Source organism: Mizuhopecten yessoensis, unplaced genomic scaffold (genome assembly GCF_002113885.1).
Source record: "Mizuhopecten yessoensis strain PY_sf001 unplaced genomic scaffold, ASM211388v2 scaffold11059, whole genome shotgun sequence".
Lineage (NCBI taxonomy): Eukaryota > Metazoa > Mollusca > Bivalvia > Pectinida > Pectinidae > Mizuhopecten > Mizuhopecten yessoensis.
The window spans coordinates 1,035,066-1,169,307 of record NW_018408858.1 but is presented as its reverse complement, the minus strand read 5'-3'; the positions used below and the strand labels follow the sequence as shown (position 1 = coordinate 1,169,307).

At 35.4% G+C, this 134,242-nt stretch overlaps 2 protein-coding genes across 5 annotated transcripts in view; both read left to right on the top strand.

Annotated features, from left to right (window-relative positions):
* Positions 1–4,405, top strand: part of LOC110465149 (protocadherin Fat 4-like) — a 23,029-nt gene extending 18,624 nt beyond the window's left edge. Inside the window, exons 14-18 of one of the 3 annotated variants that reach the window (XM_021520767.1) lie at positions 1,202–1,382; positions 2,415–2,500; positions 3,143–3,177; positions 3,463–3,548; positions 4,023–4,405. In XM_021520767.1, coding sequence (XP_021376442.1) covers positions 1,202–1,382; positions 2,415–2,500; positions 3,143–3,177; positions 3,463–3,540 — 380 coding nt within the window. In that variant the 3' untranslated portion in view covers positions 3,541–3,548; positions 4,023–4,405. Of the gene's footprint in view, positions 1–1,201; positions 1,383–2,414; positions 2,501–3,142; positions 3,178–3,462; positions 3,871–4,022 lie in introns of those variants that run through there. The other 2 variants (XM_021520768.1, XM_021520765.1) reach the window with 2 other exon arrangements.
* An 8,769-nt stretch (positions 4,406–13,174) lies between these two features.
* LOC110465190 (wnt inhibitory factor 1-like) lies at positions 13,175–77,227 on the top strand. 2 transcript variants are annotated; one of them, XM_021520850.1, is made up of 12 exons: positions 13,175–13,223; positions 13,632–14,965; positions 17,031–17,170; positions 47,290–47,392; positions 59,640–59,783; positions 61,050–61,154; positions 61,455–61,550; positions 62,963–63,058; positions 67,034–67,129; positions 67,527–67,622; positions 73,011–73,151; positions 74,812–77,227. In XM_021520850.1, the coding sequence occupies exons 2-12, from the start codon at positions 14,824–14,826 to the stop codon at positions 74,931–74,933; spliced, it is 1,281 nt and encodes a 426-aa protein (XP_021376525.1). In that variant the 5' UTR covers positions 13,175–13,223; positions 13,632–14,823; the 3' UTR covers positions 74,934–77,227. The 2 variants fall into 2 exon arrangements, with proteins under 2 accessions (XP_021376525.1, XP_021376526.1); XM_021520851.1 differs by lacking the exon at positions 67,034–67,129 and having other exon boundaries at positions 13,176–13,223.
* The last annotated feature ends 57,015 nt before the right edge of the window (positions 77,228–134,242 follow it).

The following is a 134,242-nucleotide window of genomic DNA, read 5'->3' as shown; positions in this document are numbered from 1 at the left end:
GTGACGTTCATCTTTAGTTGTTATGGATTTCTGCGCTTAACTATTTCAACGTCATAATGTCATATTATATCAAACTAATATAAAAAGAACTTAAGGCCTGTTTAACTTGAAAGGCATGAGTTGGTTAAAACATGAATCTGATTATCCAAACTGACGGCCCCTAATATTCGATCATATCGATGCACTATTAGAAAACATGGTTCATAAAAGAAAATTTAAAAAGCTTCGACTTTTCTTATAACAGGCGTACTTGACAAAGAGGCAGCCTTTCAGAATTCGAATTTTGTGGTGCGCGATTTTTGGTTCATTCAGCGTAGCTTCAAACCCCGATTTCTTGTGGCAAAAATACATACGAAACATTCATCAACATTTCTTTTAAAGATATGTATCGTGTGGATAATAAACACAGTACATGTAGCACTACTGTGGTGTATTCTTCCAAACACAGGTGACTAGCTGCCGTGTTCTTAACACAGCGAGTCATTGCTTCAAACATACCGAACTGGGTGGCATTGTCGTAGTCCAGGCGAGGAGTCACTAATGAATGTTTTAAGTCATACAGTCATCGGTAAAGAATAAATTAATGATAAAAATCGCATTAGTCTCTCTCTGTCTCCATGTCTAAAGACTGTCAAAAAGGGCATTCGTTTCTTCACAAAAGATATTGCCTGAATTGTGTTTAGGTATAGAACGAATCGAGCGGGTTCATTTTCAAAAGAAATCATACTGCTCTTTTCTTCTATTATGTACCTGTCCAGAGAAACAGCTCTGTTACAGTGTTATCTGGAACAACAGTGTTCGAACCATCTTCGTCCCCAGACAAGACTATAACAGAACTGTTCCCTAAATTTATTTTGAATGTTACCAAAAGTTTTGTCCTGCAAGGAACGAGCTTAGACGTAACTGTTGTATGGCGCACGGAGTCAAGCATAGTATTTTGAAGTTCAGAATAGTATCTTGGAAGTAAAGGTCTTGGCAGGGACAAATTAGAATTCAATTTACTTATCAGTAAGTCATTAGTTACCTATGCACGCTCCTGGAAGCTAGACATTAGCATGTGATTTTAATCTTAATATAAATACATTTAAGGCATACCAAGTATACTGCACTAATGTAATTACCGGTTTACAGTGATTTTTGTAATATTAGTCTTTGTTTGAAATCACGTTGATTTAAAATTAATCATGAGCCACCTTTCCAGGAACATCCTGGCTCCCCTTCCATATCAAAAAGGTCGTTTACGCGACATCCAGTGATGATGACGTAACTCCCTGGGTCCAGACCAGTACCGGTATCGGAGTGACAACCGTATGTGTTCTAGTAGGCGTGTTTTTTCTCGTCCTCGTCATAGCAATGATTAACAGATGCATCAAATCAAAAAGGTAAGCTCTTTAAAATGTCGACATATAGGTAGATTTAGTATATTCTTTATAAACACTGATATCACGATTATCTTGTTTATCTTGAAGGTTAATTTTGGCCGGAAATGGTTTATTGCTTAGTGTTTTAAGTCTCATAAATCGAGCACATCTTAGACTCAATTGTCCAAAATCTGATCACCTTTATTATTACATCAGGGATTAATGGTTAGTTCCAATGACGTTGTCTTGCATGTTGCATTTTGACAGTAATATTATAAGCTGAATGTACAGATTTTCAGATCATACTTGAAAACAGTTGGAAATTTCAAAATATTTCTTTAATTTTTGCATTTTGAAAGTTTCTGTTAATGACGCGTTAAGTTAAACGGACTGGAATAACTGGTCTCTGGTCACAACTTTTTCGACTAACGTTGTATCTAGATTTGACCGTTATTCTGTATTGGCCTATAAGGATTGTTTTAACTTATTGATATTGACAAATGGGTCGTCTTCTGTCGGAAGTGAGTTGGAAAACAGAACGTAATATATAAGAAGACAAAATTAACTATATACAATGCTTTAAGAAATTTCACTGGAACAGGGATTTTTTAAGATTTTTCTTAACCGGATGCAAGAGTGTTATTTAAATATTCAACGGAAATATTGCATTGTCTTTTCATAACAGACATCGTTATTTTGATTTGTCGACGAAAATACAATATATTTTAAAACCTGATAGGATAGTTGCTATTGTTGTGACATAATCCTTTGACCATGATGTGTTGGCCCGACTAAGGCCGACGTGGTAGTTGTGGCAAAAGAAGTTAAATTACTTGGCAGGAGGAACAGTGGATGTACTTCAACAGGACATGTTGTCAAGACAACAGCCGATTGGTATATTTATTTGTTTATTTGTTTGATTTTTTCTTCTTATTTTAGAGGAATTTCATGTTTTGACATGTGTATAATTATGTACCTTTTTAGAGTTTGTTCGTACTATCGTTTCTCTTTTTATTTACATTGGATATAACTGAAATAAACGTTGTATTTCAGTTTGGTAAATACAACTTCTCGCGTTTCGGTTGAAGAGAAAACTAACACTTTCCTGACGAACAAACAACCACCTCCATATTCAAACGGTAAAAAGTTTGCAACCATGTTCAAATAAAGGCGTTATTTATATAAAGGACCGGTGTGGATGTAAGACCGTCAGACAAGACGATAGTGGCGATGAGGTTATAATTTGATTCATTGTCTATATGCATTTTCGTTATTATAAGCAATGACTAATCAACAAAGCAGTAGAAATACAACATGTATATTATATGCAAAATCGTTATAATAAGTGGTCGGGTGGCGCAGTGGATAGCGCTCTTGCCTTTCACCAAGGCGACCGGGGTTCGATTCCCCGATCGGACGTAAACAGGTATGGGGGCATCTGCCCGACCACATGGGTTTTCTCCAGGAACTCCGGTTTCCTCACAAATTTAGAACACCCGCGCGCTAACATCTGTGCCAACAAGAGTTATTAATATGATTTGAAAAAACTTGTTTCATAATTGTTGTAAAATAAATAAAGTTATATATATATTCAATGTCGCCCATTCTCTTCCGTTCAAAGTACTGTTTAGGTAAGAGTCGGGTCGGACTTGCATATTATCTGAAGGGCAACTTTTATTATTTGGTATGCAGTAACAGTGTTGGGTTTACAAGCATAATTATGTTGGAGTTACCTCCCTTCTGCCTTCTGCCGATTGTAGTTAAATTTGATATTTTGATAGGTCCGACAAGGAAAATGGAGATTTCCTCGGTACATGTACGTATTTTTATAATTATAATAAGCGATGACACATACATGCATATTTCAAAGAGCAATATTCGATTAGATTAAAGCAAATTAACTTGTTTGTATACATGTGAACGAACCTGATATATTTATAAACGAGAGTATCGCGATGAATATTGTAAAACTGTAAATGAACATCGTATCCAACAAATGTGATAAAAAGCTAATTGTTCCTTCCAACAATGATGTTTTAATCAAATCGTTTGTTTTTCAAACTTATAATAAGTGACACATCTTGTTCTGTTTGATCAATAGTTGCCTAAACCAGCAAGGAATTTTGAAGAAATCAACAACTGGTCAAAGAAATGGACTGAAACCCCAGACGGCTTTTAATGAGGATTGTAATAAATTTATTATAATTAGAAGGTTAATATAATCGACATACACATACATGTTAGGCATATGTTAAACCAACTCTTTTTTTTTTAATTAAAGAAAAAGTCTTTTTTCAAAACCATCCCATCGTTTGTAAGCCTCCTATTAACCATATGAAAAGAATTACGTATGTACTTATTTTTTACCTATTTCTTTTTTAATTCGATAGTTTTGATGGTTATAAAACCGTAACGCTTCATACGCATTCATTAGTGGTTGTTGATTCACATTAACCTCATGAATAATTAGTCCGTGGTTACGTTGATTTTGACTATTTCTTTGTTTGTTGACTAATAACGTTATTCTACTTTCTATTTCATCTTGCATAAGCACATTATTAATGAAAATAATTATAAGCTACAAAGCCAAAAAATAAATCATTTCAAATTGAGTAGCTTTTATGCCTTGCTCTATTTTTCCTAATTTGCCATTACATGCAGCATCAGGACCATAGTGTGGGTACAATGCTAGAGCAACGGTCTTCCTCGGCGATATATATGTTCGTTCACAGAGAATCGGGATCGGCTGAGAGGTCAAGGAGGTACATACGCGTCTGGACAGCGGTGTGCTGGTTTGCGTGCTGCTCCACACTTGGAGAAGTGGACATTATGTATTTGGTCTCAGAACAGGATATTTATACGTGTAAAAATATGGTCTTTTTCGGGACAACTTCCGATAAAACTTTCGATTTTCCTGTTTTATGTCAAAATAAAATATAATCAAAACAGTATGAGAGATACCTTCCGAAAGTCGCTATTGTTTACAAAACTATACGATGGTAAGAAACAAGTCAGGGCCTATGTTATGAAAATTATTGACAAAATTAAAACAGGAACATGCTCAGGTCCAAAGTATACAAATCTGTTATATATTTGTCTGTGCTTTGTATTTTGAGTTTTTGGTTTTATTTCAAAGATATTTCTGAACATTTAGATATTCTTTACTAATAAAATAGATAAAACATGTCATTTAACGAATCATGATTTTATGAACAGCCAATTGATTTCTTTACTTGTCTTAATCAATGATTGCTTGTAAAATACTGGTGACTTTTAAGAATGATCGCGTTCGTTCTTAAACCATAATAACATTTTAAAAGTTATTTTATTATGAACATTTTCGTCTCTTCCTCCGTCGAATAATCCCCAATTCGACTTTACTGAAGACAGATTTGATATTAAACTTATGGTCCTTTGACCCAATGTCTATCGAGTATCAGTTAACTTAAAGTTATTTTAGGTTCGACTTTTAATGAAGGCCTGCCATTTATTGAGATAAGATTCGAAAACACATAATTACATCTGATCAAGATCTAACAACCGCACCTGGTTTCAGAAAATGTATCATCAGACTGCACGTATTAGTCAACGAGGAAAGATAGAATTACGGGGAAAGGTTAATGCCTTCTTGTACTACTCATCCCTCGCTGATGATGATAACATCAGTGATTCCCAGACACACAAACATACGTGGGTACACACACAAACATGTTACACATCTACGCTCTGGTTTCCACGGACAATATTTCCGTATCTGCCATGCTTCAAGACTTATTCCCTTTTTTGTTAGATTACTCGTGAAATACTTTTCTTGATTTAACAAGGGATTTCATCACACGTGCGACATGTCATGTAAGACAAGATATACTTCCCTGACACATTGTTTCGCACCTTGTTTTCCGAAACGGTTTATGCGGCCTTCCCTTTTATTTTGGTCCCATCTCATTGATGGTTTTGTGTTATTTTGCGTTCTTTTTTATGCTAACATTATCGATTGTCGTTTTCATCTGTTCGTAACCGTAAAACAAACTGCTAATTGAGATTGCTACTGATATAGGGATCATTTGTTCTTGTTATTGTCTTTAGACCTCTAGCTTACGAGCGACTACCTGACGTTACTCCTCTCACTGTTTTACTATCTTTATTTTAAAAGCGCCCTGAGATTTTGGTAACAGTCAATTTATTTAATGACAGGTTTAGTAGTACTAACAGTTTTTAAATATCTTGGGTTTTTTTTAATATCTTCCTGACGTCAGTATATATTTCTAGTACTTGATATGACGAGGAGTGTCAGCAGATTATTGTGAACGTTAGCTATTGTTCCCGTAATAACTTACTGCTATCGGACACCTTGTACGTATAACTGTCATTACTAATTGACGATATATACTTATGAGACGAGAGAGATCCAGTTTGATGCAGACTTTGGACAAGTTTTATGGTCACCATCGTTATCTGAATGAAAAAAAACCTTCTTTTAGTAATATGAATATCGACGATTTTCCATTATTTCGTTGTGATTACCCCGGTTCTTGTTTTGATTGTTTGGTTTGTTTGTGTTTTACGTCCTAATAACAGCTAGGATCATTTAAGGACGTGCCAAGTTTTGATGGTGGAGGAAAGCCGGAGTTCCATCGACCTGCGACAAGTACCTGGCGACTGCCCCACGTAGTCTTCGAACCCGCGACCAAGTGGTGGAGAGCTAGTGGTAACAGAATGGCTGACACCACTATGTCTTGCTTCAGGATAGTGACATTGATATGACATATACTATTATAACAGTTATCGCCGATAAATCAGAAACGCTTACCCTTCCGGAACACCTGGTTCATGTATTTGTTTATAGATCGAAGTTCTCCGTTAATATTTTTTCTTCATTTTTGTCCTAGTTCAATAAAAGTCAATTACGGCTTAGTTGACGCTTTTGTATTCGTTTTTATTTTAATGTTTTATATCAATAATATGATGTGTATATAGAATATGCTCATCAAACGTTCAAATCATTGTACACCTGTAATATTTGCCACATGCGTAAAATATTGATAGAGTTGTATTCTTTGTGTATTTTTATAATTTCATTTTTCTGCATTGAGGAGATTTGCACACAGAGAAAACTTGAAATAGGTTACTGCATGCATCGGTAACTACACATTGCTATCGTTTGCTTTGATCCGAATTCTTTAAAGGACCTCTTCACCAAAGTCCGCTACAATATTGCCTGATCCTTTAATATGACAGGGATAAACACAAACAGGAACGTGCCCTTGCATTGACAATACTTGAGTTTTCTCATGCTGTGTATCCCCTCCCTATACACCAGTAACGCTAAGAACGTAAGGGAGACATGTCTGTTGTATAAAATATCAGCTTATAATACCTGTTTATGTACTAGCGACCAACACAAACGCTCTATCACTGCATTCCCTGCATACATTATTCAAGGTATACGAGGTTTAAAATACTGATTTGGATTTATGTTTTATATCTATAAGACGTTTATCATTAAACGTATGTCGGTCAAATCCAAGCATTGCTGTTGAGTGTTAAAGCGTTTTTCTGTATACAAATGATGTTTAATAATTAATAAAATAGCATACAATCACGATGATATCTCAAATTGTAATATATCACTAAGATTGTTTTTGTCATATTTGACATGTCATCATATCTAACATGTTGTTATATTTATTTTATTATCACTTTGTTCGCATTTTTGCAATATATCAGTTTATATGCATCTTTTTAATTGTTTCTTTATTCCTGTCCCTAATCCAGCAAATATAAGAATATATTGATATATAAAATAAAAACACATTGATTGATTATAGATTACATTTATGAAATATGAATTTACATTTATAATTAAATATGACATTTATATGTTAATATTTTTTACATTGTATTTTTAAAATTTAAACATGTAATTGCAAACGAAATTTATATATGCGATCACTTTTAATGGTTAAACCGTAGAGTCATTCGTCATGTGATCAAAATGGAAACAGTATAACATTTAAAAGCTGCTGTACTACACTATCTGGTCCCGCCCCAATTAAATCACTTCCAGCAAGGAATCATACCAACCTGATGATTTTACGTCTGCATGGCAGATCAATCTTCATAAAAGTTATTTGCATAGATTTCGACTTAAATGCATTATGTACATATGTTACTGCCCCGTCACGCTTCTGTGTAAAACAGATAGTCACTTATGCATGTGCTGGAAACACTCATTTTGTATTTAAGAAAATGATTCAAAACAAATACTGAAGTATAATCATGTTTAAGTTGTACCCGCCAACGCCTTCCTGTTCAGCTTCATTTTGAATGCATATTAAATTTTCTTGCCTTTCACCTTCATCGTCGGTTGTTTTTTTTGCATACTTTTTGTTATCATTTACTTAAATATAATTTCTGTTTAGTGTTACTGTAATATTAATATGTGTTCAACTTTGTACAAATCGTTCGAGAGTAAAATTGAATAAAATATGTCACGGCGTCAACTTTAGGAACCCAGGCAATATTTGAACAATATAAAAAGATAACATGAAACCACAAAAATGAGACAGCATCAAGAGTTTGAAAAGGGTAAGCTTAATTATAGATTATCATGTATGGCTCCAGTCATGATTTTTGACGTCAACTAAAGTAAAGTACAATGTATATAGGTCGTTGACTATCACAGACACAGAGTAGAGTATAACATCCCCGGTAGGAAACACTGGCTCGTTGTAGTTTGTTGGTCAAAAGGATCCAATTAAAACAGATTAGTCTGGAAGAGCGAATAAATTGTGACGTGTACACAGGAGTGCTTGGTATGTTGATACTGAGGAAAAAGGAAGTAAACGATCGTGGAATAACGTTTGTCAGCGTTGGATGGTGGGGGAGCTAGGGTTAGACATATATCAAGACATGTAGCAGGTGAAGGATTATGTGAAAGCTAGTTTGTTCTGGAAATTATTTAATTCAAAAATAAAGTATTAATGTATCTTAGTATGAAATTAAAGCAATCTGGCTAATATCTTAGCTCTAGCCTTTAAAAGCCCGTCTGTAAACTCAAATTCATTAATAAGAATATCGAACTAGATCGGTTACTCTACCAAAATGTTGTACAAAAATACATTATATTGATAATATCTGCTTCTGTGATTTATCGTTCATAGTAGCAGTGTGCTTTTCCACAAAATAGATTTCATTTCCGGAATAAAAAAATATATAAAAAAAAAAAAAAAAAAAAAATAAAAAAAAAAAAAAAAAAAAAAAAAAAAAAAAAAAATATGAGAATGATAATAATTGTTATATATCTTATTTGTTAGATCAAATATTTCTAATGTCAAAGTTTATCACAAAATCTTACTATCAATATGTTTTACTTAAAACAAATCCAATAAATACCCGGAGACAAGGACGTGAGATTACAAATAAACTTGATAATGTTCTGTTTTATGCGCATCTGTTCCATGTGGCTCATGTCAAGATTTACCTATTTTGCATATTCTAAACAATGTCTTAAACCTACTCATCTAAGATTTTTCAAAATCGAATAGGATTTTTTCTATAGATTAGCCTCAAACATTAAAATTATATTATATGACATCTGTAAAATTCCTGGACTGTTTATGCCATAAACTATGATAGGGGGAACATATTCTGCATGGGACCTGGCGATGAAATTTGATGACGCTGATATGACAGTTATTTTGATGTTAATTAATATTTAAAACGATATGATTATCATATTTCTTTCGTGAGGTTTTAATTATTACAGTGTAAAATTAAATAACTACATCTTATTGTGTTGAGGCAAACGCCCATGTTTGCATTAAAAATTCAAATCAAATTACATCGTTGTCTTATTAACTTACTTTTGCTTTTCTGCTATATTTTATATGTGTATGATTTCTTTATATTTTCTTAAAAGTTATATATGTCATATGACAGAAAAATGGTATAAATAAAAATATTGGTGAAGATATAACTCTATTTGCCTTAATAAAAGTCTTCAATTTTCACGAGAGAGAGCAACTGTGGACATAAACATGCTAGAGTGCTATCTTAGAAATACAAATCATTATATTAGAAAAAAAACATTTATCATATAAATATCACATTATTACTGTCAAAATATTGATAAAAATATTATTTTAGAAAAGCAAAATACCCGTTTTAATTCAAATTAATCAAATCTTAAAAATCACAGTCATGTCGTATAATTGAGAGTGTGAAGGTTAAGTCAAACCATTAAGATATAATTGAGACTCCTTTAAAGTAGCCTACACGATTCTCTGTATCTAGTATGTCGAGGTTCACTCTTCCTATCAGTCTCAAACGAACTTGCATACATGGAATTATGATACATGTGTACCATCAGTTGGTATGTCGCCATCATATGTAAATTCCTATATGCCCTATGCCTACTGTGCATATTGAATGCCTTGGAAATAGCCATGGAAAGCATGTCTGTAACTGATGCCCATGGTTGGTATTAACTACTTTATCAATGTAATGCCGTGTGAAGATAAAACCGTCTACTTGACAAACTGCACTTGATGTTGGCGAAACACCTTATAAACAATAGATAATAAAATCCAGATTTACACAGAGTGTGTTGTTTATATACTTGTGATCCGTTCACGACCAAACCATCAACAAATCTGTAGGCAATTGTGTAAATATGGTCGATGGTAGTCGCAGCTATAAAGAACAGGCGTGCTGAGAGCCGACTGAAAATTGCATACAATTCACGGTCGTTTATGCCTGTTTTCTGGTTGATGAAGCATATTAAGGGGTCAATCCTTGGGTCAGAGACTCCCCGTGGAACGCGAAATCTAGATAACTGAGCGTACGGTGGTGGGTAAACTGACACAGACCTCGTCCATTCATCAGGACAGGGACAGAAAATATAATATTTCTCTAACGTAAAATGTTCACTTAACTTCACAATTCTATGTTTGTTTAACTAGTTTTATTTTTTTATCGAAGTGTTAACTATATAGCCCAGTTTGTCTTTGAAAACAATAACAAAGACGGATTTGCATATATTTCTGATTTATCACCATCTTAGTCAGGAATGACGTGTGTTGGTGTGAACGAGATAATTTTATTGTGTGTCCTATATACATCGCATGAGATTGTGTCATGTCAATGACATGTCAAAATGTTTAATTGAGCGAATAGAAAACCCAAGAAAAAATACTGACCAAAGGTCTTACATGACAGTCGGAATCTTTCGTTACAATGTACTAATTGATTTGTTACTGGTCACAGACGTTATTTTGATTGACAAATTTGACAATTAATCCATATCTATTCTTAATTGTTTAAATTCATCTGCTTAACAAAATAGAAAATTGTTCCAGTGCGACCTACCACCCTTTTCCCATGACCCATATATGTTTTTCGTTGAAGCACTCGGTGAATCGTAAACACGCCTTTGTGTTGTTTTTTTCCATCGCCCTTCCTTTGCGGATCGTTCTTGACTTAACCGTGTGTATACTTACAAGCCGGCCTCTGCAATCTTCGAGCGCATCACTATACGTCTGCCGTTCGAACATGATTCAGGCTCGATATCAACTTCTTCATAACACTTGTTGTTTCAGGGCCCCTAGCCCTGCCATTATTGTTAAGGAATATTTCCTTTGTATTTTGAATACTAGTGGATGTCTCGAATTTCGTCAAATGAAACAATGTTCAAGTAAAATTAAGATTCAGAATTCGATACCACATCTCAAAGAATGAATGCTGTAGTTAAGATCTTTGGTGGTGATCAGCGCTGTAGGTTTTCAGATAGGACAAACAAGCACACAACAATTGTTTGGATCTTTGAAAGATAATCATATTAATAACGTAGTTATTGTTGATCGTTAATGCTGACACCATCCTTAACGATAACAATGATGTGCACTGATTTACATTATGTTCAAAGTATTTAAACTTATCTTTAAATACATATTACATAAAGATATTAAATCTCAATTCACTAAACTATTTCTTTCGATCAGCATAATCATGTTAATTTCATCAATATAAATAATTGATAGATTATTAAAATTTGATACGTGTGTTTTACGACATGAAAATTGCGTTTAAAATCGAAGCTTTAAGTTAGCAGAATATGTTAGTGAGTAAAGCATGTCACGGTAATCGCAGTCATTACCAAATCATATTTGCTATGTTATCGACGACAATATGTTTCAGGGTAGTGAATTTTGTGTTTTATTATTTTACTGCAAATATTTAAAATTTAATACTCATGCAAAAACAACGAGGATGTAAGCTGTAGCATTGAAGTAAAAAGTGTCATATTTACACGAAGTATGTGTCTCCACACCATAGGCTGTAATTCTACAGTCTTCATCATCCTATCTTTGAAAACAAGTTTTGAGTGTACGATTAATGTATGACGTAATAATGTCTACATGGTTTTTTTTCTATTTTAACTCTATTTTGATCATTATAAAAGAAACGTGTACTATATGTATATACATATATCAATGATACCGCCTCGTCAGTCAATAAAGTTCCTACAATCCTTGGTAGGTTTCACTAATTCAAAATAAATGCTGTATAAACACATATGTTTACTACCTTATCACAAAGCCATGTGTTTTTACACTTTACGCAACCTTTTCAAACATGGCTGTCAATGGCTGTTGTGTCCATTACTTCTTTATACGCGCTCAGATATTAAATTAGAATGGTTATACCATCTGAGACCAGCGGCTCAATCTAGAGGGCCTGTAGATCTAGAATAAAAATTATACAGCAATCAACACTACCAGGCTTTAGAAACGAACAGTAATGATATGTATTAGTTAGAACTATCGAAGCATTGAAAATAAATAAAGGTGCGTGAACATGTTAAGAATATATAATTGGCTCTTTTACCCGGAATATTTCCAAAAATATTTACAATAAAATATGTTTATTATTAAATATAAGACATAATTTAAAATAAAACAATTATGTAAAAAAATGATACTATTGTTTCTTTTTCTTTTAACTCAACACTGTCAGAAATTGAGTTTTAAGGAAGTAAGCGCTTATGATTTGAAAACAAACTGAGATATTGTACGTTACCTATGTGACAAAATGGGGTTACATAACAGAATATATATATAAACTGTACAATGGAACATGAAAAGAAACCATATTTATGATTTCGATTGAAAGGTGTGGGCATCCTATTTGATTGCTCTCATACACGTAGAGTGTGTGTATGTATAACAATGTTCAGCAGTAAATACCTTACCTTCATAGAAATCTAAACACTAAAACATGAACAGGGGCTGAGAACTTATATATGATAAAGGTTTTGTAAGAGTCTTGTGTTTTTTTCATAAACCACTGTAAATAAAAAAATTCAAACCTGAAAGTTATGTAATTCTTTAGAAGTTAATACCCAGTTGTAGTGATACTGCATGCATTTCTATTGACTTGAGCTATGACAGGATTTATTTATTCTGTCATAAATATCTTTTCGATCGTGCATACTTACAATTTTATGTGTATGCATCTGCAGATAATTTGTTGTACAAATATGAAACAGATACTTGTGTAAGTGAAAATTTATTTGAAACAAAGCAACGCTATTGGGTAGTGTATTAATGATAAATACATAAGTGTCGATAAGTTATCACAATACATACAGATAGCACTGATTACTTACATAGTGATAAGACATTTCAGTGATACCACTGAACGTGCTATGTGCCCAACGCCTATGTACCTTGATCACCCGATCATTACTCTAACCGTATATTGTCTTATTTATTTCATAATAGCATGTGTTGATACATAATCAGAACTGCTGTAAACGCTGATCTAAATCAACAGAGAGGGCAACTGGTGAATTTGAAATACGTGAGTATGCTTGGAAAATTAACGTTAAGAAGATATAGAAAATGAAATCAGTGTACATGATGAGTCCCACCCTGTTTATGTGGTAAGAGTATGACTATTACCCCTCTCCAATGATAACCTTTACCGTAGGTGTTAAAATGCTGCCTGTTTATCGATATATAGCTTAACAATATTAAACCAATAATAAAGTCAACAATACTGTTTTGCAAATAAAAACAATCCTCACCACTAGCTCTTAAATGTCCATATATAGCCGCGGTATAATCGAACATCTCTCTAAGCGACCGGGGTTAATTTGTGAAATTTAGGAGAGAAGGATCGTCATCGCCTGGTCCCTGATTCGTGAATACACCTACCCCTTGTTTAGATATCGCATGATTAAGCATGCGTGCGTCAATTTCATTGCAGACTTGGCTATCTGACGAGTACAGCGCCCTGATGCCTTCTGACTAGTGGATGTTCATACACTTACGGCGTTTGACGAATGTTAATCCATTTAAGCAAGATTGAAAGCCATAAAAGTTATATTTCTACAGCAATAGGTGGAGTTGTGGAAGAGGACAAGCCAATAAAACCGACGATCGTGTGCGCCTACAACACACGGAACATCTCTCTTGTTTACCATTCCACAGACGTGTGTAAAAACGTCATATTTTCAAAACACGCTTGATACGTGTAATGAATGTGCAACCATTTGGACGCGGACGAATTTCATTTGTTGAAAAAATCCAATTAGAGTGTATTTGTTGTGATAAAAATTAAAAGGGCCGTGTATTTAGGGATTCGTTCCATTCTGCTGCGGATCCTGAGGGAGCTTCTGTCGACAATTCTCGGTGGGGAATACATACCTGTAGCTCTGTGCCCGTCCAGGATGTGTGTGTAGTATCCACGATAGAGCATCACATCGGCTTGTTGAATAAGTCGATTCTCGTATATTCTGTTACCACTTTGGAGGACTAGGGCTTTATCTTTTAATGAATATATCAATTTTAATACTGCAAATCGAGGCTGGTTGAATTGGTGGTGGTGATGTTGGTAGTAGTGATAGTAGAAGGAGGAAATCTGGCTGAGTTTTGTGTAGTAGTTTGGGCAGCCTCTCTCCCCCAGTCTCGGTAGGTCTCATGTCCGTGTTAGAGTATTAGCCTAATCACCTGTGTTTACTGTGGGCTTATCACGACTATATCGGTCCGCGCCGTGCCTCGCCCTTGCCAAGGGTTTGATGAGGAGCTGACAAGCTGGACATCGCTTTTTATGCAGTGTATTTGAGTGGTGGTCAGTGATGATTGTTTCTACTGGTCAGTATCAGTATTGGTGTCGAAAGCAGCAGGCGGTACAGAAAACTGGAGAACCAACCCTACTAATAGTTGTTCCTATTACTCCAATACGAGATATATGCACAACACTTAATGGTTTGTTTTGACGAATGGTTGAAAAACATGAATACTGGTTATTTTGGTGTGGTGGATGGTATCCCAGCGGTGCGGCCTGTCACTAGTAGCCTCAAGGAGAGGAATATCACAGCAGGTACTTCACCGATACTACAAACTAGAGACTTATATATCACTGTTGACGGACCACGCAAGAACATAGAGACAATTAAATGACTCAGGGGTACGTCCTTACACTAACCATGATCTACAAGATCCTAGCCTATATCGTTGCACCGTTGCTTCTTTCCAGTTGTCTAGCCAAAAGCAAACTTTCGCTTTGGATGGACGAGAACCAGGTCGAGCACTTAGTTGGTAAGTAGTAACGATACCCATGCATTGTTTTGTTTCTGTGCTTTTTTAACAGAATGGTTTAGACCACATACTACCATCACTTTAAATGGCAACTCTCTTGAAAAAGTCTACTTCACACGAAATTTATACCACATGGTCTGACTGTGGCAAAACACACGGTGGAATCATCACATCGACAACACGGAATTGTTATCATGTGCATTTGGCTCGCTCAGTGTGTATACCACTTGTTTTATTTTCACAGTTTCTGTTACGATGTTTCATCTTAAAAATAAATTTTACACAAACCATAGCGAAAGAAGATAAACGGTCATAAAAGTTACAAGTGTAGAAGATTTTCAGTCGAATCGCTCTTTTTATCATATAATCACAGACCGTCTACATATACTGATGTGGTAGAATTGGGTCTCGGGGTTCTTTAACACTGTACCTGCCAGGGTCAGCCTCTGTCTCTCACGTCTTGGAAGTCACATCTCAACAAACTCACCCAGTACACTGATAATTCCGATCTGCATGTAGTTCATAAAAATATTACACTTATTAGTTATTATACTTCATGTTAGTTATTATTTTTATATTAGTAAACCGCTTCTTTGTATGTTAACTCAAGTTGAACGATTTGCAATCTACTATAAATTCACCAATAACCCGAAATATGTTGGAATAAAAAAGAAATAATGAAAGCAGGTTTTATGAAATTCATACACGCTATGATAAAATGGTTATTTAAAAACCTTTCAGCTACATGTTACATAATGAGAAAAAGAATAATAATAATAATAAAAACGAACATGAAATTTTATATTTGTCAGTGTTTACAATAACTTCAAATGATTTTAACTACATGGGTCGTGGACAGCTTAATTCTGTAACAGGTGCCCGTGAGAGTCTATAATTAAGGCTTTACATCTATTGACAAGTAACAGACGACTGCCCCTCAGCATGAAGCATGCCATTAGCGTAACCTTATAAATATCCAACATGGCTAAACATTTATACTACTTGATAATAAAAAAAATTGTTTCTGTAGAAATATTGACGGTTATAACGTGTAAATATTTATACGTTTCCAAAACAATCCTAAAATATAAACCGTCGGTTTTTTCGTTAAGCATGCCAGGTCCAGGAGCAAATATCCTACATATGTTCATGATAAAATCCGCATAGAATCTATGTCAAATACTGCTCCTATATCGCTGCCTGAAATTCTGTAGAGAACTAAGAATCACGGCATGTTTTGTACACAAAAAGCCAGTCCGTACCTCCAAGACTGCAGTATAAGACCAGCTACCTTATTGTAGTAGCTTTGATGTGCCAAAGTACGTCTTTTTATCGTTGCTGTTACACGATTCAAATTTAATTAAGTTTTCCACGTGCCAAGGCATCTTTTGTTTTTTACTTAATAGAAATAAACTCTCATTAGATCAGACTCCGTTTTCTCCAATGAAAACAAAAACTATGCAGAACGTCTGTATCCGATGTCAACACGTTTTTGCGAGGCTGGCCTTGGAGAGTCTTCAATAACGTGTGATAATTACAACCATTACATAGGTAATTTGTACAGTTTCGAGGTAATCGTTTGTAAATTACATACATTCTCGACGGCGGATTCCTCATAATGAAGTGATAACTGCACCCGTACACAAGGGACCTGTAAGCACTGCAGACTAAAATATATTGGGCATAAAATACCTTGATATCTTTCATTAGTGCAGTATTTATGCTCATTCATAAGGAAAACACCATAACAATGTTTCCCATTTACGTCAATAATATTACACCGTTGTAATCATATACAGATGTTTCGTTATTTTGTTCCATTCGGTTGCATTGGCATGTTAGCTTGATTAATTATTATCATTTTCAACGTGTTCCTTTCAAATATGCATAATTAAGAACAATACCCATGTTATCCAACATCAAACAGCATATGCTTGTTTTATATTTATACATAATTTTCAAATATTCCATTTCTAATTGATTAAGACGTAGCTTTGCATTACATATTGTAATATAACCATTTATTATGATATGATAAACTTCATGTTATATTTTACCTCCACAGGCCTCCGGATGAAGGTCTATATTGTCAGCGACGGAACATTTCCTCACTATCTCCGGACCCCAGGGATTGACAAAGGACTACAATCAATCCCTTCCGAGGTGGACACAGTCAATCTCACGTGGGAGGCCGGGGATGACACGGTAGGGACAATTTTGTATATTCAATCGTATATAATGCATTTTAGTACATTTTGTACATGTATTGAAAAGCGAAACTAATATCTTTACAATGAAACTACCCATTTTCGAATTTGTTGCAGGTTTTATTATTTTTAACATAAAAGCAGTGATAAAATATGTAATGAAATGAGGAAGGAAAATTTGGTACAAATAGTGAATCAAACAAAAGTGAGAATCTTAGATAATCTAAACAGAAGTATACAGTTCTAATACGATATTGTACGTAATGTTACGTAGTTTCCAACTAGGACACTGTCACAATGCAATGTATGGAAAGGAGTTTGTTAATAAAAGTAATTTTCTTACTTAAATATTTCACCAATATTGCATGGTACACAATTAATTAAGATAAGTGAAACTATCTTCGACTTAGATAACAATCTATTTCATAATTGTTATACTTTGTACAATATAAGTTTAACGCAAACTGCTTTACAATGTCATACATCCGATGAAATGAAATTCAAGACTTATTGACATACACTTACTATAGCTTGAAAGTAAATTAGCCTTCAATGTCATATATACGACACAGTATAGTTGTACAATGCCATACATCCGGTAAAATTCAATTTAAAACTTTATGTCATACTCTGTCAAACTATCATACAATGTCATACATCCGATGCAATATAGTTGAAAATATCATTCCAACCAATGTCATATACCCTTACAACATAGTTACACAATGTCATATACCCTTACAACATAGTTACACAATGTCATAAATCCTATATACTAAAGATTAAAGGTAAAATATCATACAATGTCATACATTGAAAAACAATGTTAACAAATTATGTCATATACCCTTACAACATAGTTGCACAATGTCATAAATCCTATATACTAAATGTCAAATATCTTGCAATGTCATACATTGACAAAAAAATGTCAAAAAATTGCAATGGCATTCACGGCAACCTATGATAACAAAAATATGATAATAATTATAATTCTATCTTCCCGAATAAATTTTCAATCTACAAACCCAATTTGTGTTTTCGATCTGACTGACTAATTGCTGACAAATTTCAAAACTAAAGCAGGTCTATTTGTGGGGCTAACTACATACGGTGCCTCCTGATACCGCTGTTCACTGTAGCGTGACGGGGACATTTACCGGGGTTAGTGATAGAGCGGCCGGACAAGTACACCCAAACAATACCCACGGCGATTAAGATTTTTCAGATTCAATAAATCCAATCAAATTTGTCATCACAGGCGGTCTACAAAATATTTGTGGGCAACAGAATTGTATTTGTACTGTTCGGACCACCTCTCTAGCTCATCAGTGTGGCACGGGTGTCACCGCCGAGCAAAGGGGCCGTGCTTTTCATTCAATTGTATATATATTTTCGGAGATCAGGGGTTAAGATCATATAAAAAGACAACTTGTTTGAAATCCGATGTCACATAGCCAGCTGATTAGAAATCTTGACGATACCAACTCTATGAAACAATCTTCTTTTGCAAATTGTTTTTTTTCTATAGGCTGGCCCGAAGCGAGCCATGGGTAATTGATTTAAGAAACTTTAATCTTGTTGTGAATCTTTAACGATGAAGATAAAAATAAAGCGGAAGAAATCCAATACCTTGACCTATTCAAAATGGCTACTATAGATGATTTCCAAATATACGACCATAGTTTTCACACCAAGGAGGGTTACCTATGGGGACGAGATAACGGGTTCAACATGGTATGTCAGCACAAAGAAAGTTTACAAAACATTCCACAACGAAAGACACTTCAGCGTGGCTAATTGGCATCATTTATATTTCAGTTTGAATTATCAAGTACACTACATTTTGAAATAAAATAAAACATGCATAAATTGATCGATTTTTTCTACAAATAAACTTGACGTGAAAATGAATAGGTTTGAATTTTATGTGAGATTAACTCTTACTTTCATTCAACGTGATTAAATGGAAAGTGCCCTAAATATTTGGTATATAGATGTGGTCTTTGTAGAGATATTCCTCTAGCTTGGCGCTGTCGTTAAAGAACACCAATTAGCCCTTGTATTCTGCCAGTATATCGTTTGGCCGCAGGTAGAAATAATTTATATTTGCTGTCTGCGTTTTTACGGGTTTAAACCTCTTGCAAAGTTTGAGCAAGATGTTGGCGACTGTCCCCTTTTCCGCTAGGTGACATAAACTTTTATTCCTTTACAGAATTTCCGACATTAAAGGTTTTGGTGACAAAGACGGTAAATAGCTTTAGGTTTCATTGCACTCTACAAGTATGTCTTTATTACCGTGAAACGTAATTTTATCACTGCGCTCTATCGTAAAATAGGTATGTACGCGGTGTGGCCAACAATAACTTGGACCCGGGACAGGAAGAAGGTCCCCTCAATCCCCTCGCAAAACCCTCCTGTCCCCTCAAGCTTTAACACTTTCCTACACCTTTCTATCCCTCTCCACCTCCTCCTCTTCTTTCCTTCACCCTCCCACTCCTTCCTCCACTCTCCTGTTCCTTTCTCTACATCCTCCTTCACTACCTACATCTTCGTTTTCTTTCTTTCTTTTACCCTCCTGTTCCCAACTACATCCTCAAATTCTCTATGAAACCTTCTTGTTCCCTCCTTAACCCTCCTGTTTCCTCCCACATCCTTCTGTTGTTCCTACATTCTCTTGTTTCCTCCCAGATCATCAAATTCCAACATAAACCTTCCTGTTCCCTCCTATTCCCTTCTGTTCCAAACAACATTCTCCTGTTTCCTCCTACATCCTTCTATTCCTTCTTACAGCCTCTTGTTTCCTCCCACATCCTAAAATTCCCTCTTTAACCCTCTTGTGCCCTACTAAACCCTCCTGTACCAACCCACAGCCTCCTGTTTCCTCCTACATCCTTCTGTACCCTCTTCAAACTTCCTGTTCCCTCCTAAAACTCCCTCCTTTTCGAACCCACATCCTCCTTTTTCCTCATACATCCTTATGTTCCTTCCTTTACCCCTGTTCCTTCCTCCAAACTTCTGTTCCCTCTTTCATCCACTGTTCCATCCTACATAATGTTGTACCCTCCTACACACTTCTGTTAAATCTTACATTATCCTTCTGCCTTTTACGTAATCTTTTCCAACCTACATCCTCATCATCCCTCCTTCAACACTCTTTTCCAACCTACATCCTCATCATCCCTCCTTCAACACTCTGTTCCCACTTACATCCTCCTATATCCTCCTTTTAACTTACATCCTCCCCTTTAACCTCCCTTCCTCGTATACATCTCCTCATACACTGTTTGTCCCGATAAAACCAATACCAGACTGTCAATAACAGTCGTATGTATGCAAAAGGTTCAAGTATTATGAACTTATCTGACTGTGAAATCATTTAATAGCCAAACGTTGTTAGTTGTGTACAATGAATTCAGTGTTCTGAAAACCTTGACATTTATACAACAATCACTTTCAATATGTTTTATCATTTGACAAATCTTTTCAATAACTATTTTGCTGTTAAATATAGATATTCTCAGATGACAACGTGTTTAGAACGTATACAAGTTTTAATGTATCATGACAATAGCATCAATGTGTTCAAGTTGTAATCGACAATGGGACTATGACGGTATTCAAACAAACGATGTTTGCCTTACGTCGCATATCGTTCTTACACTGTTCCTTTGAGTCGAATGGATGGTTTAATACACATCTAGGTAATTTCACTTTTCTTATTAATATTAAACCTACACAACAGTGAATTTAATTCAATAAAAGAACCACGGCAAGAATACTTCGCTTTTTGTGCCAAAAATGTTATCAGACCATGCTTTTTCCCTTGTTCGTTATAAGTGACGTCTCATAGCGCGGCCTTCGCCAGTGATGCGACTATCTCTAGTGCACCCCATGACTCGTGCAGAACAGTGCACGTGTTTAATGATAAAGAAAGTAGGGATAATCGACGACTTATAACTAAACAACCGTTACATGTGCAAAGTACGTGCAATGCATTATTTTCTAGATAAAGGGTGTGTACATAACCATAATTTTATTTTGAAACTTAAGTGTTTTATTATTTTATAATGTTAGTTATATAAAGTTTTTCACTACAACAGTATTAGATAACAAAAGGGGTATGATTACTAAAAACAAACAAAAGTGCACGGTGGAGACTACAGATGACTGTATTGACTTGGTAGGAGCGAGAGAGCTTATTTTGAAAATTTCTGCATTTACGTGAACTACCATAATTCCCAAAGAAGAACATCAAACAAAATCCATGTATATGACATCGCAAAGACAAACATAATGACGTCTAACATTGTCGTCAACAAGTCACGTTACGGAAATAACACACGTTAGTTTTCTGCCATACTCGTGGAAGAAATTCAAAGCGAATCAAGCTTACCCCTTTAATATATTTTTGTATTTTGTCAAGTTTTACAAACAATTACCAAATATACTGTTCTGTAAAATGGACCACTGGTTCTGCTTCAAAGTCTTTTGGTAAGAATCGTGTTTAAGTACGCGCCTGTAATGACATGTGATACTTATGACACGTATGCGGTTGCTATTCCATAATGAGCTGTTTTATTAAATTATAAAGGTTACATGGCCATTTTTTTATGTTTCTCTCATAAGGTACACATGATATAGGGACTAATTACCTCATATTCGGGAGGTCATGGGGAGCATTATACAGATCATCGGCAGGGGATAGTGAATCATAGCTACACAGACAAAGAAAGGAAAAATGCGCATATTCTGTCACAGTTGCTTATTTTTAACATCTATTTTTAGAACAGGTGCCCTTTAATTAGGGTTAGATGTTAGTATTATGATTTATCACATATTATAAGACGACCAGAGCATACCAGGGTAGGATAGTGCTTTTATGATTCGTCAGGCTATAATGAGACCAAGTATAGTACGTGTACGATATTTTTCAAATGAATCATGTGCGTGTATTGCTAATCGTTGATCTGGCTAAGATTCTTTCACGTTTTTCAACGACTGACAACAAAAGAAAACATCTTGTTTTTAAATAAGAACTATTCCATTCAGAAAGATTTGCAAGAAACAAGTGTAATTGTGTAAAATTGACACATGCGTTTCTAAAAGAAAATTCGTAACACTATGATCTAGAGCCGTCACAGATACCATCCATCTATCTGTCCACTGTTAAATGATTTGAACCTCTTGTCTCACGTGAATGGATCAGAAAGGACATTTAGGGAGAGTAAGGGGCCGTCTAGCCTGTGCTCTCCTGAGTGACGTTATCTCCAAAGGCTAGTGAACCGAGTACTCACCCTCTCGTACAGGTTCGATTACAGATATCGATAACAGCTTCTGATTGAATCTCCTAACGTTGACTCGGCCTAGGGTACATTGTATATTTATGAACGGCCAAATCGTCAGCAGTAAGTCACCAGTGTTACATACCCGACGTCTATAGACATTTTAAGTCTTTCTTCTATTCATCATATTTTACGGTCAAGTAAATTCTTTGATGAAAAATTAAATTAACTTGAGATCAATTTGATCCTACTGAAGTGACAAATGTTTCCTGTGTGATGTTTATCGTTACGGTCGTAGGTTTTAACAGTAAGATTATCACAGGGGACAAGTTCTCGTGCTGATAACGGCTGTGACGAAATGCCTACATCAACTGTATTAACATACAATATCATACTTTACACGGTATATGTACGGCCCTTTGATGTGTGCGTATATTCATGTAGATAAAGACATTTAAATCAAATAGCTGACATTTAAAAGCAATAGTACACGTGGTTTTATACGATTTTGAAGATATTTAATATTTCAGTTTGACGGATTTATTGCTTTGTACACGAAATATACATACCGTGCAATCTTCCCAGTGTGCATATTGTGAGATCTTATTTAATTAACGTCAGAACACATTAAAAACGTTGTCAAATCACATTTACATGTCGTCGGATCTCTTTTACATATTATCATATCACATTATATGTTGTCAAATCTCATTTACAAATTATCATATCACTTTATATGTTGTCAAATCTCATTTACATATTTTCAATCTCATTAACATATTTTCAAATCTCATTTACATATTGTCCAATCTAATTTACATATTGTCAACCGACATTTACATGTCGTCGAATCTCATTTACATATAATCATATCACATTATATGTTGTCAAATCTCATTTACATATTGTCAAGTCTAATTTACATGTTGTCAAGTCTCAATTGCATATAGTCGGTAACATAACATAATATCTGATATCTTTTTCATATTGTCAAATTACATTTACATATTATAATATCTCATTGTTCCTTCACATTTCTATGTTTCTATGCATGACATATTTTGATATATGTTTTTTACATATTGTCATATCACTTAATATACAGTCAGATCTCATTTACATATTCTTATATTTCATGACATATTGTAAGATATTATTTGCATATTGTCAAATCACATTATATAGTGTCATGTCACATGTTGATATAGTCTAACCTATATAGCCGGTTGACATTATATATTGTCCAATCTCATTCACTTGATAGGATATGGCGTTGTACCAGACAGTTCGTTGCTTTTCGAACACGTTATATATCAACAGTGATGTGAGTTTTGAGGTGATGACGGAGTATGTTAATTTTTACTTCTTAAGTTCATGGAAATGTTTATATGTTTTTAGATATATTATGACAAATAATACTAATATATTCATTATCAAGGAAAAGGAGAATCATTAATATTTCAAAATCTATGTGTATTTTGTGATCTGAACGTTTATCAAAATCATCATAATTCGTTAATTACATGATTATAAGACATTATCTGGCATTTATCCCTTATTTTCTTTTCTTGATTATGGTATAAACAACACACCTAAAAGTATCTAAAAAAAAAGTAAGTAGTCTTCAACAATAAATTACCTCAGGACCAGCATTTCTCTTTTCTCAAAATACGCGTATTATTGGCACCACTACCCCCCGATCATAAATAAAGCAAAATCAGAGTCGGATCCAACGCTAATTCTTAGGTCTGAAAACCCGAAATCGTCTGCATCTCCAAAACTGAATCTCTTGCCAAGTATAAATGTGTTTAAAAATTCATTTCTCCGGGAAGATAAGAAAAGGTCGACATTTAAATTATGTCTGTGCTTTGAATGTCTGATTACTTTCCAATATGATATTTATCTTCTCCCCTTTCCAGCTTCGCCATTGTTTTTCCTTTGGTGAACCAGTCTGAGAGACATGAACTTTACGCACGTTTGTCGGAATAAAATAAAGACAGTAATAGAACCGTTGGCAAATAAATTTGAATGACGACGGGAAAAAACGTATCGCCACGGGAATAAATTAGGTAAATTAGAAGTTTCAAGGATTGCTGGTGTTTGGTATTTTTTGTTTGTTATGACTGCTCTCTGGGTTCTGAGGAGTTTTTTTGAAGACACAGTGCGAAGATGTATTGCTTAAACATTTAATGACACGCTTTAGACGAGAGATAAACGAAATAGTAATGGTAAAAGAAGGAAAACGACTTTCACCTGTTTATCGTAAGGCAAACCGATGTCCCTTCACTCGGCACTGTTTAGCTGGCCCAGACAGATAGCGGCACTTCTGCTACAAATGTCCGGGGGAGGTTCTCGGTTCGGTCTCATTAGGGCGACGGGGAACACGTTAAACTCGATTCTACTGAGATAACGAATAGAAACATTTCACGAAAATGACTTCTTGTTGGTTGGTTTGGTTTTATGATCGTCAATTATTTCTCATTAAAAATGAACGACCTTAAATTTGTCCAAGGCCAACGGTAAATGAACTATCCTTAACATAATAACGATACTTGCTTTTAGCATTGTGATTATTCGAAATATTTTTGCCCCTTGTCGATATAATTCGTGATGGTTTAGCAATTCATGACAGCATTAAGGACCGATTTCCCGTGTGTATTGGTGTCTCCTCCGTTCGTGCAGTTAATTTCTCTTCACATAGACTTTCTACACACGGTACTGAATCGTGAATACTATGATATCAGTTTATCATAAGTTACATATAAAACAATGCAGATTTTTTTGTCCGATTTCATCCGATAAAAACTAACTGCCCCAATAATAACTTTGTTTGTTGATGTAAACTACACAAGGGGATTGGTAGTTTGGGGTCATGATATCAAAACGATTTTAGGATTACCGCAACACGTGTGTTTACATTGGTTTGCATTTGTATAATAAAGCAGTATTACTATACGGGTTCTGTGTATGTTAATAAAGGTCAACATCATTAATGTTTGCTCAGGGTCGCGCCCCTTTGTCGTGTGTTGAACACTGTATCATGTGAGGTCTAAAGTATATGGGTACGGTCATAATGTAACATATTCTGTGTACTGTTACCTTGCAGTAACGGTCACCATAATGTGTCTACCATGTAAGGTCACCTTGTTGTATCTACCATGTACGGTCACCTTGTTGTATCTACCATGTAAGGTCATATTGTTGTATCTACCATGTACTGTCACCTTGTTGTATCTACCTAGTACTGTCACCTTGTTGTATCTACATGTACCGTCATCTTGTTGTATCTACCATGTACGGTCACCTTGTTGTGTCTACCATGTAAGGTCACCTTGTTGTATCTACCATGTACGGTCATATTGTTGTATCTACCATGTACTGTCACCTTGTTGTATCTACCATGTACGGTCACCTTGTTGTATCTACCATGTAAGGTCATATTGTTGTATCTACCATGTACTGTCACCTTGTTGTATCTACCTAGTACTGTCACCTTGTTGTATCTACCATGTAAGGTCATCTTGTTGTATCTACCATGTACGGTCACCTTGTTGTATCTACCATGTAAGGTCATCTTGTTGTATCTACCATGTACGGTCACCTTGTTGTATCTACCTAGTACGGTCACCTTGTTGTATCTACCATGTACGGTCACCTTGTTGTATCTACTATGTACGGTCACCTTGTTGTATCTACCATGTAAGGTCATCTTGTTGTATCTACCATGTAAGGTCATCTTGTTGTATTTACCATGTAAGGTCATCTTGTTGTATCTACCATGTATGGTCATCTTGTTGTATTTACCATGTAAGGTCATCTTGTTGTATTTACCACGTACGGTCACCTAAATTATGAAGTTGGAAGCTGAGGTACCAGTACTGTCACCTTGTTGTATCTCCCTAGTACTGTCACCTTGTTGTATCTACCTAGTACGGTCACCTTGTTGTGTCTACTATGTACGGTCACCTTGTTGTACCTACCTAGTACGGTCACCTTGTTGTGTCTACCATGTACCTAGTACTGTCACCTTGTTGTATCTCCCTAGTACTGTCACCTTGTTGTATCTTCTATGTACGGTCACCTTGTTGTACCTACCTAGTACGGTCACCTTGTTGTATCTACTATGTACCGTCACCTTGTTGTATCTACCATGTAAGGTCATTTTACCATGTAAGGTCACCTTGTTGTATCTTTAATGTATGGTAATCCTATTGTATCTACCATGTACCGTCATCTTGTCGTATCTTTCATGTATGGTCACCTTGTTGTATCTTTCATGTATCGTCTTCCTGTTGTGTCTACCATGTACTGTCACCTTGGTGTATCTACCTAGTACTGTCACCTTGTTTTATCTACCATGTAAGGTCATCCTGTTGTATCTACCATTTACCGTCATCTTTTTGTATCTTTTATGTATGGTCACCTTGTTGTATCTTTACTGTATGGTCATCCTATTGTATCTACCATGTACCGTCATCTTCTTGTATCTATCATGCAAGGTCACCTTGTTGTATCTTTAATGTAAGGTCATCCTATTGTATCTACCATGTACCGTCATCTTTTTGTATCTTTTATGTATGGTCACCTTGTTGTATCTTTACTGTATGGTCATCCTATTGTATCTACCATGTACCGTCATCTTGTTGTATCTATCATATAAGGTCACCTTGTTGTATCTACCTAGAACGGTCACCTTGTTGTATCTACCTAGAACGGTCACCTTGTTGTATCTACCAGGTAAGGTCATCTTGTTGTATCTACATGTACCATGTACCGTCATTTTGTTGTATCTACCATGTCCTGTCACCTTGTTGTAACTACCATGTACGGTCACCTTGTCGTATCTACCATGTAAGGTCATCTTCTTGTATCTACCATGTACTGTCATCTCGTTGTATCTACCATGTACGGTCATATTGTTGTATCTACCATGGACTGTCACCTTGTTGTATCTACCTAGTTCTGTCACCTTGTTGTATCTACCAGGTAAGGTCATCTTGTTGTATCTTCCATGTACGGTCATCCTGTCGTGTCTAGCATGTATGGTCACCCTGTCGTGCCTATCATGTACGGTCATCTTGTTCTGTCTATATTGTAAGGTCACTACTATGTACGGTCACCTTGTTGTACCTACCTAGTACGGTCACCTTGTTGTATCTCCCTAGTACTGTCACCTTGTTGTATCTGCCTAGTACGGTCACCTTGTTGTATCTACTATGTGCGGTCACCTTGTTGTATCTACTATGTGCGGTCACCTTGTTGTATCTACTATGTACGGTCACCTTGTTGTATCTACCCAGTACGGTCACCTTGTTGTATCTACCATGTACGGTCACCTTGTTGTCTACCATGTAAGGTTACCTTGTTGTATCTACCATGTACGGTCATCCTGTCGTATCTACCATGTACTGTCATCTTGTTGTATCTACCATGTACGGTCATCTTGTTGTATCTATCATGTAAGGTCACCTTGTTGTATCTTTCATGTATGGTCATCCTGTCGTATCTACCATGTACGGTCACCTTGTTGTATCTACCATGTACGGTCATCCTGTCGTGTCTATCATGTAAGGTCACCCTGTCGTGTCTATCATGTACGGTCATCTTGTTCTGTCTATCTTGTAAGGTCAACTTGTTGTATCTACCATGTACGGTCATCCTGTCGTGTCTATCATGTACGGTCATCCTGTCGTGTCTATCATGTAAGGTCACCTTGTTGTATCTACCATGTAAGGTCACCTTGTTGTGTCTACCATGTAAGGTCATCTTGTTGTATCTACCATGTACGGTCATCCTGTCGTGTCTATCATGTATGGTCACCCTGTCGTGCCTATCATGTACGGTCATCTTGTTCTGTCTATATTGTAAGGTCAACTTGTTGTATCTACCATGTACGGTCATCCTGTCGTGTCTATCATGTAAGGTCACCCTGTCGTGTCTATCATGTACGGTCATCTTGTTCTGTCTATCTTGTAAGGTCAACTTGTTGTATCTACCATGTACGGTCATCCTGTCGTGTCTATCATGTACGGTCATCCTGTCGTGTCTATCATGTAAGGTCACCTTGTTGTATCTACCATGTAAGGTCACCTTGTTGTGTCTACCATGTAAGGTCATCTTGTTGTATCTACCATGTACGGTCATCCTGTCGTGTCTATCATGTATGGTCACCCTGTCGTGCCTATCATGTACGGTCATCTTGTTCTGTCTATCTTGTAAGGTCAACTTGTTGTATCTACCATGTACGGTCATCCTGTCGTGTCTATCATGTACGGTCATCCTGTCGTGTCTATCATGTAAGGTCACCTTGTTGTATCTACCATGTAGGGTCACCTTGTTGTGTCTACCATGTACGGTCATCTTGTTGTATTTACCATGTACGGTCACCTTGTTGTATCTACCTAGTACTGTCACCTTGTTGTATCTACCATGTACGGTCATCCTGTCGTATCTACCATGTACGGTCATCTTGTTGTATCTATCATGTAAGGTCACCTTGTTGTATCTTTCATGTATGGTCATCCTGTTGTGTCTACCATGTACTGTCACCTTGTTGTATCTACCATGTACGGTCATCCTGTCGTATCTACCATGTACGGTCATCTTGTTGTATCTACCATGTACGGTCATCCTGTCGTGTCTATCATATACGATCACCTTGTTGTATCTACCATGTACGGTCATCCTGTCGTGTCTATCATATACGATCTCCTTGTTGTATCTACCATGTACGGTCATCCTGTTGTGTCTATCATGTAAGGTCACCTTGTTGTATCTACCATGTAAGGTCATCCTGTTGTATTTACCATGTACGGTCACCTTGTTGTATCTACCTAGTACGGTCATCTTGTTGTATCTACCATGTACGGTCACCTTGTTGTATCTACCATGTAAGGTCACCTTGTTGTGTCTACCATGTAAGGTCATCTTGTTGTATCTACATGTACCATGTACGGTCATCCTGTCGTGTCTATCTTGTAAGGTCACCCTGTCGTGTCTATCATGTACGGTCATCCTGTCGTGTCTATCATGTAAGGTCACCTTGTTGTATCTACCATGTAAGGTCATCTTGTTGTATTTACCATGTACGGTCACCTTGTTGTATCTACCATGTAAGGTCACCTTGTTGTGTCTACCATGTAAGGTCATCTTGTTGTATTTACCATGTACGGTCACCTAAATTATGAAGTTGGAAGCTGAGGTACCAATGTTTGTAATATTTTTTTACAATACAGTTACCATTACGTTTTTCAGATCATAGATCCATATATTATATTGTATTGTGCAACATTGTTGAAACTTAAGCAACACAATATTGTAGGTTTAGAAAGTCTTTGTTAACAAGCCCAATTCTACACTTGATTCTGACATACAATGCTAAAATATAATTATGTTGAGGTTTAAAAGCGCGTCGAGTACTACATTGGGCCTAGGAGTCTCTTCATACACGCGGAAACTTTTGATAAATGGCGAATAAAATCACGGATGCATTTAGGTCATTTCTTACAACACAGCAAAACGGTTTATAAATTATTTCAGGATAAAAACAACTGTAGACGTCTTGCAAAACGGCTCACATAAGACCATGAACTCGTAAAAAAGGTAGCCGCCTGTATTTGAAACCTCCACATTCAATGTTTGAGGGATAACGACAAGCTGTACATTTTGTGTTAAATACACACAGTTATCCGGAGTAGATTAGTCAAGTGTAGAGCGTATGCACTCGCTAATACATTTATGGTATTTTGATGAGGAAATAATGCTTGCGTTTAAAAACTTCATTAAGTTTTTATTTCTAAATATGCTATTTTTGTTTTAGAAGAACATTTTGTGTGCATGATACCTGAAACTGATGCTTAAGACTTCTATATTAATGGGGTGGGGTTTTTTTTCATTCAGCTTCCATCGGATATATTCGATATAAATTCAGTATTATTTGTTGTTTATTTCCTTTTTTTATCTTCAATATCACTAAAGAAATTTAGTGTTATAAAGTAGAAAATCGGCAAGTTAAGGAATTCCCATCGAATCGATCAGACAATTTGATATATATTAGTACCAACATTGATTGCCCATTAATCAAATTACAGTAACACCTGGTTATACTGCCAAAAGTTGTCAGAAAATAGGGTTTTATAAACTGTGACAAAAATTAGGAATATTGAACATTAAAACATGTTGGCTGTACGCAAGATGGCCACTAAAACGAGTGCCATTATATCGATGTTTTAGTGTACTTCTAGTCGTTTAACTCGGTCATAAATTGTCAAACTGGTTTTTGTTTTACCTATCAAAGATATTTACACTAAAAATATGATGAATAAAATATGATCAAACGAAAAAATGAAGGAGAGCATGATCGAACACAATCCAAATAGACTGACTGACCAATCGATCGTCAATCGATCGATCATGGTTGATTGATTGATTGATTGATTGATTGATTCATAGGTCGGTAGGTTGGTCGGTTTGTTGGTTGATTAATATTTGTTACTAATACATGAATTATTTCAACAAGAGAACATGAACATTAATGAGTTAATAAATACGCCAATGATAACTATTTTCAATTTGGAAAATGTCAGTAGTCAGTGCTATTTCATAACCGACCTATGAAGACTGAGGCATATTTTAGTATCGGTATCTCGTTAAGTAACCAACAGTAATCAAATGACATCAAAAGCGAACTTCACAAGCATCGTCTGTAAGCTGTAGAACCGTCGTAGCCACCCACATCACACGGGCCCTCAGATCCTCTTGTCTGTCCATTTCTCCTTCCCTGACCTGGTTGTGGGAAATGAGTTTCGGCAGTGGAGTGCTTATGTTTCCTGCCCTAGTTACAATGTGGCATTATAATAACACAGGAGGTACTCGGTTCACCTCGGGCTCTTTACTACCTTAACTTGATATTGTGACGGTTCTATAGTAGATACAGTGGCTGCAGAATCTCCACCATCCGAAAATCAAATCCACAACCTGGTAAAAATTGTTTCGGAAAATTCAAACTTTCCAATTCACGTTTCATTAATCCAACGCAAAAAAATATGTATCATTTCAGAATTTTTCGGAAACGGAATCTCCTTAAAATAAAACGGGCATCTATTCGCTGAAAAAAAATCCATTAAATATAGAATAAATAGAGAGCGTCATGTTTTTGTGTCTTTTTAATTCAGCTGAAAATCTCCTACAGCCATTATGGACATCCGATTTAATTCCCATTAATCCAAAATTACTATAAACCAATATTCCATCTGATTAAGATGGTATAAATGAGATATATGTAACGGATACATACTAGTTGTATTAATTTTATTGTGTTCATCGTTTCTCTTTGGATTCAAACTGAGAATAGTAAGCACTTGTATCTGCGTGGGTTCCCGTTCAGTGATCGGGCTGTTATGACGAGAGATGCTGCGGTGTGAGAGGGTCTATTTTGGTGTTTTTATCGCCTACTTGTGCCTCCTGTAGATCCGTAACTATACCAAGTCATTAATGTCTCTACTACAGCATTACTATACATTAGTACTATACTGTACGTCTTTAATTCACGTCTTACACTGGCAAAGCACGTGTGTTCTGTCTAGTACATAGTCTGATCTGAGAGTCGTGTGTGACACCCAGAACGAAATACAGAGAAATCTCGTTTATCTCCGCTCTCATAATACAGGATAAACGGCTTCTGGACATTGATATCGAGAAAGGTGACCGTTACACACACGTGTATGTAAATGATTTCACCTTTGAAATTTAGTAATAGATACAATAAGCCTAAAATGAATTACACTGCGTCATACACTGCGTCATACAGCCGTATCGTCTCCCATGGCCAGGGCTCATTAGTGAGGCTAGGGACCAAAAAGTGGGAGAATCAGTGGGACAGGTGCGTAAAATCCCTTGATTATGATTGTTCAAAATTTAAAGGATACTGGTTAATTTCAACTTAGATAATCGGTAAAATTTATTTGTATATTATGAACCTTGCCACTACTCAAAAGAGATAACTGTGGCCATCAAGGTTACGGCAAACATTGGGGACTAAATAATACACCAGCAGAATCTACTGGTTGAGGTCACCTTGTATCTGAGAAACTTAGCTTTCCAGTCAGTTTCCTTTCCCGAAGTCGTTTTTGTGTCCATACGAACGAAATTCCATTTTATTAAGCATGTACTCTCCGTATGACGTTCCAATATAAGGACACGCGCAATAATGTCACTCACCATACTGCTACCTCTAAGAAATTCAGCTGTTTGCTTAAATATTTAAACTGAGGAACTATTGACAACTGTCTAGATTGTCAGATACATACATGTCCATGACAACAAATACCTATAATGGGCAAGTTTTATTGCCTTTTAGAAATCCTCTGCTCCATTAATCCACCACCGGAAGAACCGGAAGGAAAAAAACTTTCCTATTCACTCCCGTGTTAATCCGCCCGAAGAAACGGAACTTTGCTATATACACTGTATATATACATGTATTAAACTTTAATATATGGAGGTTTGAACTATCAAAGTATCTGACAATAATTCCACTCTAAGCTTCCTCGGAGCCAAAGTATTTAACCTGGTCTAATTTTACAGAGATACTACAAATGTATAGAAACACTTGCTGATTGCTTGTTTTGGTTTAGCCTCTACGACAAAATTCAGTAACCAAGAGGTATGGACGTTTCAAAAAAGTCACGCATACGTTTGTGTTAGAAAGAACTAATTTGTGATCGGTTAAAAACATCCGAAAGGAGTAACTATATTGATATTGATTGATATCTCTCTTTTGAAATTGAGGTGTGTGAAAACACTTCATTCAATTTAATGACAAGTACTCAAAGGTTATCACGGACTCGTGTAGATGCCTTTTTAAAGACACGGGAAAGACACCATTTAGAACCAACCAATTTTTTAAATTTTATTTTTCATTGGACGGGATATCAAACCATTTAGAATAAACATGATTTTTGTTTCACAAGAAAGAAATATAATGTGCAATCGCAATTTGATTTCAAATTATTTCATTTCACAAGTTTAAACCAATTATCAGATTCATATTAAGTCAAAAATCGTGTATACAAGCTGATACGGGTATTGACTATTTCACCAAGGAATAACGAGCCGAAATATTCCGAACATCACCTCCACGTCATGGAAGATCTTCAGTACAAACCTATAATACAATGAGTTCATGTTAAAAAAATCCACAGAAGGCATACATAAACGTACTAGCTGTCTAAATCCAGATCCGGATTTAGAAATTACTTAATGCTAACAGTCTTGCATGCGGCCCCCTGTTCCTGTCTGCGCCATTCCTGTGTCTTAAAACGGAAGGATGTGACACAGAGCAGGAACGAACCACGTGTTTGCAGAATTTCCTCCTTCCCCTCATTTCTCAACGATACTGTCCATTTATTACTGTTCAAATTAAACAGATCACCCTGTAAGATTGCCGTAACATATAAAAGTACCGGGGCATTATTGATGATATGTCAGCGACTCTATTTCGGTAAACACTTGTTCCTGTGATAAACCAGATTGTTACGGATGTTGGTATGTGCAATATTACTGTGAAAGTGTCATATAACAGTGTACTAGGAAAATATGCTAAGTACACGTGTGAAATGAAGTGTGTACGTGTAATACGTTTAGTGCACGTGTGAAATGAACTATGCACGTGTAATATGTATAGAACGCGTGTGACATGAATTGTGCACGTGTATTACGATTAACTTGCTACTGTTAATTCCATTCAATTTTTTGGTCATGGTGTATAACGTACAATTAGTCATCGTAGTACCCCCGGAATACCGCAGCTATCGTCCCTTGTCAAACGTGCCACCTTAATTCCACCCCCGTAATACACATCATTCAAAACTTACGTAATTCTTGTTCACTCGGAGTCATGTAGCATAGATCGAATTCCCGTTATGTTATGAGTTTCATTTGAATTTTTTGCATTGCATATATAATCCTGTTTTAACAGTATCAACCGTTATGTCACCGCTGAACAAATCTGGATTTATATTGGAGAGTGTGAAGAGTGTAGATGGAATTGTAGAGGCTTTAAATCTGAGATAAACTACGCCCTTGAGTGTTCAATGACACACTATTTGTTTAAGGGTGTGAAATAAAAAGGACCCCTTTTTAACGTGTCAGTCAATCTCGAGTAGTGCACAGTTATCATACACAATCAGTTGAAGACAAACACAACACGGACTTGACCTTTACTGTTGTATGTGTAATAAGTCACGAGGTTATCCGAAGGTACAGCGCCACTTACGCCACCTTCCGGCGGGAAGCTCCTCGAGAGTATGATTAACAGCTATGTACCATGTCTGACATATGTCGTAACACACTCATTCTCAGAAAAAACTGCTTAGTCACAACACGTCAGAGGGCCACGCGACACTCGTGTTCGGCATCAAGTGGTGTGTTGTCTGTTCGCTACCTGGAGGAGCAAGTCAGATTTCCTCTCGTCGTGACAAACGGTGGGGTAGCCTACTGTTATAGAACTAGAACCAAATATCTCGGCCGTATTGTTAGATCACATGAGTGTCATAATCTAAAGCCAATTCCATATCAAGATTGCTTAAATAACCCGTTTCCTTATATATTGAATATATTAAATACGTTTTTTATAAATGAAAACTTTAACGTATATGTTTCCGTATCCTAATTAACAACCACCAGCTATAAAACGTGATATTTACTAGTCGATCTATAATTATGTTAAAATATGTATGTGTATATGACAAACATTTCCATAAGCTTTAAGAATCCCTGTCCCGCTGCACTCCATTACATGATCGTAGGAGGCGACTAAATTTGGTTTCTTATCTTTTCTCTTCTTTCTAAACAACTTTCTTCTTTCTAATGTCTCCCATGACAATGCCTCACTTTTGGCCTCTAGTTGAGCAATCGCCCCTGTGAGGAAGGTTTTGGGTTCTGTCCCCTGGCCCAGACATACCAGAGTCTGTAAAAATGGTAGTTTCTACTCCTGCTCAATGCTCAGCATTTTAGGAGTCACAAGGAGACAAACACGAACAGGTCGCAGCCTCCCAAAACACACACGCATGCACTACACGCATGCATCTTGCACACAGGAGAGGCCGTCCTTAAATGACAATAGCTGTTGATAGGACGTTAAACAATACTTAACCAAACCAAACCCGCTGCACTCTGTTTTTTCGTATACACAGTTACCTTCCCTTAATTCCGTTTTGGATAACTGAAGCACGGTTTGGGAAAGGACACTTTCATTGACCAGGTATAGATCAGTCGTTTAGAGCACAGGGGTTCGTTACAAAAGTCTTATACTGACATGGGTTACAGCACTCATGTTACGAACCCCCTGTGGTTAGAGTGACAGTACAACAATTGTCGGTGCATGGTTCGAGTCCCGAATCTCACCCCGCTGAATTCCTACACTTAGAGCACTGTTGGTGATTATCATATGATGTTATAGTAATGCCGAAAACCCCCAGATTCCAATGCATAGACAGTTTTTGTCAGAGGTATAGCGATCCTTAAGCAATATTTTCTGATTCCTAGGGCTATCGTCGTTTGGTTATATAATTTTATCACATAATGTACTGTGTTATCCAGTGAATATACCCATGTCATATTTTTTTTTGTATTAACCCATGTTATATGACCTATCAGCTCTGTGATTGATTGTAAGTTTGAATTGTTTCAATTGTGACGTCACGCCTAGGACAGGTGACTTACGCAATGGCGTCAAAATGGCGGCTTTTTCACATTTCAAGTTTGCATGGAAATTGTCGTTTTACACGAATAAATGCCATAAATCTTGATTATGTAATAAAAAGGATCTATTTATGCCAGAGGCTCGCTAAATTGAAAAATTCTTAGACTCATTTCATAAATCACATATGAAATGGAAACTCATGTAAGATCCCTTATATATGTACGAGCATGTATGTGTATGTACGTGTATGTACGTGCATGTGCGTGCATGTACGTGTATGTATGTGCATGTACGTGCATGTACGTGTATGTACGTGTATGTACGTGCATGTACGTGTATGTACGTGTATGTACGTGCATGTACGTGTATGTACGTGTATGTATGTACGTGCATGTACGTGCTATACGTGTATGTACGTGCATGTACGTGTATGTACGTGTATGTACGTGCATGTACGTGTATGTACGTGTATGTACGTGCATGTACGTGCATGTACGTTTAGGAAATTATAGAAGTATAACTGTTTAAAATGCAAACGTCAGAGAAATGGTTTTGTTTTGCATTTAAGTATGAAACAAATAAATTTGATCATTTTGTGTACAGCTTGTTAATCTGTATTCGGTTCAATAGTTAGCACTGAAATATCTAACAACTAACTCGTAATTTCGTTTGTTATGTGATGGTAAAATGAAGTTATGAGGATTGATAATTATATAAATGTACAATTGACGCACTGCTTATACATTGTAATTCTGGTTTTCGTCATTTGAACGATCGTGTATTGTCTCCTTCTTATACAATGCTACGTTCACTAAATTAACGGCTTGGTGGCAAAGACGTGTTGTTCCATTTATCTACAGAATGTACGTAACACATTCTAACAGTCAAAGATTGCAGCAGTAGTTCCATTTTTTGGTATTTATTCGTGACAAAGCGTTTAAATACAGAAATAAAAAATACTACATTACAAAGTCTACATTAGATAAATGTAAGAATTAAATAAAAAATAAAGTGTTTCTTGTATTTAAATATAACAGTAGGGGATCGATTTATGATGAGTTTTTTTACTCAGCATGCGATACATTCCGCTACCTTTAACAGTGAAAAGTACACCCCTGCATGGTTGAGGAGGAGAACAGATATTGACCTGGCTTTGTTGTTAACAGGAGGTTCATGCCCTAATTAGTACAGTATTCTATAGTTTTACCAAAGTGTTAAAGGTTTTACTTGAGTCTCCGTTGACATTTACCGTCAAATTCGGGGCGTGTTAAATTTAATAAAGTTGAGAGATTTAAGAAGATATTCAATTCGCAATTCATTCACGAAATTTTGACAATAAAGCTAATCCTAGCCTGTCTGTTCCTGGGTTGAATACACAACCCTCCCCCTCAAGGTTAGAAGGAGTGGGCTGATCCCGTGTGGTACTCCTCATAAAACATGAATGATAAGTAGACGACCAGAATTCGCCAAATGACAGTGTGTTATTCTGACATTACATAGTTGTGTCGGCCATCTGATGTCCCCGTAAAGTTTACTTAGTATAATGTTCTCGCTACAGCAACAAAGCTATGCAAATATTGAATCAATTTGACTAGCAACCGGCTAAACAATGCCCTGACCACAATGCGTGCTTTTCATGACCCTAGTCATTTCGGAGATGGCAGAGTAAATATCCTCTTTAGCTTGAAACAATAATGGATACGACTTTGTCGTAATAGATGAAAGTTTCTATACGGTGTGAATAGCAATGATACACTCTAGGCTGGTTCGAGTGGAAATGACACGAGAGTGTGTCGTGTTTAAGTGTGTATTGTAGAGTTTACATGGAATATCTAGCTCGACTTTTCCATTCTGTCAGGATTGCTCTTAACACTGATTTATAAAAATGTTGACCTAGTTTGACACACAACAGGTGTTACGACACTAACGGACAGTATGTACCCAAACGTTACTGGCTGTAGGTACGCGATCCGCTCACAAACAAAGCCTACTCAATATCACACGGGAGGCAGTACACATCTTTAATAAGATTTTAAACATGCACATTAGTATTAAACCGTGATTTGAGTTTTTGTATCTACCAAAATAAATATGAACTGTAAGGTCCAACACTAAGGTGATATATTTATACCATAGATACAATGTTAAATACATACAACTGATGTAATGCAAACACCTGATACATGTAAAATATAAATCCAAAAGATATATCAAGTCATAGCCTGGTACATGTGGCTGAACAAAAAAACAAAAAAACTTCGGGTATGTTCGCATATATCCGTACATGTTAGTCTGTGTGTCCCGTAACACTCGTAACTCTTGTTACACGTATACATTTGTGAGACTTGTAACACATGTAGGTCTGTGTGAAATGTGAAACGTGTAAGTGCGTGTGACATGTGAAACGTGTAAGTGTGTGTGTGTGTGACATGTGAAACGTGTACATGTACGCGTACATTTGTAAACACCGTTACACATGGAACTTAACGTGCTCTTTGAATATGTAAATTTGGTGTTTATCCGATTACACGTGCACACTATGAGATCGATATTGCTGAGATACACGTGTAAATAGTTACACATGTACATTTTGTGATAATGTAAGAAAACTATTGAACATTTTTCATTCAGTGAAGTATGTCATAAAAATCGCAAACGTTTATCATTTCAGAAGAACAATAAATGGAGGCAAATGATTAAATCATGGTGTTGTGAAAAAAAATCATGAATCGCTAAAATATTTTGTTCGTATCTTAGAAAACTCTTAAAGTTACAAAATTTGCCTACATCTTTCACCGTTTCTGATGAAATAAGGGTAAGCCTTGTGAAATACGTTGTGTATCAGACTTCTATACTAATAAAATATTCTGAAGTAGACATAACACAATATACAAACGGGGAATGGATAATGGAAAGCATGAAGGAGCGAGAAATACGATCTGTGTTTCTAAGTACATAATACAAGACTTACTGTAACGTGTTGGTAGCCATTAGCACAAGTATTTAGTCGCTTTACATAGTTAAAAGGTTTATCAATGGAGTAGATAGGCGCTAATGAAACACCTCCATTATACCTAAAGTCATCGTCTGCTGGCCAACGCCCTGAAACTTAACCTCACCAAGTGTTCAGGGGTAAAAACCGTATATCTGTTTCATCCTTTTGATTGGATGAATCATCTTATCATTATTTTTAATATTTACATCATAAAATCACTATTTTTAACCTTAAATTCCATTTAATGAGTTGTATGGTAAAGACACCTTGTGCTTATGAAAGCCATGATATTGAGCAGAGTACGGAAGTACCGAGGCGACTGACGAGTGAAGAGGCTTTGAATCTGTTGACAACCACGCGGACGAAATATAAAACAGCATTTGTTGATTTTTTAAATCATATAAAATTGTACGAATTCCCAGCTTGTACATAATATGTTTGATGTTGTTTAAGATCTCATCATCCAGAAAACTCGGCCTGCGGGGCTACAGCAGAGTGACTGAACACATTAAATTCTCATTGAGATATCGTTACTCCACTCTTCGTAACTTGGGCAATCAGGGGCGGTTTAGGCGAATTTTCGTCTTTCTGTTTATTGGAGAAGGACTTACTTGTAATATGAAAGGCTGAACACTTGTTTTTACTCCAGCTTGCAAATTCTTTTCGCGTGGTTGTATGTTTTAAATTTGAGAACGTGGTGAATTAGTGAATCCGTCGGCTTAACATGATGCTTTTTTACTCATACCAACGGGAAACTCTATAATGCAACGGAATACAGCATTTCATGCTGGGTTCATATTAAGTTATGACATGGAGAGGGTAGCCATTTTACTGCTGATACATACCTGTTTGGCATAATTAGTATTGGCAAAAATGTTCCTTCGTTATATAGCCAATTACTCAGGTAGATCTGTTTACAGGTCGCATGCAGGTTCTGTTGTTAACATGGGGATAAATGTACGGGTTTAAGAATTTACCTATATGCAATGAAATTTATGATGCATCAGTGTATTGACTTAATTACTTGGTAGCTTGCTTGCATTGTTATTCAAACTATGCAGTGTCGATATAAACTCGGTGTTACAGATATTTCGTACCAATGTCTGGCGTTACAAGTGTACGGTTGCGTTCCATGTGTCAGGGTGACCTCTATTTTAAAACCCTTCTATAATGAACAATTATAGAAGGCGTAAAACAAGACGTAAAATTGAAAAAAAAAATGTTGGTATCCTTTTTGTTTCGAACTTCTTTTATCCATGCGATTTGCTACAAGGTAGTGTGTTGTGTTTATTTTGCCACTAACATGAATAGTATATCACGGATCATTAAACAGTTTTGATATTTTGTAGCTCCTCTACTATCTTAAACACTTCAGGATTCCGTAATTACTATTATGACGTGAAGTTTTTCGCCAAGTCCTACCCTGATCTCTGGCTGAAACCTTATGTTCGTAAGCGAAAAAAATGGTATCTCTGACATGCATGGTCCCCCACACAGCGGCGTTGATGATATTTGGTTATCAAGAGTACCTTACCTCTTAATTTATAATCTTTAAATATCGTGTCTTTTAAATTAACTTTCTCGAATAAACATTATGATTCTTTTTTGTTTTTCAATGAAATGTCAAGTTTCCGATAATTTCTTTTCACGGGCAAAGCAGCAAAATACCAATTCCACTGAAGTTTATCACCACAAACAAATATGACACATTAGAAACATGCAACTATAACTCTTTGTAAACGATATTTTTATTTTGCCTCCAGGGAAGAAAAATAATTCGTTGTTTTCGGACAGGAAACTTTAACTCATAGTTTTGAGATAATAAGCAGAGAGAGAAAGAAAGAGAAGTTTTGTCTGTCAGAAAAGTCAATTAATTATTTTGGAACAACAAAAATGCAACGTATCTGTCAAATAGCTTCTATTTGAAAATAAAGTTACTTAGGTTTTCGACGTAATCCAGGCACTACACTGTACGTAAAACGTCATCAATTGCGCGTTAGCTGACAGCACTTACATAGCTTCGGAAGAGACAAGAACTGGTTACACTTGACTGGCCAAAACGCCAAATCCAATAAAGCCGTTAACATTCAGCATCTATTTTCTATAATTTCCTGATTTGATAATTAGTTTTGAGCGATAAAAGCCTACCAGCTTGGAACACACGTTTGTTTCATACATTTCCCATCTTTACTTGGGGCAAAGGGAAGTCAATATCATTTAGAATCACGCCGGAAGTGACCTCGGTTTCAATTAAGGGTACTTTGTGAACCTTTCACAGAACATTGGACTTTGCGTTTTCGTATTACACACACCCAACGAGTCCGTCAAATCAATTTGTGGTTGTGAAGCCGACAAACAGAATGTGATGATATTATGAAACACGACTTCTGTGTTTTGCTGATCGCAAGGTGCGCTATAGGAAACGCCTCCTTGATAATGGGAGGGAATCTCGTGCCTCTCCCCATAACAACGGGAGGGGGAAATACAACACGACAACTGTCTTCTAAGGATTGGGGTGCCTTTAGGAATTCTTCTCATTTTTAATCATAGCGTCAGTATTTATGTCGTCTTTCTAATGATAAAGACGGCTCGACAAGAAAGTTCAAGTATGCTCACAGCACGAAGGGATCGTCTGTCTGTGTGTATTGATTCCTCCGTGATATACTGCCTGGGAGCTCTAGTCTCTCTAGAAGAACGCTCGCAATACGCTTTTTATTTTTTTATAAATGAGTCTATTAAACAATAAACATTTGCAAAATCGTTTTTTCTTCCCGAATCAAGCGAATAAGATAATTGTTGATAACCAAGTAACTAAAATGTCAAACTAAATTCCACGAAAAAAAAGAAGATGCTATGTGCACTGTAAGCGTAATTAGGAACATAAGGAGAACTTTGTTACCTGGATTAAGTGGGTGTATGTAACTAAATATAGCTGGACAGCAGATAGCAAAGAACATAACCAGCACTGTAAGAGTGTGGACATATCAATTGAAAATTAACCAATTATACTTTAAACAGAGAAATAAAAGTTTATTATCGCCAGTCTATAACACTTAAACAGGGAATATTAATTATTTTTTACGTCATTTTAAACATTAGTCGACTGGTTTTACATGCTAGTATGTCTTTGATGGTATCATCTTTGAAGAAGTGCTAGCTTGTCGGTATACAAAATTATGGAGTTGTACCCTTTTAAACCAGTTCAATGGTAGCAAACAACTGTAACAAAATACCCTTATCTTAATTGGAAGTCGTAGAAACCTTTGCATTATTACCACAGTACGTACATATGTGTCTAACCAGAGAATATGACCAGTGTTGGACGATCAGAGCGCGCCAACAACAACAGTAGCCGCGATGTAATTAGGTGTTCGATCTCCGCTGATGGCTTTACACTGACTTTTCCTCAACCTGCCTGATACTATGACCCAGCGAGATAAAACGCGACAACGTTCAAAGAAAATAAGCTCTTCTCAAATTCCGTCAATTTACAGTCATGGTATAAAACCTCCATGTAAGAATGCTGCTGCAATAGTAAAAACGTATACCTGCGGATATAAATAACCACGTGTTTCTCGAACCCTGTCTTAAATATGTTTTCTTTCTAAATAGAGAGAGAACCTGGTCATTAGTCACTGGTGATACATAATTCGACTTTTGTGTGTGTTTTTAAGAGCAACATGGAGATTTTCTTAGACATTAGCAATAATGACTCATCGTAAAGTATGTAAAATATAGAACGAAAAGGTTTAAGATTAAACCGACAGTAACTCATTCGAAAAGTTCTGAATGTATTTAGTAATATATTCTTTTCTCTTTTAAATGCTATTTGTTTCCTGACAAGTTATACAATTGTACTGTGTTGAGCCAGTTTCCTACTTACACATTATACCTGTGCTTTGCATCATATTTAGCCTTCACTGATATTACATGTTCCTTGCATTTGAGATTTATCTTTTAATACATGTATACCATCCGATAATGAATTAACATCAATATTACAACACATACAAAATATTTCTTGAATGGTTGATAATGTAGAATTTGTTTTGAAAGGATGTGTGCTTTATAGTTATGTAGCATACGTCCTTAAATCATGATTACTGTTAAATTAATCCGGAGAATTACAATTCCAAAACCGTTTTCTTGTTAAAAACAATGAATTGCAAGATTCCACTTTAGATTCTAGAGAGAAAATATCATCTGTTACGTATTCAATGTTTGATAAGTCTCCTGATGGAGTAATCGAAAAATACATTGCCAGAATCACGAATGTTTGATTGGTTGGAAATTGACGTCTATATTGAAATAATGGAATAGGGCCAGACTTCACGCTAGTATGCAATCAACAAGAGAGCGATTTCTGGTGAAGACAAACCGGTGCACCATGGGAGTGAGCTGCCGAAGACAAACCAGGGAGACTATTGAGTTTGACACTTCCAGTCTTAGTCTGTGCAGTGGAGCGCACACCCAAATCCCCATGCACTTAAGCATGGATCCAAAGTGATTCCAAAATGCAGGACTTAATTAAGTAGAAAATTACGCTGGTTTGCAAGTGCGTGAACCAAGAACACGTCTACTGTAACAAAAACCGTTACAGAAGGTCAAATATTGGCGATCCTTGTCATTTCTATGGCATATGGGAACATTCCTTCCTGGTCTTACAAGGTTAACGAATTCACAACCCAGGCCAGGTGGATGGTGCTCGTTAGCGATGTTCAATCCCCCCACCCCCTACAACCTAGTTACATCGCTATTAGATAACACTGAATACATATAGTCAAATAAAATATCTTGAGCGAATATTAATTCTAGCAAAATTAAACAAGGGACATGTATCGGTATTTGTTACTAAAGCGGATTTTAATTCTCGCGAATAGATTGATGGAAATACAATCTCGAAGAAAACTACCAGAAAAATTGAGCTGAGCGTCAATAACCATTAATAATATTCATTTCGTTTCAGAATAGTCCTTTCGAAATTACGTGAAGAAAGGATGTATAGTATAACAAATGTATGTGCAACATGGATATACTGTGAGCTTATTATAATAGAACTGCATACAAAATGCATATAAATTTAAATACGTGAAGGACCTAGAAATATTAGTATTAGTATTAATAGTTAAAGGAATGCATTCACTACATGAGTTAGTTAGCTAACTCTAATAGGTATGTATATAATTTCATTTTTTAAAGCTTTGTCAATCATCAAAATTTCATTTGAAAGAGAAATAAATAAATATGCAAAACTAACTGTTCTCTATTCATGTTGGAAGTAGCATTGCCCTTTCTATTGTCATGATTTGACGAATCAGAAATAATGATAAGAATTTAAAATAACCCAGATTTGGTGCGGGGTGGAAGGTAGGGGAAGGGTATAAAGTTTTATTAATTCATATTCAAATAAAGAAACTTTATATATTAATACTCGTCTAAGCTTTGTAAAAAAATACACAGAATTGTGAGACACTACCGCTAAATATCTAATTCGACGATCAAACTCTCTGTTTGTATAACGTCATGGTCAAGTACAGTATAACGACAAATGAGCTGGGCACTGGGCCTAATTGGCGCACACCTGTTGCTGGGGCCTACTGCATTCCACACAACCAAGTCTTCTTTAAGTGGATGATTTATAGCCACGGTAAGGAAACGTCTTCCAAGGACGATTGTAGACAGCACCCAATGTAACATGGCAAGGTATTCTACACCAACTTTTCTTTCTCTGAAGCATACCTCCACTTAAATGATTCGGGAAGTCTTATCTCCCAAGATAACACGATGTCAAACCAGATAGTATGGTTATATGGACGCCGTGCCAACCGGCCATTTTGAAGTCTGGGATACCAACATTGTGCACTCTTCACCACGTTTTACGAAATTTCATATCACATTATCGTATAAAAGAAACGATGAAATATTTTTCTTAAGCAGGAAACAAATATGGCAGCGATAAGGAAGCTAACAGGGAACATGTCATTTAGATCGACATTTCACTTCGCCGCGGGTTCTGCATGTTGATTTTGTAGTAGTTTCCACAGTGAAGAGATTGAAATTCACTAGTTTTAGAAACGAAAAACACAGTCTGTTAACAATACTAACAAACACAGAGGATGCCGACTGAGAGTAAACAGAGGCAGAGTGACACCATGGCAGATGTATTCCACCGAAATATTGCTTTTGCGGTCTTTAGCTCATTGACCCAAGTCAATCAATGTCACAGATGCTGATAACAAGTGTTTTGTTTTTATACTCAAATATATATGGTATCTGAGAAAATGTGTCCATATGTACGATTCGTATATCGTCTGTGTACAGTCAGAGTGTACAGTCAAAGTAAAATGGAATGAACATTGTTCTGATTATACACTCATAGACAGAATCAAAAAATTATCTTAATCTAAACTTAAATAAAAAAGTTTACCTAAAACTTTCACAATGTACATTACACTAATATTTATATTTTAATTTCCTTTATTTTAAAACCGGACATCCCCCCCCCCCCCCCCCCCCCCAAAAAAAAGTAAAAAGGCTGAAGAACGAATGCTTCTGCAACTATGAGATGATAACGAGCTACTGGAGCTACTGTTAATGATAGCGTTCACACTCTTTACCTCCTGCATTGACACATCCCAGCCGTGAGTACTTTGTAACAGTAGCACCAGTGGTAGCTGAATGGTATAGTACTTATCCGCCCAACTGTGTCCTCCCTGATAGCGTGCAGCAAGTTATCAGATACACAAACGGTCTGGTTTGGAGGGACACCGTGTCGGTATCAGCAAGGTGCGATACAGAAACACCAGTTCGAAAAACACTTCCGGATTTTTTTGTCGTGTTATTTTCCCTCACCGATCATGTTGTGTGACAAAAAGGCACGTGTGTGTTACAGTACGTGATACGACACTTCAGCTCTGTAAACAACTTAGGAAAAAGCGTTAACGATTCTTAAATCGTTATCAGGGCTTTTTTTTCTATTCAAATCAAGTACGAATGTTCCGTTTGCTAGTATTTCAAGGGAAAGTACACCGTTTGTTTCAAAGAATTTTGTATATTTTAACTAGTATACTCAATAATGCGTGGTATCCCATTTATCTGGAAATATTTTATATATCATCCGAATATATAAATTGATATATCAATAACACAAACTCAATATAACAAAGTTTGACTTATTCTATTATGCCAATCCCTCAAATCAACATAAAGGGGTCCCACTTTTATTTTTTATCAACCACACTTATTCGACAAAACGAGGTTACCTGATATTCTAATATGACTAGTGCTCTCACTCGACTCCTCGAGGTTACAAATACATACTAGTATGTCAAACTCACTAACTCGACATTACGATGTTAGACTAATATACTTATTGTCAACTACACGAACTGAAAATAACGAGACAGACTACCCTTGGTCCTCTTTTTACAAATAATGCCACTGTTTGGAATGATATATTAATTGATGTTTGCGTCAGCTAGTCTAGAAGCTTACTAGTGCTAAGCGTCGAACGGCCAATCAGACTGTTTTTTTTATGTTTTTATATCTATTATCTGAGTGATAGTCGGTGCGATAGATAGTTAATTACGTTTTGTATTTCGGTTTTGATTTGTTTTTGTGTTTCCCCAGTGTCTGACTAATTTTTTGCATTCTTGTTTTGTTGTTTTCCTGTTTCTAAATCCTGTTTGGTGTTTCTTTAGTACCTGATTTTTGTCAATGTTTCATATATTCCTTCGTTTAAGTTTCTAGTTTCTTCGGCACATCATAATTGTGTTCTTGTTGTGATATTTCCTCGGTTTCTGATGTCCTTTGATCCATTGGGAGATATTCGGGGCCAGTTTTCTTTTTTTTATGAACAATGGTTAGACTGCTGATTATATAACAAAAGTGTTTTTATGACATCTATGTCTGCTTAGTTATGTTTACATCATTGGTGTGGTCATCAGCAAGGAAAGGGACAAATACAGACAGGTATAGCCTGTATTTGCGTTTTCGTTTTCATACTTATCTGTTTGTGTTGACAATGGTTTTAAATTTGTTATTGTGTTGTGCTGACGATTGGTGACCGATTCCATGTATCAAAGTTTACGCTATGGTTTGGCAAAAATATCTAATCATTTTCCTTTTCTTTTCAGTTCACTTATTGGTTCAACGACTTGAAGTCATTGGATACGCGACTATTGTACAATCCACTTCTAAGCATTCCAGTTTCCGGTATGATTCCGCACAGACCAAAAGGTAAGGACATTACAATATTTGTCAGTGCTATGGTAACCTACTTCACGCTTTTCTGTTAGATCAAACTATCAACATTGATTTCTGATATATCAACGCTATCAACATCGATTTCTGATACATCAACGCTATCGACATCGATTTCTGTTAGATCAACGCTATCAACATCGATTTCTGTTAGATCAACGCTATCACGTCGATTTCTGTTAGATCAACGCTATCAACATCGATTTATGTTAGATCTACGCTATCAACATCGATTTCTGTTAGATCAAACTATCAACATTGATTTCTGTTAGTTCAACGCTATCAACATCGATTTCTGTTAGATCAACGCTATCAACATCAATTTCTGTTAGATCAACGCTATCAACATCGATTTCTGTTAAATTATCGTCTCACTGTAACAGGTAATTGCTTTAGTAATCTCTGATAAACCATCAAATTCATGTAGGGCAACACAATAGACAGACTACCTTTCTGTTTTCCTTCTTAACCTGATTTTGTTTCATTCCTTTTTGATACCAATATTTCCTTCAAGGAATGCATAATAATAAATTGTAAATAATTAGCATCTCTAATATATAGTTATAGGTTTTTTTTAACGTAGAATGTCTCATTTAACCGCTGTTTTAATCGAGCGTGTATTTTCCTGTCGATATTCTCATCGAACACATTCATTGACAAGTAATCATCTTAATAATAATCTATATGCATCTTATATATGTTAACGTCTCTATGAACACACGGCACAGGTAAACGTACATTTGTTTTCTTTAAACTTGTTTTACACTATTTGTCGCTAGAGGTATGATATACATTCGAAAGCAACAAGAATATTTTTACAATGATACTTTTGAACTGTCATAATCATACTGGGTTCCATATCATTTAAATATGGTTTGAAGGGACACAACTCTCAAGCATATTTCTATGTTATCAATTATAACAATATAAAACTTACATTAATCATGGCATTCAGACATTCGTTGATAGTTTGGAAGTCCTAGCAATTTTAGTGGAATGCATGGATAGTGACATCGGGTTCAGCCAAATAACAAAATCATACTCTGAGGCTGAAGAGCTTATATTCTACCTAATCCATTCGTTTAATTACTCTCTCTCTCAATTAAAAGACTTATTCATTCAGTCCATCGTTCATTCATTAGCCATAATTTAGTCGCTCACTTATATAGTTTGTTACTTCTTCAAAAATGTTTTTAAACATTTGAATTTAATATCAATACTTTTGATTTGTCCAGGTATAATGGTTGTCATTTTCACTAGAGACATGAAGTAAAAGTACTGTCATTTCTGAACATATTTTCCTCATTTTTCACATGTTCACATGTTTTCTAACAAATAGTAAAACAGAATGCCAAGAAGAGAGTATCTGCGCATGCTTCGAGGGGCGTTTTGAAGTTCCATTAAGTGCCTGACGCAAAAAGGGATAAACTTTCATATTTTCAATCAAATATCAATGAGAATCTCAAAGAAGGTGACGTGGTATACAGAAAAATGCAAAGGAAACTTTTGTTTACATCAAAACCATCACTCGGATTCCGAATCAAACGATGTTATACAACAATCTAAACATAAAAAGATTAAACTTGAAATACCTCGGACATTTTGTTCAGAGACGAAGTGATTAATCTGTAAAGCAAACTGGTCGCAACAAAAAAATAAAAATAAATGCGAACAAACATATTTATCAAATCAGTTAATTGTCATACTTCTTCCAGGTACATTTTATGTAATAGCCGAAATCGTTTCTCTCCTCTTCTTGATGGCGAAATCCAAGATGAAGGTCTGTTAGAATGTTCTTCGACTCGGTAGTCGACTGAAATGGAAACATCAGAGATTCAAAGTCTTTTGGAATTTTAGGACAGGTTGCATCCATGCAAGAAAGTTTTGGACTTTGAATCTTCAGACAGACCGAGAGATGATGATTACTCTCATCTGACTAGCCTTAAAAAACCACACCCGTTCTCAGAGCTTTTAATAACGGTGTAATCAACTATTCTAATCATAGTTATCGCCTTGCTTTTGGTCAAACTAAGGACAGGATTGTCTGTATCTGTTCTATCTTCCCTTTTCCTTGTCCATAAAAGATTATGTGGAAAAAGCATATACTCCGCGAGACAAGCATTGATGTCTACATGTGTTCCACATCGTCTAGGTCCTCAGCACATTAGTACAAATGATCTTACCAAAAACCTTAAAACTGTCTTTTCCAAACATTTTTTGCTTCAAATCAAGACGATGTTGCTATTGCTGTTGCCGATGGGACATATATATATTCTTTCAAGGGACGTTCTTTTTTCATTCTACAAATGAAACCTCTGCTTAACCAATACAGCTTGTGACAATGGATGGCTATACCTGTCTGTATTTGTCCCTTACCTTGCTGATGACCACACCAATGATGTAAACATAACTAAGCAGACATAGATGTCATAAAAACACTTTTGTTATATAATCAGCAGTCTAACCATTGTTCATAAAAAAAAGAAAACTGGCCCCGAATATCTCCCAATGGATCAAATTGATTATCGTTAAGGTACAGCGAGTTATATAGGGCTGACCAAAAGCTATCATTCCTTTTTTTCTTTTCTTTTTCCAGTTTGATTTCGTATCCCTTTAATATCCATTTCGATAATTGATACATAAAATGCAGGCCGTTTAATCCATATATTATCCATTTAATTGATTTATAACTTGAAACGTTTTTAGTCCATCTTAAATCCATTGAATGTTGTAAGCTTGTTTTCTAATCCCTTATTATTTATTTATTTGATAGAGAAGCCGTAAGTATATAATATATACATAAACTGTTAGCGCTTTTAATCTCACAAATTAATCATTTTCTTGATACATAAGCAGTTACATTTCTTAATCCATTACTTATTCATTTACTTGATACTTAAGCTATAAGAAATTTTCTTATATTGTTATTTATAAAAACATATATTTCTAATCCCTCTATTATTCATAAAATTGATACATATGGTATACGCTTCTAATCCCTTTATTATTCATTTAATGGATACATACGCTATAATCTTCAAATGTTGTGTTATCCGTTTAATTGATATATAAAACACAAACTTCTAATCCCTCTATTATCCGTTTAAGTGATAAATAAGCTATATGCTTTTGGTCCCTTTTTCAAGAATATTTGTTCATCTTCCTATTTCTATTGTCTCGCTAACAAATACTGAATGTTCGATCTGATGATATCCTTAAATTATCCCGGATATCGTAACTTATGTTAGAGCAATATGCAATTTTTGCGTTGAAATGATTAAATAATATTTTCCCTTGGTATCCCATCCTTTTTGAAATAAAAGAAAACAAACCCAAAGAAACTATTTTCGTCCATAGAGTATTTTGTTTTCTTTTAGAATATTTCCTTTATTTTTTCGTATTTTTATTTATTTTCCGCGAGATTTTCCCAGTCTATTTTGCACTCATTTTTAGTTTGTGAATCATGTTAAAATGAAGGAAGTGGAAGGAAATCAAAAATAGGATTTGATGTTATTTTGTGTATTTAATGACATTGGGATATTTGACTGTTATTTTACCTGGAAAAATGTCGTAAATATACTTGCCTGCCCCCCTCCCAATCCAAAACAAACAAAAAAAAATAAAAGCATACACTTTGCATATAACTGCATCAGTTTTGATATTGAAATATATAAACTATTTAGAATTTTATCTTTAATGTTTTATTGGTATAATTGACAAAATAAAAATTGTTCGATATTATCTTATCAATACATGCATTAAGGGGTAACTTTTGATTTTGTTAGGGTTATCAGGGGGAAAAGTTGAACTCGGATAAACTGAATTTTTGGCGAGAATACCAGAGATCAGAGTATTTGTTCCCGTTCCTCGAGTTATCTTGTTTGTTATCTTTCTCAAGTTCTTTTATATCGGCTTAAGAGTTAAATGCCAATAGAAATAGTTCAAACATTTTTACAGACCGAAAAAAGAATGAAACCCCAAAACACCCTATTATTTGAACGTCTCTGATATCATATCACGAAGAAAACTATATTAATTCTAATATATATGTTTATATATATGTTTATATATATATATATATATGTGTGTGTGTTTTATATTTAAAACATAAGTGTCCTTAAAATTATATAAATTATTTTTATGAAGAACTGAGAAAAATCAGAATGTTCTTGCAAGTTAATCAAAAAACAAAGGATTTTTTCACGGATGTTATTCAGCGGAGGAATAAATGTAAACTTTCAATTGACGTATCACTACGCGAACAAAAAAACCTGACATTATCGAGTTGTAGTGATAATGGGCGTAGTAAAGGTTGCATCGTCAATTACAACTGAAACTGTACATATCCTTGTATATCTTTCAAATGTGTTATCAATTAGGTAAGTCGGAATTGCAACTGATAGTATACACGCGTCAGAGTATGGAATTCTTCTGGAGTGGAGATAAATATCACAGTAAATATATGATATATATCCTTAATTGAAACAAATTAAAAATACATAATATATTAACTAATGCAAAATTTGATTAAAACACTTATTAATGCGCTTCAGGAAAATAGCCCTTCGTTGCGGAACAGGTATGATTGTTGCGAAGGTATTTCAAAAGTCAAAAACAAAACTCGTATACATATGTCTATAAATTTATAGCGCAGTTCCTTTTTGTTCCTGTTAAATGCAATGCATTACTCTTAAATTAATTAGCAAGATCATTTTTATCGTTACTCTCGAATATTCGATGATCAACCAATACATGCAAGGATTCGGTAAACGCAGGTGATTGCAATCACAGGCACTGTTGTCAGAAAAAAATATTGGCAGTCTTTCAAACCCTGTACCGAACGCTAACAAAGGGCAAGAGTGTCATGCGTAGTTCCATAATAAGTGTGTTATTGCAGGTACCTGCCCCTCCTAATGGGCAGTTAATTCTTAACTTCGTTTTATGTTTAACACTTGAGAGAGGTAAATGGAATACTCACTCTCGTTACGGGGGATATACTTGCCTGCTATGCTCTTCCCATGCAGATAAGCTTTAACGAAAATGGGTAATTATTGTTAAAATAAATGCGTTTTATCCCGAGTAATTTAAATGTGCACATAAAGTTGATAGTTATTAGTTAACTAGACAGCGACCACACATTACGGTTCACAAGTTACCGTAAAGTAGATATAGTTGGGTGATGTGCCGAAGCACACGCTCTATTATGTAGCCATGCTAATCCCAAACAGCGACATATTGCAAGTGATGTGAGTGATATAATAAAATGGGGGGTATCTCTTTCTCCCTCAAAACTCAATACAAATTAGGAATTTTGACAGTCTAGACGATATTACGACTATATTGCAGTGTTTTAACGAACGCTGTGTTGCGCATTGCTCATACCACAAGCGTGTTTTCAATGGTGATATAAAAGCAGGTGAAATATAGTAAGAATGGAGTAACAGACTAATGAAAGTAAATAAAGATGCGTCTGTAATGGGGTGTTCTATGTCAAAGATTGATCCTATAACAGTAAGCAGATTAAGCAAAGTCGAATAAAAACATAGAACAGGTTCAGGTTTGATCAAACATGATGATGTTCCGGTAAACATTGGTTTCTGTTCGGAACAGAAAACAGGATGGACCAAGCCCAGATAAGCTTGTCTTTGAATTCAAATGTCATTTTACACTTTGTTTTTCATTAACTTATGAAGATCGACTAAGTCGGGCTAATTTTGAGACATTTCGGTACACTTCGCATGCATCACTGAAATTATAAAGGTCTGTCGGAGAAAAATATACTCCTAGATGTATGAGAAAACCGTTTCGCATGTTCCAAATAGCATACCACACACGCTTATACATCTAAATAATCTGCTATCAATAGAAATGATTGTAGTTAAACACATGATATTTGCATAGTTGTTGGTGCATGATGGTTAGTTATTGAATATATCCTGAAACGATTTTAACGAATCCAAATTAATGTTTCCTTGAGTAATCAAAAGTAATATGAAAAATACAACTTAAACGCTGGCGTTATCTTACATTCAGGAACGTTCAAAGGAAAACACTGGGCTGTAATTTCCTTACAATGTATGGTAGAGTACAAAAATGCATTAGGAATTGTCTATGTGAATTATATATACCAGTAAAAATAACACTCTTTTTATGCTCGATTTGCATAAACACTTTGTGGTGTCATGATGTTGTGATTTAGGTATTAAGCTTAAGTGTAAATGACATAATGTTCTATTAAAAAATATCAAAAGGATACATTTCATAGCTGAGCTTATACAATTATGGTTGGCATGTAGTGTTCATTATAATCGGTTTCTTTTGTTTAAAAAAATAGCGAAAACATCTGCCGAAATGTTCCCAAAATGTTTCATCTGCGAACATGACTTGACCGATTGATATACACGGAATGATAGTGTGCATTTGGTTTTATCAAAAGCAGAACGTAGAGCGATTGTATGCATTATTTCTACTGAAACTACTCCGATGAATTACAATATTTATGCATAAAAGTTAGAAATGGCATGAGAATAAAAGCACGAAATTTGTAATGCTATGTTTTGGTTTACAAGCAGATTAAAAAATGAAAATATTTTACTAAGTTTCACATTTTAATGAGTGAATGGAGAAATAGAAAGCCTGTATCTAGATAACAATCATAAGGAATATAAGTCATACGTTAAATTGAATTTTATGAGTTTTAGAAACGGAAAACCTTTTTCCTGTGTATGACGCTTTGGTTTATTTTATTTCATTAGTTCACTAATGACTTCTCTCTGTCAGCGATGTGTGTTAGAGACGGTTCAGAATTACATTAGAGACACTAGACGTTTTTATTAGATTCTCAAACAGTATTGTCAAATGATCTGTCTTACAACAATTGCGACAATTGAAATATGTATTTTCCAATCAAAATCATAGTACAAATAATATCTTATTTTAATTTTAATACTTAAGAAACATATGTAAAAGTACCGTTTAAATGATGTGTATATACTGCTATTTTTTGTAAGGAGAGGGCTTATATAGGCTATGCCTGTTGCTCAATTCCTTTTGTACATAAGATCAGTACAATAAAATATTCTGAAATAAAATTCTATTTGTACACAATAATAAAATCCGTTACCGGAGCCCCCTATCCTGAAGAGGTCATTTTGCTCCGTATTAACACGGAATGTGTTGGTACGCTGTTACTTCCGGCATGGAGCACAGTTAGAAATTCTCACACAGGAAATTTCCAATTTTCACCTATTTAGAATGTATCAATGCCTCACATGGTTGAATCAATTTAACAGTCTATGTACTTTAACACTGTCGGATAATGAGAGTAACTAGGCATGAGAATACTGGTTGAGTGGCGGTTAACGTAAGATTGAGGAAGCACATGGAAGTGATAAAACTGGATAATCTTTGAGAAAATCAAGGTCATTCTTTTTACACGTAAATAAATAGCTCACGGAAGTTTACACAGGCTAACTAAGATTATCTGTAGAATCTGTTTGTATATAGGAGAATCTTTATTTGAGGCACTCCCTTCCTGGTATCCAAATAAATTTAGAGAATTTATGAGTTTTAGAAACGGAAAACCTTTATCTTGTGTGTGACGCTTTGGTTGATTTTATTTTATTATTTCACTTATTACTTCAACATCTTTGCCTTTTTTAAGTGTCTACTAAGCATAAAAAGAAAGATATAAATATTGCAAATCGGCAACAAACATCGATAAAATCTCTACTCAAAAGTCCATATGTAAATACACTTACAGGAAGTGAGGAATCATCACTACAATAAGAAACATATGATTGGACGGCAAAACAGTATATCAATAGATATGAGCTAATGGTACAAGTTGGTACTATACCAATTATATTGCATTGGTAGAATAGATATATACATGTGTAACCATATTCATTTATTTAAAAAAAAACATTCCAACTTTTGCATTTTTTCACTCAAATAGTGTCAGAGATGATAAATTAGTTTGTCATAAATGCGCTACCCTGCTACAGAAATGTTTACGTACAAGATAAGGTATCAGCTAACTAGATTCTTGACACTTTCCATATTCCAAAACAATTTAACCAAACCGATTGCATTGGCTATATCTCTATCTAATTCGCATCCAATTAACTTAACCTTTCACATTTAGACTGAGAATCGTAAGTGCCTCCGACCCTTATGGATAACCTTCCTGCATACCCATGGTTTTCTTCGTTTATACTCGCTCCCTTACAGAATGTCACTGCTATATATACTGCGTCTACTTGGCGGAAAGGGGCAACGAATTATCACACATTGTAAAACCTGTCTCTCTTTAATATGTACACGAGTTGGGGATTAGTAAGTTATGATATAGTTTTACGCAAATCACAAATCGCAGTTAGTTCGTAAGGAGAGTAAATAAATGCGGATAAGATATTGAAACGCAACATCGAAGTCGAACGTAGATCAAAAGACGTATATAATATTCCTTTTAAAGAAGAAAACTGCTATGCTTGAATATCAATTTAATGTGAATCAGTAAACATAATGTCTTTGTTATCATATATATAGATTTAATATATTTTTGAAATAAGGGATTCTTTCTGAAAACTTGAAAAACTCATTCATACAAATGTTTTTCGATCATTAACAGAAACTCTGATAGTATAGGTAACTTAGTTAAGGCAATCTCGGCAGCATCCAAACATCGGTTCTGTCAACATGTGATTATCTGCCCACTAGTGGGCACCCTCCACAACCATACACAAATACATATTTTATTGCCTGACGTCATAAAAATGTTTTTACATTATTTCATTCAAGTTATTGATAAACCACTCAAGTTTTAACGTTACGTCATTAAAGTTTTTGCGTTTCATTATTTTTGTGTAACTTTAACGTTAATACTGATCTTGTCACTCGATTAATTATTATGAAATGTAATAATTGTTTTCTCTGTCAGAAATGTCTCAATTTATCAATACATTTGTTATGGGCCTTCGACAAATCGATGTAGCCTAACTCTAAGTGACACTCTTTATGTCCACTATGTGCCATCGTATATTCATAAGTCATAAAAAGTGATTCTTGCATTGTTTGTGTTTGAGATTTTGTCAAGACGCCATACACATGCGTGTTGAGGTACTTATTCCTGTCTTCAGTGAATTGGCCAATTCCCCTCTGTTGTCTATTGTGGTCTCCCTGACGAGGAAATCACTTTATTCTTCCTAGTCCCGCTAATTACCTCTGGCATTAGGGAGACTACCTCTAGACACCAACTGTACACGCTAGAGAGCCCGGTTTTCCTTAAGCTAGTAAAACGATAAGCTACAGTCGTCATATAGTCGTTGATGGAGCGTCTGGCACATGTCGTGGTGTTCTCCGTACCACATCCTCTGCCGTATATAAACGTTGAAAATCGGCCCAGTTATTCTCTGAGTCATTTGCAATAAACTGTTTGCTTGTTGAAACAGGCTTTCACCACTTAAACATCTTACGGATATAAACATGTCTGCTTGTGACGGGAGGCATGATTAAAGGTAAATCGATCCTGGTCTTGACGGATGAGAATACAGTTTATTAAGTATGTGAGCATTATATGCCCACAGCTGTTGACTTTTATATTATAAAATGTAAATGTTGCTACGTTTTTGTCTTATAAATTTTAGCCGATCCTCTGCATGTCAAACGTCAATCAAAGCAAAAACGTAATGCTTTACGTAGTTTAAACTGGGATTATTATCGAATGTCTTTAAAAAAGCGCACGCCTGTTTTTTCCCATCGTAAAAAAAGAATGAATGCATAATGTATGTGTTTGATAAACTGCTGTGGTAAACACATCGTACTTCTGACTGGGTCTCAAACCGACACTGAAGCAGACTTCAACAGGTGAAGCCAAAAGCCCGGAGACGACTCGAGAAAACTCTTCAGTATTTAGTTAGGGAAGACCGGGACATGCATTTTACACAAGTGCAAATTATCTCTCAAAAGACCACTTTGTATGTTACGTCTTAAAATCAAATATTGCGGAAACTTCCCCCATTTACATCACAAGCCTAGTGGTATCTAGTGTTCGAGCAGTTTACGTGTGGTCTTGCTACGGGAGATAATAACGTCTACAACTATGAAGAACTAGTTTGTTAATATAAATATATAAATCAAAAGTAATGATACTAATCGATTGATGTAATCCTCTCAACAAACAAACCTTAGAATTATACAAACATACTAGCTCTTAATGCAATATGTATTGCAGCTATTAAAAGCATTGAACCCCCAACTGACAGAGCCTCTCAGGCAGACACACCCTCGTGTTATACTGGTGTAGGGATAATATATATTTTTCACGATATTTATACGATAAACGCATAATCGTCAGTTTTTGATTTTCCATTTTTGTTTGTATTCTTTAGTTCCTTGCCCTTGTGCTATTTAATAAAAATGTCGACAATTGTTTTGTTGGTGATTTCACAAAAAACAAGACATTTAAATAATTTCTGATGACGTCACAAAAACGAATCACGAATCGTCAATCGACGATTCGCATCAATGCAATTCATTTGTTGTGCGGAAATTATATAATATTTGTTTTTAAGTTAAGTAGATTCAAAATACAAATAGCATAAGCATATAGAAAAAAAGGTAAATATTTATTGTTTTTGAGTTAAAATATAAATCCGTGCATATTTTGTCTAAAACCTTTCCACACTTTTACATGATATACTTGGGTAAATGGGTGCATCGTTTAACCAACATAGCGTAATGGTTAAATAAACATACTTCCATTTAACGTTTTAGAGAACCTTCTCATACTGTGTTTACCAATTAGTATTTGGTGCTTGTGCTTACAACGTAAAGTCCATTTATGATTTTGAATCCAATTTCCGGCTAATTTGTTTCATAAACGTAAATCATGGTATTACATCTATTTCAAATACATCTTAGAATGGCAGTAGAGATGATAAACTGGGTTATTTTTTCAACACAAAGACCAATGTATTTTAAATACGGCATGTTTAGGAAGATCTTTTCACGTGGTACTGAGCGGGTTGAAAGATACATAGGCCGACTAGCAGATGGTTTAATTAGATATTCATATCCTTTATCGCTTGTGTAACGGGGGCATATGACCATACCGTGGCTAACAAGCGCGTCTGTGTGAATTAAAGAGTATATAAAGACTGTGATGTATAACGGTTCAATTCGATTTCTGATTGGCTGGTTACTTTTAAAAATTGTCTGCATCTCTAGGTAAGATAACGAGTGACAAACCTACATATATATGTGAAAATCCGAATGCCTATCAACTCTTGAAAAACCACTTAGGGGATGATGAAAGCTCCAAAGTTGAATAGACACAATTTAAAAAGATTAAAATTATCAGGCATATGCATTAATTTATCATTGGAACTGCACGGAGCATTTTTAAGGCGTAAGCATCAGTCATTACATAGTGTCTCCGCCAAGTACACTAAAACTGAAATGCTCCAGATCGATGATAATTAACACATTTAAGCAATTCATAAATGTCTGACAAAATCATCGCAACATCAGGAAATGCTCGTCTTTTCGGAGCATTCAAAGTGGTTTTCAGGACCAACTTACCACACGCACCTTCCCATTAAGGAGACTTTGCTGACTGAACTATTCATTAAAAGTGATCGAACTTCTTTTAAAGACAATCCACACTATCCTGGGATCAGTAATGAGTAACACCATGGTCATACCGAAGTTGTAAACAAGACTTCTTCACAGCGTCGCCATAGTGATCCCAGACCATACATTACACGCTACTTAAACATTTTCATGTTTCTAAATTTCCAATCAATCTCAGAATATTGGCAATGTGTGTTATCGCTAGGCAAGACGTGTGGCGCCATCTAGCTTAATTATGGACCTTTAAGATAATTACTTGTCGTTTTAGGTGAAGAAATCAATTCTCTGTGATTTCAATATTTTGTTTTTGATTGTAAACTTGCCTTTCAAAGTGACAGGTTTCTCTTGCTTGTACCCTTGTTTCTGGTGCACAATATATTTTAAGTCGCACGTGATCTTACACCAATGTACGTTTTTGTAAAACTATAAATGGACTAAATTTTATATTATATACTGTATATATATCTGTGTGAAAAGATGGATGTAACATTAAAGTTAAGTATATGTATTTTTTTTGTTACCCTTATTCTTTTTATTTTCTTTTTTTTCCGTTTTCTAGAATTAATATAACCTTGTACCTTTTCCACAGTTTTCCAGATGTCTATACCCTGTACAGGCGAGGATGATGGAACAGCCTCCCTAACGCTTGGCCTTCAAATATTCAATAAGCATGGTCAGCCAATTCGAGGATCTCCTATGCAATTCAAACTGAAAAAGAGTTGCTCAGCGTTCGGTATGTATTGCGATCTTGTATTTATAGTATTTCGTTTCAGTGATTTAGAGACTTGTCTGACATAATGTATCGGAAGACTACCCTATTTGTATCCTAGCATCTCGTCATATCAAATTTTACCTTACAATATCATATTGATACCATTAGTAGCAGTACGTTTTAGCATTCCATGTATATAATTAATAACAATATGGGTCAAAGAAGTAATATAGACGGTAAAATCCCATATAACACTGGATCCTAATGGAGGTATTTCCGTAGGATACGAATTACTTAAAATAGTATATGGGGCAAAGAAGTAATTCCAACAGTGTGGAAAAGTTGAGGTTGTCAAATGTTCGGAGCGATCCGCACCTTTTCCAAGACACAGTGAAACAGAACAGAATCAGTGCTATCCTCTTGTAGTATGATGTACATGTACATGTAACTGTTCTGTTTCACTGTGTCTTGAAAAAGGCACCCGAATTTTGACAATCTAAACTTTTCCACACTGTTGGAATTACCTCTTTGCCCCATAATTAATAAAGATATATATATTTCAGTATGAATATCAATATAATTATCTTCCCATGCTCAAGATGCTGGTCAAATTATTAGGTTTTTGATAGATATGTCCTTGAACATCATGGGTTTTCTAACAGGGTACTTTCAATATACGCTGTAGGGGTTAGACGAAGCAAACGGAGGATTTAATTTACGCCGCGACAATGTTACAGTCATAATGTCCTGCTATATGTAATTGAATTGTCTGTCATCGGATCGTTAATAGTATCTGTGATTTCAGTTTCTATTAGTATTCCCTGATTGTGGGGACTTGTAATGTGTTTCCTTTGGTTTTGAGTGTCTTCCTGATTGTGGGGACTTGTAATGTGTTTCCTTTGGTTTTGAGTGTCTTCCTGATTGTGGGGACTTATGATGTGTTTCCCTTTTTTCAAGCGTCTCCCTAATTGTGGGGACTTACAATGTATGACGTGTTTCCTTTGGTTTGAGTGTCTTCATGATTGTGGTGACTTATGACGTGTTTCCCTATGATTTAAATGTCTCCCTAATTGTGGGGGCTTATGACGTGTTTCCCTTTGTTCAAGCGTCTCCCTGATTGTAGGGATCTATGATGTGATCTTTTGATAAAAATTAATTCCCGATTCTGGAACTTTGTGATTTGTTTCCTATTGTTTAATTGTCACTCTGATTGTTGGGACTTTTGATGAGAGGACTTTATAAATATATGGAAAAAGCGTGATTGTTATGTTTTGTGTGTTTTTGTAGTTTCTTCGCAACTTTGTCCATTTGAGTGTATAAACGGAGGGAGATGTAGCCAGTTCGGGCACTGCGAGTGTGCACAAGGCTACCACGGGCTAAAATGTGAAAGAAGTAAGTGTGGATAACATGCTTGTTCTATAAATAAATTAATTCTATACTGCTTTGTAACTTTCCTCTACCAAGCACTCTTTATAACCTGGAAACATGCATTAACAATACATATGTCCTATTACATTGGTAATGATGTTAATTGAATATTTCTCATCCAAAATATGCTTTATTCTGCATCAAAAAAGAGCATCGATAAAGATAACTTTATTAATAAGGAGGAAATATGTAGTTTCCTTTTAAACTAATATTTATATTTTTACTTATTTCCTTATAATAATGCTGCCCTATGATATGTTTTAGCGATGTGCCAGAACGGCTGTGACAACAATGGGACCTGTATGTCGGAGGACGTTTGTATCTGTCCGGACGGCTTCTCAGGCAAACGTTGTGAACGGGGTAGGTCATGAACAGAGTGAAGATATTATACAATAAGCTATTAGTTTGTTTTTATTGATGTCCCAAAGGTTTGTGTATTATAGTGTAGTGTGATACAACAAGGAATAAATTTGTTTTTATTGACGCCGGGATAGATTTTAAATGGTAAATACTTGAAAATATGTTTCTTAAGAACCATTTCCAGTTTATTTGTATTAATGACGATCGTACACTGACATGGATGTTACAGTATTATGACATAGATGTTACAGTATCATGACATAGACGTTACAGTATTATGACATATACGTTACATTATTATGACATAGATGTTACAGTATCATGACATAGACGTTACAGTATTATGACATAGATGTTACAGTTTTATGACATGGACGTTAAAGTATTATGACATAGATGTTACAGTATAATGACATGGACGTTAAAGTATTATGACATAGATGTTACAGTATCATGACATAGACGTTAAAGTATTATGACATAGACGTTACAGTATTATGACATAGATGTTACAGTATAATGACATATACGTTACATTATTATGACATAAATGTTACAGTATCATGACATAGACGTTACAGTATTATGACATAGATGTTACAGAATCATGACATAGACGTTAAAGTATTATGAGATAGACGTTACAGTATTATGACATAGATGTTACAGAATCATGACATAGACGTTAAAGTATTATGACATAGACGTTACAGTATTATGACATAGATGTTACAGTATCATGACATAAACGTTACAGTATTATGACATATACGTTACAGTATTATATCCTATTTGTTACATTATAATGAGATAGACGTTACAGTATTATGACATAGATGTCACAGCATTATCTCTATCCTGGAGCTAAATTTAACCATAAGTACTCAGCCAAAGATAAAACATATGATTTAAATCAGTATTAGAAGGGTTTTTTTTAACCAAAAAAGATCATAAGGTCCTTCAATTTCACATCACAATTTTCTAGTAATTCGAGTAACATAATCGCCCCTAACTACCCAACTACATGATCGTTCGAGGCGACTAATGAAGGTTTCCTTTCACTACCCTGATTATTTTGTGCTCAATGTTTGGGGACATCGAGGAAACCAAAATTAGTTTTTAGCATCCATTACAAAACCTGTCTTTCGTTCATTTTCTTCCTATTAATTTCACTTGTGCATCTGTTTTTGCACAAGTAAAGATTACCATTTTGTCTGTTTTGGGGTCTTGTGTTTTACCTACAGTCTTGTTGGACATGTATATAATATACATAAATATATTTATTCATACCGATGCATGGAAAAGGAGTTACCTACATGAGTATATTTAAACGGTTATAAATGCTTGATTTGTTTTCTAGTTATAAAACAAACAAACAAACGGTGTGTGCATTATTGTTATGTCTATTGTAGCTCTGTGCAAACAGCCCTGTCAAAACGGAGGACGCTGTATACAGGAGGATGTGTGCTGGTGTACTAGCGGTTTCTATGGAGAAGCCTGTAGATTCAGTAAGATATTCTACTCATAATATCAAAATTACATTAAAACTACTCAAACCTGCTCAGAAGGAAATAGTTGAGAACATCGTATACATTTCAGTGTCATAAAATATTTGTGAAATAATTAAAGTCTTACAATAGCAAGTGTAGTTTTTACTAGGTGACAATGGAAAGAGTTAAATTGAAAACATTTTAAGTTATTATTTATAACAGACTGTTGAGGAAATCAAGTACATTGTATATGAAATCAGTCCTTGTGTTATAATATTGTTGCCAATTGATTGTATATAAAATCAGTGTTCTGAGACTAACAACATTTTGGTTTTGTGGATGAATGGAAGAAAAGAAAACGATTGATAAGTTGTATCGCAAAAACGATGTCATTGAAAGCATTATGTTAACCATTTCACCCCTATGTAACTTTAGTAGACTCTGCCATACATTGATCTGGATGAGTCCATTATGGTCTACAGTGTTGAAAGGGTTAAAGACGCATATCGCCTTGTGTAGTGCTTCGAGTGATCAATACAATGCTTGGTCTTTAGACTAGGTAGAATAGCTAGATATGTGTACGTTGTATCTTCAATAGTGTATTGGCATATGTATAGATACATTATTTATTTTAATGAATTGAAGATTATAGAAACACAAAATATATTTAATAAATGAAATATTTAGGTAAGAATGTCATAATACGTTTTATTTTTGACATGACTAGGTACTTCCATAAAGAAATACATTACAATATACACTTTATCGGATGGTACATGCCACGTCTTACATTCCTGTTGAGGATATTTGTCGTCATTCGTCCATGTGACCTTGTATGCTCCATACGTCACTATAGATCAGCTACGCCCACGATAAACATTTGTTTTGGGAGCTAATATATCATTTTGAAATCTTATTTTAGAAATAGTTTAATTATAAAGACTTAAATCAACAAACGCAATGTCAATGTTATACAGTGAGTACTTGACGTATTGTCAATTTACGTCACGTGCTTGCGTTCCGGGGTGAGATTTATCTGTATCGATTTCGAACACCTGCTAACTTTATCACTGTCACGTGACCAGGGAACGTGACGCTATGCTGTTGACACGTGTAATGTCGTCACCTTTATCGTAGCCTGGATGCATGTTCTAACATTTCGTATAAAATATTCGAATGTAATTTCTTTTTTTTTTTTTTCAAATGTGTCGTTTTTCATAAGAAATGTCAAAGTAGCATTGCTAAAATAAAACTATATTTAAATGTGGTGAAACAAAAATAAATCAAAACTCATATTCAAGATTTTATACATTACTGTTCAATAACTTTCATTCTCGCTTTTTTCTGTTATTGTATTTGTCGAGGTAAATCCGAAAATTTCTACACACCGTGAATATGTTTGATAAAGATACATATCAGACTTAAAAACCTCGAAGCAGCAAGCATACAACATTTTGCAAATTTGTGTTTTTACACATAGATTAAAACAAATCGCACTTCAGAACATCACAGCTATATGCAATATGTTGACTTGAATGCGCTCGATAAAACTATATACGATAGTTGTAAAGCTGTAGACATTTTCGAATATAATTCGTATGTCAAAAGTTAATCAATTTATTACCCATTATCTAAAGAGGTGGTATTGGATCAGGTCATTTCGTGGTATAATTTTGAAAATTGCAGATTTATATCTGCCTGGTTTTAACCATTTCTGGGATTAAGGCGTACATGTGCCACAGCCGCTATACGGATAACACATGTACGTTATAGCAGTGTAATTATGTTCAGAACCTTTTCAAACACCAGAAGGAATTTAGAGTATGCTATCACGAGTAGACTGTAGAATGTACCGTTCATTGAGTAAAAAAAGGTAGCAGACCATCCACGCTATCAGGTATAGCAAACTATGAAACCAGAAGGAGCCAAACGAGTACTAATTTAGTTTATAATATTCAAAATATAGCATTTCAACAATCTGCGTGTAAACTACATTGTGTCACTCGTTTTTACATGATACTTTGTCACTTTCAATCAACTAATATTAGGATATTTCTATTTAGAAAGTCTTTCTGCGACGAGAAAAGAACTGTAAGGAGAACATGACTTTCTATAATTTAAACGGTATAGTTCTACACTGTATTTTAAAATACTTTTGAAAATTTAGGTTACTTTTGCTTCAATCAGTCAAATGTTTCAAATTATGCTCATATTTAATATAAATGAACCGATATTCCATGATTTGTAATTAGGATGTAGGCATAGAAAATAATTGTATTTACTATAGAGACACATTCGTTCACTTTCGTCCAAGATTCATTTTAACCATAGATGTGTTTCTCGTTATAAATGATTAAAAAATAGAAGACGAAAATGGATTATGTTTCAAGTCTTCTGGCTTAAAAGAAACCTCCACGCACACTAACGTGTTTACGGTGTTCGTAGTGGTTTCGTTGAAGACGAAATACCATAAAGTGTTTCAAATTGAGATCATTTGATAATAAGCAGCTGCCGTTTATGTACTAATCAACTTCATCATTTCCAACGTAATAGAATATGCGGCAATGATCATATTATAAAAACTCGGCAGCCCTCGATGAATTTAAACGTTGTAATTTGTGTTCAATAAATGTTATGAAATTGATAACGAAGCACTCCAGTCACCCCACAGTTGAGATGATACAGAGACCTCAAGTGCCTACTACAAGGCGGATTTTATTGCACCGGTTTACGACTCTTACTTGTTTTACAGCCTCCAAACATATGTCATACCTTTGAATTAATAAAATGCTTCTCTTGACTACATCCTCTACTGATTCATTTCATATGATGATGTTTTAAGTATACTATTTCCATTTGCCTCTGGGAAAACCCCTGAAAGCATGTAAAGGTGAAAGTCGTTAAAAATAACAAAAATATGCTGTGCAATGTTTACACACAAATATTTTAATTCTACAGCTCACAAGCTGTACATACTTTCGTAATGTGTTGAATACAAAATGCACGAGAATTGTGTGCATATTGTAAAGTGAAATTGTTCACATGTAGAAATGTTCAAATGTTCACTGTTCAATCTATTCTGTCTTTTCGTATTGCAGAGTTATCTTCTCTTGTGAGCAGGTATTGCTTGTTACGTCATTGGTTTGTGAGAGTAACGTCATCAATTTTTGAGAGAACGACGTAATTGTCTCACACAATCCAATGACGTATCAATCAATACCTGCTCACAAGAAAAGATAACTCTGCAATACGCAAAGACGCAATTGGCGTTGTAGAAATTCTCGTGTGAATAATTCTGCTGCTGTACATTACTGTGTCAATATTTTTATACTGATTTAGAAAAGCAGAGTCAGCTAAAAGGCCACTTGTATACTACTGTATGCAAGCACAGATAAATGTTGAATAAGAAAGTATCACTAGTTTTGTTGCAATTCACAACACATGTGAAGAGTATCAAACATCATTTATTTTGAAGGGCTTTTATTCACACTACTCAAATATAATTGATATAATATGCTTTTGCTAAATGTGATACTAAAAACTAAAATGCGTTTGTGAGAAGGTTTGTTTATTCTGTTGTTGAGTACATGTGAAGTTTTCTGTGACATTGTACGGCTGTAACAACAACAGTTTGTACTGGTCTTTAGTTATGTACGGTGTGACCCCGATATGCATGCCACCAGTTCAGTGTTATCTGCCTCTAATTCTAACTTAACTTTACTTCCTAGCGTTGATTACAATTAACCAACATTGATAAATTCTCTAAAACAGTCTCTTCTGCAGATTGCTGCATAACACATAACATGATTTGTTTCCAAATAATTCCGATTTTAGCACGAGACATGCCAGTAACTGTGTAAAGGATTGTTTAATACATTTTATTTCGATTTTTGTTTTTTTCAATTCTAATTATTCTAAAACATAACTAAGAATAACTTTTTGGTACTAACTATAGAGTAAAGTACTAAAATGAGAAATATTTTCGTATTGCAGGCAAATGTAAACCCCAATGCGAAAATGGTGGCGTGTGTATTGGGGTAAACGAGTGTCAATGCCCGGCAGCGTTTACGGGTGACTTGTGTGAAAAACGTGAGTCACCTAAACTCTTTACTGATACATTTAATACCGTGAAATAAACATTAATCGATTAGAGTAGAATCATAATCATACGTACGCTTCAGGTGGTGGCTTAGATCAGTCATAACAGATCTAGGAAAGAGTTGTCCAACATGGAAATGATAATGCTTTTAGTAATAAAGACAATAATATTTTTTTGTTATTTTCAGGATGTTTTGGTTTATTGCAAATTTGCCCGTCCTTTTTACTACGTCATCACATGCTGAAACAGCTGTATATTTTATCAGATATACATAAACCATTAAACTTGTCGTTCATATTGGTGTAGTTAGCTAGCTTGGCGATATCAGGATGTAGTCACTGTAATTGTCATGACCTATTTACCATTTTCTTCTTGCTCCATCAACAGGTAGATGTAAGCCTACCTGTCGACACGGAGGATTATGCATAGGCGACAACAGATGTCGCTGTCCAGTTGGATTCTCCGGTTCTGTGTGTGAAAAACGTAAGCAATTTTATCGCATTGGTTTATCAAAGATTAATGATTGCGTTTGTCTAAGAGCAGTGACATGATTCATTCTGAGGAATATTTCCAGAATTGGAGTGTCTGTATACTACACATCACTACAACTGAGCTGTTGATATATTAGCACAACTGAAAGTTCCTCAAACAATTCGTTGGTAGAATAATTGCAAAGAGAAACGTTCGCAAACATGAAGTGATTCATAAATTTGCCGATTTTACTGGTTGCTTGATGTAAAGATATCACTTAATCTTGGCACCGTTCACAAACATTCAAATCATCCCGATTAAGTTCAGTTTTTGTAACATACGTGAAGAAAATTATTCACAATATTGAAATTATTGCATTATCATCGCATTGATTTTGATTATTTTGACGAATATTTGTATATAGATTACATTTGCAAACTAACTTAAGAGGCATATTATATCGAAATGAGGCCGAGTACATCAGAATTACTTCATTCGCATTCATACTATTACATATTATCATTAATTTAATTTTCTGCTTAAGATGTTTTTCCAAATATTTTCATCAACTCAAAATAAAACCAAAAAATCTTTTTCAAATGTCTCAAAAAAAAGCACGCGTTAACGATAGACGGGACAAAGGTTCGGGCTTCTCTCGTGTATATCGAATGTTTTGTTCGGGTATGTCAGGTATGTTAGTGAAATATCTCTACATTCCTCTGTATGATTGGAGATTAACTTTTATGCATGACAGCTCCATGACAGAAATAGATATGTCCTATCAAATTATGCACATTTCTTCATCTTTTCGGTGACGCCTTTCTCCACTAACACTTAACATATGTAAACTGGTGTGCAGGCAGCTCCTCATTGCAGACCACCGCTGTTGCTTTGTACCTCTCACGGGATTATTTATTACGAAAGAACAAGATGTTAGCGGTATGTGTGTAAAAGAAGATGCATTTTGTCTCGCGCTTTGATGTGCAACAAGCACCGTTCGCTTGTTTTCACTGATCCACGGCCATTGTATATTATTTCACCGTTGGGCCATGACCTAGTGTAGACGTGATAATCAGCAAACTAGAGGTTTCAGACATACACACATACTTCACCAAGTGGTAGAGCTACAGGGCGACCTTTCGCTGTTATACCAATGGTATAGTATTAACCCATACAGCTATGAATAGGCGTTATGTATTAGCAAGATTGTCTTTATTGTATTACGGTAGCTATGTGACTGCGGATAGTGTAATTACCACGCACAATTATGAACAGACGGCTCTATAAATCAGGAAGATTGCCTTTCCTACACCTTACTGATAATATGATGGAGCATATATATATGTCTAGGTTAATAGTACTACATAAAACAATACAAAATAGGTTATGCATTAGTTCCGCTGTATTTACATGCAAGAAATGGCAAAACAAGAACATGTTGAATTCGATTAATGTTTAGAGTGCGTCATATATATTATTTCAGTCATTCAAAAAGAATCAGCTACTTGAAATCCAAAAAGATGACAAAAAATAGGTCTATATTTTGACCCTCATCTCCAAACCACACTCAATAACCTGCATAATAGATATATAGTTATGTTTGCCGATAAGGCATCTTATAACATAACTTTATCCTTTTCTGCATAACGAAATAACCATGGAAACTCTACCCGTATAACTGATATTTTGTAGAGAAAAAAATACATTGTACTAGTTAATCACACTACTGTTTTTGTAACAACGGAAATATGAATATATGGTTTTGAATTATTTTGCTGCATTTTTTCTGGAAAACATCACAGAATCGATATTGATATAAACTAACGATGAAATTGTGAAAATGATTGCGTGCCTGGTCGAAAATATCTTTATTGAGCTCGATGGTAAGAGTTTCCTGTAGACTGTAGGCATTCCTTTAGGTTCAAATTTTGCCTTCTGTTGGCTAACACCTGTTTGCTTTCATATGAGAGTGAATTCATGTATGAGGTAATCAGAATTGGGAACAATAACTTTAAATTCTTTTTTTTTTCATTCTTCCATGATCATGTCCATTGACAAGTGTGATAATCGCTATTATGATCTCACTGGGAAATATGCTGCTTTCTTGTGTGATATAAATGTCGATGTTTTTATTATGCTCATAAGTGTGCTTTGTTGTTTGTTGTTACAACCTCCCTTCTCGCTTTGCAGACGTGGCATTATCTTTACCTGACTTTGATTTTCATGACGATTGTCGTCGATGAAGCAAAAGTCTCTTTTGAGATCTGCTGAAACCAAATTCCATTCATTCCACCTTCGAGTATACAAGATTAGATAAGATATTTGGATAATTGCGTGGTGGATAAAATAACAAAGCAAGCCATATAATGCTTATCAGAATCCAATACAAACGAAGGAGGTCCATATCCTTATCATCAATGGTATTCGAATATATTGTAACTCATGAGCTAGTATTTAAAAAATTAGAAAATTATTTTGTTTGGTTATCGATCAAGCTTAGTTCTTTTTGCGAGCAGAAAAAAAGTTGAAGTGTTTGCAGACATAGATAAAACAATAGATTCTTTGACTACCGACACAACTACATACCCATCAGGCAGATCGGTAAATGTGTGTTTTTTTGTACATTGGGGTCAAGGACCAAGGAGCTTAGCCACTGTGTTATTAGTTATGATATTTGCCATGTATATTAATTTCTGCAACTTAACTGGAAATACTTTTAAATTGTTCTTAGTAAATATGGGTCCCGCGGTCTCTAATATGTCACAGTATGAATAACTATGACATAATAATAAAGCTACTCTTATCAAGACATGTATGCAGTAAAAAAAGTAGAGGGACTCTCTACCATATCGACATTTCTTGTAAACCAGTTAAACAGGAAACATCGAATTTCCCAAACAAATAATATAAGGCTCTTTCATGCACAGGAGTGTAGGATAGGGTTTAGCCAAATTCGAAAATCCCGAGGGTGGAATTTGCCTATCCTTCACCCTTGGACATGAAAGAGCATTTTTCTCTCATTCCAACCACCAAAATAATCTCAGAAACTATGTAAATGTGTTTGGACTGGCCACCATTTTTAATATTTCAATTTTCCCCCAGAACTTTTTAGACGAAAACGAATTAGCCAGCCATATTTAGCATATTCCATATTTGCAAACAATATCTGAGCAGAAAAATTAATCACATCTTTTTAACGTGTACGGTAAATATATCGTAACAGGTTTTAATTTCATTACGTCGCCTTTTCCGCATTACGGCATCGGAGAGTTCCAATTCGTGACGTCACGTCATTGTTGAGCCATTGTTACGTCACGTCACGTGAAATGGGGTGCAAGATAAAACTTTCCTACACTCCCTTCTTACCCTGGACAGCTCCATATTACACAAAGGGAAATGAGAGAAAAGAGTATCTGTTTCTTTATCTTTGCATAATCTTGTCTCTATTAGGTTTAGCAACATAAGAATTTGACTTTGAACTTTGAACTATGTGTAAATGAGTATCAATATTTTGTAATAGAGAATGTCATTAATTACTCGTGTGTAGTGCATGTCACATTGCTTGTCATCCGGTCTAAAATAAACGACGGTTAGAGCGTTGAGGAGTGGGTAATTTGGCCGAGGTTTATTAATATTTACCTCATTCATGTCCGTTTGATCGTGGGAACATTATTTAAATAGTTTTAACTCTTACATGTGAGGCTTTTACTTTCTATGTTAAATTGAAGATATTATACATTTTTCAACATGTTATTGTAATCAAACCTTAATTATTGTTTCTGTATGGTAACAGACACCTTTCATAACAAAGAACTAATACAAACGTGTCTGCTTAAAATTTTGTTTCATTTCTCCGTGTCGAGGTAGAAAAATATGTAAAATAAAATTGATGTAACTTTCAAAAGTGAAGTTGCTCTAGAATAGAAAAGTAAGCATTATTTATTGCTAACGATAAGGTTACAAAAGTAGACTTATCATAAACATGACTGATATATATCAACTTTATTGATTATAATGTGTCCTGTTATTAATAAAGTATAGAAGTCCATAATTATAAAAGGCGAGAACTCCAATCAATATTTTGCAAAACTCTTACCTAATCTTCTAATCTCAGGCTCATATATTATTATATGCGTTCTGTCGAGATATTTTAAATACGCTACATCGAGACTTTCAAGATATTCTTAAACATTATAGCCTTAATTATTGATATTTATCAAGAAGATTGATAGTTAAGCTATAGATAAGATGTTTGAATCTGGTTTAAGTGTAATATTGAAAAAGGATATATTCTTCCAATGTTTGCAATTACGATTTTTTTGGACCAGTTTTTTGTGCTCCATTTTCACTAATATATTCTAATGATATTTAAATCGAAAATATTTTTATCATTTACACCGGAAACAAAACCTCATATCCTGAAAATCAAAATAATTATAATCAGATTACAAACACAAAATAACTGCATCGCTACACATATATTTGAAAATATTGATGTTTTGAAAATTTGACTTGATAAATATTTGATAGTTAAACTTATGAAGCTAGGCAAAACAAAGAACGCTTGTACTTGAGAAGACGTACCAAAGCAAACTTTATTTACAAGTACATATGTACACATCGTTAAAAAGTTAAATGTTACTTTGATATCCGTTTTCTTAGAGACCTTTAACTTCCCAAACAAATGTTGTATTGAAGGTTTGCAACACCTTTTGATTGTTTTCTTTTTGTCTTTTATTGTAACTGAGATGTTATCAATTACTTGCCCTAAGGGGTCTATTTTCTATATGTGTGTCTCAATATATAGTGCTATGGTGTTTCTGAGCAATAAACGTATTTCTTTTCATGAAGGCACATGATGCAACTGATGTGTTAGAAGTATTCTTCTAAACAGATCATCTGTAATATCTTCTCAAGCATTGCCTTTATCATTTTTATTTGAATGCATGGAATCAACAATATGACCTGTCCAAATAAGTCTTATGATATAAACATACGACACAACAGGCGAGTGCACCAATACAATTTGGTATTTGATACAGTATGCTTAAAATGAATTACACTGCATCATGTAGCTGTTTGTCTATCTAGGACTCATTGGTGATGTAAGGGGCCAAAAGAGGGGAAATCCAAATTGATGCAAAATGCTTAACAAATGAATTACACTGCACCATACAGTTGTTAAGAACTTATCGGTGACATTAGGGGCTAAAAGAGGTGGACTTTCAAATTGGTCTAAACTTCTTTTAAAACAGAAGGGGAGGTGCAGACAAACCTGAAATAGAATAAAAACAAATATTAAGTTGTATAGACAAGAACCTCAACTAGACCTTACTATATACATGTATAAACTCTTAACAATATTATACAACCTGATGTTCTGATTCATTGTGTCTTCAGGTGAAAAACGTGATAAGAGGAGCAACAAACACAAAAAGAGAAGGAAAAACAGAAAAAAGGGAAGGAAGAAAAAGAAAAATCCCAAGAAAAGACGACGACATAAAAAGATTAAGAGGAGAAAGGAAAAGGCAAAGAAAAATAGTAAGATTAGATTTTAAAAAGCATGTAAGGGTTTTTAGAGAACATCATTCAATTGATTTTACTACTTGTAAATCCGACATCACTTTATTTAATTGATGTGTCATGTTTTGTACATTTATTTATAGCGGACTTTTTTCTGATAACAATGTGTTCGGACTAACATTTTAATATGTTTTGTTTAAGAACCAAAGATTCATTATCTTCAATATTTTATCCAAACCAATTCTGATAATAAATCATTATTCATATTTGGCGATTAATTAATATTTATTATTTAATTAACGTCAACGATTGATCATGGGCTATTTGTAAACATTGTGATGAAAACAATGGTCTACAATGGGCATGCTATTATATTTGGCACCTTTATAGTGTATACAATTAATTTCATTGATATTCTTAATCACCGATAAGTTTAACCTATGTACTAGTTTTACAGTATATATGGAAGTTCTTGAACGAACAAATTCATATCCAGCCGTAACCCAACATCTTTCCTTAAGGATGTACTCTTATGAGGTTTCAATCACGTTCAAGTCTCGTTTTGTTCTCGTGTAACTGGTTTTTGTTATATTTAAACAGTTATGATCAGTTTTAATAGCAAACACGCAGCTGAAAAATGCGTCAAAAACTAGATGCCTGTTGTTTGTAGAATTCTTTTTTACAAGGATTTTAAAGAAATGACCTATTTTGCGCCATTTTCAAAATGTGTATTCTTGCGCTTCACCAAAGACCAAAATTTCACCTTTTTGACACTAGGTTGCTCACTTCAATTGTCATTATGTCGCCATTTTCAGGTTCAATTTTGCTGTGCAATTTAATTGTTTTTAATTATGATGAAAACAATATGCAACAAAGTGGAAAATGACATGATTGGTATTTTTCACACGTTTAGCGTAACTGAAGCACTTCGATTTTTGACCCCGAAAAGGTTGAAAAGTAGCACAAGTAATAATGGGACAAAAAAAACCCACACGGACCCCCCATTTTTGTTTTAGAAAAAGGAACCAATTTTATTTTTATTCATTAAATATTTTAAAAAAAAGTTTTAGTAACAGAATTTCTATATTATTTTTCTTTAAAAATAAGGGTTATGGGTAACTCTTCTTTTCTGAGCTAAAATATAATAATGTTAAGAAATTTTATTATTTGACTTATTTTTATCAATTCTGCAAACATTCATACATATCTGATAACACATCTATGAAGATATTGTATGAATTTGTTCTGCAAATGGTCAAAACCAAACAAATCACCTAAAATCACATATTATGTTAAGCTGGTATCTTTGACCGATCATACCACAAAAACGAACCACGGACATATAATTCTGTTTGCTTTTTCTACTATGTCATGACCTCCTTTTTCCAAAAATGTGTATGAGAAAAAAAGTTAAATACAGATAAGTTTTGATTTCACAGATGTGAACATCCTTAATTTGGTTTATTTTGTCACAAATTTACTTCTTATGAAAAAAAAAAAAAACTTATTAAGTGTTAAGTGTATATAATTGTGATCTGTTCATGATAATATATAGCCAGTTGGTATGTCAGTATGCACCATGGTTATATGTTAAAAATCCCAATTTATGCTAACCAAGCACGTCATTATTACAACACAACTAATGCACCTCTTAACCTGATTAATTTATATATTTCAGGACGGAAACAACCTTTATTAGAACAAGTGCGAGCTTTTTATAGAAGGAAAAAGAAGCGTGAAAGACGCGAAAGACTACGAAAAGAAGGTAATAGAAATCGAAAGAAGCAGTTTGTACGGTGATAGCACCTGCCCGCTGGTGTAGACGGATGTTGTGATATGAAGACATACTTCTTGAAGTATACTACTTGATTAATACATGTTTAACCTGCAGCGTGTTGAGCAGATATGAACTTGCTTCTGCTTGTTGAAGCTTGGCAACAAAGGACGCACTTAAGTAAATGGCCGTGTGAATAAATAATTGGAATCTGATATTGAACCATTTCTGATTGTCAAATTCTTGTATTTGGGGACTGTGATTAAATTGGCTTTGCTTGTGGTCGGTGTACAACTTTTTGTTTTCTGATAACACGGATTTGAAGGTAGGGCCGAACTGAAGTTCATAAGAGGAGACGTTATTTCGAATGTGTACCATATTTATAATGTCATACAAACTCATACTTAGATGAAGCATAGCCTCTCATTCATAATTTATTTTGTCGTTTGCTGTGATACAACTACGTCCGTGGAACTGGTGACCTTTATGTTTTCGTGATGGCATTACATTTGTGTGTGGTATGTATGAATGTACATGATAAGTGTTTCAAATAACCCTGTGTATATATGCAAACAGCGTTTTCTTCGGAGCCCATGTTATGGAAAGGATGATGCAGGTTCTGGTGATTACGTAACGCATTATGTTAAATGCGAGATTCGATGTTCCTATAGTATTGCTTCGTTAAAGTACAATTTATCTGAAAGAACTCACCTGGAACGATGCAGACAGATACAAACTTACCGAAACATCACCCGTTATCTCGTGAAATAGTCTGAGAATGACCTCATCTCATACTGAGTGTGTATTAAGAGCGTGTGTCGGCAGAGATTAACTAAACAGTTAGACGTTCATCAAGAAAACTAGACAAGAGGCTGAGAATACTACCGATATGTACATACTGACAAAGGAACTATTTGAATATTTATACGAGGAAACATTTGCATAGTCAAATTTACGAAATATATGAATATTCATAAGTATTTGCTGTTAATGATTTATTTTCGTTAGTGGTTAATTGGTAATGCTATGTGATAACAATCATGTAAGAGTATACACTGTTTTGCTGTCATTAAGTCATTTTTGCAATGTTTATCATTATGGATTCGGAAGAATCGGGTAAATAGAAACAATATGTATAGTGTAATTATGTTAACTTGGTGTAACACAGAAAAAAACATCAAAAACATTTTCCCTCCTTCATTTTGATTGGTAAAGAAAATGGAAATGTTACTATCTGCATTGTTATGTCAATCTTTACAAATGTGAAATACGTTAACAATGAGAATACCCCATTGTGAATTATATCTCTGTTTGATGTTTAATGTTATTAGTCTAAACACTAAAACTATGAACAATGTAATATTTATTATCGTTCTTTTGAGCAAACATAAAAATGTACACGCAAATCAGATTGAAGCGAAATGTGCATTTTAATACCATTTATTTTGGTTGTTCATTATTTGATTGTTTGTTTGAAAACAGTGGTGTAGAGAAAGAAACACATTAAAGGTTGTGAAAATTCAAGCATTGTGCGATACAAATGTATATATAGATACATATTGATTTTTATTTTAGATTTGAAAGTTTGATATTGTTGAATGTCGCCGTTTGTTTAGTTACTTATTTTACAATTATGACGTCTCTGTTGACTAGTTGAATGATTCATTACAGTATGTCCGTGGCGTCTATTTCAAGTGGTTTTTCGTTTTGTAAGACTATGTGATTAAGCATTACTCAACTGCAGAAAAGTAGAACAAATTAGCGATGTTGATTATGTTTGTTTTCATTTTGTTTTACTTTAAGTGTCGTTCTTCTGACCTATTATATTGACAAACTGTAAATATAAACAAAAATGACAGAGCTTTGCACGTTTTAATAGTTAAACGCAAAAACACGTCCAAACGTTAAGAAGTAAATGTTCAGAGTAACTTCAGAAAGGCGCTTTTAAAAACAAAAATTCGACAAAAGTCAATGACACGTCATTTAATGCTATGTACAAAAAGTTAATAACAAAAATACATGTTTCATGAATATCAATTGATTTATTTCAACTTTCTTTAATTTGGAAAAACACATTTAACTAGACTTAGATACAAGTAATGTTTTTTCCCATTTCATCAACGCATTGTCAAAGATGCTGTTGTGATTTGTTATGCTTTCGGTCGATAGTGAATGAGAGATTGACAAATATAATTATTGTATATTTTGAACAATACTAATATATTATTGCCACTCCGACTAATTTAACATTATTCATTTTGAATCGAATGTATGAATCAAATTGTAAATATTTATGGTAATTGTAAAAATAAATTTGAAAATGTTTTACTTGATTGTCAAATCTTTTTATTTTCTTAGCAATTACCTAAGGCTTGTGTTTTACCTCGGAATTTCTGGATAAAATTAAATAGCTGTTGTGTGATAATCTTGAAAACTGGTACAGCGAACACCTTAAGTATAGTACAACTTGCAAAACTGTACAAGAAGGCACCCTCCGAGATCGTTAATATCGACCGATTTATTTATAAACTTTTAACTTTAAAATGAAGTAGGCAGGAACGCTTCATGTCGGATGATATAATATGATTGCCCCATGAAAATATATGTGCGTTTTCACGTGACTGACTCTTTCAATCTTAATCTTAATTTTACAAGGTCACATGTATTGGTGTAACAGCTTGGCAGATTTTCTACAGGTGAAAATCACCCAAACGAAACTTGACCTAGATTTACATACGGGGTGTCGTCAATGAAGCTAAACAGCTTACCCTTCTAGGGCACCTATTTTGTTTTTCTAATTGTGTTTCTTTCAAGGTTCTATGCAAACTTTTCCCCGTTGTTCATAGGTACAATTGTGACCTAGGTTTCAGAGATTCTTTTAGTCATATACCCTTATCTAACATTATTGCCAATGCTATCTGCTATCATTAACATTTTTTGTACATCATATACCCTTATATTTACATTAGTGCCCATCCTATCCGCTATCACATCATATACCTTTATATTTACATTAGTGCCCATCCTATCCGCTATCACATCATATACCCTTATATTAACATTATGGCCCATCCCATCCGCTATTATTATTATTGTAGTACATCATATGCCCTTATATTAACATTATGGCCTATCATATATACTATCATTAACATTGAAGTACATCATATAAGCCTCATTTTAACATTAAGGCCTGTCCCACCCGCTAACATTAACATTGCGGTCCATCCTTTCTTAGTGGCATACTCTCTAACTGTTTCACTCTGTCCTCTATCAATTCGTGTGGCTCATCCTCTTCTCTTTTTACGATTCACAATCTCTTATAATATATCTTTATTGAAAAATCTCTTAACTACGACACATAATATCTCTTTATATTCTCTCTCATCCACTTGTGTCCTCGAGGTTTTCTGTTGTTAGATTACGTGTCTCCCGTATCCATTGCCTGAAATGCCAGTGTGGTAGCACTTTGAAACGTACAAATGATCCCATTATCAATAATTTAACCATAGCTTTGGCGAAGACATTAAGTCCCTATCTTGTACATTCAGATCATCCGAGAGGGATTAGAATCTTCAACATTTACAATGCGCTAACTTTACAGTCAGAAGAATGCTGTAGAAATACTACTGTGGCAATTAATATGACATCCTTTTATTTTTTTATTTTTAAACTTTATTAATTTTACAACAATCGTGAAACAAGTTCTATCAACTTATATAAATCATTCTTGTTGGCCCGGATGTAAGCGCGAAGGGAGTGGTGTATTAATGCGAAAGAAAACTGGAGTCCCAGGAAAACCCCACGTGGTCAGGCAGGTGACCCCATTCTTTTTTCATGTCCGATGGGGGAGAACCGAAACCATGCCGCCGTTGGTGAATAGCGAGTGCGTTATCCACTGCGCCATCGCGACCATCGTATCGTTTGATTGATACACACATTATACTAGTAATCAACCGATTGTTTGGTAATTCGATAAGGACATACCCTGTACCACATATATCCCTCTGTTGAAAGCTGACTGTGTATGAAGCTGACTTTATAAACGGGCCTTTATGAAATAAAATATGGTTATTGACCGATAATTTATTATATTAATCGCTCTTATTGTCCCTAGAAGGAGCGTGCAAAAGTCTTAATTGGGAAAACCTGAGTACCCAGAGAAAACATACATGTAATAGTTTTTTCACGTCCAACCGGGAATCGAACCCTAGCCGTTTTGGTGAAAGACGATGCGCTATCCACTACGACATCTGACCCGAATCGTATTTGAGATCCAGATACATGTATATGTTGTTGTTTTTTAACTTGAAAAACAATAATTTGGAGAACTACTCGGAACGCATTCATCCTTCATCCCATTGTACGGTTCCGATCCTGGCCTGATTACCACCTACGAAATTTTAGCGTTTACCTAGATTGAGACTTTTTCATATAGCACCTTCATAATTTACATGATTCAACGTTTGCTACATATCGAAATGTCTCGTTAGAAAATAAGGTCAGCCAATATTATTGTTGTTTCAAGGGTATGCTTTGCAAAGAATTTTCATTAAAACAAGGAGATCGCACATTCTATAATGTGTATTTTACCTTGATGTATTCCGTCTTTGCGTATTGCAGAGTTATCTTCTCTTGTGAGCAGGTATTGATTGTAACGTCATTGGTTTGTGTAAGAAAATTAAGTCCTTTTCTCAAAAATTGATGACGTTTCTCTCACAAACCAATGACGTAACAATCAATACCTGCTCACAAGAGAAGATAACTCTGCAATACGCGAAGACGGAATAGCTGCACACATGAAATATTTACAAATATTGTAATATGGACAGTTTTGCTGCAGCATCAATCTAAGTGTTAGTGTTAGAATACAAGCAAAGTAAGTTGGCAGCATGTAACGAAACATGGTGTAAATTATCTATGTACAATGGTATAGAACTGAGTTAGCAGGCACACTAACTATACGTGACAATTATATGCCATCGGTTTATCTTTACTCAGATTATAGAGATTCCATAATTGCGTTGGAACGTTCCTCATTCCTATGATAAAATGGATAAAAAAGTTCATAGGTATTTAAAACTTGTCAATCGACAACATAAGAGAATCAGAAACATATCCATTACTAACATTAACTTACCTAGCTTGTATTTACAAAAGTATACTTAATAGTAAAGGAATTGTTGAAGTGACGTCAAACATCTTTTATTTGGCATTCAAAAAATGTGTATATTATTTGATATAATAAGAGGGAAGTGAGGGCAAGAAAATCTCTTACGATTCAATACATAGACTGTGCACTTAAATATTTCGGTTTACGACATGACAGCCTCTCGGTCGTGTTCTGATATTAACTACTTTCTGTTTCTCCATACTGCGTTGCTATTTCCACTGAATTTAAAGACGTAGGTTATCTGATGCTAGATACCACAGGTGGTTTATCATCTTGTTTTGATATTTTTGACAAAAATAAACATTTGGAAAAGTGACCCTCTCGGCTGACTGATTGTGAATGATAGCAACGTACGTACCAGATGTATTGCATCATATCAATGTAAGGTTGTTTTTTCTGATACTTCTGTACCATTCATTTTTTCTAACATATAAAATGTTAGCTTCAGTAGCCTTGACTGGTATCGGCTTGGTTAGGCTGACTCTTCCTCCCCTGTGTAATGGGTGGCGAGAGGTCATTAGCTGTGGGTCTGTCAGATTTTACCAGATTTCTAAACAGATAACATGGTCAATTTATTTCATGTACGGTAGCCCTGGATCTGCTATCTTATCTAGGACTCTGTATAGATATTCCAGCTTCTCGGATGCCCTTCCGATTTTAAAGGTTACCAGTCTATCAGAAGAGCGATATATACAAGTAGGGTTCTGAACATATATTAATTAACTAATTCTCACGTGAAAACTGACAATGACGGAAGTAATGATTTCATTACTCGTTCACTGTAATTACAATAATACGAAGATTAAAGTTCACTTATGTAAAATCTTAATGTTGCAAGAATTAATTCAATTAAATATATTTCTTGCTTTTGTAAGATAAGCTAGATAAACTCTATGAAATGTTAACTAGTATATCTTCTATTAAAGTTGTTTGTAAAACCAATCTCACCACAGGGGTATATCAGCCAGTATTTAAACCAATCTCACCACAGGGGTATATCAGCCAGTACTAAATCAATCTCACCATAGAGTTATATCAGCCAGTACTAAAACCAATCTCACCACAGGGGTATATCAGCCAGTACTAAAACCAATCTCACCACTGGGGTATATCAGCCAGTACTCAAACCAATCTCACCATAGCGGTATATCAGCCAGTACTAAAACCAATCTCACCACAGAGGTATATCAGCCAGTTTTCAAACGAATCTAACCACAGGGGTATATCAGCCAGTACTAAAACCAATCTCACCAAAAGGGTATATCAGCTGGTACTAAAACCAATCTCACCACAGGGGTATACCAGCCAGTACTAAATCAATCTCACCACAGAAGTATATAACCGAATCTAACCACAGGGGTATATCAGCCAGTACTAAAACCAATCTCCCCAAAGGGGTATATCAGCCAGTACTAAAACCAATCTCACCAAAGGGGTATATCAGCCAGTACTAAAACCAATCTCACCAAAAGGGTATATCAGCCGGTACTAAAACCAATCTCACCACAGGGGTATATCAGCCAGTACTAAATCAAATCTTACCACAGAGGTATATCAGCCGGTACTAAAACAAATCTCACCACAGGGGTAAACCAGCCAGTACTCAAACCAATCTCACCACAGGGGTATATCAGCCAGTACTAAAACCAATCTCCCCACGGAGGTATATCAGCCAGTACTAAAACCAATATCACCACAGGGGTATATCAGCCAGTACTAAAAACCAATCTCCCCACAGGGGTATATCAGCCAGTACTAAAACCAATCTCACCACAGGGGTACAGTACTAAACCAATCTCACCACAGGGGTATATCAGCCAGTACTAAAAACCAATCTCACCACAGGGGTATATCAGCCAGTACTAATACCAATCTCACCAAAGGGGTATATCAGCCAGTACTAAAACCAATCTCATCACAGGGGTAAATCAGCCAGTACTAACCAATCTCACCAAAGGGGTATACCAGCCAGTACTAAAACCAATCTCACCACAGAGGTATATCAGCGAGTACTAAATCCATCCCACCACAGAGGTATATCAGCTAGTACTAAAACCAATCTCACCACAGAGGTATATCAGCCAGTACTAAAATCAATCTCCCCACAGGGGTTTATCAGCCAGTACTAAAACCAATCTCGCCAAAGGGGTATATCAGCCAGTACCAAAATCAATTTTACCACAGGGGTATATCAGCCAGTACTAAAACCAATCTCACCAAAGGGGTATATCAGCCAGTACCAAAATCAATTTTACCACAGGGGTATATCAGCCAGTACTAAAACCAATCTCACCACAGAGGTATATCAGTCAGTACTAAAACCAATCTCAACACAGAGGTATATCAGCCAGTACTAAAACAAATCTAACCACAGGGGTATATCAGCCAGTACTAAAACCAATCTCACCACAGGGGTATATCAGTCAGTAATAAAACCAATCTCACCACAGGGTTATATCAGTCAGTACTAAAACTAATCTCAGCACAGGGGTATATCAGCCAGTACTCAAACCAATCTAACCACAGGGTTATATCAGCCAGTACTAAAACCAATCTCATCACAGGGGTAGATCAGCCAGTACTAACCAATCTCACCAAAGGGGTATATCAGCCAGTACTAAAACCAATCTCACCACAGGGGTATATCAGCGAGTACTAAATCAATTCCACCACAGAGGTATATCAGCCAGTACTAAAACCAATCTCACCACAGGGGTATATCAGCCAGTACTAAAACCAATCTCACCACTGGGGTATATCAGCCAGTACTAAAACCGATCTCACCACGGAGGTATATCAGCCAGTACTAAAATCAATCTCACCAAAGGGGTATATCAGCCAGTACTAAAACCAATCTCACCACAGGGGTATATCAGCCAGTACTAAAACCAATCTCACCACAGGGGTATATCAGCCAGTACTAAATCAATTTCACCACGGAGGTATATCAGCCAGTACTAAAACCAATCTCACCACAGGGTTATATCAGCCAGTACTAAAACCAATCTCGCCCCAGGGGTATATCAGCCAGTTCTAAAATCAATTTCACCACGGAGGTATATCAGCCAGTACTAAATCAATCTCACCACAGAGGTATATCAGCCACTACTAAAACCAATCTCACCACAGGGGGATATCAGCAAGTACTCAAACCAATCGAACCACAGGGGTATATCAGCCAGTTCTAAAATCAATCTCCCCACAGGGGTATATCAGCCAGTACTAAAACCAATCTCACCACAGGGGTATATCAGTCAATACTCAAAACAATCTCACCACAGGGGTATATCAGCCAATACTAAAACCAATCTCACCACAGGGGTATATCAGCAAGTACTCAAACCAATCTAACCACAGGGGTATATCAGCCAGTTCTAAAATCAATCTCACCACAGGGGTATATCAGCCAGTACTAAATCAATCTCACAACAGAAGTATATCAGCCAGTACTTCTCACCACAGGGGTATTTCAGCCAGTACTAAATCAATCTCCCCACAGAAGTATATCAGCCAGTACTTCTCACCACAGGGGTATTTCAGCCAGTACTAAATCAATCGCACCACAGAAGTATATCAGCCAGTACTAAAACCAATCTCACCACAGGGGTATATCAGCCAGTTCTAAAATCAATTTTACCACGGAGGTATATCAGCCAGTACTAAATCAATCTCACCACAGAAGTATATCAGCCAGTACTAAAACCAATCTCACCACAGGGGTATATCAGCCAGAACTAAAACCAATCTAACCACAGGGGTATATCAGCCAGTACTAAAACCAATCTCACCAAAGGGGTATATCAGCCAGTACTAAAACCAATCTCACCACAGGGTTATATCAGCCAGTACTAAAATCAATATCACCACGGAGGTATATCAGCCAGTACTAAAACCAATCTCACCAAAGGGGTATATCAGCCAGTACTAAAACCAATCTCACCAAAGGGGTATATCAGCCAGTACTAAAACCAATCTCACCAAAGGGGTATATCAGCCAGTACTAAAACCAATCTCACCACAGGGGTATATCAGCCAGTACTAAAATCAATATCACCACGGAGGTATATCAGCCAGTACTAAAACCAATCTCACCACCGGGGTATATCAACCAGTACTAAAACCAATCTCACCACAGGGGTATATTAGCCAGTACTAAAACCAATCTCACCACAGGGGTTTATCAGCACCACAGAGGTATATCAGCCAGTACTAAAACCAATCTCACCAAAGGGGTATATCAGCCAGTACTAAAACCAATCTCACCACAGGGGTATATCAGCCAGTACTCAAACCAATCTAACCACAGGCGTAGATCAGCCAGTTCTAAAACCAATCTCACCACAGGGGTAAATCAGCCAGTTCTAAAATCAATTTCACTGCGGAGGTATATCAGCCAGTGCTAAATCAATCTCACTACAGAGGTATATCAGCCAGTACTAAAACCAATCTCACCACAGGGGGATATCAGCCAGTACTAAAACCAATCTCACCCCAGGGGTATATTAGCCAGTACTAAAACCAATCTCATCACATGAGTATATCAGACAGTACTAAAACCAATCTCACCACAGGGGGATATCAGCCAGTACTAAAACCAATCTCACCTCAGGGGTATATTAGCCAGTACTAAATCCAATCTCACCATAGAGGTATATCAGCCAGTACCAAAACCAATCTCCCCACAGGGGTATATCAGCCAGTACTAAAACCAATCTCAACATAGAGGTATATCAGCCAGTACTAAAACCAATCTCCCCATAGAGGTATATCAGCCAGTACTAAAACCAATCTCCCCAAAGGGGTATATCAGCCAGTACTAAAACCAATCTCCCCACAGGGGTTTATCAGCCAGTACTAAAAGCAATCTCACCACAGGGTCAGCGAGTACTAAATCAATTCCACCACAGAGGTATATCAGCCAGTACTAAAACCAATCTCAACATAGAGGTATATCAGCCAGTACTAAAACCAATCTCCCCACAGGGGTTTATCAGCCAGTACTAAAACCAATCTCACCTCAGGGGTATATTAGCCAGTACTAAATCCAATCTCACCATAGAGGTATATCAGCCAGTACTAAAACCAATCTCACCACAGGGGTATATCAGCCAGTACCAAAACCAATCTCACCACAGGGGTATATCAGCCAGTCCATTTGAAATCACACTCAAAGAAGTGATAGTTTGTCTTTAGATATGTTTTCTAGAAAACGCAAATTTCGATCGAAATGTAACTGGATGTTAAGCTGAATTGCTTAAATGTTTAATATATTATTAACTATAACTATATATATCAGTATGCAAAATTCTTTAAAGTGTAAGACATATACCAGTTTAAAATTTTCTTAATAACTGCGATATATATATTTCAGTTTAAATGTAACGTAACAAATGTATGATACAAATCTTATATTATATTGATTAAATTGTCGAGATACATAATAATGAAATGAAACTGAGTTTGTATGACGTATCTATAGACTAGGACGTAAGACAGTACTATTAATTGACTCATGGCTGATTTGTATTACATTGGGTCAATTATTCATATATATATATTATCTGTTATTAAAAGGAGACATCAGTTATTCAAAATTGTAAAAAAAAGTGCACGGTCAAAACATATTCATCTTTTTATTTTCGATATACTGTTGATTTAACAGCACGTGCAACAAATTATAATAGGATTACATTTTACATCCAAGAGAGTTAGCAAAAGAGGAGTCACAAAAATAAGTATAGACAACAACAGGAACTGGGACGAGACCGAAACAAAAGGAGTTACAACATAACTGGAGAAGACACCAAAACCGAAGGGGAGGCAACATTAACCACAACAAGAAATACAGGGACTCAGCAATATGCTTCAGGGGGATTAAGTTTTCCTATCACACATGTTTGATCTGACATAATGTCTCCCGTCAATTCTAGAAAAGAATGTGTTCGGTGATAAACAAAAACAAGAGAATACCTTAGTGTCCATAAAACAATATTTCGAACTCAAAATCGATAAATCTAGGGCAAAAAATGTAACCAAAGAATTTTTTTACATAGATACCCTTCAGACAGTACAAAGAGAAGTACAAAAGTACGGAAGAGAAAGCGTCGTCTGTCTCACCGACGACACCCATCGTGTAGTTCTAAATCAAATTCAAGTAGTATCACGTCCTCATAGTGAGATCAGAGAATTGACAACAAAATGACAAGGCACACTAATAAGCAAAATCAGAAAACTATTGACCTTCATGTCACACAATGATTTTAACATATTGTCTATGCGATCATGAAGACGATCAGGAAACATGTCACAGTATCATCAACCTGCATCCTTGGAAACCCTGTATTGTACGTTTGTCCGTTTGCTGTCGACATGTATCACGGAAGCCATAATAGTTGGAGCAGGCTCTTGAAGAAATACCGCATCGGGACACATGGATGGTACTATCAAGAAAGAGAATGTTTACGATTGCAAAGTCGAAATCGTCCCGTTTACCGTACAACCTAGTACATGTACTAAGCCGTTCCTGTCGTAAGAACAGATTAAGTAAAACTGCTGAAGAGTCTAAGAGTCTACAGTGTCATTGATTTCAAGCTCTGGAGGGAGAATACGATCGACGTGGTCAAAACATTTCTTATTAACGATTTAAGACACCATGTAAAAGACCTTTCTCACACATACATTGGTCGAAACTCACAAAAATGTATTGCAAGATGTAATCAAAAGTTAAAATACAGATCATTACCAATCAATAAAGTGATCGTCAACAGTTGCATATGATATCTTCCACCAGCCAGATACACAGGTTAAAAAGCACTTCGCGGGTTATTGCACATTGTAGAAGGCTAACATCGAGAGTTGAAACCTGAATATATACATATAGTTAAAAATACAGAAGAAACATGTACTGCAATGAGATGAAACAGAAAGTTTCGGATATTTTCTAGTCTGTCTGAGTGATTAATGAGTTTGTAAAAGTCTACGATTGGAACTCGGCAAAGACGGCATGACGTTGTATAGATGAAGCCAGTGTTGGTTAAACAGACGGCCAATTTGGCTCGACTGCAAACCAAGTGACGTTTAAATACACGATGAAAGTTCACGTGCTCTGAATGTTGTTCAAATCAGTCTACAATAATTTAAAAGCATTAGAATATCAAAATAGGATTGAAACATATACACATAAATTTTCCTCTGATAGCATAGTTATAACCCAATAAACTGTCAATAATCAGTAATCTGTATCGTTTACGGTATCAACAATTTAATTAACACTTTGAATACCATGAACTAACATATTTCTTTCACACAAATCAAATACGTGATGTATACGGTGGCATATACCATTCGTAATTTATTTTACCTAGCGAAAATAAGTATACAACTTTAATTTACCTAGCGAAGGTATGTACAACTTTACTTTACCCCTCGGGGGACAATCCGCTATACCTTTCCGCTATAACGTATAATTTTAAGGTTTTAAATAGATTTATGTTGCAAAATATTATTTTAACAGTAGACTAGTATCGGGATCTAAGCAGTTTTATATACTTTTCCTCTTGAGACATAAGTTTGATTATGTCGGGGTCATTTATTCAGCATTACATGAAACTAATTCATGAAGCACAGAAGGGCATTAGAGCCACTTTGAAAAAATTATAACTCTCGTTCTTTCATGTCAAAATTTCGATTTATTAAATGGAAACTTCGAATGAATGAAAAACGAAATTTTGTGAGCCTAATGCCCTTCTGTGTGAATGAGTTTACACAATAGTTAAACTTTTAAGTTATCTGCTTGTGTTTGCTATATATGTATAGTGATATGGGTTTGTAACACATTGTTAGTTTGCCTATACTCATTTTTACCAGTAACAGCGAAAGTACATAATTCGACTTGCCATTCAATGTTTACAATCTCAAGGATAAAGCTAGTTTCGAATTCAGCATAGCTTTCCTATAACATAAGATAACATGTGGCAAAACAAAGCACATTGTGTTTTAATTCATAAGCATTCCAATGATTACTCCCAAACGTCGACCCAGTAAGAATGTGCTTAAGGTTTGTTATTTTCCCCAACAACGATCCAAAACCTTATTTTATCACATTCACTGCCTCGTTTTGCGGTTTTCCGTTCGAAGTTTTCTAATGTATCGCATCCAAATCGATGTCATCAAAAATGAGTTACTTTTCATTGCATTTCAAACAAAGTATTGGTAGGTATTAACATCAACTATCTAGGCAGTTCTGTCATTAAACTTACTATTTTACCGTACCAATTAGCAAGACTTCTCTGGTACACTGGTTTCAACTCCGAATTGTTTTATTATGATGGTATACAACAGAATTCTCTAAGATGTTTGTTGGAGGTGTGTATTGTGGAGTGTATATTGCCCTTCGTTTGTTTAGAGACGTTTATTGTAGCGTGTATATCGCCCTTCCCATGTGATGGGATGGTGTATTTCACAATGCACTACAATTCCCGCTCCTGTCTCACGCACGGCTGACAGAGTTATCTATCTTGTAATACTAGACGATCACATGGTCACAGTGTTCGTACCGCAGTGAACCTGTCTTAAACGGGTACAAGGGTTTGGTTTGTTTGTGTTTTACGTCCTATTAACAGCTATGGTCATTTTAGGACGTGCCATGTATTTGTGAAGGAGGAAAGCCGGAGTTCCCGGAGAAAAACCACCGACCAACGGTCAGTACCTGGCGACTGCCCCACGTAGGCCTCGAACCCGCGACCCAATGGTTGAGGGCTAGTGGTAGCAGAATGTCAAACGCCTTACCAACTTGGCCACTGCAGGTACAAAGACTGGAATCGTCTTTCGATAGATTCCAAATGGACATTTTGTGTGATGTATACTACAGTGTACAGTAATTTAGTTTTGGCAGACCGTATCTATCAATAGATATCAAAAGTGAAATCCCCCGTTTGTGTGTTACCTTTATCTTTACGTACTTCGTTTTAAAGATTTCGTCAGTGAAATTGAACTGGTAGAAAGTCTACCAATAACATTGTTGTATCATTTTCCAATCAAATATTAAAATCTTCCAGTAAAATACTATTTACCGCTCGTCATGTTTTCTGTTCATTGCACAGAACATAATGACATACAATGCGAACTTGGAAAATGCTGTGGCTTCACGGACATTTAAGTATTCCACTACTTTAATTATCAGGAGATGGCTCGACAATGGTACCGGTATGGAAATCACTTAAGAATGAACTTCTGTGACTGGTAGTATACTCGTTTAAGTTGTTTGGACGATCAGAAGTTAACACAGTAAATCACTTTCACGAATACAAACGTGTATTAACACAAAGTGTTGATTATTGTTTAATGGCGAATAAAAAGAGAATTGGTAATATCTTGTGTAGAGGTGTGTTCAATGCTTTCGGATTAGCGATGAACTCTAATCGAGACGTGTCAGAGGCATTCGGATTTGCGATCACCTTTTTACGAGCTGTGCATTTGAATTCGCAATCAGCTCTTGTCGAAATGCGTCCGAGGCATTTCAATTCGCGATTTGCTCTTGCCAAAACACATAATTCGATATCAGCTTTTGTCGGCATTTCATATCGCGATAAGCTCACTTCGTGAATAAGCTCAAAACTGTATGCAAACGTTCATATCACGTTATATGGAAAATATGTTATCTTTTTTTCAAATATTCAACAATGTTGACCATCGGGGCTTATTTGGAGCTATTTTTCAGTGCGAATTGAACGTAATGCCTATTTCTGCAGGTTTCATTTTACATATGTATGTTATGTGTTGTATACTGAGTCAAAGTGGAACACAGGACTTTCCTGATATTTAAAGAAAGGGAAATTAATAACGTTGTGGTTAAATTATGATATGATTTTCTTTTCTGTGACCAAAGGACAAGAACAAATATTACAATGATACCGATAAATATGCTATAAAATGCGTTCTTAATTTTCCACAAGATAATCACTTGAAATGTCTTTAAGTTCAAAAGAGAGATCTCCTGAATACCTCTTTAAATTCAACAGATAATCACAAACATCCTATTGTTTTCATAGAATAGGTTTGTGTAAACATTTATGTTGACACACCGACATTTTAATGGTTTGATTGCCAATAAAAATGCAAAGCATTTCGTTTCTTCATCTGGACCTAATCAATAAATATATGCCTGTCTTAAATCCTTACCAACAACGTGGTTATAAGTCAGGATGGAAAACAAAAACATCTGATTAAATCCTGGTGAAATTGAACTTTAACACACTGGACATTATTTGGTTACAAAATGTATAATCTGTAATTTGTAAAGACTGTGAATTATGTATTTGAATAAAGCAATGCTACAAAGTGTTGTTACATTGTTTATAAGAGTATCATATGTATAAAGCTAATGATCACAACAAAGTGTTGTTACATTGTATAAAAGAGTATCATATGTATAAAGCTAATGATCACAACAATGTCAAAAACTGCTCTCTGCTTGCTTTCATGTAAAAAGTTTTAAAGCATGTCTTTTTATTCCACTTTGTCAAGTATACGTGTGTAGCTTTATGAAAGCACTATATATAGTTTGGGCCTTTTTTGGCCCCCAAATTCATCGAAATTTAAAATCTTCAATAGAACTTTCAAATGACTGTTTCTTTAATTTTGAATCCTTTCCCGGTACTATCATGTAAACATTTATTTATATTTACATTTGCATGGCATTGTAACTATATAGCCTCTTTGAAAACTGTGTCGTTGATGGGACTTTAATTACCATGCATCACGAGACACAATTCTTAGCGTATTAATAAAACACTGACCGGAACTACAATATCCAATATAAATAAACATGACGGCTGCTGAAATATCGCTGGGCATTGTGAGATTTGACAATGTCATTGTAAAATTATGTGCAAAATAAAAAATAAAATAAAAAACACTTTTATTACAACGAAAACAAGACCAAGGTCTGCAATATCGTACAAAATGCACATCGGTTGAAATCACCAATGCCGGCAATGGAAACAATTTTAACGTTCATGCAATTTATCAGAAATATCGTCTGTTTCACTTCACTGATCAACAGGGGTTCGTTACAAATGTCTGAAATACACATATTCTATAGACCTACTGACACATATGTTACAGACCTACTGATATGAGTCACAGCACACATAAACATTTCAGACATTTTGTAACGAACCTGTGCTCCGTCGCAAGATCACTCACTTCAAACGCTATCAGTTTCATGCGTCTCGCATCCACGGTTCCTGATTCCTGACGACATGTCAAATAACGAGGCCGTTATAGAATCTACCGACTGTTGTCAGGTATCCATACAATCAACAAATAAATTCACGCCTTGATTCTTCACAAAATGAGCAAAGAGAAAAGTTCGAATAAACTTCCAAAAATAACTCCCTCGTGGAGGGCAAGGTCGGATTTACGGTGTTCACTGTATTTGTCCATGCGCAAAATTTGTTCCGGGGGAAAATCGAAACAATTTAAAATCTGACTTTCAGCTCAGAGTTCTATTAATAAACTTAAATCACTTATTATACGCAATTGTATTATTACTGAATTGTGGAATAAAATTGAAGTGTTTGTTAAAATTTCAAAGTACTACTTTGTTTGCCAATCAGCCCGCGACAATACGCTGTTCAAACTATTGAACGAAATTGTGTGGACTGTCGATAAGGCGGGCATTTTTAATTTTAAATATAAATTATAAGTTAAAAAAGAACATAAGAGACAGAGAAAACGTAAATATAAGTATTGAACTGTTTTTGTATGGTATTTATGATCGCGCATTGTGATTTGTTTGCTTGCAAAGCTGTGTCATTCAAATAGATCATAAATACATACAAAAACAGTTCAATGCTTAATTGTTTTCAATTATGGCTGCCATTGTAACAAGTTGATATTAACATAAATTAATGAAATTTGAATATTCAGTCAATTTTGACAGGTTTTCAACTAGTTTTTCTCTTAGCTGCCATAGAGCGCACTCTTGAACAAACTTTATATTTGTCCTAAAGATGTATTACAGTTACATACGCATTATCCTTTGATATTAAGTTTGTTTAAGAATGCGCTCTATAGTTTCCAGGTGTAAAAATATGCAAAATATTCACTACGTATTTAATTTTTTCTTATTTATGCAATTTTAAACCTGTTACCATGGCAACAATTATTAGATACAAAAATGAATATTTTCATGATAGTATTTGTGAAGTATTCAAAATTAAAGAAACAGTCGTTTGAAAATTCATTTAGCGGTTTTGAATTTTGATGCATTTGGGGGACAAAACACGCCCAAGCCATACATAGTCCTTTGACACAATTTAACGAGCCTTACTTCATTTATATTCCCGCTCAATAATTCCAGAAAAATCTTCTGGACATTCGAATTCAGATAGAATTTTTTCTCTTTGCGCATCTATACAGAAACTTATCAACTGTCATTTTTGTATATGTTATCGGTGAACACGCCGAATGCCCGTATTTTCAATAGCTAAACTATATTGATTTTAATCCATTTTATCTATGTTTGTGTTTTAGTGGGACGACACGGCAGGTGTCACGAAATAATGAGCCATGTCCTGTGATATTTTGTTAAATATACACTGACAAGACAGGTAAGATAGACATTATACAGGCAATAATATATGTAAATTCATTTGCATTCTCACGCGACTGTGCATTTATAATATTTGCATGCAAACATCGATTTATAATCAAAATCGTATTGTATGAAATAAAGCGTTAATTTGTTATTGTCGACTTTATTTTCTGTTTGTGCGTGTTTGTATGTGTGAACCAGAAACAGACATTTTCTAAAACTGAGCATCAGTAATTCCATGTGCAAATATATTCCACCGTTATCAATGCACAATTGTTAAGAAAAACACAGCCAAACAACAGGTATATTTTTTAATAGAAATAACTTTTTTTCTAATTGCCCGTCTATTTGGAAAGAGACAGATTAAATAAAAACGCAAACAAACGGCACAAATATTTTGAAATAAAACAACATAAGGCTCGTGGAATTGCCTTACTGAGATTATCTCAGGAGAGAATGTCCATATCCACATTATCTATCATATCTCCATCAACCATTTATATGGCCAGTGGTGGTAAAATACTCCTTTTAAACATCATTTAAAAATAAAAGGATGTTTTCTTCGTAGAACTTTAAGAATTAATTTTAATAAACGTTTAACACCACACACGTACAAGACAAACAACTTAACAAAAATAGAAACACATATTTCTGTGACACAACGCGCAAATACGATTATATTACAAACATATACTGTAAGTGTCAGAAACATGTCAATGAATTGTAACACACATCATAAAAAACACCAGACTACAAACCAATACAACAATCAAAACATATCAATTAATTACAAGCACACGTTCTAGAGAAATATTATCAAAATATTATAAACCAACATGCCAGAAAAAGAAACAAAATTAAATAAATCACACAAACACGCAGAATGGAAACAATATCAATTGATATTTGCATAATTATTAAGGGGATATTATGATCATAAATATTTTTTATTACAAACTATAAGAAAGAGGGAATTGAAGTTAAAATATTTTTATATAATCATACATACCTTGACATGAGGAATCGAGAAAATGGTATATTTTTTTTATTGTTGTGTAAACGTAGGCAGTTGCATTGTATATTAATTCCATGTTTTGCAAAATACTACAGCAACTTCTGAATTAAAGGTTGGTCGTTTAACCTCGTGAAGGAGTCTTTCTGGAGTCTAGGTAACTGATATTGCAGAAACTCCGACAGGGAAGCTTGGTGAAGGGGAACAAAGATAAGCGCACATGTACTGCGAACACTGTGATCACCCTGTGTGTTTTGGTTTGAATCGTGTTTCCTCTACACACGTCCATGTAGATATCCACATCGCCCCTATCGTCGTACATATCTTACAAGTTCATCGCAAAATCAAAAGAAATTAAATTACATTTCCATAATCATGAGCAATCAATATGCGATCGTACATATGATCTTTGAAATTTAATTCTTTTTGAAATCTACAGATGCTCTATTTTTAAGGGTATCAATAGCATCGTCAGAACACATCCAATCTTAAATTTAATTATAGATAGGACAGCGATTGAAAACTGTAACCTCCCTCAGCGACAGACACAACTATTGATAATGGAGGATGTGTAATACGTTTTGCCAGAACTTTGAGATATACTTCTCTACAATTCGTCTGTTAGACACCGAAGGTGATTCAGCTTTCCAAAGTTGGCGCCAAAAAGACAAACTTGTTGTAATGTCCGGATTGAGAAGAATTCACGTGGATACTTTTCAGACACGTGCGACGATCCAACACTAAGTCCGTCCGGTCACATGGTTAATTAATAGATACTGAGATACATGTGTGATTGATCGTGCCCTCTCTACAACACAGAACGGAGACGGACAATGTTTCCGACTATTTTCAATAGGCTTATATTTTAATGTATTGATTATCCAAATAACAAGTTGCTCGTTTATCATTTCAATGAACGCTTATCTGGTCGAAACAATTGGGTTTTGTTTATATCGACTAGTATTTTCTGTGAGGCGTTTCCTCAATGTAATGACATGTTCATCAAAGTGAGGTGTTCCTGTGTGTTTTCACGTCATCGCTGCACGGTACATTGTAACTGTGCAGGTAGAGACATATTAAGTGGATCTTAAGTGTTTGAAAAAGTAAAAAAAACAAAATGTAATACAGCTTTTATAAAAGTACCGATATCTACAATTATATATTAGCAACATAAACAATCTTTGAAATGAAACTTCTTTAACGGGTTATACAGAGCAGAATGACACAAAACGAACAACAAAGATTCGGATAATAGAATTGGATCACTATGTTATATACATATACATACAATTTTTTTTATGTAAATCAACTGCATACACCTTTTTATGAATGACATTGCTTTATTTTAAACATTATTTCATAATGATGACGTCATATGGTAAAGTTAGTTACAGAGGTATCACTGAATTTTACTGGAAACTTTGTGTACTGAAATATCAAATCTTAGTTACGTATTCTAAACATATTCGTTTGTTCGCCTTCATTTTTAACCGATTTAAGATTAACGTCAGGTGTGTCTATTGGTGACTATACTTGTTGACATTGAGGATTCTGCCTGATTGGAACTTCTTACACAGTAAATTATGTTTAACTAGAACTTGGATAGGTCACATACTACTTGTTCAATAGACAGAACATGAACGCCAGCATAAGTCAGGGGGTTTTAAGGGTTTCACTTACGTCATCATTAGAAAACCCCAATAAGGCTGACGTCACTACCACAGAAACCCAATGACAGTGATCGAGTCTTATTCATTTATGTGGAGTTGCTTTCAGACAACTGGCACTTCCCTACCTTAGTTTTTGTATCATGGATTAGTGACTGCAGTTTAAAGTGCAGGGCTGCATCATTAATACATCGATTATGTAATGTTCGCCCACGCTTTCAGGTAATAAAGTTCATCTCTCCAATAGCTTAATTCAAATTTTTGAAACCACGGATATGATTTTTTGGCAGAGTGCATAGTTCCCTTTAATCTTGCACTTTTTCCACTTAAGACAGTTGCCTTAAGGTGTAGCAATACAAACTCTGCCAAAAAATGTGTATATCGAAATAGTCTTTTATCTCGTTAGGAAACATGTTATTTTTAAAAGAACAAATTTATGGCACTATCATAAAAGCAGAATGAGGCTTCGGTGCGAACACATACAGACCTTAGACCCGATTCCTGACCTTGACTCGTTACAACACACGAAAGCTATTATCACTCGTCTTAACGATAAACGTTCAAGTAAATTTTGATTAAAATTCTAATAGTATCTAAGTCTTGGGGGATAAAAGTTTATTCATTATCTAAGACTTTAATTCGTCGTCAGATTAGGCGGTGTACGATACAATCGGTCTGGGCAGGGTAGGCGAGCAGACGACAGTCGGGGTCATGCTGTACTTTCTTCTGACGTTGATCTCACAATTACTGTGTCTTTAATTACTTGTTGTATACGTAATCCCGCCCTATATGTGCACCCTTTATAGCCCCTCTTGACTCTATTTCAACTACAAGTATTCATTCAGAAACCGTTTGGCGGTATTCGGTGCTCGTAGCAAGGTCAGCTTGATGTCATGCAATTTGACAGCGGGAATCGCGTTCTTAGCGCGAAACTACATTGTAGCTTCGCATCATACAAACGTTTGAAGGGGCTGGTCGGTAAAAAAAAAAATCATATTTGTTAAAATGGCATACACATGTTTAAAATACCTTCTTATGAAATATACCGATACAAATTTTGCTGAAATTCACTCCCTAAGAGTAAAAATTATAATTATATTAAAGAAATCCTAAATCGTCACCTGACAGTCTGAAACTCTCAATTGAGCCAGATCAGTGATGTAATTTTACCGCACGCGCATCATCAATAAGGCCAAATGGAAACATCGCGGCAAAAGAAAAAGATGCATGCAAAAGTCATGACAGGCACGAGGTATCAATACCGTTTATATATAACAACAACATATAGGTAGCAATACTACACTTGCATCATACATGACCTTTGAAAACAATTATTTACGTATAATATTGCTGTCTTGTCCGCTAGTTGAGTCCGACATGGCACATGACAGCGTGCTATTGTTGTTATCTTCACTGCCTCACTTTCAAAACAACCACGTGACACATATAAATAGAACTGCGCTAAATTTACGCGGGGCTTCCCCGAGATTTCAGTGGTCAAAACTGGACATTGCAAGCAGAACCCGACCATCATATTGCCGTGGTATAACTTTTGGAAGGCCAGAGACACATTTAGACCCATTTATTTTGTAATTTTTTCCCCGACCAGCCCCTTTAACTTGCCTGGAATAAAAGTCGACGAACACGACTTTTAGTTAAACGTTATACAAGCATGCAGATTACATTGATAGAATTTTTAAACCGAGATCACGTGCAGCTTGACGTAATACAAGAACAAGACTTCATTTCATAGAATTTGACAATGCAATCTACGACACAAAACAAAGAAAGCTTAACCTTATGCTAGCGTTTTAAATCTAAAAATTGATCATGAAATTCATTTGTTGAAAGAGGGATTCGCTTGACACCATTAACACATATTTGCAACTCTATACAGACATAAACTATTCCCACAGGAAACACATTACCTTGTCATATGATAAATGGCTGACCAAGAAGTGTTATTGGTTTATAATCCCTAAATACGCTATTTTAAAACAAATAATCTTCTTTCTTTTTTTCTTCAAACCTCTGCCTTTTGTTGAATATACAATATTAAATTATATTAGATTTGGGTAAATCTCTACAAGCCTTATCACCTAGTAGTTTCATAGCCTAAAGCAAATCACGTTCATGAAGATTTGCTATTGAAGTATTTAATTTCTTTTAAAAACAAATCCATTAAAATTAAGCGGATCGGGATATTATGCAATAGTGTTCATCTTGTTTAAAGCACAGATAATCTTTTAAAGAAAAAAGATTTTGACGAAAGTGAAATTTATTTACGTACAGATTTGTAATCGGGTTTGGCATTAATAGAAATACGAATTTGCTTGTTTATTCATTTCTAATTCTTTCTCGTTTTTATCACCGACAAATCCTCAGAATTGTAGGGATGGTGTTTATACACCGAACTGTTGGGCGACAGGGGTTGTTTAGACTAAGCACCCTACAGCTATTTCCGTTAAAACATTTCTTGTAATTTGTAAAACATTTAAATAGCAAAAACCATAGATAGATAGTGTGTGGAACGTTTCCTCCGCCTCGACAGTCCCGTAACTCGACTCTAATCGACCCTAGTATCGTCTAGTAATCATAATAATACCCACTCTAAACCCAGACAGAATTTAATGAGCAAAAATATTTAATTATGCATGTGGTTTTCGATGAGACAGGTGAACTGTGTGTTTTTCAGGTTTAAAAATATCTTTATGATGTTAAACGTAATCGTCTCGACATTTAAACCAGCTTAAAGGTCTCTAATGCTAGTGTGTGCCAAGTAAAGATGCATCATTGCCCAGAATTGTTTCCAAAGATTCCGGAATTTACTTTTGTGATTATCAACATTGCTATCCTATTGGTCGTTAATACAATCTCAAAGACTGTATATGCTTTCTATAGCAACTTTTATTTTTCTCAAAAAGACCTAATCCTTCAGACTAAGTCAAATCAATCCAATCTAAAAGATAGCGCTGTGTACTTGGTAGCCTATTAAACGTCTTGCTGTCTCGTACTTATCTCGTCTTCGACTTGAGATTATTTTCTTCATATCTCATCAGATTACTTTTATCATTTGTTGGGCATTTATTGGAAATTAAAAATGTAGAATGCTACATACTATGGTTCGTTCAAAGATAAGCTGTAAATCAAAGCTAAGTGATTGCGACGGTATCTCTCAGGTTAAATACACGAAACATGTGCGCCACCTCATTCATCTGTATGACTTCCGGGTCAAATAGGAAACTTATCACCTGAAATGAAAATGTAAAAATGTTGTAATTATACATTTAAACATGGCGTCGTTTTAATTGCTCATGTAGAAGTCAAACAGACATACATTTACCTCTTTCATATTCTGTCATATTCCAGTAGACAATATGAGTTTATGTGTGTGTTTCTATGATAGTCTATATATACCATCTCAAATAAAGTTTCCCCCGTGTTTCTAAGGATTTGGTTGTGCGTTTTCATTTCATTTCAACAAATTTTCTTGTTCAGAAAACAAATGATTTGAACAACAGGCAAGCCTATATAAGTCATCTCTGTGCTTTTTCATCAAGATTGTACATGTAAGACAGAAAAAGTATCTCACATTTTCAACCTACTTGAAACGCTAAAGTAAGAGCTCAATGTGTCGACAGAAATACAACTACGCAATTGGGCGCATCAAAACACGCCCCTACTATATTACGGAAAAACCTAGTGGATACCAAAACAACATCCTACTATCTAACTACATAAAATAAACCTAGGGGCGTCAAACACATCCTGAACCCAACTAACAAAAGGAAACCGCTAACAAAACAACAGACCCAAGTTTCATTTTCAAGTTTCATATTATTTGGTTGTGTGTGTGTGTGTGTGTGTATTTTTTTTTTTTATATATAATGGGTTATTTGACAAAATTTTCATGTTTTCAATAAAAAGATATAAACAGGAAATATTGACTAGATTGAAGATTGTTTCATGATCCATGGCCAGATACTTCAAAGGGAAATGACCCAAGGGCCGGATATTCCGGAAAGGGTAATGATCCGGTGGCCAGATACTCCGGAAAGAAAACGATCTCGGGGTTAGATACTCCAGAATGGTAATGACCCAGGGGTCATATACTCTGGAAAGGGGAATGATCCCGAGGAATGATACTCCGGAAAGAATACTGGCAACAGGGTCCGATACTCAAAAAGGAAATGATTTTGAGGCCCGTCTTTTTGGGAAAGAGCTTTGATCCCGAGTCAGATGCTATAATCCCAAGGCAAAATATCCATAAGAAATGATTTGTTGATGAATACGTTTGACTATATATCGAGGAAGATTCTTGAAAGAATGTAGGAACATTAGAAAAGAATATTTTAATAATATTTTACAAAGATATAAAAGTGTATATATACGTTTACGTGTCTGTCTGCATGTACTTCGAATTCATCATTATTTATGGATGCGCTAAGCACTAAAGACAAAAAATAAGTAAACCTTCACAGCACCTATTTATAAAGAGCTAAATTCAGCCGCATCATGTATTATCTGACCAATTCATCCTTCTCTAATTAGCTGTTAGTTCAGATTCAGTTATTGTCACTTATGGTACCTATCTCTCTGTAAGTCATATATTTTACCCTGATAAGATATATACATATGCATAAAGTTAAATACAGAACCCGTAAATACTTAGAAGATCACGTCAAACTTTCGTATTACATGTTATTTCCTCATACATCAAGCATGGAACTAAAAGTTTTTTCAAGAATAACTAGATAGAGAAAGTGAGGGGTTCGCTTTGATCTTGATTATTTTTTGTTTTTCTTTCTATCCGTTGAGTATATACATTGTACCATACCGATATCATGCATGTAGCACTTAAACATTCAAGCACCATGTTTTTTAATTGAATATTAAGATGGATGTGTACAATGACGCTTTACATCTGTGATACCTGTCTGATAAATACCTGCAACTGTTGTCAGAACCACAGTCTAGCCCTCCACATCTGGAGGTGCTAAAAGTACATCTCTTCACTTGATGAAATAAATCATTTTTAAACTGCCTGCAATCTTTGCCACATTGAGTAGTTTGATGCGTTCCCTATCGAGACAATGGGGAAAGCCAAGATTTCTCGGCGGTGAGCGGCGGAGGAGTATCAGATAATATTCGATTAAGCATGTACAAAATGTGGCGTTTTGTGAATTATGTATATTTTATGTATTGAAATGCATGCTCCAACATATTGGATGATTTACGCTACAGATCCCTCTCCGAACATAACACTAGACCAGGTTTGTTTTTGTCTCCCACTGAAGGCGATAAGACAGGTAAAACTCCAACGCGTTCATATAACTATCGTATTATCGCATATTACAGCTTTCAAGATTTTGTAGATATCTACGAATCCGACGTGCCCACTTCAGACTGAATTATGGAAGGAAATATGGCCCATGTCTTGTTATTCCTTACAACCAGAAACATCGAAATCAAACCTCGGCATCACTCAATGTCAATCATAGAGGCTTCGTTAGACGGTTTATCTTTGCCTTAGGTCGCGTTCTGTGTTTGTGTATATGGAGGCCATGAGTTCCCAGCCTTGTCCAGTTCAGATACAACGGCCCGAGAGAGTTACTTCTAAATTTCTTGTCAGGTAGGCTTGCCCCTCGCCACTTTCTCAATTATTAAACAGTTTCGTGAGGCCATGAGTTCCCAGCCTTGTCCAGTTCAGATACAACGGCCCGAGAAAGTTACTTCTAAATCTCTTGTCACGTAGGCTTGCCCCTCGCCACTTTATGAATTATTAAACAGAGTTTCGTAATAGAAGAGCACAAGCATCTCTTAAAATGCATTAGAAAAACATCTTAACAAAACTTTACGTTTATAACAGAGAAAAGACGTGCTGACGATTGTTCAAAAGTTTTTGTAAATTCGATCTTAGGATTTGTTTTTCCTGGAATAACTCGGCGAGTGGAGTAGTTTCTAGTACAGAGAACTCGAAAGCTTAAACTCTGGGCCCGTATTCATGAAACCATTCTCATGCTCAAGCATGGATTTTGTGCTCAAGTCTAATTTTTTGTTCCAGGTATATATTATTTTAAAAAATCTTATTTTGTTTAAGTTTGGGACAAAAATTGATGAGACTTATATCCGAATACTGTTTTCAATATTTAAATTTAACTTTTTTTGATCATTGACATGATTCTGTTGAGTTACAAGAAAGCTTTGCTTGAGCACAGAATCCATGCTTGAGCATGAGAACGGTTTCATGAATACGTGCCCTTGACTTTCGAGGTTTGACCACACTTTAGTGTTTAGTAAACGGTAAAACAAAAGAGGGGGAAAGAAAAGAATTGTAAGGGAAATGACTGGCTTTTCAGATAATGCCATGGAGACAGAACACACATTTTTTCAGATCTCCGCAGGCCCCACACTTATCGCCTCTTATTACATGCAGTTACGTTTGGGTTACCTCTGGAACTATATCAACTCATACTTTGTGGAACTTAAGCTCGAAGCCATATTGGATCAGTTCAAGATTGACCATTATGGTGTTTCTGATGTGACAGTAACCCACGGATTTATAGTCTAATGCACCAATGGGACGACTTGTTTTTTTCGTTGTTTTTTGAAAAAGTGTTCAACAACAAATACTGCGAAGAAGTCGTCACTTCAAAAGTAAAACCAAAATGGAAGCCATTTGTTTTCATTTTGGAGATAACTTTATGAAAGATGTTACGGAAACTTCAGAATCTCCAATGCCTGACTTATACCCAAAATGGGGAATAATATTTTTTCTCCATCCTTAAAAAAAGGATTCTGTTCGGCGGAAAAGATTGTTTTCTTCACTTCTCGTTCTATTATAGTACAACAACACCTATTTTTAACTACAAAATGAAAGGAAAGACGTGGTTACTAATATTTTTTCTCTCTGGATTTTTTTGTCATGAATGAAGTGATTTTACTATCTTATATGAAGTGTTAACGGATGACGTCACACCAATTAGGACCCCCTCCCCCAAGTTACATGTAGCTGCATGAATGATGCTGTTGAACCTAACTAATAATTCAATAAACAATTACTGATTCTAACGAAACAAATGAGCGAGCAATGTATGTGAAATAAGGTTATTTCGTTTAAGCAAATTCTGTACAGCATAAAAAGTTCAACTGTATATATATTTTTGTTTTTTTATTCATCGTCTAACAGTTTCATTACATAATAATAGAGTGTTTGTGCCATAGTAATCCTGTTTTTATCACATGGACGACACAGTTTGAATAATTAAGCTTATGACGATTTATGCAAATGAGTCCATTTAAAATGTACACAAGATAAACTGCACAACATAGCAGTATAACATAATCATAAAGGTGGATTCCAATGAGGACCTGTTACGTGCTGTTGCCGTATCTGTGTAGGATTTCTCATTCTCATTGGTTATCAAGTTATTTCAAATCTTGCATCTCTGTAGTTCATGTCATGTTGCCTAGCACTGGATTCATTTTCGTACCAAACGGCTCATTTAATTTTGAAGTAGTCACGAAAGCTGAACGTCCTTGACCTCACATCCTCTGAGAAGCAACGTCCATTTCCTCTTGACTTACGGTATGGTACGAGTGAGCCGTAAATTGTGATGATCTCGAGTTCAAGGTTCTTACTGTAGCATCATACCATAGCCGATCCTCCGTACTTTGCGTTGAAAGTTTTGTTTCTCAGACTTTCCGTATCGTCCGTTATCTTTAACCCGTAAACAACAGACGTTATCGCCACAGGCACTACCTGTTGGGTGTGTTCAAATCTCGATCTAAGAGGCTCAAACGTCGACTTTATTTTCATTCTTGTTAACGAAATACATTTGTTTGTTTTGTCTATTTTAGTCTGTCCGTGTCTATTTATCTGTATATATTTTGTATTGCAGCCGTTGTACAAAACTCTTCGGCGTATCAATTAAAATACCAAGGAGACCAAGGGAATTGAAAACTGACTGCTGTCTTTCAATTTATTTCGGTACTTAATTTACTTTTCTTTTTTTAAATTGTACACAACACTTCGGCGTATCGATTAAAATGCTAAGTAGAACAATTTGATTAAAAATTGACTGCTTCTTAATTGATTTCTGTGGGTAATTGACCTTTCTATCTAAAATAAATATTGATACTACTATGCATACAAGTATCAATATGAGGTATTTTAAAGTTTGTTGTTGCATAAATCCAAGGCCCAAATATTCAAAGGTTTTTTTAGCTTAACACGTCATGAATGCAAATTTTCAAAGTGCGTTTTTTTTTGAAACATCTGAAAATGTATGAATAACCTTTTGCTTATTATCATCTCATGTATTTCCATTATCATTTCTTGTCTCTATACATGTATTTTTTTTGTTGAATTTCAATAGTTTTGAAAACTACACTGGATTATAATTTAACGTTAAATTATCGGACCCTGAACAACTGGGCCCTGGTGTCGAAAAGCAGATTATTTAAAAAAAAAACTATTTTTTTTTACATCAAATTCGGATTCAAAATAATCAAGAGAAAGTACTTATTTATAAAAATGTATATTGAAACACTATCACTTTTCTGGTTTTTATTTGGCTTTCTATAATTTGTCAAAACGACACTGAATTTATATGATTATTCAATTCACTGACTCCTGTAAAAGACTACTGGTTTGTCTATAGGCTTAATATAATGTTCGTTGAGAGAGATATACCAAGATGATTGTACACGTAGCTGTCCCATGAAGAGAGTCGAATGTGTTGATGAGCAGCATACAAACAAATGGAACTGTCGGAGTACAATTGCTCCTTATGCATCATACAAGGCAATAATGTCGAATCACATTGGTTTTCAAAAGGGAATCCGAATAAGTACTTTGCACACCGAATTTATTTTTAAATTGCTCCAGTGTGAATTTAAGGTCCTTTTTATAAAAACCAAAGCATGTCTGGTACCATAAGTTTTATTCACTGGAAGGATGGTCCTAGTTAAAAAAAAATCCTTTTGTTTATATACCGTGGCTAAATACCGACTGAAGACAACCTATTGTTCAGCTTAACTGAAGTTCCTATAACGAGCCAAGGAAACACGACTTACTTCCCTTTATATACTCAAAGCCTGGCGAAATTAACTGTTTTGTGAACGGAACAAAACTGGCGGGCGAGTTGGCGGGAAGATGGAAGGATGGGTGGATAACGTTCCATGGATCATTGTTGATTGGTACTTACAAATTAACAAATACATAACAATTATTCTTGTTTCGTTAAATTATAAAAATGAAATAATGGTAATGCAAAGAAATAAATACCGTAAACAAAGCAAACCGAACGCTAAGAAGAAAATATACAAACTTGAATGACAAATCATTCTGCCTACTTTATAAAGCTTTAGTTTGACCCCATCTAAAATATGGATAATGTGTTTGGAAACCATACAAACACCAGGATGTTGAACTACTAGAAAGTGTCCAACGGAGAGATACTAAATTACGACCAGGAATGATAGAATTTTCATACGAGGAAAGATTGCGTCGTCTGAAACTCCCGTCGTTATTCTATAGACGTAATAGGGAGACATGACAGAAGTGTTCAAACTATTGAGGGGAGTTGATACAACAGCATCACAGGGACTTCTGTCAATAAAATAAAATAAAAGGACTCGAGGACATTCACTCAGTCTGGATAAATCAAGGAGCAGACTGGACGTTAGGAAGTACTCGTTTACTCAACGAATTGTTAGCAACTGGAATTCCCCACCCGAGAACGTAATTCAAGCACAAAATCTAATAACTTTCGAAAACCGCACTGATAAATTTTGAGAAAGTGATAAAAGGAGATTCACAACAACATTGGAGTGACGTCACATCAAAAACATGGGTACTTCTTATGATTAAATAAATACGGACTATGATATGAATATAGAGGCAGACGTATGCCTGCGTTCAGAATAAACTAAGTTAAACCAAGTTAATAAACACAATGTGCATTATAATTTGTACATGTTTAAAAAATATTAGTAAACGTTCAAACTAGAACTCGCAGCATAGTATCATATATTAATGTACATCAATAAAGCGTATAGGAGTATTTTTCAACGACACTATCACTAGAAATATAAAAATAGGATGCACCGATATAAAAGATTAGTTAGTTGATGTCAATGGCACACACAGTCAATATCAACTACACCGTGTGGTCATGTTGTCATCAGTGGAACGAATGTCATATTCACGAGAAGCCATCAGCAAAGTGTATCGAAACATATGTAAAAATAAAGCATTTTAGGAAAAGGTGCCCAGTAAACCATTTAACACATTATAATTACAAATTAACAACGATTGGCTGCAGCAGATATTTCATTCTTAATCTAGTGTTTTGGTGTGTTATTTTGTAAACCCTGCCAGCTTAAATTCAATGTTCAAGGTTACCGCCATATTTGGGGACTGATAGCAAAGTCAACCGCATTGTTTTACGTAAAATAATCACTTGAAATGTGAAGTAAGCTACACCTATGTAAAAAATAGTCTATTTATTTACTGTATCATATAGATATAATTGCTAATTGATCACACTTATCAATTTAATTCTTAAATTAGTTATGCGGTTATAAATGCTGATGTTGGCAGCATAAACGCTTAGTATATACAGAATACCTCTCTTATTGGGATTTTATTCCCAATTACATGTACTAGGATAAACGCAGTCTTAGTATTGTTGAGAACTATGTACATGTACCTACATGTACACTTAAAGCGTCTGTACCTACAGGTACACTTAAAGCGTCTGTAACTACATGTACACTAAGTGTATGTTCCTACATGTACACTTAACGCGTCTGTACCTACATGTACACAAAGCGTCTGTACATACATGTACACAAAGCGTCTGTACCTACATGTACCCTTACTGCGTCTGTACCTACATGTATTCTTAAAGCGTGTGTACATACATGTACACTTAAAGCGTCTGTAACTACATGTACACTAAGTGTATGTTCCTACATGTACACTTAACGCGTCTGTACCTACATGTACACAAAGCGTCTGTACATACATGTACACTTACAGCGTCTGTAACTACAGGGTCACCTAAAGCGTCTGTACCTACATGTCCACTTAAAGCGTCTGTCCCTACATGTACACAAAGCGTCTGTACCTACATGTACCCTTACTGCGTCTGTACCTACATGTATTCTTAAAGCGTGTGTACATACATGTACACTTAAAGCGTCTGTACCTACAGGTACACTTAAAGCGTCTGTACCTACATGTACACTAAGTGTATGTTCCTACATGTACACTTAAAGCGTCTGTACCTAAATGTACACAAAGCGTCTGTACCTACATGTACCCTTACTGCGTCTGTACCTACATGTATTCTTAAAGCGTCTATACATACATGTACACTTACAGCGTCTGTACCTACAGGGTCACCTAAAGCGTGTGTACCTACATGTACACTTAAAGCGTCTGTACCTACAGGTACACTAAGCGTCTGTACCTACATATACACAAAGAGTCTGTACCTACATATACTCAAAGCGTCTGTACATACATGTACACTTACAGCGTTTGTACCTACAGGGTCACCTAAAGCGTCTGTACCTACAGGTACACTTAAAGCGTCTGTACCTACATGTACACTCAAAGCGTCTGTACATACATGTACACTTACAGCGTTTGTACCTACAGGGTCACCTAAAGCGTCTGTACCTACATGTCCACTTAAAGCGTCTGTCCCTACATGTACACTTAAAGCGTCTGTACCTACGTGTACACTAAGTGTATGTACCTACATGTACACTTAAAGCGTCTGTAACTACATGTACACTTAAAGCGTCTGTACCTACAGGTACACTAAGCGTCTGTACCTACATATACACAAAGCGTCTGTACATACATGTACACAAAGCGTCTGTACCTACATGTACACTTAAAGCGTCTGTACCTACATGTACACTAAGCGTATGAACCTACATGTACACTTACTGCGTCTGTACCTACATGTATTCTTAAAGCGTCTGTACATACATGTACACTTACAGCGTCTGTACCTACAGGGTCACCTAAAGCGTCTGTACCTACATGTACACTTAAAGCGTCTGTACCTACAGGTACACTTAAAGCGTCTGTACCTACATGTACACTTAAAGCGTCTGCACCTACATGTACACAAAACGTCTGCACCTACATGTACACAAAACGTCTGTACCTACATGTACACTTAAAGCGTCTGTACCTACATGTACACAAAACGTCTGTACATACATGTACACTTAAAGCGTCTGTACCTACATGTAAACTTAAAGCGTCTGTACCTCCATGTACACTTAAAGCGTCTGTACCTACATGTACACTCAAAGCGTCTGTACATACATGTACACTCAAAGCGTCTGTACATACATGTACACTTAAAGCGTCTGTACCTACATGTATACTTAAAGCGTCTGTACCTACATGTACACTTAAAGCGTCTGCACCTACATGTACACAAAACTTCTGTACCTACATGTACACACAAAGCGTATGCACCTACATGTACACACAAAGCGTCTGTACCTACATGTACACACCAAGCGTCTGTACCTACATCTACACTTAAAGCGTCTGTATCTACATGTACACAAAGCATCTGTACCTACATGTACCCAAAGCGTCTGTACCTACATGTACACTTAAAGCAATCACGACATTTTCTGAGAGTCACTGCCACGTCATACCCTTTCACACTAAATTAAGAAGTGCATAACCACCCACATCAAAACACGTTTCCCACATACATTAAATTGGACGTTTTTAACTTCGTTCACAGTTTAAGTGTTTCACAGAAATTCCATCAAAGACCAGAGATCATACATGTCTAATTGTGTGTGTACATTAGCATGCTTCGTTTCGAGAAGTTAAGACGTGTTTCCGATTCCACTCCTTTTGATTTTGTACACACGTACATGTATTTACAATGGTGTTCCGTTAACTCTATGGCGGTATTGATTCCCAAGAGAAGCTGGTCCTATTATACATGTACATATGAAGCTTACACTATTGTCGCAACAAACACATGGTAATAGTCTGAGATAAAATTCAAAAAAGAATGTTCCCTTATTTAAAGTTCGCCAAATGATCATCACAGACAACCTTCTCTGGAATAAAATTTAATCAAAAACACAACCTTTGTTTTGTATATTGTTCAGTTGATTTTTTAAGGTTTAAGGGTTGGCGGCATTGGTGAGCTTGTGTCGAAACTGTCTTGCAGTGTTTGGTTGAACACTTTCACATCTTGTTACATATCGTTTATTGTTCCGTGTACTCTTCTACTACTATATATTTAACAGCCGTGCGGTCACTGTTGTGAAGCCGTTAAGGAATGGCCATTTTAAGATGGCGGCTAGTCTCCACATACGCTCCAAAAACTATTATACCTTACCAGAATGTCGCCCAAACGTTAAATAAGTCACGAGATTTTAAAAGATAGAAACGTCTATAAACAGCATAACGACAATTGCATCCGATGGATACATTTTATGTATGATCATCGTGATTCTCTTATTAAATCTTAATTATGTTCAATTATCTGCTGCAGCGAACATTGTAAGTATGTAATGTAGTTAAGAGTCTTATTGGTACCTTTCTGTTTTGCTACATTTTTCTGCATATTCTTTGGTCCAATTTTGACATCACTTTCCAATCTTTCGACCTAAGTACCACTGTTGAGTCCTAAATCGACAACATGACCATATGGTGCAGTAAACAATTCCTATTATTTGCTTTTTGTACTAAATAAAACAAACTTCTTTTTTTTGAAAAGATGTTTCCGTATTTCTAGTGACGAATTCATGAAGTCTACCTGCTATCACGTAAAGTATTAGTACGGTAGATCATAAGGATCCTTTAGATACTGAACATCACTACTGACTTACTTGAAGTTTTTACTTTACCTATGTTTTCGACCACTATACAGAGTTGAACGCTGATATTTATGTCGTACGTATTATATCTTCTGTAGAGATATTTGAAAGCGATTCGTCTAGGTTCTCCATTGGTAAACAAGTTCCTGTTACCTAGCTACAAATGTCAGGTATTCTTGTGTTTCCTTCGATCACAACTATTTTATATACATATATACCCGAACCATTATGCGATATTACATTATGTATTTGTAACTATTTTGTCTGATCAGATGCTTTGCCAAGTTGTGTTTTAAGTTCCAATGGTTTATCTGAAATCTTTGTTATGCGTATTGTGGAAATTCATTGTCAATACCTTTTTGAAATAATAGCAAAGGTGTGGTCATGTATATTTTGATAAAAGGCAGAACATAAGCTACGTTTAACATTTTGATCAGTCCTTGATAATTTCAGCAAGGCTTGCGCAAACTTGTCTTTGTTTGCATGTAAGTTCTGACGGCAAATGACGGCAAGGAAAAGTATCTAAAGTGTTTGCTCTATTCATAGTTAATACTGGTACTTGTTGTCAGATAGAGTTAATAGATTAAAACAGATATTTAGATTTAAAGTGGATACCTACCTTTTGTTTCGGATAGAACTATACGCTGTCGTCAACGTTTTTTTAAATCAAATACTATACGAGATGAATTACCATCTTCAGGAAGACAGGTCCATACATCAGTTTTTTTTTAGTTAAATAATGTTTTTTAATAGATGTATTTAAATTGCAATGCTGAATATTTTTTTTATTGTGTCCAAGAGTTCTTCTGAGTGCAGCGATATCAAACAGTCCCTCCAACAAATAAGGATTGTATACCAAATTCATAAACTTGAACACATTTACCATATCTCGACCAAAGCGTCTGTAAACTAGAGCTGGAAGCATCATCCGGTGTTGTCTCTCGCTGTAGTTATATTGTAAAATCAAAGGAATAGCTATGTGGATTTCGTTTTGAGGTTTTGCGTGGACTCCAAACCCTTGCAGTTTACTCAAAATGTGGTCGAATCAGCACTGCGCTGTTTGCTTTATTTATTGCTTAATCGATATGTGTTGAAAAACCTAAATATTTGTCTACTACAACACACAAATTACTCTCTTTCCTTTTTTAAAGTTCGATAATTTTCTCCTCTTTTGTCCGTTAGATCATGCCCTGGTTTTAAAGAACACCTAGACCATTTGTGATGCGTCGTGTATTGCTTTGACACAGATAGAATGCCTAATGTGTTCAGAGTTATCATTTTATATCTTAAACTTCCAAAGAAGAAATGAACATGACTTAACTCCGATAAGACCTTCAAGAACTCGTTTATGTTACTCGTCGACCTGTATGGATGCGTGCGTTCTATCTGCATCCGTCCAGGTACTTATCAAAGTACAGGAGAAAGTAATTGATAACGAGGTTTCGTGTTATGTCTTCATCCTACTTGTGCATCAAACGGGTCCACGTACACAACATGCAACGGTGCTATATATAGGGCCGCCATGTCTGTCCCATGGGTAGACTGTGGGACACGGCGCTCGTGACAAGGCTGTTGCGGCACATGCGTCTCCTGTCACCATAGAGATGTTAAGGCCACTCATGGGAACGGAATATCAAATTAAAACTAAACAGCGTCAGTACCATATATAGACGTTGTTTACTGGTACAATGTACCCATCGCTCTATGTAAATCTGCGCGTATATGTCTCATATTCAATCTGCAGTATCAGCGCATTGTATCGGGATCTCAGCCTGCCTTCTCCTCATTGTAAATCGTTGTTTTTTCATTGATTCAATCTTACACACGCTCTCACAAATTGTAGTCATGGGATTAATTTCTATGTTTTGTTCTAATGTGACGAATTCTACTGATGTATCACGGGAAATTACGAATCTTTTCACTGAATCTTCTTTTTGTGGTTTTACATAGACTAAGAAAAGATATAAAACTGAGATGTTTGTAGAAAAATGCCTTTACAGTAACCGGATATCAACATTTCTAGAATAGGAATGCAGACTAACAGAGGATGTCGAAAACGAATATGTTTTTTCTAAAAAAAAAGTAGAAACAACTTCGTTAAATTGCTTAGTCCATCCCCCTCCCTTACTAATACCTCACCCAGGAGTAATTTGCTTACGGCACCATTCTTCCCAAAATTTTGAGATTCAAACCGGAAACAAGAAAAAAAGATTTAAGCGTGTCGGTCGAATGTTATGTAGTCAGTAGCATACACGTGTATACGTAAATGCATACTTGTATCATTCATCCCTGTGATAAAACAACTGTGTATTCACATAATTTTGATTTCTGTGATAGATGTTATCAATGTATACCGAAACTGGGGGAGCAATCTCTTTGACTAAAAGACCGTCATATAGAGAAAGCATGTGGCAAGGGATCGATACTTTATTTCAATGATTTGGTATTTGTTTTCCATTATTCTCTCATTCCTTTGGGTGTATGGAAGAAATGTTCAGGTTAAGGAATCGATGTAAGAAGTTTTACAGAAGTCTTGCAGCCAGTTTAGCAATGGCGTCACGAAATCGGATACATTCCGATGCAGCGATGCGGAAGTTCAAAAACACTTCGGTTGGAATTTCCCTATCCTACCTTCCTGATCATGAGGGATTCTTATATTCATATTGAAATATATTTTTTAAATCATGTACATATTAACATTGTACAACTGGACTATATTTTCAACGTTCTGATTGACTTCCTTGATTGAACGATTTTTTTTATAGTGATTCATGGTCATAGGTCTTTTTTGGATTTTTCACATGCTGATTCCATTGCAAAAAATACACATAACTTCACAGTCGGTAACGATTTTCCCTTTATGTGGTTTTATCGCACATGACTGACAATAAGTGTAAATTAACTAATTGCTTTGTCTTATCCTACCAGCCTTCAGTTTGTACACGCACGTGCCGATCACTTGATCGAGTTTGTCATGTTTCCGGGAAATGATAGCACGTCACTATGCAGTCTAAACAATCAACACTGAGCGGTAATTTCACGCATGGGCAGACGCTAATATGTATGCACTCACCTTTTGCATTATTTGTTGAATAATATTTTAGGTTTTCTTCTCCATTTAATGTTATCGTTTACACCACCAGTCACTGAAGGAAGTAGAGATGGCGACTTCCGTGTTCATACTAAATCAACACCAATCACGGACGTGTTTTGAGCCGGATTCGGGTTTTAATGACAATTTGAACGCATTTATCTTCATCAGCCAGGTCGGGGTCTGAGAATCATTATTCCACGTGGTACTGGGGGGTCGAACCTTGCCCAGGTCTTCGCTGTGTAATATCTCATAATACGCTTTATCGTGCAATATATTCTATTTCCAATATCGATATAGATGTCCCGAATCGTTATAGCTATATTCCATTCAATGATATTTAACTTTAACCAATATTCCTCAAAATTGTTAAATTCATAAATTATGGGGTTTAGCACGTGCCCCTCTGCTTCAACAGTTATTTAGACCATTTGGATTTCCGACCTTTTGACCCCTAGCATCACCGACTAGTCATGTAAGGACGAAACAGCTGTGTGATGCAATGTAATTCATTTTAAGAATACTGGATCTGTTACAAAAGATCAAGGGTGCAGTGGCCTGTGTGTGCGTTACGTTCGTCATTCAATGGAACCACTTGTCACGGAAAATCTACGAAAGAGGCCAAGGCAGTAGTTTGTCGAAACATTACAAGTTTCATAAATGTGTCACCATTTACGTTACTGACATCAACGAGGTTTGTTCTCCTGACCACCACATGGTTTATGAGACGAATTGGTCCAGGTAGTAAGCTTCCATACTTTTTGATGACTGGCATAATTTTATAGTCTCTTAATAATCTCTTGAACAGGACTTCGGCAAAGTACACAGAACTTCGAAATGCCTTATTGTCGAGATCTACTTTTGTGGTAGACGATGTGTCCCGCATCAAATTACTAAAACAACTTTAAAACGATTATACGTGTTTTGGATTTTTTCGAAAAGGGGTAAAACATACAATTTGTTATTCGTTTCGAGCGATATTGCATTCCTTTTCGAAACATATTTCACCACTTTGAGCTAACAGTGTGAACCATTTCTTTACAAATAAACATCACTGCCGTAATCTTTTGATCAAATGGTGATTACCAAGTTAGAATGGAAGAGTGCAATAGCTTGATACGTACTGCAGAGACATACTTTATATTTCCTTCACAACCTCTCACTCCCGACTGGATACACTTGATAACATTTTGATAACCCATTAGTGGGAAACACCCTGGACGTCATTCGTTAATCTTCCTAAAATTATGACGTCAAGTAACAATGATTCGCGACGTTATAGTTTATGGCAATGGTTTCCCTGATCGGAAACCGGCATAATGTATTCCCAACAGAAAGTTTCAGAAAGAATGTCTTAACCTTTCTGGGAGACAAAGGTCCCTAAACTCTTGTTTGTTAGTTTCAAATGTAAAAGACTCTCGGTACACCTCGTGTCGTTATACAAGTTGTTGAAAATCAACTAACTCAAGTTAGATACACATGATAACCAGCCACACTTCGTTGGGGAAGCTGTATTAAACATCTATCTGGTTTATACCGGTATCTAGTGTATATTACAGGAAGGTAAGGGATAGAAAATCATTTGTATTTAGGAGAATAAAGAGTTTGCCAGACCCAGCTGTATATATGGGTACCGACTGCAAGGGAAAACAGGATAGTGACAGAATGGAAGTCCTTTACTTATCTCACGCATAAAGTTACGTATTTTCTCGTTTGAATTCAGCTATGTTTCCGATCAAATCATCTCATTATTTTTGTCATGTGGTATAAAACACACACGCATGTTCTAATCAGGTACATAAATCCTAGCTGTATGGTTTCCTTAGCCTCGTATTCAATGCAAACTGTACAATTTGTTTAGACGTGATTATCTTATATAATCTATTTTATGATGCCCTTTAGTAACTTTATTAGCGTGTGTCTAGAAAGGTTATTTTAAGTACAGACAGTCAAACACCCTCACCATTGCCCGCTATGTATTGGTAGAGTTCTGACCTTTAATCAGATTTATAGCCATGCCTTTCTCCCTGGTCATTAACGCTTCGCTTCGGATATATTATGTATTAAAAGGTGGTAATAACATCTGCTTGAGTGGGAAAACGTTCCTCTAGCGTAAATATACAGCTCAGGACAACAACCGACATCGATATGGGGGTATTCAGTACTTTCATTTTTTATCGAAATTTGTTAAATTAATTTGTGAACGTCTTCTGACATGGTATGCTGGCAACGCCATGTTGACAACAGCACATGATCATTCTTTAGATTAGCAATGCTTCTCGACATTGCTGAGGAAAACAGATGGGATGAAAATTTCACCACATAATTTTGTTAATTTCGAAATAGGTCTGAAGGTCGTCTTGAGCGAAATAATTGTTTCTTTGTTCAAAATATAGAGTGTTCAATATCATTATGTTCATTTAGTCTCAGTCTACTTATAGACAAAACACATTGCCCTTACCTAACGCGATAAAAAAAAAAAAAACATTTTATAAGGAGATGGCAAGGCCGTGTGTTGGTGGACACACCAATACATCCTTGCCGTTTGTTAGGGCTTGTCTAATGATAAGGTGTCGCATCATTATCCCGTCTCAAAAACTGTATTGGGCATACAAAAAGGATGGTTCAATTTACAACGGCGTCCACACAGAATTATAATCTAATATATGTGTGGGGCAGACACAACCAGCATGGTTTGAGGACTATTTTTCATGTCATCATGGCGGAAAGTGTGTACGAACATAAAGTAAAAAATCTCCGGAAGTGATGTGAATCAACCTCTGATTTGTCCTAAATGAACATCAGTATTTCCGTTGCTATCTAGAGATCACGCACTCCCAAACCCTCATCATGACAGAGGATTATCGATTTTCAATGGAAATAACTCGATTCGACGGCCGTTTCTTTGGAGGTGGTTATTAATGTTTTCTTCAGCCTAAAATACACTTCCCGCAGCGGAGCGGCATTACTACAGCGAGAAGTACGCATTAACATTGACGTCACATCCGTTTATTTAATGAGATTTCAATGCTCGTGGACATTTTGTCTGACGTAACAAATGTTTTCTTTCATTTACCTTTTACATTCAGGAAACTTCCAAATTTGGTGATGAAATTTAAAGTTTGCTACAATAACGACCGATAAATAACAGTCACTGTGCAGGAAGACTGGCACGTCGGCGTACTTTTCTTACAAGATCCGCAGATAAACGTTGATTAAATGTCCTTTAGTTTGGTGATACAGATTGCATTCTCAAGAATTTGAAAGATTTGCTATACAAAATTGTTTTTCTTCTGAAAAATGAAACTTTAAAAAAAATTCCCTTACAGACAAAATTACAGAAACCTTGTTTCGCATCTATATATTGCATAACAAACGGTACACTATATACATCCTGGGTTTTTGAAATATACAAGTTATCCACAAATAAAACTTTACATGTTATACGGTGCGATGTAGCCTTTTCATTATTTTTTTCTGTAACACACGTGTAATAAATCCTTCAGCTACGCTGATTGGTTGGTTTCATGTGAATTGTATTCACACGCGTGGAACTGACCTTTTTCCTTTTATTACGAAGCGTAAAAAATGGCGACTGCGTACAATACCTTTATATCATAGCATTCCTCCAAAACAGATGATACAAATCATCGGTTATTGTTATTAAATTACAGAAGAATATATCGGAGATCCTCTCACACACACATGTGACACGAAACCCTTGCTTTCCCAGTGTTGTTGATGTCTGACCTCTCGACCCTGCTTTATGGTGTAGCCGTTTCAGTTACCTTACACACTTCCCACTTCTCTATTATAATCTCATAAGTTGTTAATACTCATAATATCGCCATGAAACATCTTCATTCCTGGTAAGAGTTATGAAGCTCGTCATCGAACAATTTCCAATGCCTTAATATCATTTTGTTTGTGTAGATTCAAAATATATTCCCAATATTCTAAATATTGTTTACCTTATTCAAAATTTATACTCAATATTCTTAATATAGTCACCTAATTCAAAAGGTATGCTCAATATTTTAAATATAGTCTACTTAATTCAAAAGACATGGTCAATATTCTAAATATAGTCTACCTCATTCAGAATACATTCTCAATATTTAAATATAGTCTATCTAATTCAAAATAATTGCTCCATATTCTTAATACAGTCTACCTAATTCAAGACACAGGCTCACTATTCTTAATATAGTCTACCTAGTACAAAACACAGGCTCACTATTCTTAATATAGTCTACCTAATTAAAAAAAGATGCTCACTATTCTTAATATAGTCTATATAATTCAAAATAATTTCTCAATATTCTTAATAAAGTCTAGCTAATTCAAGATACAGGCTCACTATTCTTAATATAGTCTACCTAATTTAAAAGACGTTCTCAATATACTAAATTTAGTCTACCTAATTCAAAAGACCTGCTCAATATTTTAAATATAGTCTACCTAATTCAAAATATATTTCTAATATACTAAATATAGTTTACCTAATTCAAAAGACCTGCTCAATATTTTAAATATAGTCTACCTAATTCAAAATATATTTCTAATATACTAAATAAAGTCTACCTAATTAAAAAGACATGCTCAATATTCTAACTATATTCTACCTAATTCAAAAGACCTGCTCAATATTTTAGATATAGTCTACCTAATTCAAAATATTTTTCCAATATACTAAATATAGTCTACCTAATTCAAAAGACCTGCTCAATATTTTAAATATAGTCTACGTTATTCAAAAGACATGATCAATATTTTAAATATAGTCCACCTAATTCAAAAGACCTGCTCAATATTTTAAATATAGTCTACCTAATTCAAAAGACATGCTCAATATTTTAAATATAGTCTGCCTAATTCAAAAGACCTGCTCAATATTTTAAATATAGTCTACCTAATTCAAAAGACCTGCTCAATATTTTAAATATAGTCTACCTAATTCAAAAGACCTGCTTAATATTTTAAATATAGTCTACCTAATTCAAAAGACCTGCTCAATATTTTAAATATAGTCTACCTAATTCAAAAGACCTGCTTAATATTTTAAATATAGTCTACCTAATTCAAAAGACCTGCTTAATATTTTAAATATAGTCTACCTAATTCAAAAGACCTGCTTAATATTTTAAATATAGTCTACCTAATTCAAAAGACCTGCTTAATATTTTAAATATAGTCTACCTAATTCAAAAGACCTGCTTAATATTTTAAATATAGTCTACCTAATTCAAAAGACCTGCTTAATATTTTAAATATAGTCTACCTAATTCAAAAGACCTGCTTAATATTTTAAATATAGTCTACCTAATTCAAAAGACCTGCTTAATATTTTAAATATAGTCTACCTAATTCAAAAGACCTGCTTAATATTTTAAATATAGTCTACCTAATTCAAAAGACCTGCTTAATATTACAAATATATTCTACCTAATTCAAAAGACCTGCTTAATATTTTAAATATAGTCTACCTAATTCAAAAGACCTGCTTAATATTTTAAATATAGTCTACCTAATTCAAAAGACCTGCTTAATATTACAAATATATTCTACCTCATTCAAAACATATTTCCAATATCCTAATTATAGTCTACCTAAAGCCTTTGTTTATCATTGTAGACTGAACGCCGTTTTGTCCAGAACTATGTATACTATTTTATGGACCATTATATACGAATTTATAAACATTTCTCTCATAATTGTTTGCTGTCAGTTATCGTGTTTGTTGGTTGATGTATGCGACATTCACTCAAACCAACATTGAGCAATGTTCTTTGATTCTTCTGTGTCTTTGATAGAAGCCGGCGACGAATCAATCTAAAACGTTGTGTTTAGTTTTTCAGCCTAAGGTCTAGGAGTATAATATCGGTTTCATTGAGTTACTGGATTAAAGTGGAGTTGACGACAATATTACATGTACATGTAACTCTAAAACCACATGTTGACCTCTCTATCACTGAAGAAGCAGTGATGAAAGATCATGGTGGATTTTAACTCAAATTTTGCGTCAAATGAAACTAATGCGATTAACGAAATTAGCATATATCTATGGACAGAGGGAACTGGAATCAGCTGCTATCCTGTAATGTGATTGGAAAGGAAACCCGGCAGTTGCTTTCGATGACTTTATTTCTTCAAAAATGAAAAATTCCTAAACAAAACGTGAAAACAACTTACGAATACATCAATACATTTCCACGAGTACAATTAAGTGTAACAGAGGTTTTTATTTTTCACTGCCTCCCGTTGGAGTCGAACCCGACACCTCCAGTTTACTGGTCTTGTGGTCTTGTGTTCTACCGAATGAGACAAAAGAGACACTCTCCCTGGCCGAGTCAGTAGGAAGCGGATAGTATTTTACCAGGGTTACATAAGGATCAAAACAATACAAACAGTTAATTTTGCAGCTACAACAATTGGGTACAACAATATATTAATAAGTTAAATTAAGGATACGAAGAATACATTACTATTATTTCAACTAAGGATAACAACATTTCTTTCAAAAACTACAAGAGTGGTTTCAGCAATACCTTTAATCGATAAAACTATGGCGAAATATGAACAAAGGAAGAAAAAAAAACTTAAAAAGGCACGATGAAAATATAACCAGATGTTTCGGAAGGGTAAGAGTCGTCTCCTCATCCACGACACCCGCAGTATAAATCTAGTTCAAATCCAAGAAATGTTACGTCCTTTTAATCGGAACCGAGTTAATGACAAGAACACATCTAGGCACACTTATAAGTACAATGAATTCACATTGAACTTCATATTACATAAAGAAAAAGTGTTTCCCTATGAGGTCACGATGGCGACCATAAAAGGAGCCTATACTCATCACCAACCAGTGTTGTACGTTTTATCCGTCAGCAGTCGTTATCTGCCATGGAAGTTATGATATTCGATGCGTATGTTGTTGGTTCGTTTTGGAATACAGAAACAGCTGTGACATGTTCACACTGCTGTAGATTGAGGAGTTAGGGATATAACTATCAAGAAATGGAAATTTCACTATAGGAAAATCGAAATCATCTCGTTTATCCTACAGCTTAGTTGTAGCAAGTATACTTTAGCAATAGACAAACATACGGAAAATTCAAAATGTATTTTGAATAAAGTAGAACATATTAAGAATATTGAGCATTTCTTTTGAATTAGGTAGACAAATAACCTTACAGTGTGCTGATTGCAAAAAAACTAAATAAATGAAATGTGTGTTTTCAGTGAATTGTGACTTGGTTGACGTCATACTAAAGCTAGTCATAAATCCTGTATTGGCATTCAAGCTAACAATTCATTAATAAAATGTTGATTAAACACTAAAAGAGGTCCTGTTTTGGTTGTAGAAAATGTATGTAATTAATATAGTCCCTGGATATGAGTGTGCACATGGCGTGATGTGCTTTTCAGCAGAAATACATTTATATTGGTAAAAATAACCCACTTGACATTTTAAACATTCCAAACATGTATTCGTTGGATGTTAGGCGTCAGGAAACCATTACAATAGAGTAGCTGATCAGTTAGAGGTCAGACAACAGCAGTTCTCGGAACATTTACTGACGGAACCTTGTTACAAAGATTATATTACATTAGTTATATGACAAATTGTCACAATACAAAAATAAAATCTAATGTATTCCCTTCTGTTACTCATTTTGTTAGGATTTTTCTTTGAGTAACATCTGCTAAAAAAAACCGTACAAGTTTATGGTGCTCTTCTCATACAACCAGATTAAAATATTTACTATTAGGATTAACAATGTCATAAAATATTTTGAATCATTTTCTTCAGATGTACAGCACATGTTGCATGGTATTTATACAGTAGTTTGACATTTGAGTATTTTAATAATAATAATAATTAATAATTCGAGGTTCTTATATACCGCTTTATCACCACCTAGTTCGTAGGTCGTCTCAAAGCGGTTCGCAATTTATTATCCGTGGTTATAGGGCCTTTGCAACCAGCCAATATCTTTCTCAACTCCCTGGGGAGCATACAGCCGCTGCTGGCATTTCTGCGTTCACAGCTAGCATTCTGCGATTCTAGCACTTCCCAACCCCGTACTCATTTACAGCTGAGCAGACTGGAACAAGCGGAGTAAAGTATCTTGCTCAAAGATACAACACAGTGCCGTGCCGTGACTCCAACTCGCAACCTTTCGGTCACGAGCCTGGCATCCTACCACTAGACTACCGTGCCTCCTAAAACAAAGCAAAAAATAACAAAAACAAAAGCAAAAAGTGCAGGAGTCGCATTCAACAAATATCCATTTCTCCTCGTACGCTTTACCAATGCTGCTTCTCAGGAATTGCAAATGCACAGCATCAAAAATGAAAGATGAACACCTCATAATTGTACAATTAACCTGAATAAGTTTTACAGTCTTATAAATTGAACCAAAGATGAATTCATATTACCTGTTAAAAACTATAAAACTAATATGGATATTATCACTGCATAACATAAGATAGATAAATCTAATTAAAATGGGGAGAAGGACAACGAAAATATTGAACTCGAACAAAGATGGAAATATTTGTTTAAGTACATATGTAAGTTCTGAAATAAACATGTTTTCAATTAGCGTAGTCTGTTGTTGGAGGGATTATAGGATAGGTCGTAATGCCATTACCCGATCGTTGTGACTGACATTGCCGTGTCAAGTTTTTGATATCGAGATGACATTGCCCACGCGCACTGCTGTTATTCCGTATTTGGGTGTAGTACATTTGTAGCCCTGTAAGACGTGTGCGGATGACCTTCCGGCGGCCATGATTGGTGAATATTGGGATTGATTTCCAATCCGGCAAGGAACGCTGCAGGCGTTAGACATGGAGATGGATGACGCGAGGTGGAAAAACAGGCCAGCCAAAAGTGACTCTCCTCCAGACGTATTATCGAACATCCTACGTGAAGTCGAACTTTAACACCAGGACCGTCCACAGAAAGTTACTCGGGAAATTAAACGTACTTTGTCTTCATCTAGATTCAATTTTCTGGATGCCTCTGCTGCTTTCTGCCGAACCTACAATAAGGCAAACAAGTTTTTACGGCTGTGATGTACTTACTGAGAAACGAGGATAAGGATAAGAAATACACTTAGTTAAACATTGGCACAGTTAAATAAAACTTCACAACCATCATGTTGCTGTTCATTTACCTAAAGCTACAAAAACATTCAAATTGCACATATGAATATAACTTTTCATGCGTTTCTGTTAAAATGTAGCGTTGTGCAGAGAGCAGTTTAATATAATGATAATTGATATTTTGCTACTTACATGATAAAATAACAATGCGATTAATCAACGTCGTGTATAGTCATGACAATGTTGCAGCGCAATTTTGTGGAAAATGTGTTCATAGTAAAGAAAGAAAAAAACAGGGGAATTCCGAAGTGTAAATAAAACCATAATTCGAACTCAAAATCGATATCACTGGGCGGGAAATGAACAAAGGGAACATTTACATGGAGACCATTGAAAACGTACCAAAAACATAAGACCAGGTGTTCCGGAAGGATAAGCTTTTTCTTCTTCTCGATGAAATAGGATACAAAAATCGGACAATGTGCGATTTTTAATCTGTGTATTTAAAAAAATTGTTCATAATATTTCAAATGACATTACACCATTAATACCAAAGCTGTATATGGAAGTTAAAATGACACTGCAATGTCAAAACTGTGTGTAGTAGTGAAAATGGCATTACGAGTTTTGTATACTATATAAAAGTCATGGTTTGTAGTTATCACAGATGTTCTTAAATCGTTAATTTCAAGGTATTTCCGAGTTTCAGATCTACAATAAGTCATTTCCCCAATTTTCGCAGAAAAAGAGCTACTGAGAAAAAAACCGCGAAAATTATAACCCTTAGAAATGTTTTTTTTACAAGAGTAGTTTAAATGACACTGCGCTAAAGGAAGCTTTGTGCTAAGTATAAACGACATTGCACTTTATCGAAGCTGTGTGAAGTTTAAAGATTAGGATGCGAGATCCTCCCCTCAAGAATGTGTGCACCAGATAAACCGTAATTGCCTCCATTTTGCAAAAACGTTAATTCCGGGATTATGCTACATTGTCTCGCACTCTCGACTTTACTGCGGTTTTCTACCTGCTTTCCTATCAGTCAGCCTACTTGCCTGCTTGCCTGCCTGTATTTCATTCACGAGACCAACACATTAAGAACGATTTTATGGATGATTAATTTTGCAGCAAAAGCACAAAATTGTGGACGTTTGACTCGAGACAAAAGCAGCAGCACTCAGCACATTACTGCAGTAGCTAGTTTTTATAGCTTTTGGGAGTGTCCTGTCGATATGAATCGACCTGGCTTCAGGAAATACGAACGCACTATTGCAAGCATCATTGGCAGTTGTTTCTCGTAAATGAATCAACGGTCTAATGAGAGCCTTAGTCACATGGTCTATTAATCTCTGGATTCTATTCTGAGAAGGTAACTGATGATATCTTCAGATAAAGCTATAATCTTAGTATCCAGAGTGAACATATCTTTTTTTCATTCTGTCGATAACACGAGATGGAAGGGATGTCCTATTAGAAACTGAAAGCAAACAAATAAAAAACAAAACAAAAAAATAGATATATCTATAAATAAACCCAATTTGTTTGTGTAAATGTTATATAAGACGGTGATGAAAACGTTTAAACGATCTATTGAGATATTAGATTCGGAATATGTCACTAATAAATGTTCAATATCCCTCAGATTTAAAATGTGTATTTTATGATATGTATTAAGGGTCCTCTCTCGGGTTCCAGACGAAGAAGAAAAATGTGATTTACAAATTGTAATGACAGAAAGCCGCCCAGGGTCGCATAGCGTCACGACTCCATCAATATAAAGAATGTTGTTTCCCGTTTGCAAATTGACATGATGACAATTGTGATTTTCAACTTGAGGAAACTTTTATTCTATACTATTCTTTCAAAGCACCCGGCCGTTTTCTGATTTAACATTGTCAGGGTATAACGACTTCCATATCGGGTTTTTTATTCTACCATTTTGAATCGTGTGATGGTATAACTGGAAGGTTTTTCCGTAAGTATATGACACAATAAAAATTTCCATAAGACTGCTTTAGTTTAATTTATAATATTTTTAATTAACAAAGAAAGCATTTTAACATATTTACTTAACAGACCAGACTGCTTTAGTTTAATTTATAAAAAAAAAAATTAACATACATTTCAGTTGATCTTCTTCACCTTAAGTTAGCAAAAAGAAGAACATACTCTTGTGCGTTGGTTTGTTCTTGGGTACCCTGTGCGCTTCACTAAATAAACCAGACATGAGGATTCCTAGCTAACGCTTGCTGTCGTCTCGTTTGTCGAAAACATGGCTTCATTTGAAAACAAGTTGGTTTTGACGTGGAGTAGAGGAGTCGCCGTAGCTTGACTTCCTGTCATTAGAATCCATCACTAAATGAGCCAAGTCTAGTCAGCTTGAACGACATTTTTTGATAATAAAAATCTCTCCTTTTTAAATATTTTTATGTATAAGCAAATGCTCATTTTTAAGATTTGTATCATTATATGATTGTTTTAAAATAAAGTTATCTGGATATTTGTTCGTTTCATTATTACTTCCGCTAGCAATGCTTAGATAATTCTGAATTAACGACCAAAAATGATGAAGTTATTGTATAAGAAGGAGCGTCCAGTAGACCGTCTGTCGCCGACAGAATGGTAATTTCGTAGTAAGGTCAGCTATGGTCAAGGTTCTCAAGCTAAAAGCTGACCATGCAGGTCAAGAATAGCAATCTCAGAACCTTATTTCCTACTGGAAATCCAAACGAAAATCAGCTCTCCGAGAATCGCATGTCCTATTAAGGATTCCGCTAGTAATCAGGAAGTCGATCATTTGCCGTGTATTTCCGTGAACAGTAGAGTCTCCAACCGTCTGTCTGTGAGGGTGAGTAAATATAGAAGCGGCTTAATCATGTTTGTGGGGAAGGTCGTTGGGGGTTCTATATTTAGATTTTCAGCTTAAATTAAATTTGACAGATAAAGCAATTTCCAAATAATTCATCAATTCAGGTTTTCGCTTTTGTATTCAATGTTCTAGCATAATAACTTCTTACAGTTGAAATCTTGAGCTAATTTAGGTTTTCAAATCAATTGATCTACGCTTGTTTTCTTTTCACACTCAAAACAGATATATATTTATAAAGAAAAAGAAAAGAAAAAGAAAACCGCAATTTCTACACAACCAAAATTCAAATTCAAAAGAGAGAAAAACTTGTCACAAAACTAGTGACAAATAATCACCCGGAATACGAACACGTGAAGCACTAATTTGAAAATATTCTTTTAAGTGAAACAAAGTATACATTTCCGAGCAACATAAAGTCATTCCGTTTAGGATCCATTAGTGTGTTTAGGTCAAAAGAATGAACATTCCATTTCTAAAGTGGTCCGAACCTTTTGTAGAATTCAACAAAAAGGGGTAGGTGCCCATAAACATTTTACAACGTAAATTTTTTTTAAGAAAAAGATACAAACAATTAAATATTAAGATGGAGGCCCTTAAAAACCTGCAAGGAGAATAAGACCATGTGTTCCGAAAGAGAAAACGTTTTTCAATTCATTGACGACACTTCACAGTAAACCTATGTCAAATCCAAATAATGTCAGGTCCTCATAGCAAAAACCAGGGAGGTGACAACGAGCCTTTATTAACTAACTCTTTTGATACACAGTGTTGTAAGGGTTTTTTCGTCAGCAGTCGACATCTGTCATGGAAGATTGTATTCTTAAAAATAAACGTATTATTTCTAAAAACTGATTTACATTGCAAGGCTGCTATCCCATTTCACCTCTTAGTGTTAAGTTGCTTGCTCGACGAAAGGCACCTAAAGAATATCTACATGCCTTGTTTAGTATGACAGAAAATCCTCGGTATTTATCTATGATCCACATCTATTAAAAGTACCGGTTCAATTAAAACCTTACAAGTTGTTAAGCATTGCATAGCACATTTTGCCACCATGTGAATAGTTAACATATAACGTTGTAAGTGCTCTACTACATGTAAACCAGAGTCCCAAGGCACTTATAATTGCTATTTAAGACGACCGTTGTATCACCAAATGTATATTATATATGTCAATATATCTGGTAGAATTTATAGTACGGAAAAATAGTCAATAATTGTCATAGGAACTTACAAATTCAGTAAAGTTAAAAAAAAAATGTAATTTTCATTATATTCTTGGAAGTGAAAACTATAAGCTTTGTTTATCGATGCTACGTATGAGACATTTCATGAATATTGTTAAAAACCGTCTCCTTAAAAACACATCAGAACGCCGTAGTAACGTGTAAATGACTTCACAATCTATGTCTAGAAATGTATTGTATGCATAAGGGAAATCCTTTATGGTAATGCAGCATCAGAATATTTCCCTGCAAGTCTTATTCATTATTCAAACTAAAAATGTCTTATTAAAACGAGCCTATTGAACTCATTTCAATCAACTTATTTCCATACAAATTGATTCCCATCAATCCTTGCCACATTTCAGTAATGTAGAGTAATAGTTGAATATTTGATCACAAGGGAAACATAAAATCTGTCTCACAGATTAATATGAAATCGTGAACCCAGTTCTTTGCTCATTAAAAACAATATTTTGTAAGCAATTTACGGTAGTGAAGATACTGTGTTTAATTATGTACTGAATACGTGATCACACAGACATTTAATGTTCAATTATAGAACAGTGCTCCTGCTGGATGTAGATGATATGGACATATGTAAATGCATGAAGCTTTTTTTTTTTTTTAAAGTACCGAATTGTCAATCAAACGCGAAACTAATCAAACAAAAGGCAATATATAAACAAAGAAAACATGTACATGGGGACCCTTGAAAACGTGCGAAGAGAGTTATACAGGGTGTTTTAGAAGGGTTAGCGTTTTCTGATTCATTAAAGACATTCTAGGTCTAATCCAAGTAATGTCACGTCATCAAAGCGAGGACCGGGGTAGTGACACATAAATATCAAGGGACATTAATGAGCGTATTCCAACATTTCCAACACGTTCTTGAATTCTGAATAAACTGTAGGTTTTGGATGTATAGATGTTGCTATCAAGAAAGAGATAGTTCACGATCGGAAAATCAAAATCGTGCAATTTATCCTGGTAGTAAGCCGTCCCTTGTGGTCATATTGCAAGCAAAGATCGAGGAAGCGGCCAATAATTGTCCTGTTATCTAAAGGCAGGGCATCGTCATTTTTTTCTTTATTTGCAATTAAAAGACTAAAAGGCTATGATATTGCTACAAGTCCTGATAAACTCATCAATAACTTCAGCAAAACAAATGCAAAAAACGTCTCCTGGAAGAGAGGCATTGTTTCTTCCAGTAGGAATTACTACAGGACCTTTAACATTCTAGCCGCCGAGGTCAACAAAGATAATGTTAACCAGCAACTCATGTAGTCTGACATTTTAATCCTAAGTATTGTATTGTTTGTGCTTCACAAAATATTCCCCAAACAAGCTTACAACCATATATGTATTCCACCTTTCGTCTTTCTCAGTAAAGGCGTGGTGGTGCAAAGAGTAAAACAAGTCAAAATTGTAAAAGAAAAAAGATTTTTGAGGAGGGAAGGTTCAAGAATTTTTGTTTTTTGGGGGAATTATTCAAAATCCGCATACCATTATTTCCACTACTGGATTATACAGAGCATTAGTTTTATGTACAAAACGACTAAAAGAGCATTTTAAACAGTTTGACTTTCCATTCATTGTGCACCACCTTTGTATTTGTACATCAAGCTTCTGCAAGTATTAATCGTCAGAATCAAGTTCATATTCCTTATCGTTGCCATTACTGGCATCTTCAAAACTGAGATTAAAACAATCAGCTAACGAGAGTGACACGATACTCAGTTTACAAGTGCTTTTGAAATATCATATCTGGAAAGTGTTGCATTTCATCTTTTGCTTGACACATATGTTTCTCATGCACACCTACGAACGTGTATCCTTTTTAAGTGTTTTTACACTTAAGACAGATATGACAATGGTAATTTCATTTTCCAATAATTTATCTTCATACCGATAACTGCTGTATGGAGGACTAACACGTACATGCATAAATCTTCATATCGTACACAGACGTATCATCACGTTTGTCTACATTCAACACATAAGCATATTATTCATATCAACACAATTCAATAAGTTATACAAAATTTAAAAATATATTTCAAACGGCATTTACCATTTTGGAAAAATAACCCTCCGGTGAAGCAAGCATCCCCCTTAGGAACCCAATCTCTTTCCCAAACAGACTGTTACTGAAATTGACCTCCTAAAACATTTTGAAATGGATCAACTGCAGCCGTTATTTTCAGTAGTTTTTCATTGTATTCGAAAAACACGATACTTATTCCCGGACAAAATATACCAAAACTCCAATACACAAGGACAAAATATACCTAAACTTCAATACATGCGATTGAAATATACCACAGTGTCACACAAATGTTACATGCAAATTATTGACAGTTGACTGTTGAGGTTTGAGAACATTGAAAACAGTTATATGTTAGAGATGACTTATATAAATCATGGCCCTAGAGACTCGATTTCGTCCTCTTATTGAATCCTCTGAACAGCCAAATATCGAGTCATTTCGGTACATATATAACAACAAATGGTTCATACGCTTACAGTGTAGCCGAATCGAATTGGATTTGCGTGGACAACTCGTAAATAGCTTGCACCTTTGTGTACATACGCTTCACTAGTCATTTGTCTGATGAAGGTTATAGAGTACACACCATACTAGTTATCAAAATGTCACATAAAAACGCTTATTGGTTGTGCTACATGAATCTTTTCACAATCCATACTTACCAACATGAAGAAAATGTTTAGAAACAAATATATATGTGTTGCTGCTCACATAAGGTAAAGGTACAACGTCGACATTAGAGTACAGCTTTAGGGGAACCAAGAGATAAAAAGAATGAGATAATATCAATAATATAGAGAAATTCATCGTAAACAACCACAAATCACGTCATAAACAAAGCTTCACATACAAAAGGAAACACATCACAAACAAATGAAACGCATCGAACAAAAAGGCAAAAACCACAATATGAACGCGAAAACACCTGAGGGGTAAAAAAAGCTTCTTGTCAGTTAACCCACCACCATGCAGTAAACATGTTATAAATCATAAAAATTCGAACTCTTCAAAGTGATAATTCAACTAGTAAAATTTTCTTGAGTCTAGTAGGCAATCACAGATATTGACTTAAAGCCACTCAAAGCTGAAGTGTTGCGCCATTGGATACTCATTTTGATTACACTTAGAACACGTCTAACGCCCTCCTAGCTACGTTTGTGTACATTAAGTGATTCATTAATGTGTTTGAACTGAAATAACACGCAACGTTATGTTTATTTCCATCAATTTCAGAAAAATTGATATTGCATAATCGACCTTTCGGACTGGTTTTTGTCGTCCATGTTTATTTGTCTTGGAGCTTCGCGAGGCAGGTTGCGTCTTTAACTGTCGGTAGTGACATGTTAGTCTCGCTTATCTTGAAAATTAAGTGGATTGCTGTTCTTTAATCGATTTGATGCCTCGATGTAAGAGTAGTTTATTTCCTTTGAAGACAAAAACGCTGAACTGCCTGTTATATCACAGCATTAGTAGGCATCTCCTCCCGGAGCCCATCTATTCCCATTACCGGTGTTATTAATACCCATCTTAACCCCTATCTTTTTCTAACTCCGTAGTGTCGGTCCGGCGTTGTTTTATTCCGTCTGAGAATACATATACATACCAAATTCTATTGTAAATCAATGCCAGGGGAATCGCTCATTTGACATTCTCTTTTCGTGGTGTGTTCATACTGTGACGTTACACATCCGTCAGTATTATCGCAAAGCTATTTTTTCTGGTATGTAGTGAATTGTTTCGTATGTTTTGTTTTGTCTGTATTTATAAAAACCGGTGTCCGTAAGCCCTGCCTGTTTATTTTCAGACTATCCATTCGCCAGGGAGTGATGAGAGCGGAAGCTGTTGTCACGGATTTCCCCCTTGGTACAACTCATTTGCTTTGAGACGCTGGTGACACGTTTAAATGGTTTGTTCTGTATAGGTGAAACCGCGTATCGATTTTTGTTTGAGTTTACCGCTTTGAAAAAAACACCTTTAAGTGTCCAGACAGATTCGCGGAGACAGGTGTCCTTAAACCCCAGAGGGAGAACTCATGAAATCTGGAGCAATAAAACAGTATACCTCAACTAAGGTTGAGTTTTCCCACAGCATACGGCGCTGCTCAACATTAATTTTAGTATAATCAACAACAAAAGGAAAATAACAAATTTATAATTTTCTTCATTTCAGTATAACCACAAAGCAACTGTTTTCTTGTTTGTTTTAATTTCTTAATTGCGTTATGAAACCTGAATATCTAAATCAAATTCCGTAATTTTGATACAAATATATATTGTAAACACTTCTAAGTAAAGAAATGTAAATTGTGCAATAAACAATTAGCAAGCTTTTCATTTCTCCAAACCAGTGAAGTATTTCAGTTAAGAGGAAGTAAAGTATTTTAAAAAAAAGATAAAAATCGGGAAATATGACAACAGAAAAGTAATCAATTTTTAAAAATGTAAATATAAAAACTTTTCCAGTGCAATTCCTCTCTCAGATACAACCCGAATCAATTACCATGATTACTAAAAAGACTACTATTTGACGTTACTTTGGGTCTTGCCTAATTGAATTTTCGTTACTCCAGGCGTTACGCTTACGTTTGGAATATGCAATAGGAGGCTCAGTGTGCGCCACCTTGTGGGTGAGACGAGATGACTAGTTTAATGTACATCAAAAGAATCTCTCGGTCGCGAAACAGTAAAATTGAGTGGTTTTGAAGTGGGATGTCACTCCTCTGTAATCTTCAAAGGACACAGCCAAGCGATTGGTCAGGATTTTATAGCCGAGACCAATCAAATAACTAGACTCGTGCCTTCAATTTTGCAATGACATATTCCAGGGGTGAGGAGAGCGTAAGTGAGCATAACCCCCGGAGTATCGAGGACGACTGAATTCCATCTTTGGGTATCCGAATGTCTGGCATGCCCACTGGATGAGTTTTCCCTCAATCATGTCTTGTATCTCTGATACGTGAGACCATAACATACATCTAACAGAGAATAGAATCGATTATAAGTGGAATCTGTCAATTAGGTCAAAATGAATAAATTGATATTTTGAAACAAAACAAATGACACCAACAGTATGTACCTTATAAACAGTTACAATGAGATACAAGACTTTATTTAAGTTATTATTTGATCATTATCATTGGAAACATGAGGGGAACAGTTTTGTGAAGTAAAACCTAAAGACGTCTATCAAATAGTCGGAAATCACTCAAATATGGATTAAATGTAATTAACCATGGATGACATTACCAAACCATCAACGGATCATAGTGCTAGCATACATTTACTCAAACACAGCAATCAAAGCTTTCACAGCCTAAAGATCATTTCATCAATTTCAATACCACCAGCACCCCAACTCATTATGCAGATAAATGTACATGTACATAATACACACAAGACAAATCAGTTTCCATGTTAAATCATCAGGAGAATGTCTTAAAAAAAAAGACAAAAAAGACAAAAAGTGTATATGAAAGTTCTTTTCCACATCCAAACCCCCGTATTAGACACACGTTATTAACGGTCTCTCTCACCACTCACGTTGCTTAAATACTGAAAATACCCTCGATATGAGAAGGTTTTTATTTCTGAACGAGAGCAGTGTAATGAATGAAAGGCCAAAACAATCTTTAAAGCAATTGTCGATTATTCTTCTCAATAACAAAATCAAACAAACAATTCATGAATATGAAGCTTTCAGGTGTCGCAATGAGTTTCTCAGGTATCGCAATGAGTTTCTCAGGTGTCCAATGAGTTTCTCAGGTATCCAATATGATTGATGGCGTTGATTGAGTAAGGGATTGACTCGTACGTAAAGTAATATGTAATCGTTACCTGATGGATTAAGTTGTATACAGTTGTTTCATGGCTGTTCATGGAAAATTAAAAAAAAACTATTTCCCCTCGGTGCACGAAGACTGAAGCAACCAAATCATATCAAATACCCGTGGACAACAGTTGGGATAATTCCCAAAACATCCATGAAACGATTGATTTGAGATCTAGTTAGCAGCTGAATAACGCGTAACTATACCATTCTGTAAAGTTGGTCATATTTGCGGGGGATTTAATTTCGCTATATTCGCGATCACCAATATACTATCCGTGATATAAATATGCAGACATAAAAGAAAAAGTCTGTTTGCCCGATTCCTACCAAATTATCAGGATAAAACAACAATTCAATATCACATTTTCACAGATCACCAGTAAAATACATCCAAACATCGGAATATGAAAGTAACCTAATGATCGCAATTTTTTTATCTAGCCATGTTGCGTGAAATTCAATCCAGGTATACTGGTTCTGAACGGGCAACCGCGAAATATTAGCACCACGAAATTAAACAACTACACCGTACATAATTTACGATAATATTAAAAGGTAAACAAGACATCAATGTCGACAACTTATTATTTTTTAACCAAAAATTTGGAAAATAGAATTGTTTTGTGTACATCTCTATAATATTGCATCACTGTCACTTGAAATTTGGAGAGAGAAAAATACAGGGTAAAGATAATTAGCTATAATATAATCTAATGAGACGATTTTCTCTACATTGATGTTAGACAATGGAACGACACCACGTTTAGCGTTCTTTTAATGACTCTTCCCCTTATCCTGCTTCTTAAAGAATGATCACTAACAGATATGTATTGCAAATCTGACATTTAATTGTGAAACAGTAAACCGTATCACCCCAACGAAATGAAATGAAGGGTCTAAGGAACACTTCTTTCAGCCTTGTGCAGGCAAAATGTTTTGAAACATATGCTGAAATATAGCAAATAAGAAAAGGCTCTCCACAATTATCACATTTCCATCTTATGGCTACATGTACCACAGATAATATCATTTTATATAGTTAATGCCCGTAACCAGAGCCAACCTAAATTCAAGTTACAGCATCACGGCCAGCTTCGAGGAATGATTATCAACCAGCATAGCCAACACTCATTAAGATAATCACAAGATGAACGAAGCGCCTATCTAAACAATCATTAAGTCGAAAAAGAACGCCAACCATTAGGCAATCTTGTGAAAATAGGACTCATGCATCATTTAAAAATGATCGGAAACATATTTAGCAGAAGAGGGGAAGTTCAGATGGTTGCCCGCAACAAGCATGAAAAAGGAGTCATATTATCTAACTTTTGTCAATATCATACAGAGCCTGAAACACATACCCTAAATTCCCCCAAAGTTATGTTACGCTAGTGCGCGCAGCCAACCGTGCACTGTTATGACGCGTCCTCAGGTATACAGGTAGCTATATCGGAATCCTGTGTCTAAGAATAGATTATTGTAAAAAGACGAATTTAAGGCCATGGCTATTAATACATGCGTTTAACGATAAAGGCTCAACACAATGCTTATTTCACGTTATTTATATTGATTTATAACAAAGTATACGCTTATATGTAATACAAGATCGTGCAATCTATACGAAACAGTTTTGAACGGATTTAATTTTTCATCACTACTACCTGCGTTCGGTAATTCGGTAGCATTCAGAATGAGTTCTGAGAAAGTATCCGGTCTCGGGCGATAATCCGCATGTCGAGCAAAACATAAATACCACAATACCATGGCTACGTGTGAGCAGCGTCCAACAGTACGGGCACCTGCTCGACATTCACAGTACCAGCCGGTTATATTGCGCTGTGAAAATTTTACCCAGAGGTTGTGTTGCTTTGATGAAATATGGCGGAAATTAAGACGAGCATGGACAAGGTCTGGTTCCTCACGATTGACATAGATGACATTTCAAGCAAATGAGGCTGTCCTCGCTGATAAGTTTTCCCGCATTTTCGGTAAAATATTTCCGATAACAACAGTTCATTTTTCTTGCCTGCCCTTTTTTTTATTCTGACGCAACAAATCCCACATATTTGGTATTTCGGCATTATTTGTTGGTGTTTGAGCACTAGATATAATTAGTTTGCCAGTTGGAGGGTCAAACAGTTCATAAATTTCATCAAAGCTGTACTGTACACGTGTGAAGGGATTTGTTGACATGCTTTGATAGAAGTATGTCGCACTAAATAGTAACGAAATTATTACAAACAAAACTGATAAAAGGTATGTTATTAAAATGTTAACAAATTTTTCCATTGATTTGAAAAACAAAATATTGCTTCATTAAGGAAAATTAGCACATGCCTAAATATTTAAAAAATAAATAAAAAAAAAAAAAAATGAGGGAAGATTCGAACCTGCACCGTTTATTTTTTAGTCACAAGTAAACTGCGTTACATATTCGGCTACATAGAACATATGGATATCGGCAATTTCAAACTGATTTAACCCGAGAAACACCTGTCGCAGTTTAGAGAAACTTGATCAATCCTGTTTTTCATTATTTGAGCACTTTCCCAAAGGAGGACCACTTTTCCGTAATACGATTTGTTTTTGCATATTACATCACGGTCACAAAGAGTTTGTTCAAAAGTTGGTCCGCTGATGGGAAAGTGTTGAAAGTATTTTTTTAAGTCCGGGAAACCCCATCACTTTCATAGATATAGTGTATATGGCTATATTTGCAGTATCATATTAGCAATACCTAATTTCTCAGCAGTTTAAAAATTCATATTCAATTGGTTCTATATCTTTTGTATGCATTTTTGATACACGGAATGTTTTATTCTTTAATTT

Bases quoted from the DNA above. Each gene is read 5' to 3' on its own strand.
- LOC110465190 (XM_021520850.1), top strand. From the start codon at position 14,824: ATGACTCAGGGGTACGTCCTTACACTAACCATGATCTACAAGATCCTA. The intron at 61,155-61,454 runs GTAAGTGTGGAT...GATATGTTTTAG, and splicing joins CGGGCTAAAATGTGAAAGAA to CGATGTGCCAGAACGGCTGT. The intron at 67,130-67,526 runs GTGAGTCACCTA...CTCCATCAACAG, and splicing joins GGGTGACTTGTGTGAAAAAC to GTAGATGTAAGCCTACCTGT.